General features: G+C 40.4%; 1 protein-coding gene across 1 annotated transcript; it reads left to right on the top strand.

Annotated features, from left to right (window-relative positions):
- Nucleotides 1-34,876: 34,876 nt before the first annotated feature.
- Nucleotides 34,877-117,224, top strand: gabra4 (gamma-aminobutyric acid type A receptor subunit alpha4; the record flags this gene model as incomplete). Its single annotated transcript, XM_079838529.1, has 14 exons — nucleotides 34,877-35,328; nucleotides 35,483-35,601; nucleotides 40,016-40,083; nucleotides 43,414-43,634; nucleotides 44,324-44,406; nucleotides 50,422-50,560; nucleotides 50,629-50,714; nucleotides 53,206-53,349; nucleotides 60,997-61,149; nucleotides 83,632-83,897; nucleotides 100,185-100,253; nucleotides 100,368-100,436; nucleotides 102,349-102,402; nucleotides 116,694-117,224. The coding sequence occupies exons 1-14, from the start codon at nucleotides 35,243-35,245 to the stop codon at nucleotides 117,222-117,224; spliced, it is 2,088 nt and encodes a 695-aa protein (XP_079694655.1). The 5' UTR covers nucleotides 34,877-35,242.
- Between the last annotated feature and the right edge of the window lie 3,762 nt (nucleotides 117,225-120,986).

The raw sequence follows: 120,986 nt of genomic DNA, 5'->3' as shown, positions 1-120,986 counted from the left end.
ACTGTGTTGCTTTGATCATGATTGGTTAATCTGACTGTCATCCAGGAAACTGGCTGATGACTGCGTGTCTAGTGCGCTAGTATTTTGGCTCTGGGGCAATGGTGGGCGCTGTCCTCCCTTCCTCGGGTAGGGGGTGCTTCCAGTCTGGTGTAGTATCTGTCGATTGGGCAGTGACGGGCTGGGCTCTGGGTCAGGCTGTGGTTTGATTCGGCGGTACGCTCTCCAGATATCTAATGACGGCCCCCCTCAAGCTAAGTCCTTTGGTGTCTGGGAGGTCTACTGGCTGGAGGCCTGATCCAAAACAGGGTTTTGAGGGTCTCATCATCAGAGGGAGAACGGACTGCAAGACAGCAGAACTGCAGGGTGTAATCCATATATGGCAGGCCACTTCGGGCCAAAGCAGCAAACTGTACTGCTAAATCCATTTTTGGGCCCGTCTTCTGTCACAACTTGTGGTAGACAGGCACAGAGATGATGATTCACAAATCTTTAATATAAAATGTAGGCAAAACAAAATACAAGGGAAACATCCACATATGTACTGGTGAGACCAGACAAACTGAACTGAAACAAGGGGAACTTAAAGGTGTCATGAACTGAGAAATCAAATGTTCCTTGAGCTTTTGACTTATAAGAGGTCATCATACTATAAGAATATCCTTCAAGTTTCAGAACTGAAAACTTCCTTGTTAGTCCAAAAAACAGCTTTTATTGTAACCAAGCCCAGATAACGACTCATTGTGGAATGTGCCTATAGATAGGTGAAAGATCACCTCTGCAGAAGAAAATCAACGCCCACTTCATCATTGCAACTTTGGCCCCGCCCACTGTCGTGTTAGTGAGATGACGAGGAAAGAAGAGCAATAACATTACCTTCCAAAGGATCCTAATGGAATGTGGTTATTTATTTTTTAACAATGTGAATGTCTCAGTTAATTTATTATAGCATAATTTTATTATTTTTATTAATTTCATTTATTATTATTTATTGAGCATCATTTATTTGTATTCGGTACATTTCACTGTGGATTCTTTGGTAAATCAATCGCAATTTCGGCACAGGCTTTGCAAACGGACTTTTACAATATGGACTCGACAGTAATGCGACAACATGTAAGTAACCATGTTAATTCTAATGCCTGATGCCTTTTACGTTTACACTGAAGTCTCACAGCAGACACACCTCTTCAAACAGAGGGTTCAAATCAGAGGCTAAAATCAGGGTTGGAAAAATGCCTTTTATTTCTAAATTATGACAAATTTTTATGTAATAACCATACTAACATTATAAGTGCACCCAAGGAAACATTATAAAACAATGCAGTTCATGACCCCTTTAAATACACAGAGTAAACAAGGTAATTAACAAACCACACCTGAACAGAGTGACACAATCAACTCAGTAACTACAGTAACTAAAGACTGGCGGGAACTTGAAAGGGAAAAAGAAAACTGAATAGACAAAAACAACCAATATCCGTGACAATTACGTTATAACTACAATTTTTGTCATGTAATCTGGAACCAGTAACCAACAGTAACAGTAACTGGAGTCAGTTAGTTTAAAACTCAAACGCATGAGAAGTAAAATAGCCTCGGAATGAGTAAAGTGATAAAACCGTCATTTAGTTTGTTCTGTTTGGACTAAATCTGTTATGTTTGTGTAGTTATCCATTCTGAGTATTTTTCCATAACCTCTTTGAACACTGATTACTGCTAATGATAATATATTTGTTTACATTTTTTAGATTTTTTAGAAGATTTATTTGAGGGAGAATACCCAACAGAGAGACAATTCCACCAACTATATTACTCCACTGGTGATTGAAAGTCCTTTTTGTCCTTTTGTCTTTCTTCTTCTGAAGTGGTGCACTGAAAGGGGAATAGACATGTCACCTTCATCTGTCCTTTAATTGAATTCACTGTATAAGACCCTCAGATGTGTCATAGGGTAAATGTGGCTGCAGGTAAAATTATTAGATGGTTTGATTGGCTTTTTTTTTTTTTTATAGCTACAACTGTTGTAACCTTGCTTTGATAAATCTATGAAAAGAGTCCATTGTTGTGGTCCACTTTGTCTTTTTTTATGGGATTCACATTTGTCTGATGGGATTGCCATGCTTTAGGTGTATGTTTAAAATTTGAACAATGTAATTACTAACAGTCTCAAAGAAGACAGTACTCTGTTCATGTTGTGTGAATGTGTTATAATATGCAAATGTATGTACAATTGAAATACATTTTAAGGTTGTTTGTAAAAACAAAATCCTGATTTTAAAGGACTTTTCAGTGAATCATTTCTTTCCGCCCTCTAGATTTTTCTTGAGAATGTTTCTTTAACTGCTACATTGCACTTCTGGTTCGGGTTCATTGACCTTTTGTGATGTTTAGATTTTACTCAATTAAAAATTTTTAGCTGCAGTCCGTAGCTTTTTGCGCTCTAGCGGTTAATAAACAGAACTGCATGCGTCTTGAGGAAGAACATTGCAGCCGGAGCTACTTCTCTCTGTTTATGTCTATGGCAAGTCACGCAGGAACTGTGCTCCTCTGCAGCAGTTCCTACCAGTCTGGCCTGAAATAGTCCCAATATAAACACTTATTATAAGTGTACCATAATGATTCAGGGTAAGACAAAAACACGGTTTGGAAAATGGATTCATGTTGTACATTCTCATTATATAATTTTTGTAAATCTTGAACACTAAAAAAGTTAAGGACAGCAGATTTAATTTAATTTGACTTCATTTACTTAAAGGTCCCATGGCATGAAATTTTCATTTTATGAGGTTTTTCAACATTAATATGAGTTCCCCTAGAAGGAATATTGTCCCCAAGTGGCTAGAAAATTTGATCGGTGTAAACTGAGTTCTGGATGTCTTTCTCTACCTTTGAGAAAATGACAGCCCATACGAGCTGATCTTGAATTTTCCTGTTATGACGTCATAACAGGAACGGTTACCTCCCTTTCCTCCACCCAGAGAATTTGGCACGCCCATGTGAGAGCCATATTTGTTTGTCCTCGAGAGATCATGGCTTGTGAACTAGTGAATGCTGGCAGTTTCTCAGTGTTTGGATGTACACATGAAAACTTAAGTCTTTTTTCAGTTCCTTCTGATCTGTGATCAGTGATTTCTGATATGTAGCTAATTATTCAAGTTCGCACAGAACTTTATTATTCGTGCACACGCTGCGGCTTCTCTCTCTCCCGACAGAATGGTGTTTTCGTGTTTTCTATCTTGTGAGTCAGTGTTTTTGTACGTCCTCGTCGCGTCTATCTGTTCTAAAATGTGCATAAAGTCGTGAGTTTCTGCTCAACATCGGCAGAGCCACATCTTTAGAGATAAACCTCACGCACGCCGAAGCTCGGGCTGCACTGACCGGTCGGCTTTCAACATCACCAACCCCCACTATTGCATCTCGCCCACAGCGGAGGCACCAAACGCGGCGCGAGATTAAGCAGGCTAGCCAGCTATCCCCACAATAAACTGGATTACATTCGATTACTGTGCCGTTGTCTTTGTTTACGCTGTGTACTCAATACGCGTCACTGACGCTTTTCATATGATAGGAAAATATCTAAAAATAATGCTATAATCAACACTTACTCGTAACTCGTTCATCCCGACAACTGTAATGGTACATTACATGTGTTACAAAGTTGGTAGAATAAGGAGGAAGACGGACTCGTTGTGACTGGGACTCGTGTTTATTCAGAACTCTCAGATACAAACAAAATAAACTTGCGCTGACAGCTCTCTCACAACTTAGTAGTTACAATATATAACTTTGTTAGCAATCGCTCCGTCTCTGGTCCATTGATGTCCGGTTCGCGAACGAATCGTTCTTTTGAACCGGTTCTTTTTAGTGAACCGGTTCTTTTTAGTGACTGAATTGTTCTAAATGGTTCGCGTCTCGAGTCAGTGCTGATCCATCATTTACTAAAGTTACTAACTTTCTGACATGAGTGACAGTCCCTCCGACTAGAAATAAACTAATAACCTGAAGTATATGCTAGTAACTACAACAGTTCACTGAACTGAGACGTGCTGAGAGAACTGATGAGAAGTGACCTTCTCTCTGACGTGCCTTGTAGACCTCGTTAAACCACTCCGCTCATTTCATATGCAAAGATGTCAGCCAATCACAACAGTGGGCATTTTTACTGAAGTCTCACAGCAGACACGCCCCTTGAAACAGGGCATTCAGCCAGAGGGCAAACATCAGTATAGAAAAAATGCCTTTTATTTCTAAATTATGACATTTTATGATGTAAAAATCATACTAACAATATAAGTACACCTCAGAATACATTATAAAATAAAATAAAAAATCCATGCCATGGGATCTTTAATTAGTACAATGTGTAGTTAGGATTCTAAATTACAACAGTGTAATATTTCTCCACATATATTATCAGAAATATACAGAGCCCCCAGAGGTCAGACGAAAACTGTCGAAACAATACAAGCTAAAGAACAACAGACCACAACCCCCTCAACTCAACACCCCAATTTGTTGATTTCTTTGTCTGTTTCAAAGATTAAATCATGACCTTATGATAGTAACACTAACTGACACATGGAGACATTATCATTTAATTATTTTTTTTTTCAATTCCTCTTTGGGGCTCTGAAGACTTGCTTGATTTATTAGTATAATATTAAACTGGTTCATGAGGCACAATTTGTTTGAAATATACTGCAGTATGTTTAATTTAAATCATTGTCCTATGATTGGCAGGACTACTTGTACATTGTATAACAGAGTTTGTTCAAATCTCTAACTCAAAATTATGAGCAATGATGATGTTTGCATTAAATTTAAACCCACCAGCAACTATTTGCCACTGTGTATAGTTGTCATTTTCCTTTTGTAAGTATTTTTCTAGATGTTATCCATGTTTCATGTCTCAACGATATGCAAGCCAACAACCAAATAAAGGATTTCAAGGGGAAAAAAAGGTATTCACTTCCTTCCTGTCACATGAGGCTGCCAACTTCCTACCCCTACTTCCAGGAAGCATGTTGAAGGCAAACCCTCCCTGCCAATGTGATATTCCTGTATTTGGGCTGTATTTTTACAGCCACCTTTGGTCATATTTACCAGGGGTGCCAATAATTCTGACCACAACTGTTTGGTAATAACTTAATTATTTAGTATGGCATATAATGTTGTACCATAGTTTTGTCATCTAACAAGACCAATAAGAGTACTTGTTTTGTAAGGGCTGAAAGTATTGTTTCTGTGTGTTTCTTTGTTTATTCTTTGCAGTGGTAAAATACTGTATGCTGTTGTTAACATATAACACAGGTTCTTGTTTGCCCCTGCTGGATCATTTAAAAGCCAACTGCTTCCTCTCTGTGAATGTTTTCTGCTTCAGTCCCCTGCGGGTGAACTTCCTAATCGCTTGCTTTTTGTAATGAGAGATTTGGTCAGTGGGCTGCACAGTGCTGTAAATGAACACTTATTCCTCCCTAAGAAAATAGAACCATTTCCCACAGTCGCAGGACTCAGAGGAACCAGGTGTTGAGATCTCAGCAGGTGTGAGAACAAACCCACCGGACAGAAAATAAACACCTGAAGGTAAACATATCCGTTTGATGTAAGCTTTTAACATAGATAAATATTTCATTTTTTATTTATATTTTCTTATTCTTTGTTTATTTTATTTCTTTTTTCCCATATCCATGCAATTTTTAATACATTTTCTATTTTTAATATAAATATATATTATGTATTTACAACCCATTCTCACTCCCAAGGCTTCAAAATCTGAAGCATGGTCAAGGACCTTCCGCGTCACAACGAAGACTCAAGGCATCCCTAGGTGTCACTATATCGATGCGCTGGGTGCTCCATTCATTTCAGTTGTTTACCCAATGCGTCAGATCAAGATGCATTATATTCTTTGCATTTGTAAAAGCAGACATGATTTTATTAATATTTAAAGGTTACTTTTATATTTTGGAGCAGCTAACCCAACTCCTACCCTAAACCTACCCACTTCTAAACAATATAAAACACATAACAGGCAAATACAAGTACAGTCACATGTATTTATTGCAAAAACTGACCAAAAACAGTATAAAAGTATTAACTCATATTGCATTCCAAGTCTTCTGAAGTCATACGATGTCTTCATGTAAAGAACAGAGTTGATCTTAATATTTTAAGAGATTAGATCCCGCCGCTCCGTGAACGCACTCATTCATATCTCATTCAAATACGACTCTTTAGCACGGCGCAATCGGTCACAAGACACACGAGAACCAATGACATTTTACAATCAAAGCTGACGTAATGACGCAATTGGTCACAAGACATACGAGAGCCAATGCAATTTCACTATGAAAACTGACGTAACGGGCGGCAATATATGAAATTTAATGTGTTCATGATCTTCTGCGGATGAAGACGCTGATCGCTTTTGGGGATTTCCTTCACACAAATCAATCGCTTGGCTTACAAACATTTGGAATATTTGTACTTTTTGAATAAATTGTGCATGCAGTCGTATCTGCATGTTATATCTGTGTTTTATATACCACACAAATGTGTAGGTTTAGGGATGGAATGGGGTTGGATTACATGTTAAAACGTGTCTAGATAGCGTAAATAAAATTATGCTGGCTGATTAAATTGAGAATCACACTCCAACATGTCATAATGGCAAAATCATAACCCAATATATGATCATCATGACGATAACATTCCCATGCCCAATGCGTCTGTGTATGACACCAAAGGTTTCTCATTGAAATGAATGGAGCACTCAGTACATTGATATAATGACTCCTAGGGGTGCCTTTAGCATCTTTATTGTGCCGCGGAAAGCACTTGACCATGCTTCGGATTTTGACGCCTTGAGAGTGAGAACGGGTTGGTATTTAATATAAAGGATACAATATGGTTCAAAATTCCAGTTGTAAAAATGTGGTAGCACTTTATTTATTAACAGTCCTGTTCCCTATGTACATATTGCCAAAAGTATTGGGACACCCCTCCAAATCATTGAATTCAGGTGTTACAGTCACTTCCATGGCCACAGGAGTATAAAATCAAGCACGTATGCAGGCGCTTCTACAAACATTTGAAAAACGAATGGGTCGCTCTCAGGAGCTCAGTGAATTCAAGCTTCGAACTGTGACTGCCGCCGGTGAAATAAATCAATTTGTGAAATTTCTACAAAAAAACCCCCTAAATATTCTACGGTCAACTGTTAGTGGTATTATAAAGCAATTGGGAACAACAGCAACTCAGCCACGAAGTGGTAGGCCATGTAAAATCACAGAGCGGGGTCAGCGCATGCAGAGGCGCACAGTGCGCAGAAGTTTGTGTGGCCTTCAGATTAGCTCAAGAACAGTGCGTAGAGAGCTTCATGGAATGGGTTTCCATTGCCGAGCAGCTCATCCAAGCCTTACATCACCAAGTGAAATGCGAAGTGTCAGATGCAGTGGTGCAAATCACGCTTCTCTGTTTGGCAGTCCAATGGACAGTCTGGGTTTGGCGGTTGCCAGGAGAACGGTACTTACCTAACTGCACTGTGCCAGGCCTTCTCATCCAACATCAGTGCCTGACCTCACAAATGCACTTTTAGAAGAATGGTCAAATATACCCATAAACACACTCCTAAACCTTGTGGAAAGCCTTCCCAGAAGAGTTGAAGCTGTTATAGCTGCAAAGGGTGGGCCAACTCCATATTAAACGGCATGGATTAAGAATGGGATGTCATTAAAGTTCATGTGCACGTAAAGGCAGGTGTCCCAAAACTTTTGGCAATACAGTGTATGCACTTACTATAGCAATTACAATATCTGAGTAGTAATAATTGCAAACCCTGAACTTATCCCTAAACATTATTTTAACCCATGTTGTACTTTAACCGTATTACCAGTACTTTCTTGGGTGAATACACTGTAAGTACACATACTGTAAAATAAAGTGTAACGGAAAATGCTTTTCACACATTCTTTTTCCATTAAAAATAATATTATCAGCATAACATTTGATGAACATTTATTTCATAAAGTGAAAGAATGCCTTTTGAATGATTTAAAGAGCATTGTGTGGTTTTAGATGAGTTTCAGATTTCCAATGTGAACCCACAAACCCCACTATAAATTCTATATTCTTCATTATTCATACTGTCAACATTTGTATTTCAGCTACTGTACATTTGCACACCATTTTTAACAAGCACTTTTTATTATAAATTTACAATGCCTTCCTCTCATGTTTTACGATGTATGACACTCTGTTTCCACAGGGACACTGATGAATGAGTGTTGATTTCCGAACCTCCTGTTAATGTAGTTACTAACACGTTTCCTATTTTCATTTCCCCTTTTCCCCACAGAGACTAAAGTATCTTTTTAGCGGCACAGAACAGAGCAGCATTGCACGTCCTCATACATCATGCGTGTCAACACTCAAATCTACTGCATTGAAAATTGCCCCACAAATCAGCAAGCAATAAAGGAAACAGAGCGTTGAAAAAAACACATTTTTACAATTACGCACAGCTGTGGATCTGTGTATTGAGCAGCACAAAACAAGTTCTAATAGAGAAAAGAAAAAGAAAAGCTACAGTTATTCAACTTGTTCATATGAATCCAAACTGACTGTGGAAGCTGTTTTAAATATGTCTGTGCAGGTTATCCCGTCGCGTGTCTGGCCTGGTCAGTATATGCAATGGATTTTCAATTTTATCCTGTGATTTACAGTAAGCACAGTGTGTTTGCCTTTAATACAAACATCTGACCTGATATTATACCAGGTGAGAGAGTTAACACACACATTTAGTTAAGCTCATGCATTCAAGTAACATTTACATGTGCATTATAGCATTAAGAGAATTGTATAAATTATGTCATCATTGACGTCATTCTAAACCAATGTGACATTCTTTCTTCCGTAGAAAACAAACAAGAAAATAATGTACTTATCTGACTTTCCCATGCAATTAAAATGACCAGAGGCTAGTCAAATAATGCAAAAAGCATCATTAATGTGGCCAATATGACTTGTGTTCTATATTTCAAGTCTTTTACTGGATCAAAAGATTATTTCCTGAAAATCAAAAACTCTTAAAATCATTAATTTAAAATAAAGCTGAAATAAATTCTAAATTTTATATGAAAAACTTAAACATTTATTAGAAATTTTTCCCTGGGAACTAACTGAAAGAAAATATATTTTTTGATGTTTTTGATGAAGTACTAGAATTACTAAAACTAAAATAAAAATAAAAATAAATAAAGTTTTAAAATAATACAAATTTCAAAATCACATAACAAAATTGTTAAAATGTAAAGTAAAATGAAAACTAAAGTTATAAAAATAAAAGCTCATTTAAAATATTACTAAACAATAGTTTATTAATAATACAAAACCACTGCAACCATTTAGACCAGTTTTGTAAAAATGGTTTCGCAATCTCACATCCAGGTCTGGCTCTATTATGGTCTGGAACGTCCCCTCAAGATCCAATCAAATCCAGCCCTACATTTTTTTTATTTTATTTTTTTACTCAGAAAGGCGTGACATTACGGATGTGAAATGGGTTGCAAATACCATTTCCCTATAAAGTGTATTTAATCCAGAACATTTATTGGAAATCCTTTATAATAACTGCATGCTATGATTCATTAGTTAAGCATTAGTACATAGTTAATTAATCATATAAAAAGCTTTAATGTACCTTAATAAGCTTATTAATATGTTTATAAATACAGCTATAAATGCTTTATTCTTGAAGAGCATATCTATAATGTTTAATTATTGTATTTTCATACTTTATTAATGATCAATTTATCATAATGAAGTATTACATATTTACAAACCAGTTATTTACGAGTTGACATAAGATCATTTAGAAAGTTTAAGTAAATGATTAATAAACTATTTAAATTTACATTTATACAACTTATTATTTAGACAGCAATAGCTACTCAGTGTGTTAATAAATGCTTGATTAACATGTAATGCAATGCATGATTAATTCAGGTAGTGAGGACTATTTATGCCTTGTAAAGCTTTTATGAAAATGCAATTATTAAACACAAATATAGATATGCTTACGAATCAAGAATAAAGCATTTGTTTATAAACTGCTTATTAACGCCTAATAATGCTTTATAAATGATGAATTAACTATTTACTAATGTTTCATTCATAGCATGCAGTTATTATAAAGTGTTACCTATTCATTTGATATTGATTGAACTGTGTAGCATAATTATATAAATCATGTGAGATTTCAGTATGTTCCATTCTGGTATGACACCACAAACTGTATGAAGAGCATCTCTCCTTATGTTTTTATCAGCTCATAACACAAATCACAAATTCTTTTTGCTCTTCTCTGTCTTCCCTGAGCATCAGGACAGAGTAAAATCTATACAGACAGCTGAATTGCGGGACGTAGTGTAAGAGGGGGGAACTAAGCTGGATATAATCCCAGTGCAGTGAAGTCTCTGGATCTGGTCAGAGTTGAGCTGTTACTCTGGATTTAGACTGACTGGTGTGCGCAGCGAGTGATGGTGCTTATGTTGCAGGGGCTGTGTAGGTGGCAGGTATTTATTGCTTTAACATGGGCGGCAATGAGGCGTCGACGAACACTGGCCGTTTACACACCGCTAACGCTCTTGCCCCAGGCCAGAGAGAGAGGGGGGAGGGAAACGTTGGGGTGGGAGAACACAAGGTGATATTGTTGGATAAAAGGGCAAGATACGTATAAGTCTAGGGTTTATGTTTGTGTACCGTAGAGGGTTTCTTTATGTCTATTTTTCTTTTTTCATCACTCTATCTCCCTCCGCTTTTGTGTATACACAGAGCCTGAATATTGCAGCAGAAGGCAGCGGAAAGCATGCAGCCTCCTGTTGATTTGGGGGTTATCGAGTTAAGTTCTGATGTTTGACAGTAGCTTCATCACTACCGCTTTAATGCGCCCGCAGGGACGTACGGGTGCCAAGTGGGTCCATTTCTAGCCTTGTCCTGAGGCGGTTGATCAGAGTTAATTGTTTAAACGGAAAAAAGGAAGTAACGTAACTGTAGATCAGAATTTGTCCGCCATGACTTTTTGTTTGACACGCTCTCCTCTTTTTTTCAAAACCGAATTAAATATTTAGTCTTGCAGGCTTCACAGTTCTGTTGTAAATCATCCAGTAATCTCCACACGCTCCTGCAACACAATACCGCAGCTCCCCGGCTTGATTTCCGAGCAACTCTTTTTAATTAGGTGACATATTTAAGCACCCCTCCCCCCTGGTTTTTATATCCATGCCTTCCATGCCATATTTCTCTCGCTACCCCTCAAAAACGCGCTGCACTCTTTTCCTGAGGTTCCTGTGAAGAGAATCAACACCCCTAATGAATTTCATCAGTGTAATTGATGCTGTAGGGTTGCTTTTACAACCATATAGACCACTTAGATCCCCAGGGTTCGCAGTCTAAGATCTATCTGGGTCTGAAACCACTTCAAGCACGCACAGTACCATCTAATCTGTGCAATTACACAGACTGTACATGAGTCACTGTATAGGAAAAAAGTAAACTTAGGGAACTGTGCATACCGTAAGTATGCATGAACAAATGCGTCTTTAACTTTTTTATTTGTAATGTTAGAAAGTAATATATTAATTAATAAGGTTAGCTAATGCTAATTATAATTACCAATATAAGAACTCTTATTCTGTATATTTACCAATATAAGAACTATTATATTTTATATATATTATATTACCCCCAGGTTCACAGTCTGTTTCACAAACTAATGCATGTTTGAGCTGTTTTAACTGAAAGCAACTTACACTAACATGTCTTAAAATATGTCAGTGCCATGGTTTTTGCTCAAGATATATGCACACCAGTAATGTTTGTTTCTATGGCACATTTATACAAGCTACTTTATGGGCCAAATTTACTAAACGTGGCAAATTAGCGCAAGAGTGCAAAACCAAAAAAGCACCGATGGGAGTGGAAAGTTCTGCGTGTGATCTACTGACAACATGCAAATTAAAGAACACAGACGCTGGATCATTTCCATAATGCCCATTAGTGTCTGGTTTACGACATGCTTTTTTTGGGGCGTTAAATAATAGTGAAAATAAACCTTAGTAAAGCATCTTGCATGATTCATTTAAATATTCTCCTCCCATAAACTTTGCATCTGAAAGGGATACTTCTACAAATGCATATGCAATAAGGTCAGCCGCAAAAATAACCGTGTCCCCTGCCTTTTTAGCGCTTTCTTGCGTGTCTAGTAAATCCTGACAGTATTTTTTTTATGGTAAATGGACTGCATTTATACAGCGCTTTTAACAGACCTACGGCCATCCAAAGCGCTTTACATTTTCCTCACATTCCCCCATTCATACGCTCATTCACACACCGACGGCGGTGGCCGATGGTGCAAGGCGCCATCCAGCTCGTCGGGAGCAGCTGGGGTTAGGTGTCTTGCTCTTGGACACCTAGGTGGAACCGGGGATCGAACCACCAACCTTCCTGTTTGTAGACAACCTACACGAACCACTGAGCCACTGCCGCCCCGCTTATGCTAAAAGTGGGTTGGCGCTGGCGCAAGCTGTTAGTAAATCTGGCCCTAATTAAACTAAGGCCTAATCCTGGCTTAATCTAAGCCCTGTCTGTGAAACCAGGCTATAAGCCATATAGGCCATATATATACAGGTGTGGTACGAATTATTGGCACCCCATGTAAATATGATCAAAGATAGCAGTAAAAAATAAATCTGCATTGTTTATCCTTTTGATATATCCTTCAAAAAATTCACAAAAATCGAACCTTTTATTGAAATAAAAGAATGGAATGGAATGGAAGGACCCAACAAACACACTTTTTCAATCATAAAACACAGACCTAAAACACATGATCATTACACAATGTTTTCTTCTGTAAAATTTTCTTTTCAAAAAAAGACTTACACTATAATTCACTGCAGTTTATGTTACATGGTCCTTGGTCCAGTACAGTATAACATTATTCCTAATTTTTTCCCTTTTGAATGGATGGCAATGCAATTTAAAAACTAACACCAGCTAAATCTATTTGTTTTGATAGTATTTTAGATTCAAAATATATTTCAATATGGTATTACTGTCGAAATGTAGCAAATGTCTATTTTTTTTTAACATAAGTTTAACAGTTTTGAAAAGAGAATGTAAAAATGTTCAAATTGGCCTGTATAGTACATAATGTTTTGGTGGTGTTTGTGTCAAAGTCAGAAAAGAATGAATGTAAATTGAAAGATGTCGTCATTGAACACATTTTGTGCCCAAAGCAATGATAAATGATCCAGAGTTTAGCCACATAGACTGATGTGATCACTGAGTGAAGACAAAAAGTGAACAGTGAAAAAGTGATGAGGATTGAGAAATGTGTCCCAGCAAATGTAAAAAAAAATAAATAAAAATAAAACTGTTGACATGTTTTAAATTGTTTTAAAAATTAAATTAAATATATTTTCATCTTATTAGAAGTGATATTTTCTTGGTGTTTAGCCCCACAGCTTTCTGCATATCGCTTTACGTTTTTTTTATTTTATTGCATTGGCCAATACTAAATTGATATGTTAAAAACTGTGAATCATTTTTCATTGCTTTCACACAAAATGCATTCAATGACCACATTTTCCAAAATCCACGAACACTTTTGTTATTCGTACCTAACTATCTGCAAAACTATATATTTTTAGCACATTCTTTGAATGCTAACCAGTGTTGGGCACGTTACTTTAAAAAAGTAATTAGTTATAGTTACTAGTTACTTCTTACAAATAGTAACTGAGTTAGTAACTGAGTTACATCATTATAAAAGTAACTAATTACCAGGGAAAGTAACTAATGTGTTACTTTTTTTTTTCTTCAAATGTTCAAATATGTCAAATAACTTGGATGCCCCCAATATTAAATATGTTAAATGAATGAATTGGACACCAAATAGAATAAATTATTATAATAAAACATTGCACATTAATGTACACTATTGTAATGTTGCTGTGGGACAAGACACCTATCAAATTCACTATATTATTGTAAATATTATCAGTAGACCTACTATAGTGTAAATATAGTGTAAATAGTATCAGTACTTCTTTACTACTCCTCTGGTAGTGGTGCTCACGTTATCACCTGGGTTTTTAGCCACTAATGTTGTGGCTGTGATGACGTGAGGCTTCATTAGATTAGAAATAGAATTACTTGCCACCGACGTGGATAGACTCTTTCTTCCTGGGCATAAGCTGCACGTTACATAAACATATCTTACCTTTCACCTCAACGAGGGAAAAGTAGCGTTTATACTTTCAGTTTGCGAAAGCTACCTTTTTTGAAGTCGTTGGACTGTGCATATGCGTGTGCGTCATAGGTGTGTGTGTGAACTCAACCTATCAACCTCAACCTTGTCTCCCACCCACCAATCATCATCAGTTATGTGCACCACCCAACCCAACCCCCAACACGCATGGCTGGCGCGCACACACACACACACACACACACACACACACGTTGCAGGTCCGACTGACAGAGAGCCTGTTCGGATGAAAACCGCTTCAATGAGCTCAATTATAGTAACGCCGCATTTTTTTCCTCAGTAACGCTAACGGCGTTGTAACGGAAGAAACAGTAATTCGTTTGATTACTCGTTACTGAAAAAAGTAATTCCGTTAGTAACGGCGTTTATCTATAACGCCGTTATTCCCAACACTGATGCTAACACACTGCTTTCAGAACTGATCAAACACATTCAAGTCAGAACGATGATCAACTCATTTCTGCAGGAATTATACTGAAATATAAAATCTTAAAATCCAAAGGGACCCACTTTATATTAGGTGGCCTTAACTACTATGTACTAACATTTTAATTATCCATTTGATACAATGCACTTATTGTGTACATACATGTCTTTACATTGTACTTACATTTTTAAATATACCTGCATGTAATTACATCTGTAATTAATTTCTGTAGTTACATTTGTAATTACACTGTTGACACTTCCCTTACATCTAACCCTACCTTTAAACTTACCAATACAACCACACCTGACCCTACCCGTATCCCACCTCAATATCAGCAAAAGTGTTTTGCAATACAATATGAACACAATAAGTACATTGTACCTATTTAAGTACATAGTAGTTAAGGCCCCCTAATATAAAGTGGGGCCATCTAAAGTCATAATTTATCATTGATTTGGCATAAAATACATTCAATGGCGACATCTTTCGATTTATAAGAATTATTTTCTTACTTCAACACAAACACCACCAAAACATTATGAACTGTATAGGCCAATTTGAAAAATTTTTGATTCTCTTTTCAAAACTCCCTAACTTATGTTCAAAACTTAACTAAAATTAATTAAAAAAAACAAAACAATTTGCTACATTTCGGCAGTATTACCATATTGAAATATTGGGTGATTCTTTTGAATCCTTTTTGGTAGTTTTAGTGCATTTTGAACACTAAAATAACTGCTGTGCCAAGCTGAAATTCAGTTGTGTGAATTTGTGTGAAAAAGTGTGAGAAGAGTTTTAAAAAAGTGACCCAAGTATTGAAAAATGTGTCGTAGGGATTGGAAAAAGTGTACATTGATTTAATTTTCCCAGGTAAATCCCAGCGTTTTCTCTAGTTTGGATGAGAAGTTTGTGTCTGTGACATGGGTGTAACAGCTCTGTTAGGCCTGTTCCTCACCTGTGAGACAATGGCTTTGGCCTTTCCTGTATTCATATGTAAATGGAGTTTGGGGGATGTGTAAGCAAACAGATCTACACTAGGCTAAATACACGCATGAGTTTTTTTAGTTGTCTCTTGTGACTTTCTCACTGCAACCGAACATTACTTTGGAGTTTTTGCAGAAATATCTTTGCCATTGTGCCTGTTATTTCATAAAGAAACCGTACAGCAGCCATTTACAGCAGCCACAGTGCTGTAACACCACAGAATTCTGGGTCTTTGTTTGAGTCTGTTTGACGTCTATCTCTCAGCTACAATCGCTAGGACACCTTTCAAAGCAAAGCAGTTAATTTCACGTTCAAAATGTGCTAAAACTACCAAAACACTTCATTGATGTCTTAAATCAACTCATTCTTCCAGAACACAATGAGGATTCACCCAACATATACACTTTTAACTCATACAACAAAAAACACTAACAACAGTCAGCATTATAGTATATTTTTTTGCTGTTAACTTCAGTTTATGTCACATGGTCCAAGTTTTCATTAAAGTACACACGTTTTCTCCTTTTGTAAACAATAGATTATTTTTGTAAAACAATAGATCTGTATGGAGTTATTTATACTCATATATCTTATAACATCCGGGTACTTTTGTGCATCCTCTGTACATGTGTTCTTGAGTATTGTAATTGAACTTAGACAGTTGCTGATGACGTACACCAGAAACACAAGGACGCAATATCACTAAACAACGCTTTTGCGAAACATCCATTAAGTATATTTAATTGTGATAAAATCCCACTATTGCAAGTATACTTTAGGTTCACTTAAAATATCTCACATTTAAAGACTGATATTATACAGTGATCCCTTACTAATAGTGATATTACAGGGTTTTTTAAACATCTGCTAGGACACATTTCTGAATACTCATCACTTTTTCAAAACTCTTCACTCAGGGATCACATCAGCCTATGTGGCTAAACTGTGGATCATTTATTTGCTTTGGCACAAAATGCGTTCAATGACGACATCTTTCAATTTACATTCATTCTTTTCTCAATTAGATACAAACGCCAGCAAAACTTTATGAACTATAATGGCTAATTTGAAGGTTCACACTTTCTTTTTTAAACTGTTCAACTTATGTTCAAAATTTTAACACAAAAATGAATAACACAGAAATTTGAAACCCCTCTTTAAATGCTTGCTATGGATGCGAAAAATGCAGAAAACTGAACCTGATCAGATTTTTTTTTATGATGAAGGAAGGAAAGTTTCAGAGGCTGTGTGTAAACGTGCTTGATCTTTTTTTTAACGTGTGAAAATTTCGGTGTGCGAGGATATTTAGTCATTACCATCTATATAAAAGGGGAAAACTTAGGAACAATTTTATACTGTAATGTAAACATGGACCATGTAACATAAACAATAATGAATAAGCAGTAGAGAGTCAAACTTGAGTCAAACTGTTTTGTAAGGAAATTTTAATTTTTTATTTAAATTTAATATACACTGTATAATGATTTTGGAGGTCAAAACTCAGTTGTGTGTTGATTGTTGAGTTGAAAATCTTCGACTAAAGTGTCAATGTTAAAAGACATTCAGTTCACATAATTTAATTGAGACGGATGAAGATTTTCATGCAAGTCACCAAAAAATTTAGTTCTGACCTTCAAAATCTCTACAGTGTGTTTGTGATGGCAAGAAATGGCAAAGCAATCAAACAGGTGTCGTGTTTTACCATCCAACAGGGGACTTAAGTCAATTTAAGGAAATCGTGTTCACTGTATAAAGTGTGACCTGCAATTGTTTCCTTAAAGAGTGATTTCTGCTTGATTTAAAACATAAAACACCAATACTTACCATAAAAATACACTATAATAAGATTTTGGAGGTCAAAACTCAGTTGTGTGTTGATTGCTGACTTGAAAATCATCAGTTGGTTAAATAACTAAAGTGTCAATGTTAAAAGTCATTCAGTTCACATAATTTAATTGAGACGGATAAACATTTTAATGCAAGTCACCATAAAATTGAGTTATCTCAATATATACAGTGAATATCTACAGTGTGTTTATGATGGCAAGAAATGACAAATTAAACACACTGGTGTCGTGATTTACTATCTAACAGGGGACCGAGTCATTGTGTTTAACATAATCATTATTCAAAGAGGATCTGCAATTAATACATTAGGGAAATATTTCTGCTTGATTTAACTCTTAAAACTCAGTTATTGCTATAAAAACTCTAAATCTCTACAGTGTGTTTGAGATGAAGAAATGACAACGCAAACACACTGGTGTCGTGATTTACTATCTAACAGGGGACCGAGTCATTGTGTTTAACATAATCATTATTCAAAGAGGATCTGCAATTAATACATTATAGAAATATTTCTGCTTGATTTAACTCTTAAAACTCAGTTATTGCTATAAAAACTCTAAATCTCTACAGTGTGTTTATGGCAAGAAATGACAACGCAAACACACTGGTGTCGTGATTTACTATCTAACAGGGGACCGAGTCATTGTGTTTAACATAATCATTATTCAAAGAGGATCTGCAATTAATACATTAGAGAAATATTTCTGCTTGATTTAACTCTTAAAACTCAGTTATTGCTATAAAAACTCTAAATCTCCACAGTGTGTTTATGGCAAGAAATGACAACGCAAACACACTGGTGTCGTGATTTACTATCTAACAGGGGACCGAGTCATTGTGTTTAACATAATCATTATTCAAAGATGATCTGCAATTTATACATTATAGAAATATTTCTGCTTGATTTAACTCTTAAAACTCAGTTATTGCTATAAAAACTCTAAATATCTACAGTGTGTTTATGGCAAGAAATGACAAATTAAACACACTGGTGTCGTGATTTACTATCTAACAGGGCACCGAGTCATTGTGTTTAACATAATCATTATTCAAAGATGATCTGCAATTAATACATTAGAGAAATATTTCTGCTTGATTTAACTCTTAAAACTCAGTTATTGCTATAAAAACTCTAAATATCTACAGTGTGTTTATGGCAAGAAATGAAAAATTAAACACACTGGTGTCGTGATTTACTATCTAACAGGGGACCGAGTCATTGTGTTTAACATAATCATTATTTACTATATAAAGCGATGACCTGTGATTATTACCTTAAAGAACAATTTCTGCTTGTCCAGTCCTATATATATATATATTTTTTATTGGTGCAAGAAATCAAATCTCACTCTAAAAATCTCAAAAACAAAGGACATTATTTGGGATTTTAGAGAGCAGAAACTATGTTTTATTCAAAAATAAGTCACACATTGAAATACCTTTACTGTAAAAAAAATGTGGGTCTCCAATTGAAAATTTTCTGTAAATTGATGCACTTTAATTCAATTAAAATTCAAGAAATTCAATTTGGCCAACTAAAAAATTTAGATGTGATCGGTCACTAGAAAATTTTCAATTGGAGACCTGATTTTTTTTTACAGTGTTGGTGTTCTTGAAAATAAGCTTAAATGAGAGATGTGGACGGATCATATACTGTAAGTATGAAGACACAACAGAGAATGAATTTCTTAAAGATAACTCTTAATTTTAAGAATTTTTTTATTTCTTAAATTCTTTTCTGTAATGTCCACAACATGGCTTTTTCTCCGTTGTGTGCTCATTGTGTTCCCTGATGCCTGTGTGAACATTATATAATTATAATTATATATATATATTAAATAATGAAGACAGACTTGACTGCCAGCTCTCTTCCCTTTCACACACACAGCTCCATTGCAGGCTATGGAGGTCCCCTGTTGGATAGGTAGACATCGGTCAGGTCCCCTCTTGGCATGTTTAAAAATAAAAAAAATAAATGCTTATTTGAAGTTATATTATGAAAAAAGACCTTAAAACAAAATTTTGTATCTAAGTTTTGTTTCTTCAAAATGACTAGAAACACAGGTCCCCTCTTGGTCAGTGTGGAGTGATGGTCCCCTGTTGGTAATATAGACGTGTATGTGTGTGTGTGTGTGTGTGTGTGTGTGTGTGTGTGTGTGTGTGTGTGTGTGTGTGTGTGTGTTTTCATGTTTTTGCACGCTGACTGACCCCTGGTCCCCATGAGGAAACAAGCTTGTAAATCATACAGCATTAGTTTTTTTGAAAATGTAAAAAATGCAGAACGTTTTGTGTGACGGGTATATGGTAAGTGTAAGGGGGTAGAATATGCAGATTGTACAGTATAAAAACCATTATGTCTATGGAAAGTCCCCTCAAAGATAGTGAACCAGATACGTGTGTATGTGTGTATAGATAGATAGATCCACCCCTTCATGGCAAGCATATTTAGTACTTGGAGTAGAACACCCTTTTGCTGTTATGACCTGCTCCAAACGAGTTCCTCCAGTACAGTAATATTCTTGAGTTTGCGTGCTGCAACCGCCTTCTTCAAATCCCACCAAAGATTTTCTATGGGGCTCAAGTCAGGTGACTGTAGAATCTTCCAGGACTTCCTCAGCAAAAAGCCTTGCTGGGTTTTGAGGTATGCTTGGGATCATGGTCCTGTTGGAAGGTTCAATGACGCCCAAGCTTCAGCTCCCTCACTGACGGCATGAGGTTTTCTCCTAGGATTTCCTGAAACCTCAATGAATCCATCTTGCCTTCCACTCGCTGCAGGTTTTCAGTTCCAGAGGACCATCATGCTTAACTGTAGGCAGAGTGTTTTTTTCAGCATATGCGTCATTCTTCTTCCTCCAGACATACCGCTGATCCATAGGGCCGAAAAGTTCCAATTTTGTTTCATCGCTCCACAGAACAGAATCCCAAAACTTCTGTGGCTTATTTTTGATTTTGAGTAAATTGGAGCTGACTTTTCTTGTGCTTTAGGGTCAGTAGTGGTGTACATCTTGGAGTTCTGGCATGGAAACCAAATGCATTTAGTATGTGCCTTACTGTGCAAGTTGAAACCTCAGTGCCTGTTCCCACCAAGTCTTGCTGCAGATCTTCACTCAAGGGTTTTTCTGAACATCAGAAATCTGGTTGCCGCCGTTGTTCTGCCCCTTCCAGGTACAGTCTACCACTGTTCCTTTAACTTTGAACTCCCAAATTATGCTTCCAACTGTGTCTCTGGGAACATTTAGTGCATTCACTATCTTTTTGTTTCATTTTCCTTGTTTGTGAAGGGCGATGATATCTTCTCTTAACTTTTTGGACTATTCTTTTGATATTTCTAACAAGCAGTCAAAGGTGACACTCATCAAACCTGGCCAGTTCAGATATTTCAGATAGTTCTAGCTCATGCACACCTGGTGCAACTAATGAAGCCCTTGATTAGGTGCATCAGGTGTGCTTGAGACAACATCTGTTTTGCAGATTTGTGCTGTTGTTCAGGGGGTTGAATCATTTTGAGACTGCAGAAGTCATTAAAAGTTGCATTTTCAGTTGAATTTGGGAAGCATTTTGTTCTGTTTTTAGCTATATTTCAATTACTTTTGTTTGATTTGTTCATTGCAAACCGATGAAAGTCTGTACATTTTGCCAATAAACTAGATTTGCAAATAGGCTTTTTTTTTTTGAAAATAAGTTTCTTATGTTCACCCAGGTTGCATTTGCTTGATCAAATATACAGTAAATTCAGAAATATTTTTTGCAGTTTAAAATAACTGCGTTTTCTACTTTAATATATTTTAAAATTTAATTTATTCCTGTGATCAAAGCTGAATTTTCCGCATCATTACTCCAGTCTTCAGAGTCACATGATCCTTCAGAAATCATTCTAATATGCCAACATTTGAACTGTAGTGCATATTTTTTTTCACATATATATTCTTTATTCTTATTTTCTTTTTTTTAACAATTTTCATATAACAAATACTGAAATGGTTTGTATCTATTTCAATCTTTGTTTAGATAAATTTTAATATCGCATCATTTTAGAAATATTATTTTATAAAATATAAATAAAAGGCATTTGATAAAAAAATAAATATTAAAACGTTTCCAGGAACGCTTTTATGTGCCTTTCATTTTATCTTCAAAAAGATCAAGATTAACCCAAGGGATTTAAAAAGTGAAATTAGTCACATTAACTGCAAAGAATCAAATTTGTCTGATTAGTTGTTTTGCTCTGTTATCAGCACTAATTGTTAGATATGCAGAACGTGGTAAGACTTTTGGGTTTTGAATGTGCGTCTCTCTCTCTCTGAAGGCTACTAACATCTATCATGCTTCATTTCAGGTGGGCGGTGCTTTTAATGCCCTTCAGTGTGTGGATATGTCTCTTCCTTAATTGTTCCCTGTGTGGCCATCTCTTTCACTCCCTTTTTTAGAAATGAAAAAAAAAAATCGACTTTTTTCCATTCCTTCATCCTCATGGAAAAATTTTCTCTGTTGGCTCCCGCATCACTTCCTCAGCCATCGCCGTGGCGACACCACCCCCCACTAACAGCAGCAGATGTAGCCCCAGCACTTTTCTGGGGCTTTTGCTGAGCTGAGAAAACAGCACTGAACCCGATGGAGCAACATCGCCCCTCAGAAAAACCCTGAAAACTCACACAACCAAGGAAGAAAGACAACGTCTGGGGTGATGTCTGCATTTTGTATTTTTGATGATCTCTGAGAATTGTTTTGCAGGTTTCAGCTGAGCATATTGTCCTGCTGCTCGATCTTTGCCCGAGGCCAGATCACAGATTGTTGATGCAGTGTGTCCACAATATCACCTTTGAGATGTTATGGAGAAATTCATAATACAACAGTGGTTCTCAATGCTTCAGGACTCAAGATGTGTACACCAAAACGCTAACAAACTTCTTTACAGTACAAAAGAAAACAAAAAGGTCCTTAAAATAAATTGACAATGGAAGATTATGTTTCTTTAATGTGTCTTGAATTTGAATGGATTCATGCCAGTAAGTCACCACACAAAAGAGGTTATGCTCTGCACAAACCATGTTTATTCTTGCTGCGATCTATATTTAATATGGTCTGGATTGTATTTCTGTGCCTTGTGTAGTTTTATTCATGGTTTTCAAGGATGAGGGCATGTCCCTGTCCATGCTGGCATCTGCTTAGTTTGGCTGCTTCTACTAACTCAGATCAATTTGTGCCAAAATACCATAGATTTTGATTGGACACACAGCTTTTGACATCAACAACAAAATGTATGGGAAGCATTTACCCTGTTTATAGGCCTATTGGTTTTATATGGTTAGGTTAGTTAGTATGGCCTTGCTAGCCCCTGATGGTAGATACCATCTGGCTGCAAAGAGCATCTTTTACACATATAGCTATTTTCACTATTTTCACTATACACTCATAAGAATAAAGGTTCTTAATTGGCATCTATGGTTTTATGATGAGGTTTTAACATCCAATGAACCTTTTTATTGCACAAAAGTTTCTTTAGATAATTAAAATGTTCCTTACACTAAGCAAACAAGTTTTTTTTTTTTTTAAGAAGTGTTAACTGGAAGGTTCTCTGAATAACCAAAATGGTTCACTGCGAAAAACATCCTTTTGGAACCTTTATTTTTAAGAGTGTATTTGGTTATTATTATTTCTTTTCCTGTTTTTCATGTTCATACTATGTACGTATTATATAATAATTACAATAACTAATAACCAAAGTCATTTCACTCTGTGGCCGTCTTTGAAATGCCTCTCGTGCAGCTACTTTAGTCATGAAAGTGCAGCTCCTATCTCTTTGAATGGGGAAACATAAAATTCTGAAACAAAGCTGTTGACCAAGGTTACGATTAAATTTCATATTTGAAACCATTAATGAAATCTAACATCACTTGTCTCATAAATGTGGTTTCGTATGTTAAAAAAGCTTATTTTTCAAGCTGAACCAGTCAATTGACATGTGCAGTCCTAAACACGCGTCTCAGAACATTGTCTGTGGGTGTGTTTCAATCAGCCCCCTAGTTTAGTAGTTAGGGCACTGATCAGGGAATCAGTAATTTTAAGGGCTGTCTCAAACACATTATCCCCCCAGGGCACTGAAATGTTCGCTCCCTAAAGGCTGATTTATACTTCTGCGTCAAACCTATGCCATAGCAATGTTGTATAGGCTGTCTAGAATGCATTGCATATGGCGTAGCCTAACGTGCACCTTTCCAAAAATGTAACAATGCGTCAATTCTACGCGGATTGCAAGCGTCTGCTAGAACCCCTCCCTCAGATTAAAAAAACTGCGATAGCGTCGCATTTCCTCATATGCATTTCCCCTTGCGGATTATAAATGTTCTGCTCTTCAATATTTAACAACTCAAGCTGCAATACAATTCTCTTTCTATTTGTCACCATCACTGCTGCTGTTTCTCAGACAACGTACACAACAAGCTGCTTCTTCTTCGGCGTTTGCCTTGATACTGTGGGTGCGGACTCGTGGAAAGACCGCAAGTGTTTAGGGTGCCATTTGGGACAGTGCCTATAATGACAAATGGAACACCCTATGGTCTCATGGACTTGACAGACATGTGCACTTAAAATGCATAAAGCCATTGTAAGTCCATAAGACCATAAGTGCATATTAGGAAGTGTGCCATTTGGGACAGGGCCATAGTAATATGAGTGCACCGTCTTTCTATATATAAAGTTTTAATAACTAGGTACTAACCCTGAAACTACCTCTAAACCTAACCTTAACCCATGAAGTTACCTAATATTACCCAGTACTTTCTTAAGTACGTACACTGTAAGCACATGCAAGTGCACACACTTTAAATAAAGTGCAGCTGGTTATATTATAGTAGAGGTTTTACCGGTGCATAAATTGTCTTTGGAGGCTCTTAAAAGTGTGAAAAAGTGTGTTTTTTCGCTGTCATGGGATAGTCGCCAGTGAAGGTCTTGGTGTTATTGTGGTGTCATGTCATCAGTCAATCCATGCTGTCATGATGTCATTTTCTTCTGTCTCCAGACTCTAGACTGAATAATCACATTTCTGCCTCAAGTGATTGGCTCAAAAAACACCTGGAGAACTGAGGGCCCAACAAATCCATTCAGATAACTGGGAATGTATACGAAAAGCTTTATATAGGTACGAGAGTTGAACCTAAACTACGCATGATTATGTAGTAAGTTGCATTTAGCGTTGTTTTTACCCTGCTCTCAATGACTTTATCATAACAAAACAGCTGTTTGTTTTTGGGTCAAAACCCACCAGTCGAGATCCACTGCAATAAAACACACATTAAAACACAAAGTGGCTTTAAGAAAGTGTCTGCCAACAGCCATGGTGCAAAACACCATGGATCTTACAAAACGAGCTGGACAAACCGATAACACGGTGACGGACGCCATGCCGTAAGCGGACAAATGAGAACGGAGGGTGCGATAGGATATCTGAAATGCGAGCAGGACAGCTGTGAAGCTCTGAAACGCTGGAGCGTGGCTGTTAGAGATTGCGTGTAGTGTGGGAGAACGATTGTGGGCAGCGGATGGGCTTTTTTCAGCACAATAATACAGGGATTTGTCAGGGGCAATGGTGATCACAAGAAAATGTGGCATGTTTTGTGTGTGTTTGCATCTGCGCGTATGTTTGCTCATGTCAAGTGCTTTTCTGTGGATAGGATTTGATTACCAGACAGTTTGAGTCACAGTTCTGAGTCATTAGTTTCATTTGCCAGTCCTTCCATAAGAGCTTTGAAAACATGCCGTAAAAGGGCCCTCTCCTCTCTCGGCCTCTCTCTCTCTTTTCCTGCTCTCATTTTTCTCTCCCTTTCTATCATCGCTCTCGCGAACACCTCTACGCGCCGTTCCCTCAATGTTCCCCCGATGTTCCTACATGTTCCTGAGTGTTGTTAATGTACATCGATTAACAGTGCATCTGCTATCTGCCAGCTAAAATTGAAACAAATCAAACCACTTGACACAGGACGTGATGTCAATTCTATAAAATCCTCACCGTTTATTTATAGCTACACTGTGATAGTTCTGCTTTTTTGTGTGTTGTTGTTTTTATCTTTTTCAATTCTTGTAGTTGTTTGTCAATATATATACCGATCAAGCATAACATTATGACCACTGTTAGTGGGTGGGATATATTAGGCAGCAAGTGGACATTTTGTCCTCAAAGTTAATGCGTTAGAAGCAGGAAAAATGCTAGAATGTTTGACAAGAGCCAAATTGTGATGGCTAGACTACTTGGGTCAGAACATCTCCAAAACTGCAGCTCTTGTGGGGCGTTCCCACTCAGGGGTGCGTTTCCGGTACAACGACGTAACTCACTGCTTAACTACCATAGTACGATGCATCGTTGAAGAAATCAACTAGCTAGTCACGACTGTTTCCCGAAACCGTATTGTCGCAAATCGTTTGTTGTTCAACCACGTTGGTTAATGATGTCACACAGGTGGTGGAGTAATAAATGCTTTTAATTAATTATTTTGAGATACAATTCATGCTAGATTTTTTGCTACACATTATGGATATGGCACCTGAGGAATAATTCAAATTTTTCTCAGTTATTTTGCTTTATTTCTAGATTCAAATAGGCTCTTTTTTACGTACTAGAGCACGTCCGCACATGTGCACTCTTCAAAAACGGTGCTTTAAATCTCTTGACAAACTAAAAGACATTAATGACATTTGCATGTATTCTAAATCAAATATATAGGTTGTACTGAATGTCAGCTTGCTTATTTTGCTCAAGATAAGGATTTATTAAGTCCACATGTCATGCAAACAAGAAACTATGCTTCTAACCACAGGTCGAGAGCTGTCGTTGCAACCAAACAAGTTTGCGACGCTGTTTGCGAACGTTCGTTCGAACGACGGTTTCGGGAAACACAGACTCGTTGAACTATGTTGACAACGACGGAACTTGCGACCATAGTGGGCTAACGGTGCTTTTGGGAAACGCACCCCTGGTCAGTATCTATCAAAAGTGGTCAAAAGAAGGAACAGTGGTGAACCGGCGACAGGGTCATTGGCGACTAAGGCTCATTGATGCATGTGGGGAGTGAAGGCTGGCCTGTGTGGTCTAATCAAACAGACGAGCTACTGCAGCTTAAATTGCTCAAGAAGTTAATGCTGGTTCTGATAGAAAGGTGTCAGAATACACAATGCATTGCAGTTTGTTGCGTATGGGGCTGCATAGCCGCAGACCAGTCAGGGTGCCCATGCTGCCCCTTGTCTACTGCCAAAAGCTCCAACAGTGGGCATGTGATCATCAGAACTGGACCACAGAGCAATGGAAGAAGGTGGCCTGGTCTGATGAATCACGTTTTCTTTTACATCACGCGGATGGCCGGGTGCTTAATTGGGGGACACATGGCACCAGGATGCACTATGGGAAGAAGGCAAGCCGGCGGGGGCAGTGTGATGCTTTGGGCAATGTTCTGCTGGAAAACCTGTATATATATACAGTCGTGGACAGAATTACTGGCACCCTTGGTGAATATGAACAAAGCCTGTAAAAATCTGCATTGTTGATCATTTTGATTTGTCAACAAATGTACAAAAATCGAACCTTTCATTGAAGTAAAACAATTTGTGGGAAAATCTCTTTTTCAAAGAAATGTTTTTTTTCTCCAAAAAACGTTGGCCACAATTATTGGCACTCTTTTATTAAAGGTTTAGTTCACCCCAAAATGAAAATTCTGTCATTAATTACTTACCCTCATGTCGTTCGACACCCGTAAGACCTCTGTTCGTCTTCGGAACACAAATGAAGATATTTTAGTTGAAATCTGATGGCTCTGAAAGGCCTCCATTGACACAATGGCACGTTTCACTCTCAAGACCCTTAAAAGGTACTAAAGACGTTGTTACAAAGTCCATCTCACTACAGTGGTTCTACAATAACTTTATGAATCGGCGAGAATAGTTTTTGTGCTCAAAAAAACACTAAATAACGACTTATATAGTGATGACGATTTCAAAACACTGCCTCATGAAGCTTCGAAGCTTATGAATCAGTGAGGCGAATCATGATTCAAATCGCGTGTCAAACCGCCAAACTGCTGAAATTTGGCGATCCAAACTGCTCATTCGGCTCACTGATTCATAACGCTTCGAAGCTTCATGAGGCTGTGTTTTGAAATCGTCATCACTATAAAAGTCGTTATTTAGGCTATTCTCGCCGATTCATAAAGTTATTTTAGAACCACTGTAGTGAGATGGACTTTGTAACGACGTCTTTAGTACCTTTTAAGGGTCTTGAGAGTGAAACGTGCCATTGTGCCAATGGAGGCCTTTCAGAGCCATCAGATTTCAACTGAAATATCTTCATTTGTGTTCCGCAGACGAACGGAGGTCTTACGGGTGTCGAACTACATGAGGGTAAGTAATTAATGACAGAATTTTCATTTTTGGGTGAACTAACCCTTTAAATACTTTTTTCAACGTCCTTTTGCCAAGATAACAGCTCCTGATGAGTTTGGAGATCAATGATCATTCCTTCATACAGAATCTCTCCAGATCCCTTCAGATTCACAGCTCCATGTTGGTGCACTATAAATATAGGGTATATTGGGTTCAGGTCAGGGGATTGGGACGGCTATGGCAGAAGCTTACTTTTGTGCCCAGTAACACATTTTTTTTTCTTTTTCAGAGATATTTTACTCATAAAAAAATTCTAGGGGTGGCAATAATTATGGCCAACGTGTTTTGGAGACAACATTTATTTCATAATGTGATTTCACTTATTTTACTTCAATTAAAGGTTAGATTTAAATTCTGACCATGACTGTATAAAGCAGTGTCAAGTATAAAAAAAAAACCTGTTGTCCTGTTGTCACGGAACGCTCAACCACGCCTCCTCCTGGTTTCACCAGATCTCTCTCTCCTGCGTATTAAGACTGCATTTCCCTTCCTTGCTCCTCTGCTAATTATTAGTTCATTATTATCACCTGTGGACCCTCAGCTCACCTTTATCTGGACTGCTCTGCTCATTGTTCATTTGTGAAGTCTTGATTTACCCTTACTCTGCCTCTGGCTTATTCCTTGTGTTTGAACTTTATGACTGCCTATCTCTGTTGGCTTACCTGTGTGAATAAAGTCTTGCAAATGGATCCGAACGCTTCAGCCTCTTCGTCACAGAAGACTTCACCAAAACAGGATCCAGCAGATTTTCATCGACTGGCCTCCGAGGTATCCTCTCAAGCTGAGGTGCTGCTCACTCATCAACAACAGCTGGTGAAATTAACAGCTCTCACCGAGGAGCTTGTGAGATCGGTCCGAGCCCTTACCCCGCCGAGCGCGGCTGAGAATCCATCTGCACCTGCAGCCGTTCCCCCCGCCGTGAGTAACAATTCAAACCATCCAAAATTATCCCTTCCCGAGAAATTTGATGGCTCACCTTCTGCCTGTAAGGGATTTCTGTTGCAGTGCAGCTTGTATTTCAACCAGCAGACACAGTCCTATTCCACTGATGCGAGCCGAGTTTCCTTCATATGTTCCCTACTCACTGGTCGGGCTCTGGAATGGGCTACTGCGCTCTGGTCTGGAGGTCAGCTCTCTTTTCCCTCTTATAATGAGTTTTTGACCCAATTTCGAGAAGTATTTGAACACTCAGCAGGAGGAGAGGATCCAGGAGAACTTTTGCTTACGTTACGGCAGGGAAGGTCTACCGCAGCAGACTACACACTCTCTTTTCGGACCCTGGCAGCCCAAACTGGATGGGAGGAGGAACCTCTAAAGCTCCTGTATCGCAAGGGATTGAACCCGGATCTCCAGGGAGAGCTGGCATGCCGCGACGACGGTAAATCCTTGAATCAAATCATGGAGCTCGCTATCCGCCTCGACAACTTGATTCGCTCCCGACGCACACCTCTCAGGACCAGCTTCTTTGAGTATGCTTCCTCTAACGCGGAGTCGGAGCCCATGCAGATTGGTTACACACGCCTCTCTACGGCGGAGCGGGAGAGGAGACGCCGAGATCATCTCTGCATGTATTGCGGAGAGGCGGGACATCTGAGGGCCACATGTCCGGTTAACCCAGTGCTCAAGAGGTCTACTGCGGTGAGTTCGAATCCCTCTTCTAAGTTATTTCATGTGGATTGTTCTTTGAAGTTTAATGGACAGACTCTAAATGTAAAAACCTTGATTGATTCTGGTGCTGCTGGAAACTTCATCGATCTTGCATTCGCCAAAACTCTTTGTGTTTCTCTCCTCGCATGTGAGCCTGGTGTAACAGTGGAAGCGCTTGATGGGCGCCCCCTGGGGTCAGGAGAGGTGCAATACACCACACAACCTCTAACGCTCAGCATCGGGACACAGCATTCTGAGACCATCCAGTTATTCACGATTCATTCGCCTATGTATCCCATAATTTTGGGGCTTCCGTGGCTGGAGAAACATAACCCCCAAATTTCCTGGTCTGAAGGGAGGATATCCCGGTGGTCCGCATTCTGTCAGAGCAACTGCATGGTCGCTATCCAAGGTACTGAACACCACAGCGCTTCCCTCAAGGGAGTGGATTTTCAGAGAATTCCCCCAGATTATCACGACCTAGCTCTGGCTTTCAGTGAAGCTGAGGCTTCTCATCTTCCCGCTCACCGTGCTGGCGACTGTGCTATTGAGCTTTTGCCTGGAGCTGTACCTCCACGTGGAAGAGTTTACCCGTTGTCACAACCTGAAACAGAGACCATGAGGGCGTACATTGACGAACAACTGGCGAAAGGTTTCATCACTACCTCTACATCTCCGGCTTCCGCCGGATTCTTTTTTGTCAAGAAGAAGGATGGGGGTCTTCGGCCGTGTATTGATTATCGTGGTCTTAATGAAGTGACAGTGAAATATCGCTATCCTCTCCCGTTAGTTCCAGCCGCCCTGGAGATGCTCCGTACCGCCCGCTACTTTACCAAACTGGATTTGAGGAACGCATACAACCTAATTCGCATACGGAGGGGTGACGAGTGGAAAACTGCGTTCTCTACTACATCCGGGCACTACGAATATCGGGTAATGCCATTCGGCCTTTCTAACAGTCCTTCAGTTTTTCAAGCTTTTGTAAATGAGGTGTTCCGAGACATGTTACAGCAGAGAGTTATTGTCTATATTGATGATATTTTGATTTTCTCTGATTCCCTTGAGGAGCATGTCCAAGATGTGCGAGCAGTCCTCACGCGCCTGATTGAGAACCAGCTTTATGCCAAGCTCTCCAAATGTGAGTTTCACCAGACGCGTATCTCCTTTCTGGGCTATGTCATCAGTGCGGACGGAGTCTTGATGGATGACAGCAAGGTCAGAGCAGTGGTGAATTGGCCCCAACCTTCCTCTGTTAAAGAGTTGCAGCGCTTTTTGGGCTTTGCCAATTTTTACCGCAGATTTATCCGCAATTTCAGCGTAATTGTAGCACCGCTCACCTCTCTGCTTCAAGGAGGGGGGAAATTCTTTAAGTGGACAGCGGATTGCACCGCGGCCTTTGCTCAGCTCAAGGAGAGATTCACTTCTGCTCCTATCCTCCGTCACCCGGATCCTGAGAGGGAGTTTATCATAGAGGTGGATGCGTCTAACACAGGAGTGGGGGCTGTCCTGTCACAGCGGTGTGGTAAGCCTGCGAAAATGTTCCCGTGTGCCTTTTATTCTCGCAAACTCAACTCTGCAGAGCGCAACTATGACGTGGGTGATCGTGAACTTCTGGCCATGAAGACCGCCTTTGAGGAGTGGAGACACTGGCTGGAGGGAGCTCGTCAGCCTTTTACGGTACTCACTGATCACAGAAATCTAGAGTATATCAGATCAGCTAAGCGCTTAAACGCTCGCCAGGCTCGTTGGTCTCTGTTTTTCTCTAGATTTGATTTTAAGATCACCTACAGGCCAGGTTCTCAGAATGGCAAAGCTGACGCCCTGTCTCGACAGTTCGACGGTCCTTGTGAGGAATCTAAGCCTGAACCCATTATTCCCACTACTCTAATCGTGGCTCCTGTTCAATGGGACATTATCACTGAGATCACCGCATCCCTAAGTAATCACCCTGCTCCGCCAGAATGTCCCGCGGATCGTCTCTTTGTTCCGCCCGGGTTCCGCCACCGTGTGCTTCAGTGGGTTCACTGCACTCCCAGCGCCGGTCATCCTGGTATCGCTGCTACCATACAGTTAGTTTCCAATCGCTTTTGGTGGGCTTCACTCCAGTCTGATGTCATAAAGTTTATTCATCAATGCTCTGTTTGTAACACTGTGAAATCCTCTCATCTCAAACCAGCTGGACTGTTACAACCTCTGCCAGTACCACAGCGTCCCTGGTCGCACATCGCAGTGGATTTTGTGACTGATCTACCTCCTTCCCAGGGGTTTACAACTATTCTCTCCGTGGTGGATCGTTTCTCTAAGTCCTGTCGTTTCATTCCTCTGACCGGTTTGCCCACGGCTTTACAGACAGCCGAGGCTCTTTTCAACCAGGTGTTCCGTCTCTTTGGTCTGCCCGAGGACATTGTCTCTGACCGCGGTCCTCAGTTTACCTCCCGTGTCTGGAGAGAATTGTGCTGCAAACTAAATATCAATGTCAGTTTAACTTCTGGTTACCATCCTCAGGCCAACGGGCAGGTCGAACGTCTAAACCAGGATTTGATTCGATTTCTGAGAACTTACTGCCACCAGAATCAGCAGGACTGGAGTCGCTTCCTGGCCTGGGCTGAGTATGCCCAGAATTCTTTGTTAAAACCTGCCACTGGTCTAACCCCTTTCAAATGTGTTTTAGGGTTCCAACCTCCCCTCTTCCCGTGGGCTGGGGAGCCATCCGACCTCCCAGCAGTAGATGCGTGGCTTCAGCGCAGTGAGGCCACCTGGGATGCTGCTCACGTCCACTTGCAGCACGCCATACGCCGTTTCCAGCATCATGCAGATCGGAGGAGGCGCGAGGGTCCTCGGTACCGACCCGGTCAGTGGGTGTGGCTCTCTGCACGAGATCTCAGGCTCAAGCTCCCAAGCAAGAAACTTTCTCCTCGTTTCGTCGGACCATTTAAGATCCTTCGTCAGATAACTCCTGTTTCTTTTCGTTTGGAACTTCCTGCTCATTACAAGATCTCACCCACATTTCATGTGTCCCTTTTCAGACCCGCTGTCGCTCCCAGGAGAGAGAGGAGCCGGGAGGAGGTCGCTCCTGTGCAGACTCCTCCCATTGAAGTGGACGGTTCGGAGGCTTTCCGGGTGCGAGAGATCCTGAACTCCAGGCGTCACGGCGGGGTGTTGCAATACCTTATCGACTGGGAGGGGTACGGTCCCGAGGAACGCTCCTGGGTCAGGTCTCATGATATCCTGGATCCTACATTAACTGCTGCTTTTCACCGACACCACCCAGATCGACCGGCTCCAAGACCCCGTGGTAGACCCCGCCGTCGACCAGGTCCTCGCTTCCGGAGCCGCTCGCAGGGGAGGGGCTCTGTCACGGAACGCTCAACCACGCCTCCTCCTGGTTTCACCAGATCTCTCTCTCCTGCGTATTAAGACTGCATTTCCCTTCCTTGCTCCTCTGCTAATTATTAGTTCATTATTATCACCTGTGGACCCTCAGCTCACCTTTATCTGGACTGCTCTGCTCATTGTTCATTTGTGAAGTCTTGATTTACCCTTACTCTGCCTCTGGCTTATTCCTTGTGTTTGAACTTTATGACTGCCTATCTCTGTTGGCTTACCTGTGTGAATAAAGTCTTGCAAATGGATCCGAACGCTTCAGCCTCTTCGTCACACCTGTTAATTGAGATTTCTTAGCTAGGTTTTACAGGGCAGTTGTACAGTTTGATAAATTAATTTAAATGGCCAGAAAAAGGTTTAAAATATGTAATATTTAATAATATTTCATATTTAATTTCTGTTCATCTACTGGTACCAAATTAATTTTTTTTAGAACAGGTTTCCCAACCCTGTCATTTGTTGACCAAATTTAACAATATTCAAATTTAAATATTATATTTAAATACTATAAATTAATTCATTAATATTGGGATTTTTATTGGATATTAAAAATATACATTTAACTTTTCCCTAAAAATGTGGCCTTGGTGACATCAGCAGAGCAGGAAACCATTTTAGAAGTGGACAAATCTTTTAGGCAATATGTTTTGATTAAAAAAGTAAAGCAAAATAAGACAATATTGCAGTTAGAAAGTCTTCATCTACTACTATACTAACTCACTATTTGATTTTCTGTTGTGGGCAGACTCTCAGTGATGTCTTATTTTAAATCAAAATTAGGACAAGCCTCCAAAGCTTTATTCTCTTTAAATCATAATCACTATGAAAAAAAAAGGATGCAAGCTATGCATTATGGCTTAACATGAAACTAGAAAGAGTAGCGGATTTAAACAGTTCTGTCCACTTCATGATGAAGAGGTTGACACAGTTGGCTGGTTTCTTCGCTCAAAAGCACACGGGGGGCTAATAGAATTATTTGATCTTCATTATTTTACCACATATTCATAAAGGATGTTCCATTAGAGTGCCACCTCTAGCTCATCATGTTTATTATAAGCTTGTCTTGCACACGAACAACCTGTGAATAAGAGCGTCGAATACACCACCAGCTGCCCACAGATCATACGAGATAAACCAGAGCAAGAGTGAGGATAAGGTTTTGCTTTTTATAGCCAACTAAATACGACACAGCAGCTGATTCTGGATCAGTTCAAATCTGATGCTTTATATAGGCTGTGATTGTGACAGACTGGAGTTGCATGTGCAGAGTGTATGTCAGCTTGTGCTGATAAGGATCGGTGGGTATGATTGCTATCAGAAACAATTGGACGAGAGTTAATTAGCTTTTCTTTTCACGGGTACCATCGAAGAGCCAACCAGGATGGAAACCAAACAGGACAGCGGGCACGCGCACGCATTCTACATCGAAGAGTTTGTCCTGTCCCAGGTGTACAGGAATCGTAGGAGCTGCGTGTGGTTTGTCCTACTTCCTGTACAGTGTGACTGTACCTCGGACTGTGCGCGAGCATGTGTGTAACGTTGCGACAAACACTGACCCATTTCAATATGATGTAATATTAACAAGCCCAGATAAGTTTTATATTTTTTTCCTGAGAGTAGGAACTGTTCATATAGAAATGCAAACGGGATTAATTAATGTCCACTAACCCCAGAATTCAAATTCGCACATTCTAGTTGCCAAGATCAAATAACACCCGTCCCCCAAAGTCAAAGTTTACCACGGGCAAGATCGGACATGACAATCGCTGCGTAAAGTGAGTTCATGCGCAATGCCGTCACTACATAACCAAAGCGAAGCGCTCACAGGCAGACTTCTCTTAAGTGCGCTCGTGAGTAGCCTATGTTGCGCGTCGGACGCACGTCCTAGTTTTGGCACTGATACGAGTGTGTAGGAACCCAGCGCGTCCTCCTCTCTCTCCTCTAACCTCATCACAGCGAGACGCACGATTCTACAGGATGCCTCACCATATGCTTCTCTTAACTACTGAGTTTGGGGTTGGGATGTAGGCGATCCATCGGGCACAGAGCGAGTTCTGGATTTGGATGCTTCGCTGGCACTGCTTTACGGGTGATGGTGAAGCGCGTCTTGCGCGCTGCCGCACGTTTCCTCGATCTTTCCTCGGGACGTTTGGCGAAGGGAAATGTGAAGAAGGCTTAAAGAATGGCATGTAAACATGGTTTCTGCCAAGAAGGAGATGGTGACTGCGATGTACCCCACTTCTATTTCCACTCTCCTCTACTTTCTCTGTGTGGCGGCTTGGTGAGTTCCAACTGGATGTGAGCGTTACGCATGGCATCTTTACGCCTCGAGGTTACAAACGTGCTGTTTGTGCTGTTGTTTGATACGAAAATAGGCGTAGATTTAATGTGTGCGCAATGTTAAAATGCTTCAGTTTGCTCTGTGTTGTTTTTAGCATAAAGAGAATATCTGGACAGATCAGAAAGGATGAGAAATTATACCCGGAAAATTTCACGCGCATTCTGGACCGACTCCTGGATGGATACGACAACAGACTCCGACCTGGATTTGGGGGTACGTGCCAAAAACATTGACAATCATGTGGCCAGAAAAAGCGCACAGTGCTTTTAAAGCCAAGCGTGCTCTCCAAATGTTGTGTTTTTTTAATGCAGGTCGCATGCTGTTTATTAAGTGTTGTTTGTTTGGTGAGGGTTGGTGTCCTCTGAGGGGAGATGGAGGTGTAAGCCAACTCCAAATGTCCTTTTGCTGCCCACTCTCTTTCTCTGCTCTGTATCTGTTAGATCGGTGCCGTTTAGATGTTTAAGCGAGTTTGGTTATGTAATCGCGCCGCGAAAGCCGCTTAATGCACATTTTAAGTAGGAAGAGTACAGATGTTCGCTTTGTGCGCGTAAACCGATAAGATTCCCCGCGCTCTCCTAGCATTTAACAGCGCGCATCAGTGTTTTAACCTGTTTTGCGTAGCTAAGTGATGCGCTGCTGTTATAGTTATCGGTCAGCAAAGAATACTTTTATCGTAGCTCTAGTTTTGTGTACAGTAGCCCAACGATGGTCACTGTGCCTGAAACTTCAGAATTAACCCCTTATGTGTGCATGGGATTTTTACAAATAGCCAAAAAGATCTGGAATTTAAAGTCAGTGCATATATTCAGTCTGAAATGTAACACTTTATATCTTTATTAACAACATGAAAAGCATTATTAGATTGTATAATGTTTTAGAGATCATTAGTTTGTGTGCATGGAAAAGTTAGAAATTGTGTTAAATATTTTCATATAGCTAGTGATGTATTAGTGATTACACAATATTGATTAATGACTTATTCATGAAAGCTACTATTTAAAGAAAAACATCAAGACTTGCTGCACACGTCACAGTTTCCGCTCTCCCTTTTTCCTCTTTTAATTATTTTAGTCAAGAAATATATAATCAAATCAAAGACTGTGGATCTCTATGCGTAATGCTGGGATGTGATTGGAGCTCTGGGAATGAAGCTCTGGTTTTTTATGTAACTTTAGTGAAGAGGCAGAGAGCACATCTCTCCAAACAGAACAGCACACCCACCTTCACATGACAAGAGCTCTCGAGCGGAGCTGGATCAGGCTGGAGGGGCTTGATCAGCTCTCAGCTAGATGGTGTGGGTTCACAGTTCTAGTAGGATCGCATGAGTTGCCCTTGCCAAAGAATGTAGTGCTTCAGAGATGATAGATATCAGGGCTCGGGCGCGTCTCTAACCATTGGCCTGCATGGTTGTTGTCGTCTGAAATGCGCTTGATTGTTGTGCCACGAGGACTTGAGAAGAAATGCACTTTCCATCACTGTAGCCTATTAATCGTTCAGCCAAAAATGACATTTCTGTTATACATATTTGACCGGTATGCTGTTATTTTTAGCACATGTGATGCAAGTTGCTTGTGACAAAAAGCACCATAAAAATAGTCCATAAGACTTGTACACAACATTTCAGGTCTTCAGTATTTGATATGACAAACTCAATTTTGTGTTTCTGTTTCTACTGGCTTCAGATGACTGAACACAGAGCATGAGTCCTATGGACTATTTTATGATACTTAAAAGGTGTTTTTTTGGTACTTTCTAGAGCTTGACATCTGATTACTATGAACTGTTGTGGGGGGAAGCTGTGTGAACATTTCCCTTCTGTTTCACTTATAATGCCGGTTTTGGAGCAACATTTTTGAGGGAAGGACATTTCTGAGGTTTATTTGAATTAAATTTAAACTATGTGTGTTATATTTCTCCTGGATTTCCTAAATAAATAATAATAGAAACAAATGAGACAATAATTACCATAAAGTATAGAGCTATAGTATGAATACGGAGAGTAGCTCAGATCATTTGATCATTTGGAGTTTATATTGAGACATTTGACTTTGTTTTTTTTTGGGGGAATCTCCACAGTTTGAGACATTGTTGAGATCTCATGAAACAGTGGAGATGAGGAAAAATCTGAGAACTAAGCAAAAGTCTCAATTTGCTCTTTATTTCATCTCATTGCTGTAGGAGAAACAATCGAGATATTAAAGAGATCTCTGGTGTGATTTGTGTGTGCATTGGGCTGAGTAAGATTATTCCTGTCTTTCATATTTCTGTAGGATTCATGGTTGTCAACTGTGAGAAATGCTCAGAGTGTCTGTTTAATGACAGATAATCCATTTTCTTGTGTTTGACTGAAGGCACTTCACTCTCAAGTGATTTACTCAGGCATCTATCAAAGAGCATCTCGATTAGGAGTTCAACCCTCACCAGTTCAGCCAATGAGAGGATTTAGTGATTAATCATGTGATTTAGATTTTTGAGTCCCCGAGTCTGTTTTCAGTGACACTTTCAGTCTTTATTTGTTTTATTTTTTATTTTTTTTTGTCTCCACAATAATTTGATTCAAGTAGATAAATAAATGATAAATGGTTTGGGAAAACTGGGAAGAGTCAACATGAAATCCAAACTGAGCCCATTTCCTTTCCTAATACACATTCCCGGTCATATTGTGCAATATTCAAGAGTCTACTTTATTCTTAAGAAAAATAAAAAAAGACCTCATAATCTGCCTCTGAATTGGCTTTCCTAGTGGCTGATATCACTTAGGGTGTGTTCACACTTGGAAAGTTTGGTTAGAATAAAACAAAACTTTGTGATTGCTCTGTTAGTGCAGTTAATTTTTTTTATTTTTTTACTATAACTGATATAATGTTAATATACCAACCTATTGAAGTCTGTTTTGTACCTTTTTTGTACACTGACAACCAGCAAAAACAGGTGGGGATGAGAAAGTCACATGATGAATCAAAGCTCATACACAAGCAGAATCCATCCTGCTCTAATGAGCTCAATGATTTAAAGTGACAGACAAGCACGTGTTTAAAAAAACCCAGAATGATATCATCTTCTGGTGTGGACGCTAACAAAGTTATCATTATAGTTATTGTTCTTGGTGTGAACAGGCCTTTAGGCCTGTATGGGTTGCTAGTTAATGTTAAAGCTGCATTCCGTACACTCAAAAAAAAAAAAAAAAGTTCGGTTGAAAATGGACAAACCCAGCAACTGGGTTGTTTTAACCCAGTAAATGGGTTATTTTAACCCAGGTTGGGTTAAATGTTTGCATAAAACAACCCAATTGCTGGGTTAAAACAACCCAATCCTTGGGTTAAAACAACTCAATTGCCGGGTTAGTCCATTTTCAACCCAACTTGAGTTGTTTTTAACCCAGAGCTTTTTAGAGTGTAACTGTTTTTGGTTAAAAATGATCCAAAATCAATATTTGAGCAAGTACATAACCAGCCAAAACTATCTCCTTACCTTAGCCCGATTCACGACGGCAAGCTTGTAATAATGTGATTTAATATGTGTGGTACTGGTGGATTTTCCCAAGAAATTCAAGCATGTCTTTGCGTCATTACGTCACGTCTGTATACATAAAGAGGGAGTCCGGCTTGTAGGCTATCGCATGTGAGGATAACCTTTTCTCACAGCAGCTGGAATAATTAAATTTATAATTTTGATGGAGGATTGTAATCCAGAAAGATCCAAACGACAATCATCAGTGACAACTGGAGATTCACCCGTAGTCAAAAGCAAAAGAATAGACTGTACGTAAATTGAAATCTACAGGTAACACTAATACACACTAAATACATGTAGACACACAATGCTGATCTTGTTAACATTAACAATTTGAGAACAAAGTATAACAATAATAATAATTTGTACGGTTTGATGTGATGTGAGCTAAGCGATAGTTAGATTTAATCACTGTTTGTAGCACAATTTATTGTAATGCTTTTTACTCAGTTGGTCAAAAGTGGCAGACATGTTACTTGTTCAGATTACATTATCTGGTGAAATTATTTTGGTCATACTTCCAAGACGTAGAATCTGTGATTCAAAAGTACAGTATGTGAATGAATGACAGCCGCACATACTCCTCAAAACATTAGATTCATCCGCGCTGAGGAGCCGTGCTCATGCACAACCCACGTAAAGATGATAATTCCACAGTTAACTGCAATTGCAGCTTTCAAACAGATATGGCGATAAAGAGGCAAAATTGACGGACTGCAGCTTTAACCAATAGCCAAATAGCTGTTTAGACATTTTTTAGGCCATCATTCTGTAGGCAATGCAGTCTTTCTATAATCTGTGTGGTTATCTAATGCCGGATAACAAGGTTACGGCATTATTAACAAATAATGACAGATTTTTCAATCTGCTGCAACTCACATTCAGATCTGACTCTATTCTGTTATGAAACACATACTTTACACCATCAAAGAAATTTCTGATTGATCAAATAAAGTCATGTTCAAGAGTTTTTCTCTTAAGCAAGTCAAATAGGTTGAGAAAGGTTTCATGTTGACTTTGACAGCAAAAAGCAAATGCAAGCATTTATTTCAGCTCTATATCTAGTCATAAGAGGCTTAGGAATGTGATTATAAAGATTCCTGTTTATGTCCAGGTCCAGTGACGGAAGTGAAGACCGATATTTACGTCACAAGCTTTGGCCCAGTTTCCGACGTGGAGATGGTGAGTGCTCTGAGATGTTTATGATTATATGTGAACAGGTTGGATTTGTCTATGTACATGTATGTGTGCACGAGCAGCTGTTATATAAGGCGTCATATCTGTCCGCTGAGATATTATTAATAATATAAATAATTCAGGCAGCTTGCCATTTAGATCAATGCAAGATGCTGTTAACTGCTTAGTCAGAGTAAATCAAGTACAGTGTGTTAGAGATTCAAAATAAAAAAATAAATAAAAAAATGTGATTTAGTCGACATTTTTGGCAGGTATTTTCCCCTGAGAACAATGTGAGGTTCAGCACCTCGCAAAAGAGCATAACAGTGCTAAATGTGACCACATATCAGATCATATGTACCTACAATATTAAAACCAGCCCAAAAAAAAAGAATGCATTAAAGGGCAGTCATAACGCATTTAACTTCCATGATGTATTTGCACCTGAAAAAGAATTTTCAGTTTGTTTCTCCAGTATGAATTGATTGGCTTTTCTCAGGCCCACACAATGTTGATCCCATTAGGAGAAAATTAAAAGTTGTTTCAGAAGTGTAGAAAGTTAGTTTTTTTTGTTGAAGGATTATGAAAATATTAGATATTCAGTAGAATAAGATTGACTGATTAATGGTGTAGAACACAACCAGGACATTTATTTAAAAAAGTAAATAGGGTTCATTTTGATTTGATGTTCTTTTTAAAGCTGCAGTACGTAACTTTTTTTGGGGGGATAAAATCCAAATCCAAAATCAATTATTGAGCAAGTACAATCAGTGTTCAATACGATATCCTTAGCCCAAATCACAATGGTAAGACTGTAATAATGTTTTGTAATTTGATTGGTTGGGTCGGTTTTCGTGGGAAATGCAAGTTTTCCCCCATTCGTCTTTGCGTCATTACGTCACATCCGCATATATAAAGGAGTCCTGACTGGCATATCGCGTGCGTGGATGCTGCATGTGGCGTTGTCATGACAAATCAGGTCCTCCCTCAAAATTCGGTCTCCCCAAACGGTCAGTTAATAATTATCCTAAGTATATACCAAGCCTGCCGTACTCGTGTTGAAAACTGAAGCCGACGCGTCTCGATCGCTCCCAGGTGGTCGGTCTCAGTATAGCTCATAACCCCCACCCCTCCAAGTATTCTAATGGACGTGAGACAAAATAAACAATCAAATCAACAGTGCCGCCGCTCCCACCACGCGCTGCGCATAGGGTGTTGAGGGGCGCACCACAAGAAAATTCTCTCTCCACAGGAGATTGGAGCTTTAGCTTTAATTTCCACATTACCATAACTGTTTATTTCACACCAACATAAAGAATTGTTCTGCATCTGCGAGAGTATGGGCGGGGTTTTAATATCGCGGTTCTACTTGTTGCTCTCTGCTGCGCAGACTCCGGTCCCGAGGTCACTACTGCGCAGACTCTGTCCCAAATCTGCGCAAGATGTCAGCGCCATATTCGGACCTCCGGTGGCTTTACTTTTCTTCAGTAGAAGGTAGTGAAGATGTGTCGTCCATATTTTTTCAGTCTATGGTAAATACAAATTATATTAATTTAAAATACACATAGCTTACGATATAATGCCTGCAAAAACACATTAGTGCATTATAAAACCAATTGAATGTAATTTCTTAATTACCTGGTCCCAATTAACGGACCCAAATTGTCACTACAGCAGATTGTTTAGCCTCTTCTTACAGCAGCTGGATTGGAATTAAAGGTGCAGTATGTAATATTGACAGCTAGTGGTGGACATGAGTACTGCAGTCCAAATTTAAAATATTGGAGAGAGTTGTTTCCCCCGCGATGCTCACTTGAGGACTTTGAGGTTGTCAGATTGAGGACACACAACAGGAGCGAGCTCAATTGACAATGGAAGAAAAGCGAAGAGACTTACAAATTGTAAGTTGATGAGTTGATTTAGTCACGTTTTAATACTCCCGTTCAGATAGATTTTTAGATGGATGCCGAGGCTTTTTAGGTCGGCTAGATTCAAAATACTATTGGGTAAACTGGCAATGTGCGGTATCGCACAAACAAAAACAGACATTCCGACACGGAACACACATTTTAAAGTAGAATAACTGGCTGTAGCATTGTTTGTCAGAGAAACGAGTGTGTGAACTTAACATGTTTCCTAAATCTCTGCAAACATATAATGGTATTTAATTTTTTTTGTAGATAAAGCACCTTTAAACTTGTGATTTTGATGTCGGCTTGTAATCATGAAAGTTCTGAACCACAATCATTGTTGACAACTACGGAATCACCAGTAGTCAAAAGTAAAAGACTTCGGACACTAATACAAACTAAATACATGTAGACACACAATGTTGATGTTGGTAACATGAACAATTTGAGAACAAAGTATAATAATAATTTGCATGGTTTGACGTGTTCTGAGTTCTCGATTTAATCGTTTGATTTAGATTTCATTGGTAGCGCGATTTGTTGTAAAACATTTTATTTGTTTCAGTTAGTCAGAACAAAAGTGGCAGACATGTTACTTGTTCAGATGACATTTTCTGGTGAAACTTCTTATTTTGGATAAACTTACAAGACATAGTAACTGTAATTCCGATGTACAGTGAAATGAAGATCCGCACTGGTGCGTTGACAGACAACCCGGCTACACCTCAAAACATTAGATTCTTCCGCATTGAGGATTCATGCAGATGCACAACCCACGTAAAAGAAGATAACGCTGCAAATAAATGCAATTTCAGATTTCAAACAGAGATGGCGACAAAGAGGCAAAACTTACGCACTACTGCTTTAAGGGTTGCAGGGGATTTTTTTGTTTTTATTTTACAAGGAAATTCTTTCTAGGTTGAATTTGATGATAGTTTTTTTCATATTGACTTTGGATTTCATACATGATCTGCCCAGTTTGAGACATCGCTGAAAATTGTATTTCTTTGAAAAGTAAATACGGTTCATTTTGATTCTATGTTGTTAAGAGTTATAGGGGAATTTCTTTCTAGGAAATTCTTTCTTGGATGAATTTGATGAGAATTGTTTCGGTTCATACTGAGACCTTTGACCTTTGATTGCATATTTGATTGTATTTTGTCCGATCTGCACAGAAGAGAAATTTCTTTAAAAAGTAAATAAGGATAATTTTGATTCTATGTTGTTTTTAAGGGTTTTGAGGAATTTGGCAGGAGAACAGTTTGTCAGCATGAGGGTGTTTGTTTAGGTATCTAGACAATGTTTTGCAAGATTATGATGGATTTGTTGCTTTTTACAGAATCTCTCTAATGAAGCTTTCTGTCAGGAGTGAGTCAGATTGATTTGCGTGCGGTTTTGACTGCTGTGTATTTGTGCGTTCTTCTAGGAGTACACCATGGATGTGTTCTTCCGTCAGACGTGGGTGGATAGGCGGTTGAGGTATGAAGGCCCGGTGGAGATCCTCCGGCTAAATAACCTGATGGTGACCAAAGTCTGGACCCCTGACACGTTCTTCAGGAATGGCAAAAGATCCGTGGCTCACAACATGACGGCGCCCAATAGACTCTTCCGAATCATGAAGAACGGCACCATCCTGTACACTATGAGGTACTGCACGCATCCGTCCAGTCCTGAGTCCGATTAACGCTGAAAAGACTTTGGCAGGCTGTGTTTGCTCGTGGGTGACCGTCATTTTGCCAAGTAGGATGTGTTCCTGGATCATCTTTTGTTGGTCCTGCAGCAGTATTTATGTTCAGTGGAAAATAGCAGGTTGATATGAATGTTGTTGAAGCCTCAATCCCGGCCCCTAAGGCTAACCCTTCAATATTAGTTGGTTGTTAGAAATGTTGTTTCAAGTCCTACTTGGTGAAAGCCCAGCAAGTAATTTTGCGTTTAAAAGGCGTCTAATAGCTGTCCAAACTCAGTCCTGACATTTAGCCTAAACAAGGCAATATTTGGGCTGTCAGTGAAAATGTAATAGACGTCTAACAATAGACTAGTCATCTAGATCATGAACATGTCAAAGAATTGAAACCAATTCTTGTAGCCCAATCAATGTTGACTTTGCTTACATGATGGAATATCATACATCTCGCAAGTTATTTTGGCAAAAACGACATGTAACCAAATTCAAGAGTATTTTTACTAGAAGTGGGTTACTCATAACTGGACTATATCGGGTCTAGTTAACCGAGACAGTGAAATGACAGCTATTGTTTGCTGGTAAACCGATAAAGGTGTTGGTGGACATTAAATCCTATTTTAACCATTTTAATCTGTTTTTTTTTTTTTCACAGATTGACAATAAGTGCAGAATGCCCAATGAAACTCGTCAATTTCCCAATGGATGGCCATTCCTGCCCTCTGAAGTTCGGCAGCTGTGAGGATTATACTTTATATATGCTGATTTTTTTTCATCCCACAAAACACTAAAGCAAGATTTGAAACAGTGTTTCTGAGTAAAGGAACATGGCAGTTTATATGACATGTTTGGGGTTAGAAGTATATTACTTATGAACTGGTTCTTGAAGAGCACTGAAGTAATCCCTTCTTTAAAAATGGATTTCTCTCTCTCTTCACTGTCAGATGACTTAACAAATCATGTGGGGAACAGAGTGGATTATTTAAGTTTTTTTTATTTGTGAGTAGAGACCCAATAAAACCAGAATTGAAGTTCATCTATATGCTAGTGTACTCCTAAAAGCTGACAGAATTCACTTACAACATATGCATTTAAAATGCACAGGTTTTCTCTAGCAGGAAAAAGGACCAAAACTATTGGTGTCTCATCTTGTTTGAATTCCATTGCAGTTGTTTTTGTCCAATCAAATGCTTTCTAGGATGAACGCTGTGTCCCAATTTGCATACTATCTGTCCTTTGAAATAAGAATTAGTGTGCCCCAAATTGTAGTATGTTAAAATGAGTACTCCAAAGATACCTGGATGGTCTACTTTTTCTGGTTGGAATCCGAAGTGCAGATCCGTGCACACTCTAATGGCTAATATTGCCCACATTGCACGTTAGACAAGAATTCAATTAGAACTTCAAACACAAATAAAAAGTGTTTAAAAACTACAAACATAAAGGATGTGTGAATCCGACAGTTAAGTGGAGAGGTTTAGATAAATGGGTTTTATTTTTTGAATAATCAGTATATAACCTGACGAAAAATATATGTATTCAATGTTATCCACATTATATTTCATCTGCAACAGCATTGTGAACTTTTATAATAATGCGTTTGGTCATTAACTTTTAAATGCATCATTATGCAAAATGCATGAGGAGAGTCTCCGACATGCTACTACATTTCCCTCCGAAACGGTAGGAAATTAAATTAAATTGAATGTGGAGGATTTTAACTGTGACAAGACGATTGACAGGGCAGTTTAAACAGTGACAGAGTGCATGTAACTAAGCGACAGAGTTGTCCGATAAAGATGCAATTATGAAGAAGTAATATGTCCCAAAGCTTGCCTACTAGCCTATTCTGCTACACACTCAAAAATATGTACTTTTTCTTTACAAAAACAGTACATACTTTTAGGGCGTAGAATAAGTAGGCAAATTGGGACGCAGCATCTCTCTCTCTCTCTCTCTCTCTCTCTCTCTCTCTCTCTCTCTCTCTCTCTCTCTCTCTCTATATATATATATATATATATATATATATATATATATATATATATATATAGAGAGAGAGAGAGAGAGAGAGAGAGAGAGAGAGAGACAGAAAGAGAGTATATGTACATACAGACATAAGCTACAAGTTTAATTTAAGCCCTTTACCTTAGAGATCTGAAAAAACAACTCTTCTCCTCGAGGAGAAATTACTTTTCCCTCTGAGTATGTAAATACAGACTTAGTTCATATTCTAAAAACTGAACAAAGAATCTCCATATCAGCAGGACTGATCATGACAGTCGGTCAGCAAAAATGAAAACGAAAAAATGAAGAAAAAAAATCAGGTAAAAGAAAGAGAAATCTGAAAAGATTTCCTAATCTCAAATGTGAATATGTGGCAGGTGGGTTGGGCTCTTTTATGGAGACTGCTGGAAGATCTGGAGATAAAATCAGTCCAGAGAGCTCCTGCTGGCGCATTGTGACATTGTGATGGAGGACGATCTCTATGTTTTGGTGTTTTAGTGGTGGCTGTGCTAATGTGCTGACGGATATCTCGCTTTCTCTTCTTTGTCTTCTTATACATCTTTCTGTCCTTTCTCTGGGCCTGAGGGGAAGCATCTAGACAGAGAGCTGATCGTCCCCTGTAGAGTCGAGAAGGTCACCAAAGCTTTCCCTCCTGCCCCGGGACAGCGCAGACCTATAACAGCTCTCGTTTTCATTTTGCGCTCTTTCTTTGCACTCTGATACAGTTTTCAGCTCCTCTCATGTCAGGTCATTCTCTTCTGTATTCATTTATTAGTGATGTGTGCTAGGGTTACTTTAATAGTTAGGGTTAGTGATTTTTACTAAACTTCACTGTAATTGAAGTTTTTCCTGTGAATTTTTTTTCTTGCCTTAAAATAGCTTAATTGTCACTCTACACCCTGGGTTCATTTAAGTCGCGTTTCCGCCGAAATTACCTGGAACAATTTGTACCAGGAACTTTTTTTACAGGAACTTTTTTCCCCCCAGATCTGCAACTGTCTGCGTTTCCACTGCGGTCTAAAGTACGGGGAAGATTAGGCAAATTAGTCCAGTGATGTAGGACTGCGCACGGCTGTTCCTCCCAGTCAGCGACGGACAGTAATCATTTTTGCGCGACACTGTCTGCAACAATAACGAGGAGATGCAAGCAGCGCTGCTTTTGGTAGTTATGTATTGTTTTAATAGAGGTCATTAACAAAACGGCGGAAAAGAGACGAGCACTGATACTAAAGCATATTCTGAAAGCTTGTAAAGCTAGATTTAAAACGTCAACGAATGTTATTATCAGCTATTACGGACATTGACCGTGATATGGCTGAGACGAACGTGCGCCATCAGACAGAAAGAGCAAGACTGATATATACTGAACGCAGAACGAACGAACCTCGCAAAAGACTGTTAAATATTAAACAGTACTGTTATTTTACTGTTATTTTAAAAAATAAAATACTGCGTTAGTTCCACCAATCAGCATGTTCAGCGCCCAAGTCCCAACCCCGAAAGTTCCCGAACTTTGAAAAAGTACAACCCCAGGAGCAGGGCCCCAAAGTTCCTAGTTCCTGGGGAAAGTTCCTGTGGTGGAAACGCGGCTTTAGTATACGAGGATACATGCATATGCAAATTAGCCCCGCCTCCACTCACTTACACTAGCTCAGAGACCCACTCAGACAACTTTTACTCAAGTTACTGTAAACACTGCACCAAGGTAATTAATAACGGTAATTATTATGATTAGCTTTTTGCTTGAGTACATTATCAAATAGCTAATTATGTGTTGCTAATGTTACACAAACCATGTTCCCGTTCGCTATCTCAGTCTGTCAGTCTAAAAATCAGCATCCTTAGAAACACTTTGAACATCATAGAACGTCAGTGGAGAAAGACATAGTTCATCATAACACCGTGATGTACAGTACATCATATACATAATTCACCCGCTATATTGCTTAATGTACACAAACCTGGCTTCTCTTGAGACTCCCCAGCTTTGCAGCATAGTAATGATGATATGCTAGCCCGCCCGCATGTTGACGTGATTGGTTACAAGGTAGTTTGAGACGTTAGAAACACCAGCAATTCCAAATCACATTTTTGAGACAGTCTTTGGTTCACTGCATTTATAAGGAGAAAATACTCAGCAGTGGTGCTGACATGAATATGCATATAGACACATACATAGACATACACATAGACATATAAACAACATTTAAAATTTAACATTCAACATTGAAAACTTGATTTTCACCACAGGGGGTCTTTAATATTTTAATTGTTCTCTCTAACTTCACTTTCTGTCAATTATCTAAAATAAAAAAGTAAAAAAAAAAATCCCCAAATCGTGCCGATCTACTCCACAATTTTAGCTCCAGACATAAAAGATTCTTCACATCAAGTGTTTTGTTGAGAAGTGGGCTGTTATCTTACATAGAAATCAGACTTATGCTAAAATAAACTCAATCTGTCAACTTGAACACAAGCAAAACTCCCAATTGCGCATATTCCTATTGAAATGACTGAATTCGCACACAAAATTTCCCAGAGCAACAGTAAATGTGACCGTATCTTTAGAAACTGCATTGCAATATGCAAAACAACTTAGGGTGTTTTCACACCTACCTCATTTAGTTTGGTTGAATCGCACTAGAGTTCGTTTTCCCCCTTGGTGCGGTTCATTTGGACAGGTGTGAATGCAGCAATTGCAATTTGGTGTGCACTAGAGTGCGGACCGGGCCGCATTTTTCTGTCCGAGCCCGGCCTATAGAGCAGTAATCAAACCCGACCCGAGCCTTACAGGCATTAAGATATTTATGTCCGAGCCCGACCCGAACCCGAATATATATTTTTTCTCATACTAATGACACATGTACTACGTTTGTTCTTGTGGAAAGCCCGCTTTTTTTAAGCAACCGTAGAAAGGCATTCTGAAATGATTACAGATGAGCGCATCAGCGCGCAGACGGGGAAACAAATACACACGTTAACACAGGCCCCAATCAAATAGCCAATTGAAATTAAATGAACAAAGGTCTACCAAAAATGGCCCAAACTAATAGAACAAAACATTAACGTAACACAAATGCAGCATATTGAAATGAAAATCACTCTTACCATTTTTCTCGAAAACTGTATGGCTACTAAACTAAACTGCAACATGGGATCTATTTACATAATCCATCCATCAAAGTTTAGGCTAATCCAGATTTTTATGCAGAAAAAGGATTGCATCAACTGTGGATGGCTTCAAGGCTGTCCTCCTCTGCTCGATGGTCCTGCCAGCAGCACTGAAGTGGCGCTGCCAGCCACATGTAGCCTAATATGCAATATGCATGCACGTGTTGCGTGTTGTCACAGCTACATAAACAAATTTCCGCGCACACGAAGACGGATGTTAGGGTAATATTTTTTATTTATTTTAATCACAAAACCATACCTTTGCCTCAAGTTAAACAGGCCCATTGGCTACTTACATAATAAGCTGTTTTAAATTTCAATGCCTTATCGCGCTGACGTGACCGTGCCTGACCCGAACCCGAACATTATTTCTAAATATCTGTCCGAACCTGGCCAGTCCTGACGGTTACCGACGGGTCCCATCGGGCTCGGGTCGGGTATCCATCCTCTAATGCGCACCAAGTGGACCAGACAAGCATACCCAGACCTCCTTGAAGAGGTTGTCTCTGACACTGGAGCGACACGTTTGTGGTGAGAATGTGATCCGACCTCGAACAAACCCAACTGCCTAAAGAACTGCACATTTTTGACTAACAAAAGTGACATATTGTCTGCTGGCTTTTCTTCCTTTCTTTGTTTATTTCCAGGAGTTCCATTGGAATTTCCCTGTACGATAATTCTGACAAATCGAAGAGCAGTTTAGGAAATACGTTCAAAGACACATCTAGCCAATGAGTGATGTGGATGTTGTCACATGACTGCATTTTGGTTTGTTTCACTAACTAATCAACTAGACCAGAGCAATCAGTGTGGTGTGAAAGGAACCAAAACGGAAGAAAGATACTACAATGTGTAATTTTTTGCCCTTGGTCCAGAGCAAATGAACCAAACTACAGATTTGAAAGCACCCTTAGTTTGAAAGCACACCTTAGAAACCACTTAAAGGAATAGTTCACCCAAAAATGAAAATTACCCCATGATTTACTCACCCTCAAGCCATCCTAGGTGTATGTGACATTTTTCTTTCAGATGAATACAATCAGAGTTATATTAAAAAATGTCCTGGCTCTTCCAAGCTTTATAATGGATGGATGCACTTTTTTGGGCTTCAATTTTTGTGCTGCCATTCACTGCCATTATAATGTTTGGATTAACCAGGACATTTTTAATATACCTTTGATTATTCATCTGAAAGAAGAATGCCATACACCTATGTCTTGAGGGTGAGTAAATTATGGAATAATTAAAATTTTTGGGTGAACTATCCCTTTAACAACACTCTAGCAAATATAGCAACAAAACAAGAATTGTGACCGGAACGCTTGCATGGACAGAAAACATCAGAAAATGTAGTTTGTAATAATACTCATGTTGTACTGATACAGTATGTGTCTCTCTCTCTCACACTAGGGTTTGTTCACTTCACCTCGAAATATTCTGTCATGCCCAGCATGACTTTGGATCAAAACTCATTTAGTCTCTCTGTCCCCTCTCTTTTCTCTCTTGTGCTCTCTCTTTCTATTTTCATGGGGTTGTTGGTGGGTGTCTTGGAAGCCCTTCCTCTGCTCTATTTCCCAGTGTGTGGGGGTTCAGAAACAGAAATGGAGAAAGAGACAGCGAGAAGAGAAAAAATAAGAATTAAGGAAAATAGAGATGATGATGATCTCAAAGGAGGACAGGAGCGCAGGGAGCGTGCCGACGGACCCCTGGATGTGCAGTCAGTCTCTACTCTGTTTGATGTATGGATTTCTCCTCCATAAATGAAATCTGTCTGATTCTGAGCAGGAGAACATCTCAGCGGAACCGCTTTCTGTGTCAGGATGATTGTTCTGCTTGGCTCGGATTTGAGATTGGCACGCACATTGGAGGAAGTGGGCAGCAGTGAGGAAAGATCAGTGTCTTAGCGGCGACTGTTCGACCCCGAGCTCAAGGACTAATACTCACGGTTCCATGCGTAGGCATATCGAGAGGAAGATTTCATTGCTCATATATTGCTCTTTCATAACTCGGGAGACCTAGTGAAGTTCTCAGATATGTTTAATTGAAGTATTAACTCCTTTATTTCTTTGTTGTGAAATTAGATCAGAAATGTTGGAGTTCGTTCTTCTGATGCTGTTTTGACATCCTGCAGGAAAGCAACGTCACAAATGAGATCTCTATATTATCCCAATTGTTTCTCAGAGACAGAAATTAAATTACATGGAAATGCAAAGGAAAAAGGTCTCAGACATTTCTCTTGAGAAATAAGAGTAACAATACAATATGGTTTTTTGTTGTTGACATGAGCTAACTTTTTTAACATAAAACATTGTTATTTAATTCATTAAAGGTCCCATGGCATGAAATTTTCATTTTATGAGGTTTTTCAACATTAATATGAGTTCCCCTAGCCTGAATATTGTCCCCAAGTGGATAGAAATGTTGATCGGTGTAAAACCGAGTTGTGGCTGTCTTTCTCTGCCTTTGAGAAAATGACAGGCCAGACTAGCCAATCCTGAAGTCTCCTGGTTTGACGTCCAAGCAGGCACGGTTTCCTCCCTTTCCTCCGCCCAGAGAATCTGGCACGCCCATGCAAACGCTCGTCGAGAGATCATTGCATCATTGCTTGTGAACGAGTGAACGCTGGCAGTTTCTCAGTGTTTGGATGTACAAATGAAAACAGAAGTCTTTTTTCAGTTCCTTCTGATCTGTGATCAGTGATTTCTGATGTGTAGCTAATTATTTATTATTCGTGCACACAATGCGGCTTCTCTCTCTCCAGACAGAACGGTGTTTTCGTGTTTTATATCTTGTGAGTCAGTGTTTTTGTACGTCCTCGTCGCGTCTATCGGTTCTAAAATGTGCATACAGTCATGAGTTTCTGCTCAACATCAGCAGAGATAAACCTCACACACGCCGAAGCTCGGCCTTCAACATCCCCGACCCACAGTACTGCATCTGGCCCACAGCGGAGGCACCAAACGCGGCGTGAGATTAAGCAGAAGGGGGGTAAGCTTGAGCATATCCGGGCTAGCCAGCCTAGCCCCACAATAAACTGGATTACATCCGATTACTGCTGTTGTGTCTTTGTTTGCGCTGTGTACTCAACGCGCGTCACTGACGCTTTTATTTTATTTTAAAAATAATGCTATTATCAACACTTACTTTTAACTCGTTCATCTCGACAGCTGTAATGGTACTTTGCATGTGTTACAAAGTTGGTAGAATAATGATGAAGAGACGGACTCGGTGTGACTGTTTATTCAGAACTCTCAGATACAAACACAATAAACTCGCGCTGACTGACAGCGCTCTCATAACTCAGTAGTTACTATAAATAACTTTGTTAGCAATCGCTGAGCTCAGTCTCTGATACATTAGTGATGTCCGGTTCGCGAACGATCTTTCTTTTGAACCAGTTCTTTTTAGTGAACCGAATCAGTTCACCAAATCGGACTGAATCGTTCTAAACGGTTCGCGTCTCCAGTCAGCGCTGATCCATAATTTACTAAAGTTACTAACTTTCTGACATGAGTGACAGTCCCTCCGACTAGAAATAGACTAATAACCTAAAGTATATGCTGTAACTAAAACAGTTCAGACATGCTGAGAACTGATGTGAAGTGAACTCAGGTCCATCCGTCTCCCTGGCAGACTCGTGCCTGCTCGTGCCTCGATAAACCACGCCCCCTCCGCTCATATAAAATGCAAAGATGTCAGCCAATCACAACAGTGGGTGTTTTTACTGAAGTCTCACAGCAGACACGCCTCTTGAAGCAGGGCATTCAGCCACAGGGCAAACAGCAGTATAGAAAAAATGCCTTTTATTTCTAAATTATGACATTTTATGATGTAAAAGTCATACTAACAATATAAGTACAGCTCAGGAAACATTATAAAATAATAGAAAAATGCCATGCCATGGGACCTTTAACTAATGTTAACTAATAGGAGCTTGTTAGGTTAGGTTAGGTTAGGTTAGGTTACTTTATTGATACCCGCAGGTAAATTCGTCTTGCAGTATGATGACATAGTGAGTAAAAGGCTACCGAAATCATAATTTCACATCTCCACTACAACAATATCTCAAAGATACCAAAATCTGTGATTATACAACTCAATATAAGCATTTTCCCCCTATGATGTGCAGTTTCCAGCAGTATGTCTCAATTGCCTCATTTGTTTCCATTTTACCTAAGGCCTTTTTTCTCTGGAGAAAAACCTGCGCGTCAGAAGTCTCCATCTACTCACTGTTTAAACTAATTTCTGTCTCATTTCCACCGGGAATACACACAATGCCACAGTTATGGTCCGATTGTTAGGGTTATGTACACACACACATTCCTTCTGTTCTTTTTATAATGGTTCTCTTTTGTTTATCAGATGCTTATCCAATGACTGAGATGATCTACACCTGGACCAAAGGCCCAGAGCATTCTGTGGAGGTCCCACCTGAGTCGTCCAGCCTGGTCCAGTACGACCTGATTGGACAGACTGTGTCAAGCGAGACTGTAAAGTCCATTACAGGTACACGCACATAACACACTATCACAATGACACCAAAACATTTTTTTTTCCCTTTGTTTAATGTGAATATCTTGCAGTATACACTACCGTCCAAAACTTTGGGGTCAGTAAGATTTTCATTGTATTTGAAAGAAGTCTACATTTATATAGGGTGAAACAGTAATATTGTGAAATAATATTACAATGTATTTATATAAAGGCACAGTACGTTTTGTCACTAGAGGTTGTTTATTCAAAACAAAGGCTTATAGCTTGATGACGCCATGAATGAGCGTGGGATCATGGGAGTTGTAGTCTTGACTATTCACCTCCACAGCTGATTGAAAGGCATCCGATGGACTCGAATTATCGAATGTATTATAGCTTTATTAACATTACGGTGGTATGTAGCAGGACGCGCAGAGAGCCGCGGGAGCAAATGCTAATGAGAGAGACCTGTGCGAAACACAGATCTCGGAGCATTTATTATTCTTATGCTTCAGTTGGCAGCTTCTGCTCTTTTTGTTGCGTATGTGGGATAACATGCTTTTTTCCATGGTTAAAACAATCATACTAAATACATGTGGCTGGTATGAGAGACTTGTTGCACTTTGCAGTATCTAGATCGATATTAGAATATCATATTAAAGGTGCTGTAGGTGATTCTCTGCAGAAATATTTTTGTTATGCTGGTTGAAAGTCTCCTCATATTCTGATAGCAATCACTCTGTTAAGCGGTCTAAATGTATTTTTATAAATATATATCGTCTGTGGAAGGCGTAGGACCATAACATTTAAATCTTGCGTTCGGTCCAAGCGATCCTATAGCATGTGTTCCCTGTCGGTCAACAAGCATGTGTTCCCTGACAACAAGTGGCCTTCTATCAAGTTTTAATAAACAACATTCTACAGTTACCTGCTCATCTGCAATTCGTCTAGTGTGCAGATTTTGAACACGATGTGCATCCTCCAGTGTGAGTCCTAACGCTCCTTCTACGGTACTCCGACCGTGGCTGCCCCGTCCTCTGCAGCCCCTACGTGTGACCCACCGGCCTGTGTCCACCTGTACTCTCAAGTCGGACAAGGTGCTTGTTTCCATAGAGACATCATCGGATCAAAGCAGACTCTCATCGCGGAACCCCTGGCATGCAAGTAATATTATTACACACTAACAAGTTTTGCTAGCTAAACAAACCGAAAACTTGCTGCATCTAATTCCGTTTTAATTTTATTTTATTTGGTATCTACTATAAAGTTTTCTCGCTGGTGAATGATACATTGCAGTAGTACGTTTTCTCTGGTCTTCTGGGCTGTGCGCGTTCATGCTTTCAGGAGGCCTGGCTTTGAATACCATTTTGCAGGGAGGGTGGGATTGTACGCTTTCAGTGCTATCAGGCTAAAGTTAGCATTTACCCAGATCTCCTACAGCACCTTTAATAAAAACAGAATGACTAAATGACTGTTTCTAAATTACATGCAGTTAATCTTAAAATACATTGCATGATGGAGAAAGCTCTCTCTTATTATGCTGCCACTTGACAAAATAGTGTTATCTCTGATAAATGGTAAAAACGTAACTCACGGTGAATCAAGAAAACATTTGGGGTTACTTGACTGTAACCCTGTTCCCTGATAAAGCGGAACAAGATGCTGCATGAAGCTTATGCAAATGGGAAGTGTCTTATCATGACAGGCTGTTGAAAATAGTGTGAGAACACGTCAATGAAATTGACCCGGAGGTATTTATAGCCTCGGCCAGTGACGTCATAGGCGCACCTGCTACACCAGTTTGAAGACCAGTCCTGGAGCATCATCAGCACGGCCTAGTGATGCAGCATCTCGTTCTGCTTTATCAGGGAACAGGGTTACAGTCAAGTAACCCCAAGTTCCCTTTTAAAAGCAACACTCAATGCAGCATGAAGCTTATGCAAATGGGAACGAGAATACCCACGCTGCCGTGCTTGATGGTGTCTGGACCCCTTACGGTTGTGTGGGTGTGCACAAGGATGCAAGAAGCCTCAGACATTAGCTTGTGATGTCGACTCAAGGACATGAGAGCCCGGAGTGGCATGAGCATCCAAGCTATAAAATCTTATGAATGTGTGCAGAGAGGACCAACCTGCCGCATCAAAAACACTTTGTAAGGGAGCACCCCTTGCTAACGCAGTAGAAGAGGCGACTCCCCTGGTGGAGTAAGCTCCTAATTCTATAGGCGAAGCTTGACCGCGCCTCACAGGCAAGAGCAATAGCATCCCTGACCCAATGTGACATTGTTTGTTTGGTGGCGGCAGAACCTCTGTTATGGTCCCCATGGCAAACAAACAATTGCTCTGACTTACGCCACTGGCTAGTGCGACATAGGCCTGAAGAGCACTCTTTCCTGATCCGGCCTTGTGAACGGCGTAGGGCAGAAGGTTTCAAGAGTGACAGGATGTACAGTCGAAAAAGGAACCTTAGGAAGGTAGTCAGGATGAGGATTCAAAATCACTTATACCAAGCCTGGGGCAAAGTCTAAGCAGGATGGCGATATTGACAGAGCCTGCATGTCCCCAATTCTTTTCAAAGAAGTTATAGCCATAAGAAAAACCCTCTTTAGAGTCAGAAATTTGTCAGACGCTGATTCTAGAGGTTCAAAGGGGGTCTCAACCAGACCCTCGAGGACTAAAGTTAAGTCCCATGAAGGGATCTTGGTTCTTACAGGGGGCATCAACCGCCTGGCCCCACGAATGAAGCGAGCGAGCAGAGGATGCCTCCCTAGCGGCACCCCATCCACCAAGCAAACCGGTAGAGTGGCCACATAAACCCTAAGAGTGGAGGGGCAAGTGCCTGATGACAAATTTTCTTGCAGAAAATTCAGAACTGAAGCAACCTGGCAGTTGACTGGATCTACATTATGTGTCGCACACCACCTTTCAAAGACACCCCATTTATTGGCATAAACTTTCCGAGTGGAGGAAGCCCTAGCACTTAGGATGGTCTCAATAACTGCAGGCGAAAGCCCAGTGTCCCTCAGTTGCTGCCTATCAGGGGTCAAACATGAAGGTTCCACAGGTCGGGCCTGGTATGGAATATCGTGCCCTCTGCCTGAGACAGAAGGAGACAGAATCGCCCACGGCGAGCCATTGAGGAGAGACACTATCTCCAAAAACCACACTCTCTCCGGCCAACGCGGCACTATCAATAAGAGGCAAGACCCTTGCTGGCGAACCCTGGCTAGAACTCCTGGGAGCAGAGTGACTGGAGGGAAGGCATACAGGCACATTTTGGGCCATGTATGAGCCATCGCATCCAGACCCAGCGGGGCTGGGTGACCGTGAGAGAAGTGGAGGGGACATTGCGCTGTCTGAAAAGAGGCGAAGAGGTCCACTTCCGCTCTGTAAAATCTGGTCCAGATATCCTTGACTACTTCTGGGTGGAGTTTCCATTCCCCCTTCTGTAATTTCTGTCTGGACAGTAAATCTGCTCCCACATTCAACTGCCCCTGTATGTACACTGCTCTGAGTGACAGGAGCTTGTCCTGGGCCCAGAGATATCTTGTTTAGATTGCTTGAGCGCAGACCTCCCTGGTGATTTGTATATGGGGCTGTTGCTGTGTTGTCCACTCGCACTAGGACATGACAGCCCCTCAATTGGGGGAGAAAGTATTTCAGGGCCAGAAATACAGCCATCAACTTGAGGCAATTGATGTGCCAATAGAGCTGATGACCCTCCCATTCCCCTTGGGCTGGACGACCACTTAATACCGCACCCCAGCCCGTCAGGGAAGCATTCATCGTTAGCAGTTTGCGACGACAAGGTACGCCTAGAGTGGGTCTGAGCCACATAGTTAGTGTACGAAGCCTGCAGCGCGTCACTTTTATTAGCCTCTGGTGGTTGGCCCATGGATGAAACCCCCTGGCTCTGACACCGATGAATAGTGAGATTTTTACCTAGCCTGACTTTTCTCAGGGTAGCGGGAGACAGTTGTGCCCACATCGTGATCGAATCCCAAACCACCCCCAAATAAGTCGTTCTCTGGACAGGATAAAGAATGCTTTTCTTGGCGTTGAGTCTCAGCCCGAGAGAAACTAGATGAGCTAGCACAATGTCTCTGTGCTAAAGCGCCATCTCTCACGAATGAGCTAGTATCAGCCAATCGTCTATATAATTCAAAATGTGAATGCCCTGGAGTCGCAATGGAGCCAGTAGGCTTTGCCCCCGAAAGTTAACCTCAGGAACTTTCTGTGTTGTGGCAGTATTTCTAGGTGAAAATACGCGTCCTTCAGATCGATTGTGACGAACCAATCGCGATGTTGGATTTGCGACATGACCGTCTAAGGTTAGCATTTTGAACTTGAGGGCTTTGACTGAATGGTTTAAGCCTTGAATATCTAAGATTGGACGCAACCCCATGTCCTTCTTGGGAACCAGGAAATATCTGCTGTAATAGCCTGACTCTCTCTCTGGAAGAGGAACATGTTCTATGGCCTCTTTGCTCAGAAGAGTTTGCAGCTCTTGTGACAGTACGTGCGCTGACTCCGGTCTCACGGAAGTGGAGACCTCACTGTTGAAACACGGAGGGTGCCGAATAAATTGGATTTTGTAATCGTTCTGTACTGTGCTTAACACCCATGCAGAAATGCCTGGCAGAAGTTTCCACGCTGCCAGACTCTCTGATAGTGGTATTAATTTTAACACTTTCTGTTGAGGGGATGTTAGATGTCCCGTGTCCTGTATAATAGCAGGATTTAGACACGGGACATTTAACAATTTGCTGGAAACCGCTGCCCCCCGAACCGGAGGTGGAGAGGTTTCGTGAGGGTAGCGGGACGGAGTGAGCAGGTGTTCTATGACGCACCCTGTCCCGCAGGGGGCTACCCCCACCAGACTGGGCGCAAGACCATCCGAGGCTATAAATACCTCCGGGTCAATTTCATTGACTAGTTTTCACACTATTTTCAACAGCTGGTCGTGACAAGACACTTCCCATTTGCATAAGCTTCATGCAGCATTGAGTGTAGCTTTTGAAAGGGAACAAGCGATCCAAGCAATAAGACTGACCGTGTTGAGCTGTATAACAATGATTTGTTTTCTGTTGATAAATGTATATCCAAACATTTGCTCGCCTGTCTAATAAAATGCACACTTTATTAAAGCGTCTTTGGTGTTTCCATGGTTTCTATGCAAATCAAGGTTAGCGCGCACATGGCGTCATTGACAGTCGACGAAAGGGCATGGTTCGTAACACTGGTTAAAATAGCTGATTCTCTGGATTTAAACATTGATGGAAACATTTAGGTACACAGTCACACATGTCAAAAAATATATATAACATTGTTCTTATGGTTTTTGGATATTTTAATCTAAAAATCTTACATATTGTGCCTTTAAATATTTTTAAAAATATAATTTATTCCTGTGATCAAAGCTGCATTTTCAGCATCATTACTCCAGTCTTCAGTGTCACATGATCCTTCAGAAATAATCTTAATATGCTGATTTGCTGCTCAGGAAACATTTCTTATTATTGTCAATTTTAAGAGCAGTTGCTCTGCTGTCTTTACAGTCACTTTTGATCAGTTTAATGCATCCTTGCATTTTGTCTTTCAAAAAAATCTTACTGACCCCAAACCTTTAAGCGATGGTGTAGTGTTCCAAAGCAGCATGTATTGCGATCTAAACCCCATTGAGCATTAAAAAATCTATTAATTTTTGGCCATTCATTAACTTTTTATAAAAAAAATAAAAATAAATATATATATATATATATATATATATATATATATATATATATATATATATATATATATATATATATATATATATATATATATATATATATATATATATATATATATATATATATATATATATATATATATATGCACCACTTTGTGCCGGTACTCTTAACAATGACTATATGTGAAACAACCGTATTTCATTGACACAGATAACCTTAACTTACCTACTCTATTCTTGTGCTGCTTTGCAAGAACTGCTATTTCTTTCTGGAAATGCAAATCTAGTTTTGATAAGACTTACTTAATTATAGGCTACTGCTCACTCTAATGGAAGAATTGGGGGAGACCGGGGATGGTTGTAACACTTTGTTTGAGCATAAGTAACTGTTTGAACATCAGTGGTTGTTTGTTCTAGATGTCTAAAATTTTGATACATGGTAGCCACATTTGTCAACTACAAATATAACTCACGTGGACATGTTCTACACAATCACAGATTATGTGAGTTAATGTCAGATAAAAAGAGTTCCGTTGTTACAACCTACCCCACTATTGGGGTGAGTTGTAACACTAGCTGGGGATAGATGTAACACTGAGAGGTCATTTGCTGAAATAACACCCACACTATCCAATTTTTGCATAAACATAATTAAAGAAAAAATAAGAAACAGTTTTGAACAACGTGAGCAATTTAAACATTGCGCTGTGCTTTTTTGTGAGTGTGTAAGTGTATTGTATTCCTGTCACATAAGGGTTCAGTCACTAGCTAGATCCACCTATTTTTATGTGAATTTTGAGATATTGCATAAAAAAATGCTGGATGGAAACATCAAGATGCGCATACATTCTAATAATGTGCACAACAAATTCCATTTGAGGAAAGTTCACAGAAAGTTCAATTGAGGCAGATAATATTTAGCTGTTAAGAAGACATGCACATGGAAAACACATTTACTGAATAAATCCCTCGATACACAACTAACTCGCGTGACTTTTCCTCAACAGAAGATGTGATTGATAACTGAACTCATTGGAATCATCATAGAGGTTGGTTGTAACATTTTAGTAAACTGTTACAACTATCCCCACCCCAAACAGCCATAACTTAGCTAACTGTTTTAGCATGTGGCATAAAAAGTTAGCATAAATACAAAGCATCAAAATAAAATAGAGAAATAGCTACTTCAGGTCATGTTAAATAATTGTACCTACAATTCAATGATTACTAGGCAAAATATTATCTTGATGAAAAATGTTACTTTCTTTCATGAAAATCAGTTTTTTGGTCATAAAATCAACAAATTTAAACATGAAATTTCTCCTGTGAGCTCAAAAACAAGATGGGAGTGAATGATATTGATTACGTTAGCACAGCTCTTTCCTGAACTGTCAAACTTACAATGTTACAACTGACCCCGTGTAACAATACTCCCCGGTCACTACATTACTAAACCTGGTCTGTGTCCGAGTCACCTGATCAAGGGATATGGAGAATACTTAATAGCGACATAAACTAGAAAAAAAAAAATTACTCATGCCACATGGCCTAATGTCAGCTTAAACATAAAGGTCAGTGTGAGCGATTTCAAAACGGCTTGGTTTTTTAGAGCAACCGTGCGCCTCAGTTAAACAGAAGGGGGGGGGGGGGGGGGGGGGCAATGCCAATTGTTTATTTATTTATTACATCTTTCTTATCAAAATTACATAAGAGATTTGGAGCATTCAGCGTTCAGCGTGATGACTGGAGCTCCGGTTCCCAATACGGCTCCAAGCCTCATTCTGTTAAAATAAGATGAATCTGCCAGCGCAGCTTAACAGCCAGAAAACTTTGCCGTTCAGCCAAAATAAGTCTGCCGTGGTGACAGACTGTCATTCTGACCTTGTTCCTATGCTTGTTCGCTTTCAGGATTATAAGGCACTTCCTGTTTCTGTTTCTCTACCCTTTCAGGTGAATATGTGGTAATGACGGTCTACTTCCACTTGAAACGGAAAATGGGCTACTTCATGATTCAGACGTACATCCCCTGCATCATGACTGTAATCCTTTCCCAAGTGTCTTTCTGGATAAATAAGGAATCCGTACCCGCCAGAACTGTCTTTGGTATGTGTTACTCTCAAATCTTCTGCACTGTTTCCCCTCTTTGAGCCGCCAACACCATTTTCATGCAAATATGGAGAAGAGAGCTGTTTCCTTCTGTCACATTTCCCTCTATCCATTTCTCATTTATTATACTTCTCTTCCTTCTCTCTTAATGTTTTGTTTTATTCTGCTGTGTGTACTGCTGGGTTAATTTCTTAGTTAACCTCAGGTAAAGGCCACTTTTGAAAATTGGTTAGCATCACTTTCTTCCCAGATTGCATTGCTAAGGATATACAGTGTGGAATTGGGCCGTGTTAGAGATGCAACATTAAATTGTTTAGCAAATGACAACCGATTATGAACTGCGTTTAAACTGGTGTCATTAAATATTCATGTTCTTTGTACAGTCATAAAAAACGCACACTTTCATGTGGAGGTTTGACATTTCTGACATTTTCTTTCTTCTTTGTCTTGCATTGATGGCCTGTTTGATGTGAACAGTAGTTTTTTTTTGCATGCTCATATTTACATAGATGGACAAGCCAAAAGGTACAATATCGTTTAAAAATTGTTCTTTGAAGAAGAAGAAGTATTACTTTTATTCAGCAAAAGCATTACATTTATCAAAAGTGACAATAAATAAAATTTTAATGTTACAAAAGATTTCTATTTTAAATAAATGCAGTTTAAAATTTAATTAAACAGCACAGCTGTTTTCAACATTGATTATAATCAGAAATGTGTCTTGAGCATCAAATCATCATATTATAATGATTTCTGAAGGATCATGTGAGTGATGATGTTGAATATTCAGCTTTGCATCACAGGAATTACATTTTAAAATCTACTCAAGTAGAAAACAGTTATTTTAAATAGTAATGACATTCACAGTATTACTGTTTTTCTTTAGACTGGATAAACCCAGCCTGATATGCCGTCGATTTGATTTCGCCCCCTGCAACTCAGTCTGGAAACCTGTACATTCATTTCTACTGCTTCTGATACACTTTTGCGGGAACCAATCACAGACTGGCTTATCCGACTGGTGCACTATTGGTGGGTTTAACACGATGACGGATAGAGAAGCGATGGGTCGTTGCCCGTTGATCACGCCTCTTGTGGTCTGATTGGTTGATGGATTATCCAATTGCATACAGAGTCATTTGAATTATGCTCGTTTATCACGCCTCTTGTGGTCTGATTTGTTGAAGGACTATCCAATTGCATACAGAGTCATTTGAATTATGTTAGTTTATCATGCCTCTTGTGGTCTGATTGGTTGAAGGACTATCCAATTGCATACAGAGTCATTTAATTTATGCTCGTTTATCACACCTCTTGTGCAGTAGAAAATACATAGCAGAATCCCAAGACCAATGTTCAATCTTAAATTGAGCTTGTTCTGGTGATAGTCAGACAAGTTTTTTCTTATATTTTTGTTTAAATAATGCAACTCAGTCTGCCAGTAACGCTCTGCATAGTTCCTGTCTCTATCAAGCCCCTCCTTTCAAAAAGCGCAATGTGCTCTGGTTGGTCGGCTGTTTGAGTGTGTTTGTCAAGTCAAGTCAAGTCAAGTCAACTTTATTTATATAGCGCTTTTAACAATCTAGATTGTTTCAAAGCAGCTTTACAGTGTTAAACAGGAAAATAATGCAGCATAATTTTATTCAGCTGTATAGCCATTCTGGAAAAATTTCAAGTATCATACAGTGACAGTGTGGGCTTTAGATCAATAATTTGATCAGTAATTTAGTTTAAATGGTTAATTTAGTTTATTATTTAGATGTATTTCGATGTTTAGTTGAAAAATTTTAGTGTCCCCAACTGAGCACGCCAAGCCAGAGGCAACAGTGGCAAGGAAACCAAAACCCCATTAGGTGACCTAATGGAGAAAAATAAACCTTGGGAGAAACCAGGCTCAGTCGGGGTGCCAGTTCTCCTCTGGCCAATTAACAAACAGCGTATTATTATTATTATTCTGGCAGTTTTACAGCTCGGGGGACCGGGGGCAACATGCTGGAGACGGGTTTATTGAGGATGATGTTGATTAAATAATTATTAAAGTGCAATATTCGAATGATCGGAGGCAACACGCTGGAGGCGGGTTTATTGAGGATGACATATCGATTTAAGTATTATTTAATTGTAATATTCGAACATTCTGTGTCAACACGCCGGAGACGGGTTTATTGAGATGCCGTGTCGATGAGGCAGTTGCAGGGGGAGTCTAATCACGGTCTCCCAGACACTTCGGGGTCCTGTGTTGGTCTTCTCTGGGCGCAGGTCCACCATCTGAACTGGATACGGCCCGGATCCGGCTGACTGCAGTAAACCTCGGGATAAAACAGAGAGACTATCATTAGCGTAGATGCCATTCTTCTGATGATGTAACGAGTACATCAGGTGTTATGGGAAGTGTTCCCGGTTCCGGCTGACCTAGTTAATGCAGCCTAACAATCATTTCATTGAAAAAGTGTTTTATGTGTATGCCACAGTAAAGAGATGTGTTTTTAGTCTAGATTTAAACTGACAGAGTGTGTCTGCTTCCCGAACAATGTTAGGAAGACTGTTCCAGAGTTTAGGTGCTAAATAGGAAAACGATCGACCGCCTGCAGTTGATTTGGATATTCTCGGTATGATCAACTGGCCAGAATTTTGAGACCGCAGTAGACGTGATGGAGTATAATATGTTAAGAGCTCGCTCAAGTATTGGGGAGCTAAACCATTTAGTGCTTTGTAAGTAATAAGTAAGATTTTAAAATTTATGCGATGTTTAATAGGCAGCCAGTGCAGTGTTGACAGAACTGGGCTAATATGGTCATACTTCCTGGTTCTAGTAAGAACTCGAGCTGCTGCATTTTGGACCAGCTGGAGTTTATTTATTAAGCGAGCAGGGCAACCACCCAGTAGAGCATTACAATAATCTAACCTTGAGGTCATGAACGCATGAACTAACTGTTCAGCATTTTGCATTGAGAGCATGTGCCGTAATTTAGATATATTTTTAAGATGGTAGAAAGCAGTTTTACAGATGCTAGAAACGTGGCTTTCAAACGAAAGATTGGTATCAAAGAGCACACCCAGGTTCCTCACTGACAACGAGGACTTGACAGAACAGCCATCAAGTGTTAGACAGTATTCTAGGTTACTACTTGTGGAGCTTTTTTGTCCAATAATTAAAAATTCAGTTTTTTCTGAATTGAGTTGCAGGAAATTACCAGTCATCCAATTTTTTATATCAGCAATGCATTACGTTAATCTTGTAAATTGGTAAGTTCCGTCAGGGCGTGAAGAAATATAGAGCTGAGTATCGTCAGCATAACAATGAAAACTAACGCCATGCTTCCTAATGATATCTCCCAGTGGTAGCATGTACAGGGTGAAGAGTAGCGGTCCTAGCACTGAGCCTTGTGGTACTCCATACTGAACTTGCGATCGGTGTGACATATCTTCATTTACTACTACAAACTGATAACGGTCGCATAGGTATGATTTAAACCATGATAATGCAGTTCCACTAATACCTACATAATTTTCGAGTCTATTCAAAAGAATGTTGTGGTCGATAGTATCAAATGCAGCGCTAAGATCGAGTAACACTAATAGAGAGATACAGCCACGATCGGATAATAAGAGCAAATCATTTGTAACTCTGACGAGAGCAGTCTCAGTGCTATGATACGGTCTAAATCCTGACTGGAAATCCTCACAGATACCATTTCTTTCTAAAAAGGAACATAATTGTGAAGACACTGCCTTTTCAAGTATTTTTGACAGAAAGGGTAGATTTGAGATTGGTCTATAATTGACTAAATCTGTAGGATCAAATTGCGTTTTTTTAATAAGTGGTTTAATAATAGCCAACTTAAAAGTTTTCGGTACATATCCTAATGACAAAGATGAATTAATGATATTAAGAAGAGGATCTATGACCTCTGGTAGCATCTCTTTTAATAGCCTAGTTGGTATAGGGTCGAGCATACATGTTGTCGATTTTGATGATTTAACGAATTTAGCCAATTCTTCTTCTCCTATAGCAGTGAATGAGTGTAATTTTTCCTCAGTGACACTACAATGCTCTGTCTGATGTGATGCTGTATTAGACGGCTGCATGGTTAAAAAATTTTTCCGAATATTATCAATCTTACATGTGAAGAAGTTCATAAAGTCATTACTGCTGTGCTGTTTACAATCATCAGAAGTTGAAGCTTTATTTTTGGTTAATTTAGCCACTGTATCGAATAAATACCTTGGGTTGTGTTTGTTTTCTTCCAAGAGAGTTGAGAAATAAGCAGATCTAGCAGTTTTTACAGCCTTTCTGTATGTGATCATGTGCTCTTTCCACGAATTACGAAATACCTCTAATTTTGTTTTCTTCCAGCTGCGCTCCATTTTTCTGGCTGCTGTTTTAAGGGCCCGGGTGTGCTCGTTGTACCACGGCGTTGGACTATTTTCTTTAATCTTCTTTAAGCGCAGAGGAGCAACTGTGTCTAAAGTACTGGAAAAGAGAGAGTCAATAGTTTCTGTTGCAACATCGAGTTCTTCTATAATATCTGGGATGCTGAGCAGATGATACTGATGAGGGAGATTATTTAAAAAGCAATCTTTAGTAGCGGCAGTGATTGTCCTGCCATTTTTAAAGCGAGGGGGCGGCTTTGCAACCTTAGCTAAATTAAGTATACATGATACTAAGTAATGATCTGAGATGTCATCGCTCTGCTGCAGAATTTCAACGGTATCAACATTTATTCCATGTGACAATATTAGGTCTAAAGTATGATTATGGCGATGAGTGGCTCCTGACACGTGTTGCCTAACTCCAATAGAGTTTAGTGTGTCTTTAAATGCTAATCCCAATACGTCTTTTCCGTTGTCTACATGGATATTAAAATCACCAACAATTAGTACTTTATCTACGGCCAGTACTAACTCTGATAGAAAATCAGCAAATTCTTTGATAAAGTCTGTATTATGCCCAGGTGGCCTGTATACAGTAGCTAACACAAATGTTGAACGGGTTTTATCATGTACACTACATAGTGTTACATAAAGCACCAAAACTTCGAAGGAATTATATTTGAAACTAGACTTCTGAGTAATACTGAAGATATTATTATAAATTACAGCAACCCCTCCCCCTTTACCTTTCAGACGCGGCTCATGTTTATAACAATAATCTTGGGGGGTGGACTCATTTAAGGTAATGTAGTCGTCAGGTTTTAGCCAGGTTTCTGTCAAACAGAGCACATCTAGATTATTATCTGTAATAATATCATTAACAATAAGCGCTTTTGGGGAAAGGGATCTAATATTCAGCAACCCAAGCTTTATCAATTGTTCATCTGTATTATATATTTTGTTTATTTGTTGGACGTCAATTACATTTTTACTGTTGAATGGTTTTGATGTTTTTTTGTATTTACTAATTCGGGGAACAGACACAGTCTCTATATGATAATATCTAGGTGAAAGAGTCTCTATGTGCTGGGATTTATCTGACTCCGGTAACGTGAGACAGCTAGCAGACGGTCGGTTTAGCCAGTCCGTCTGCTTCCTGACCTGGGCCCTAGTGAGTCAAGGTTTAGCTCTAAGACTATGTGCCAGATTACTAGAGAGAAGAGCGGCACCACCCCAAGAGCGATGGATGCCATCCTTCTTCAACAGGTCAGGTCTGCCCCAAAAACTTTTCCAATTGTCTATGAACCCTATGTTATTTTGCAGACACCACTTAGACAACCAGCCATTGAGTGATGATAGTCTGCTAACTATCTCATCACTCCTTTTTGCCGGGAGCGGTCCAGAACAAAAAACAGCCTCAGACATCGTACTAGCGAGTTCACACACCTCTTTAATGTTAATTTTGGTGATCTCCGACTGGCGAAGTCGAACATCATTAGTGCCGACGTGAATAATAATCTTAGAGATTTTACGATTAGCTTTAGCCAGCACTTTTAAATTTGCTTTGATGTCAGGTGCTCTGGCTCCCGGTAAACAAGTGACTATGGTGGCTGGTGTCTCTATCTTCACGTTCCGTGTAATAGAATCGCCAATGACTAGGGCACTTTCAACAGGATACTCAGTGGGTGCTTCACTGAGAGGGGAGAACCTGTTTGATGTTCTAACCGGAACGGAAAAGCGGTTCTTTGGTCTGCGACTATGCTGCCTCACTGTTACCCAGTTGCCCTGCTGCGAGGGCCCTGCAGCAGGAACCGAAGAATGTACAGAGTTCACTAAGCTATTCGCATCCAAATCAGTGTCTAAAGCTGTTACATCCTCACTACTCTCAGATAAAGTATGGATGCGTGTTTCTAATTCTGAAATCTTCTCCGTCAGCCTAACTATCTCCTTACATTTATCACATGTGAAGCCCTGTTCGCCAGCGGAGAAGCCTACACTAAACATGCGACATGCAGTGCAGGTGATAATGACAGGAGAAGACATGACTTACCGTGTTTGTTGATTAATCCAATTTACCACTTACCACAATCGTTTGCTGGACACAATTTACTAATCCAAGTTATGAAAAAAAAGGGAGGCCCGGGTGCAGAGATAACAAGCTAACAGGCTAGCAAAATGCTAACGTGTGATGGTGATTTAGATTAAAAGCTAGCGATGTCAAATTTAACGTGATAGGCAATTTTTAAACAATGTATGGTGATGAGTAAGTTATATTTAGCAGTAGAAGAAAGAGGAAATATCAAAATAAAGATTCAAACGTAAGCAAGGCTCTACAGAGCTACAGACTTGAGCTACAGAGCAACAGACACAGCAGGCAGACAGGAGCAATCGATCAGACAAACTGACCACCAACCCTTTGTGAAATGTCACACCCCTTATCATAACCTCAATAACAACACACTACTTTTTTTCTGCTTATGTCTAAGGCGGGAATTATTTAAATGAGGAATGTGTCGTGTTCGTTCCCGGAAGAAAACTCTGTAACACTTTAATTTAGGGTCAAATTCTCACTATTAACTAACTATTAACTATGGCTTTTAATAAAGGCCTTCTGAAGCAAAGAAAATTCAATTCATGAAGAAAGTGTAGCTCCTCTCGGAATTTAAAACGCTTACCCTACGTCCCACGGAATTGTCGTGCCACTTACTTTTTTGTTCATAAGTTGAGTACGGAAAGTGGTCTGGTGGGAGCTAGATATTTTACTTTATAACGTGTTAAATATGGATATATTTGCTTCAGAAGGCCTTTATTATGTGGATTATTATGCCATGTGGATTACTTTTATAATGGATGGATGCATTTGTTTTGGGCTTCAAATTTTGGGCTCCCATTCCCTGCCATTATAAAGCTTGGATTAGCCAGGATATGTATTAATATAACTCTGATTGTATTCGTCTGAAAGAAGAATGCCATATACACCTAGGATAGCTTGAGTGTGAATAAATCATGGGGTAATTTTCATTTCTTGGGGAATATCCCTTTAAGACTACAATTGAGGCATTTCAGGGAGTTCAGAAACAGTGCATACTGATATAAAGAATAACTTTCTTTGAAGTGACTTTGTTCTTTGTAACTTTGCAGACCTTTTTCATGCTCAAACAGCAACATTTCACACTTAAAGTTAAAGTTAGGTCCTCTTTGATAAATCTTTTGAATGGTAGCTTATACAGTGTGAAATCAGAGGATTAATTAATAATACTAACCCAGGATAAGTGTGAAACAAGATAACCATCTACAGTATCTATCTGAAGGGTGTTTTGTTTTTGTGTTAAACTGTTAGTTTGGTTTGGCTTCAGTCTTGATCCATTTATGATGCTGTGATGCATCACAAACTACTGAATCATAACGTGTCACAAAGTGTTTCATGTCATGAGGTAATTTCGATACCCAGTACTATGAAAGAGAGAGAGAGAGAGAGAGAGAGAGAGAGAGAGAGAGAGAGAGAGAGAGAGAGAGAGTTTGTTTTTTGTGTGTTTGCGGGATGAAGTGAACACAAAACGTGAATGAGTGTGTGCTTGTTAAATTTTTTTCATGGGTTCACCTGCCCATCCAGTCTTAATAGCTAGGAGGCTCAATACCGAGGCTCAGCTTAACACCGCCCTCCTCCCTCCCCAATAGGAAGAGAAAGAATGGAATATAGGAGGAGATGAGTAGGTTTTTTAGGGAAGAATTGTCCCTGGGACAGCTCAATAACTGCTGCTCATATACGCTCAAAATTATGATTGAAAGGACTGAATGATTAGGCTCCTCCTGAACCTACCTTTGCAACTTCATTAACTGAATTACACATATATATTTTTTTTTTTACTAGTCTTAAAATGGTCATTTAAACAAACTGTCTTTATAGTTAGTTAGCACATAGTCTCTGCCTCAGACGTCACGCCCACGGACTGTAGGCTGAACGTGTGATGCATATGGCACACTTATCTGGAAACGTCAGGAGTTTCGAAGTTTTCATCTGATTGGTTGAATTCTATAGGATGTCCGTGAGACGTGTGTGTTGCGTTCTTCAACAGCCCGCTTGGAAACAAATGCTGTGACGCCAAACCCCCTCGTGGAAGAATAACGCCGTTGTGTTTACGACTGTGACAATGAGTGCTTACCAGGAACAACTAAATGCTGTATTGTCAAAAGTTTGTGAAGTTCTTGGCTCCATTGTTGCAGTAAACTTGCACAACGTTCTTGAATTAATAATAAATAGATGCACGCCGGTCTGTTATTGTAGAGACATCGGCTTTACAGTTTCATGCCCCTCTACATGATGCAGAAACAAAATTAACTGTGATTGGTTGCTTTACATATCAGTCAAACGTCGTCTTGGGCAGTCCTTTACCAATGAAAGCTGCAATTGAGTCCAGACCTTCTACCGTCAGTCTGAACGAGACTAGTTAGAACATGCCTAATACAATCTCTTAACTCACGACAAAAGCATTCACAATACATGCAATCATGTCTTTGTTTGCATACAGCCAAAAGGACGGCACAAAAAGAAAAGGATGTTTTTGTGTGTATCTTTGATGTGTGGAGTTTTACACTACTAGTTTCTTCTTCCCACTAAACTTTACTGTTCATTTCCATTGGCAGACATCGCTTTAGCACCATGTGCCAGATCACTAAACGCCCTATGTGCTGCCTCTGACCTTATCTGTCAGCTGCAAAAACGACAAAAACACATACTTACACTGACACACGCTTGTGCACGCACCTCCTGTTTCCTTCCACACTTCACCTGGGGCAATAGAGATGCTGAGAATAGCATGCTCTCATTCTCCACTGGAAAAGTGTAACAATGACCCACCTTCAGATGGCTACTAACAGAGCGGTGTGCTTGGACTCAGGCCAGAGGAGCGGATTTTCATGTCCTAGATGGAAGTGTGCTTAGTGAAGGGGTTTCTGGGTAATGACAGGGGGGGTTTTTGATGGCCGGCGCATGTACAGAATGTACGCAGCAGGAGACCACAATGATCTGTTGTTTATCTGTTCCGGGATGGCTTCCATATTTCACTTTCTCTACACATTGCTCAAGTATAGTTTGGAAAGGTTTCCTAATGGCTCAGTTACTGATTTTTTACTACCTTTGTCAGCACAATGTAGTTTGAAAGTAGTTTTGTAGAGTTTAATAAAAAGGATTTGCCTTGTTTTTTTGCCTACTTAGACCATTTAAGCTGTAAAAATAGGTCATTCAGTTATGAAGTCATGAACAGGACACTCATATACACATATACAGTATGAATGAGGTATTTTATGTAGCATTACTGCTGTACCCACAATCTCCTCAACCACCACCAGTATACAGTAAACTCATGAAGTGTGATAATATATAGCAAATCTCAACTTCCTGATTTTTTGTTTAGTTGCATAATGAAAACTATATTATCACCCAGCTGTTTATATAAAGTTGGATATATAAGTATGTCCAACTTTATCTGCAGACTTTATACAAAGTTGTGTATATATTGTAGTAAACGTTGTTTGTACGGGAAGAAGGAGGCGGGAACCGGCGGACATTCAAAATAACTTTTAATTAAACAAACACAAACTAAAATGGCGGCGACAGCCCCTCGCGGACGACTGTCGCCTACAAACAAATAAACACAAAATGAAAAGAATAAGCTGCAGCCCCTCACGGTCGACTGCAGCAACACATAACAAAACATAATTAAAATACAACATAAAATCCAGGCCTGGTCCTCTCTCGTCCCTCACTGTCGTCGCTCCTCCTTTATAGTCCCTCACTCCTCCGCGAGGGCCGAGATCGCTGCGGCGCGCAGCTGGCGCTCATCCTCCCTGATGAGCGCCGCCTCGTCCCGCCCTCACGGTCCCTCGGCCTCGCTGTTCGCCACATACCCCCAACGCCCTTCGCAGGCCGGGGGGTACTCCCGAGCCTGCGCTCTACTCCCCCCCCCCCCCCTCCCCGGGGGGGCCGATCACGGCGGCCGCGGGACCTGGGGGTAAGAACAGCAAGGTGAGAGAACGGAGCGAGGAACATGAGGAGCGACAGAGACGAGAGAGTGGAGAGAGGAGAAAAAAAATTAAAAAATTCTGGTCCGGTTCCCAGACACACTGCCGCTCGGTCCTCAGCCAGCCGAGAGGCTCTTCCTCGCTGTGCCATGCGGTGGTACTGGACGGCCGGTGGACGGCTCGACACTCCTCCGCCCCCTGGCGGCCGGCGGTGGCTCCTCCTTCTGAGGGCGGCCGGAAGCGAGTCCCCGTCCCGCGCTCCCTGCTCCTCCCCAACCTGGCGGACGGCAGCGCTCCGGCTCCTCCCCAATATGGCGGACGGCAGCAGGCTTCGGCTCCGGGCAAGTGCTGGGGACTCCTTCGCCCCCTCGACCCAGGGGCACGGCAGCGAGCTCTCCGTCCCACCGACCTTCATCCGCTCCAGCACCACCGCTTCGGGCAGCCGCTCGCGGACTTATCTCCTCCGCGCTGCCCGATCTCCGCGGCACCGCAATCCCCCTCAGCTGCGAGGGCTCTTCGACAGCATGTCCCTCCTTCCTCCAGGGCTTCGGCACCACTGTAGTAAACGTTGTTTGTACGGGAAGAAGGAGGCGGGAACCGGCGGACATTCAAAATAACTTTTAATAAATAAACACAAACTGAAATGGCGGCGACAGCCCCTCGCGGACGACTGTCGCCTACATACAAATAAACACAAAATTAAAATAATAAGCTGCAGCCCCTCACGGTCGACTGCAGCAACACATAACAAAACATAAATAAAATACAACATAAAATCCAGGCCTGGTCCTCTCTCGTCCCTCACTGTCGTCGCTCCTCCTTTATAGTCCCTCACTCCTCCTCCTTCATGGTAAAGCTGCTTTGAAATATTGTGTAAAATGCTATACAAATAAATTTGACTTGACTTGAGTCGGACCTTGAAGACATTATATGCACATTTGCTTAGAATATATTTGCATATCATATACAGTGTTCAGCCACTTGTTTTGCTCCAATGAATAAAAGTGTCATGGAGGGCATCTACATTTATTCTTAAGGTCAATTCTCGTTTGTTGGGTTTTGTTGGATCAATGTGTTACCCCCGAGGCGGCATATTGCTGTTGCTGTTGGTTAGGGTTTGTTTTCACCCAACTGAACATGTTCAATCAGTGTTTGTTGGTGTCTGTTGGTGCAGTGCAAACATGATACTGAACATTATTATTCATAAAATTATAAATCCAACTGTCAACTTGTTTGTTGCCGTTTGTCTGTGCGGTGTGAATTGGCCTTTAAAAAAATGTTTTTGCAACACTTTAAATGTAATAATAATAATAGACTTTATTATATATAGCGCCTTTAAAATGCATCTCAAAGCGCTTCACAAAACATAAAACATGCAAAAAATATAATAAAATACAAAAATACAAACATTATGAAATGTAGGATTAAATAACAATAATACGGCAATTATAAACAATTTATATAAAAGCTACCCGAAACAAATACGTTTTCAGGGAAGATTTAAAAATTCCACTTGCCTAATCTCCACAGGCAGGGAGTTCCAGAGTTTTGGAGCATTTGATGAAAAGGCCCTATCACCCTTGGATTTAAGTTTAGTTTTGGGAACAATTAAAAGGCCAGCTTCAGAGGAGCGAAGTTCACGTAGTGGTTTGTTTGGGGTTAAAAGCTCAGTGATATAAAGAGGTGTAAGACTATGCAAAGCCTTGTAGGTAAGCATTAGAATTTTAAAATCAACACGGAATCTAACAGGGAGCCAGTGCAAGGATTCAAGTACAAGGGAAATGTGATCCCCTGTCCGGTTTCCAGACAGAATTCAAGCGGCTGCATTCTGTACCAACTGTAGTTTGTTAAGGGTAACTTTTGGGACCCCGGCCAGCAAAGCATTACAGTAATCAATTCGTGAAAATACAAAGATGTTAATTAGCTTTTCAGCCACAGGTAGTGACAGCATGGGACGCAATTTGGCAATATTTCTCAGATGAAAAAAAGATGTCTTGACAGTGCTCTGAACATGAGGATCAAATGTTAGGGTACTATATTACTCCCAAATTTTTTTATTTTAAATGTACACTATGTAACTTTTGATGCTCTAGTGATTAACAAACAAAACTGCATGCATTTTGCAGAAGAACATTATTTTGGTTGTGCTTCGGCTCTGTGTGACTGCAAATGAATATGGGTTATTTCTAATAAGAGAGAGATTACCCTACTGCTCATAAACATTCCGTAGGCTTAAAAGATCTCAAGCTGATCTCAAGCTGACTAGCTGAAGACGTTACTCTAACTTTACCCAGTAATAGACACAATACTTCCTTGAAAATAAATTCCAGTACAGCGCTACAACAACCATAATGAAAAGACCCTTCATATGACAACATACGTATGACAATTTATCTATTCAATAAAATACCTTACTCACCTGTTGAGCAATACAAATGCAATCTCTGCATCGCTTTTACATTTTGAATCCCTCAATTCTTTCCATGACCTCCAAAAAGCCATGCCTATGTTGATTCTTGTTTTATTACAAGCTCTATTGCATTCTCTTTTTGTCAGCAGACTCTCCTGTTCAATGTTTTTTAAAAACCTTTCTTGCTTTGGGTTAAAGTATCTGGAGCAACTTTTCTATATTTACATAGGCCTATGACAAGACACACACGGGCGAGTGACATAAGCAATTTCCGGCAAAAACTATCCCAACAGGTATAACATCTAAACACTTAGAATAGGCTTACCTGTTACTTACTTAGTGAATCAATGATTGATGAATTTTGAACAAAAAAAAAAGTTACATAGTGTACCTTTTAAATATAACATTATAAGAGGAAAAATACAAAAACAATTTGTAGAATATGTCCAATTTAAAATGGAAATGTAAATACTGTCATTATTTACTCACCATTTACTGTACTACCTTCATATTCCTCCAAATATGTTTTTTTTTCCTATTTCTTCTGTGGAAAAAAAATAAATGTCATGAATATATAATGAAAACATATATTATATGGTGAAAAGGTGCTACCCATTTCGAAAAATGACAAAAATGTACCATAAAGCTAGTCATTATACGTTAGCCTTTTGTGTGGAACAGAATTAAATTTAAATGGTTGCGGACTGAAAATCTTGCTACCCACCTTAACTCTCAAATCTCATTTGTATTTTTGTATATTCATACTTAGCAACAAGACACATGAGAACGACATGAGAATGTTGTTTGGTGTCATTGACATAAAATCTGACACAACACATCTACACATGCCAAGTTTACATATAAGAAAGATAGCCAAAACAGTTAGTAATGACATGGGGGTGATTAAATATTGACATGTACATTTTGTAACTTTATATTCTAATCGCTGAACACATGCAGATACTTTTGGCAGAGGTCTAACATCCTTGCGTTATTCATCCTGAGGGTGGTGGAGTAATGTTGATTGACGGGCATGCATAGAAATATCTTAGGGCCCTATTTTAACGATCTAAGTGCGCCTGAAGTGCATGGACACTTAGGACGTTTCCGAATCCATTTTTGCTATAGTTTAAATAACGGAATAAACGATTGGCGCGTCAGGCGCATGATCCAAAAGGGTTGTACCTAGTCTCTTAATGATTCATGGGTGTGTTCTGGGCGTAAAGTGCTATAAACCAATCAGAGTCTCATCTCCCATTCCCTTTAAAAGCCAATTGCGCTTACACCATGGCAGATTCACTATTTACATGGTGGAATGTGCGAGGGGAAAGACTGAACGCTTCTCCAGAGAGGAATCCTTTTATCCTTAATATTTAAAAATGTTTGTGAGCTGCTGCGCGTCCCTGTGTGTGTAATAAGCAGAGTGTACCCACATTGTGCACATTATTGTGCATATTACTAACGCGCCATTTAAATAACACAAAAAATACTGTGCAATTGAATTTAGACCAGGATTTTGTTGGTCAAAAATGCAGTTGTTTTCAGTTGCCTCAAAATAGCAACATGCCAACAATGCACCTGAACACACCTTGTTTTCAGACCAGCATGCCCATGGGTGAACAGATGGGCGTGAGTGCATTTGCTATTTAAACAACGTGGTGCTGGACGTGAAAATGATAACTGCATCTGTCTGAAAATAGCAAAAAAACACTTGCGTCGCACCTGGTGTCGCATTGCCCTGGGTGTATGATAGGGCCCTTAGTATTGCCTTAACCTCTAGGAGTCTGAGCTGTTTTGGGGCCCTTTAGAAGTTTTGACATGCTCTTACATTTGTGCTTTTTTCAGTTGCTTATAAACATATTAATGGCAAAAGTTTAATTACACTGTATTCAGCACAAACTGAGCTACCATAATATGTGAGCAACATGTATATACATGCTTGTATTTTTGAGAGAAAAATGTTTATGCATGATGTTTTTTGAAAAAATTAAGGCCTGAAAACAGACAATAGATATGTGTCCACAAGACTTTTGAATAATAGATGTTGTTGCCAAGAGTTTTTGCTTCAAACTGTGAGAATCATTGAGCCTACTCATTCACATAAAACAATACACTGATTTAAAATTTGTAAGACAGTTTTCTTCACAAAGCCAGCATGTGAGGAGGCGTGATATCTAATGAATAATGATGAGTATCACCTGAGAGCACAAAATAACATAATAGCCCGCATAATGAACTGCATAATGAATGAGCTTCATACTTGACTGAGAGAGCAAAAAAATGCTCTTCTTATTTAGTTGAAATTGTACTTATCTAGTAAATGCATCTTGATTTAATAATGTTTAAATATTTAGACTAGAAACAGACAAAAATTACTAAGAAAAGCATTTTTTAAAAAACATTTTTGTAAAAAATTTTATTTAAAAAAAATAAATAAATAATAAATAATTAAAATTTACATTTACATTTACATTTAGTCCTTTAGCAGACGCTTTTATCCAAAGCGACTTACAAATGAGGGCAATAGAAGCAGCTAGAGCAGTCAAAGGGCAATATGCAAGTGCTGTAACAAGTCTCAGTTAGTCTAGAACAGAATTTTTTTTTTTTTTTTTTAAATAAATTAGACAGACAGACAATGAATAGAATGATAAGTGCTATTCTCGATCGGTCAGGTGTTGCTGGAAAAGATGTGTCTTTAAACGTTTTTTGAAAATGGCTACAGACTCGGCCGCACGAATTGAGATAGGCAGGTCATTCCACCAGGTGGGAACAGCCCAGGAAAAGGTCCGTGACAGCGATTTCATGCCTCTCTGATATGGCACCACAAGGCGTCGTTCACTGGCAGAACGCAAGTTCCTGGAGGGTGTGTAAGTCTGAACGAGCGAGTTTAGGTATATTGGTGCAGAGCCAGTGGATGTTTTGAAGGCGAGCACCAGTGTCTTGAATTTAATGCGAGCGGCTATTGGTAGCCAGTGCAGACTGATGAGGAGAGGCGTGACGTGTGCTCTCTTCGGCTCACTAAAGACCAACCTCGCCGCTGCATTCTGGATCAGTTGCAAGGGTTTGGTAGTGCATGCCGGAAGGCCCGCAAGAAGGGCATTACAGTAGTCCAGTCTGGAGAGAACAAGAGCTTGTAAAATTAAGATACAATTGATACAAAATGAAATTCACTTTAAAGAAAGCAATTCTCTTTCTACAAAACAAAACTCCAGAATCATTTCTGACAAACTTTGATATTAAATTAAAAAAATACCATTAGGCTATAATATTTAAACATCAATATGAAGCAAAATACGTTTGACTGGTACTATATTTATAGCATTTGAGCAGACATTTGCGAATAAAGCTATATTGATGTGACACTAGTAGTATATATTTTGCCTCAGAATGCAGCCATAAATCTGCCCCAATGGCTCTCAATTAGAGCATGCTGCAGTTCCATTGTTCACCACAGATTTACATTGGGAAAAATGTGGGGCACTGTACAGCTAAGGAGGGCACAGGCACCGTCTGCCCCGCTTAGTATCAGGATACATGCCTGCCAAAGCCATACACTAAATTTTTAAATATCCTGCTCACTTTGTCTTAAAATAGTTTAGAAAATAAGAAAATGTTTGTTACAGAATGCTGAGCACATTTACAATGTATTACTGATTCAGCTTATAAAGAGGTCTATGTTTTGGATGGATCATCCTTCTCAGCCAGAAGTGCACTAAAGCAAAGCTCTCACAGTACTGTGGATTCGGCAGTGGAACAGAAGCAAAACATATCTAGCACCTCTGGCTAAATGTAGCATGTGATGTACCTATTGATCGTTCCAGATCGGTCTGCACGTGGGCGTTTGTGAGTGCGCTATGATCGTGTGAAGTTTTCCAGAGAGTGTAGATTATTCTCCAGAGCTGTGAGCTCATCAGTTTTTACACTGGGTTCAGTTTGGTTTGAGCCCGAGTTGGATGCAAATCCCTCTGTCTGCCCCCGCAGATCCGAGTGCCACCATGAGCACTAGCGGCACCTGTTTTCCACTGTAGCTAGGTAACTCAGGTGAAGATGTAAACTTCACTGTTTTATTCATGGTTTTGTCCTTTTGCTGTTACCAACAAAAATGAGCATGCACAGAATAGCACTTGTGCTACCGCAGGTATGTGGTAAGAGATGCAAAGAATGATGTTCACAGAAGGCAATCAATCAATCAATCAATCAATCAATCAATCAATCAATCAATCAATCAATCAATCAATCAATGTATTTATTTATTTTAAATATATTAAATAAATATATTAAATAAAGCTTAGTTTACGACCAATAGGTTGTTTTTACTTTTCAATATTTTTATGACATTTAAACACTTTCCCCACAAGCTTATACTACATTTAACAAATGTTTATTATAATATAAACATTTTATTTATTATATTATAAATAAAATATGAAATAATATAATACATAAATTATATTTATTGTACTATTTAAATAATTTAAAATGTGAAATATTAAGACAGTGAAGCCTATTACATTTTCAATATAAATATATACACATTTATATTATAACAAATTTAAACTACATTTAACAATGATCTATTATAATTTAAATAATTAAAAATATATTATTCTAATTGTTAAATGTAGTATGCATTTATGGGTAAAGTGTTTATTTGTCATAAAAAAATATAGAAACAACCAAAATGGCCTTAAAATAAGCTTCATTGTCTTAATATTTCACTATTTAAATTGTTTGTATATTATAATAAATATAATTTATTTAATGCATGTTTAAATGTAGTATAGATATGTATATATAATAACATATTTAAAAAGAAAGTAGTAGGCTATAAATCGAAATATCAAGAAAATGAAGTTTATTTTAGGACCATTAAGATGTTTTTATTTTCAGTATTTTTTATGGCTATTAAACATTTTCCAATTATTGTAATGATATTTTTATTTTATTTTTCATTTTTACTGTATTTGCATATACAATTACTGTAATACAGTGTTTTTATTAAATCAGCATAAAGACAGTACAACAACTATTACCATCATGTATAATTTATTTATCAATTGCATTAAAGAGAATATGATTATTTGCATTACGATAAGAACGAGGGCAAATGTACTTAATAGTCATGAAAAAATATAATATGTTTTTTGTTTCTTTTGGATTTAGAGTTGAAATATACGACCCAGATATGTTCTTGACAGGCTTTGTTTCAAGTGGACTCGAGTGGTTCAGAAAACAGCTGTCATGCCAAACAACAAACAACAAATTAGTGTCTTTTCATGTCCATGTTTATCTGTAACGTCTACAGGCACTTGCAAACTCAACAATACAGAGAAAATATGTAGGAGAGTGTGTTAGTCTTGTGTGTGGGGTTGGCTTTATGTGCAAGAGGTTTGTGTGTGTTTTCTTATGTTTTATTAGCGTGTGCATGTGGGTGTATGTGTGAGTCGAGAGAGATTCTGTGTGTGTGTGTGGGAGGAGAAGGGATACTGGCTGCCTCCGTGATTGTGTGTATTTTTGTGTTGGTGTATATGTGTGACTCACGTCTGGCATGCTCACTGCTCTGTGGCAGAAATGCTTCCAACTTAAGACACTCAGGTTAAGAGTGAATTCCTGACTCCCCCTGGTGGTTCAGAGTCTTACTGCTATAGAAATACCTCGTTTTGGATCTGACCTTTAACTTTTATGTCAGACCCCATAAACCAAATAAACCTGAAGATTGACCATAATGTGAATGTTTGGAGAAGTTCTGCAAGCTGAACATTGTGAAGGGAAAATTTTTACTAGTTAAGATTGCACAATAAATAGGTTAATCATAAAGGAGGAGAATATACTTCCCATAAAATAAGAAATCCCTCCTATATTTTTTTTTATTCCAAGAAAAATGTTAAAGCAACTGCTGAAATTACTATCTTTTTTAATTGACATCACAAATGAGAAAACCCTAAAGAACCTTTTGTGCAATGGAAAGATTCTGTGATTGTTAAATGTTCTTCATCGCTTAGCCGACGTGAATGACGTAAGCATGCTCCGGCCCGGTACGTTAAAGGGTTAGTTCACCCAAAAATGAAAATTCTGTCATTAATTACTTACCCTCATGTCGTTCGACACCTGTAAGACCTCCGTTCATCTTCAGAACAGAAATGAAGATATTTTAGTTGAAATCTGATGGCTCTGAAAGGCCTCCATTGGCTCAATGGCACGTTACACTCTCAAGAGCCTTAAAAGGTACTAAAGACGTCGTTACAAAGTCCATCTCACTACAGTGGTTCTAAACTAACTTTATGATTCGGCGACAATAGTTTTGGTGCGCAAAAAAACCCCTAAATAACGACTTATATAGTGATGACGATTTCAAAACACGGCCTCATGAAGCTTCGAAGCGTTATGAATCAGTGAGCCGAATGATGATTCGGATCGCGTGTCAAACCGCCAAACTGCTGAAATTTGGCGATTCAAACCGCTGATTCGACTCACTGATTCATAACGCTTCGAAGCTTCATGAGGCCGTGTTTTGAAATCGTCATCACTATGTAAGTCGTTATTTAGGGTTTTTTTGCGCACAAAAACTATTGTCGCCGATTCATAAAGTTATTTTATAACCACTGTAGTGAGATGGACTTTGTAACGACGTCTTTAGTACCTTTTAAGGGTCTTGAGAGTGTAACGTGCCATTGAGCCAATGGAGAGCCATCAGATTTCAACTAAAATATCTTCATTTCTGTTCCGAAGATGAACGGAGGTCTGACGGGTGTCGAACGACATGAGGGTAAGTAATTAATGACATAATTTTCATTTTTGGGTGAACTAACCCTTTAAGTGCAATGTGGGTGCAACCCAGTGGGGAAGTGGGGAGAGGGGACAATTGTGCTCAGGCTCGGGACAAGGCAAAAGGACCAAATCCAGTGGGAACAGTAAAGTCTACATGCGCAGTCCTACGTCACCGGACTAATCTTCATGGTACTTTAGACCGTGATGGAAACGCAGACAGCAGCAGGTCTGGGGGAAATAGAGTTCCTGGGAAAAAAGTTCCTGGGACAAATTGTTCCGGGCAATTTTGGTGGATACGGGGCAAACCACTGATGTCAATAAAGAACCTTTATGGAAATGCATCAGTTTGTGGATGTAAAATGGGTTGTAAAAACAATGCTGCCTTTAAATTGGAAGAACTCTTTTACAGAGTGACTACTTGAATATTTTCTTTGAATTATTGTTTCATTGTGCCGTTATTGTGTCGTTATATCCAGTTGCTTCTGTTAGCCTAATGCTATGGACTTTTGTGGTAAACTAATGGGGCACTAATAGTTTTGCTCATCAAATTTCCTTGATTTTAAACTCTCAGCAAATTATTTTGCTGCATGGTAGTTTTAATGCACTCCTGAGGGACACAGACTGGAAAGAGAAGGGGAAATTAAAGGAATTATAATCACTAATGAACACTTATGGACTATTGGACTGATACCCAGACAGTTTATTTACATTCATGATTTGCAGTCAAAGATGAAGCATTTGTACCTGTTTATAAGAAATAAAGATTGGCAGCGGCTATTTGCAAGTGTAAATAGCAACTAGATTCTATTTACACTCAGTGAGTGCAAATAGCTGTAGATGCTATTTACTTAGAAATTGCATACTAAGTGAAAATAGTGATATATTCTATTTACACCATGTAAAAGTAGTTCTTTGCAATATGTGTAAATAGTAATTAGATGCTATTTATATATTATTTTGACAGATACATACTATTTGCACCTCAGTGTTGTTGTACATAAACAGAATGCAATAATAACAGAGTGTAAATTATTATATTTATTAAAATTATTAAATGGATGCCGCCTTAATGGCCCTCCCTACACCTATCCCTAACCTTACCCAATAAATGCTTTTATTATTATTAAACATTAAGTTAGGCACTTTATTTCCATTTTTAGAAAATTTTCTTAATTTTTATTGAAAGTAAATGCCTTTCCGATGTGATTTGTGATGAGAAAAGAGAGAAGAGCGAGCTTTGCAAAAGGCGGATTCGAACCCGGGTCGATTGTGTCAAAACCTAGATCTTTAAGCCTTATGCTTTACTGACTATGTCACTGAAAACATTGAAATTTATAATCTTGTTTTTCCCAAACTTTTTTAGGCGGAGCTAGTGCAAATAGCACTTGCCAACAAGGCATGCTATTTGCACTTATAAATAGACACTCCAACAAAGATTTTGTAACACAGATTATGTCAGCAGAAATTACACGTAAAGAGCAGTATGTTCATATTCAGCTCATTACAGACAATCTTAATTATATAATTACTTAATTGTTGCAGACAAAATGACATCAGATAAAGTGGTTCACGGGAGTTTGTATAATGCTCGGAATTGCATGCATACATTCACACATTTTCATAATACACAACCTTAAACACACACATGCAAAAGCATGCATGCTCAAACTTGCAAACTCGCAATTTTTTTCCTGACTTAAAGGGATAGTTCACCTAAAAATGAAAATTATCCCATAATTTACTCACCCTGAAGCCATCCTAGGTGTATATATGTATTATGTTGAAGTTATATTAAAAAAAATGTCCTGGCTAATCCAACATTATAATGGCACCCCAAAATGTGAATCCCAAAAAAGTGTGTCCATCCATTATAAATTAGTTTGTTTGAACTAATTTGTTTAATTTGAGTTGGCTCTACTCAAACCAATTAATTATTTTGATTATTTTGCAGATTATGCCATTAGGCTATATTTTCGTCAGCATAAAATTGATACAATATGCTAAAATATGGTTCCCTTTCAGTCGGTGACGTCCGAAGTATACGTCTCCGTTCCCTCCTTCAGGGAACGAGGGTTACATACGTAATCGAGATGTTTTTTATTTTTCAGTTGAGAATATTTCCTATGACTGACTCAACCTGGCCTAGCCTGGCCAGCATTGACATTATAATTTGAAGTTTTAGATACGTTGAAGCAAAACAGTAAAAACAGTATCCCATGCAATGTCCGGGAATAGCATGCATACAGAAAATGTACATACTATTCACAGTATACACATTGCATACTGCAATATAGTAGTAGCCTATGCTATTCCGAACACAGCTTACATACTGATTTCAGTGTTCATGAGTTGTATTTAGTAGATGCTGGCAAATATAGTAGATCATCAGGGTATTCCATGCAGAAAATGTGCATACTACTACGCACAGTATACATACTCGATACTGTAGAAATAGTAATAGTAGTATGATAGTATGGTATTTCGAACACAGCCTCTGTTTAGTTGCAAAAAGTGCAATGGGCTCTGATTGGTCGGCTGAACCAGTGTGTTGTGATTGGTCAAACGCTTCCAGTGTTTTTGTTAAATGTCACGTCCCTTACCATAACTGTGAGTTTCAAAACACTACTAACCCCCTTCATTTTGCATATGCCTTGGGGCGGGAATTATTTAAATGAGGAATATAGTGACGTTTTCGTTCCTGGAAGAAAACTCAAGACTACAATTGAGGCGTTTCAGGACATTCAGAAACAGTGTGCACTGATATAGGGAACTTCCTTTGGAGTGACTTTGTAACTTAGAAGATCTTTTTCATGCTCAAACAGCAACATTACACACTAAAGAAAGAATAAGAAAGAAAAAAAAGTATTAGAGATCTTAATGTTCTCTTCTCTTTGTTTTTCTCACAGGAATCACCACGGTGCTGACGATGACGACCCTTAGCATCAGCGCCCGTCACTCTCTGCCCAAGGTCTCGTACGCCACAGCCATGGATTGGTTCATCGCGGTGTGTTTTGCTTTCGTCTTCTCTGCTCTCATCGAGTTTGCCGCCGTGAACTACTTCACCAACGCACAGGCGGAGAGAGCCAAGAGAAAACAGGCCGCTGCCGCTGCAGCCAGTGCCAAGAGCTCCACACCGTCAGCCAAAGCGAAAGACACAGAGGAGGTTCTACAGGTGAGATGATGTTACAGACATTACAAAGGCTACATATACATAATAAAACACACAGTTCTGGCTTTAAATTTTGATGGGATGAGCCATGTCTGAAACTGTGTAAAATAGTTTAATTATTAATGTGCCACATTGCACAGTTCTAATGCTGCCTTCAACTCCTCCTGAGGGGTTCCTACTTACAAGCTCAAAAGACATAATTACGATGTGATGTGCGTTCAAGTGATTTTCAATGGGGAAAAAGTGGACACGTTGGCAAATGTTTTACTTTCCAAATAAAGCAAGATGGTTATTGCAACCTGTTTTTTTATCATTCTGGTGCTGCCAAAAAGAATGATGGGAAGAGTATTTTGGTCAAAAAAATCTGTCATCTTATTACAGTCTCAACCAGTAGTATTTTATGGCAAGTTTAATTGCTATTTTTCAGCAGCACACAAAATGGATGGAAACTCAATTAACTGTATGTGTAAAATAAGATATTTACGGAGCCCCTGTAAGGGGACATATTGGTTGAGATGGGAGTAAAAATTAATTGGCAATGCTTTCGTGTTCTCGCAAATGTTTTGAGTTCTCCTGAGAAACCTTGCTTTTCGCAAAACTTTTGTTCCCTTTCGAGGGAACTCCCACTGCATCGGAACGACGAATTTGGGGACACTCCCTAAGCAACAGCGCGTCTGAAGTATGAATGAAATCAGGCCAATCCTGATTGGTGTTGCGTCATGACGTAACTATGACGGCATACCCAGAAGATACTTAAAGGGGAGCCTGAGCATAGTAATGGCAGTTATCACTCTTCAGCATAGCGCTCTTTGTGAAATCTGTCTGTCTATTTATTGTTGTACGTTGTGAGAGAGAGAAAAAGTGTGTGTGAAATGGCGACTGAGAAAGCAAGAGACTTCAAGCAGTGTGTGCATCCGTGTCCCCGTTATATGTCGGGCTCGGACACACACTCGCTTTATGTACAGTGCCTGGGTGTTGAGCATGCTCGGGCGGCTCTCGAGGGAGCCGCCTGTGATCAGTGTGAGCGGCTCACACTCAGGCTCTTGTGCTCTCGGCTGGCCGTGTTTGATGAGGCCGGCCAGCCTCGTGAGCCCTCTGGTTCTGGACCCGCAGTCGCCGAGGCGGCTCGGCGTCGCAGATCCTGGGGCTCACAGCGGGATCTGTCAGACAGGTTTGGGACTGCTGAGGCACCTTCCCAAACTTCGTCTGATGATTCCGAGATTCTCCCTCCCCGTGTGGAAGCCCGCGCTGCGGCTTCTTCCCCCGGGGTGGAGAATCCGGTGTTCATTCTCTCTGGTTCTGAGGAACCAGATGAGGTGGACATCGAGGCGGGTGGTGAAGCACCATATGAGTCGCCACTTCACCCACCCGCTCAAGAGGAACTGGTCGAGGTTTTGACCCGTGCGGTGGCCAAATTAAGAATTGATTGGCCACAGGAAAATGAGGAAATCCAGCCACCAAGCAGGCTGGATGACCAATTCCTTTCACGCCGGGCTCAAACACCTCGCCGGGGCTTGCCTTTTTTCCCGGACCTGCACAATGAGTTGTGCAAGTCTTGGAAAAAGCCGTATTCGGCGCGCGTTTCCAATCCCCCTGTATTGGACTATTCTAATGTCCTGGGGGCGCGTGAAGCTGGATACGGGACGATGCCGCGGGTGGAAGATGCTCTCGCGGGCTATCTTTCTCCCGAATCGGCATCGTCGCTGAAAGCCCCGGTACTGCCCACCAAGCCCTGCAGGGACACCTCAGCCTTGGTGGGCAGAGCCTATATGGCGGCTGGGCGGGCTGGTAGTTCCTTGCATACTCTATCCATTTTGCAAGCCTACCAGGCCGACCTCCTGAAGGAGTTAGATGAGGGTGAGAGTCCCTCTCCAGGGGACATATTGGAGCTCCGGAAGGCCGCGGATTTGTCTCTCCGCATCACCAAGGAGACGGCCCGTGCTGTGGGCCGCTCCATGGCATCCATGGTGACTGTGGAGAGACATTTGTGGCTGAATTTATCGGGGATGAAGGAGAAGGATAAAACCTTCCTCCTAGACTCCCCGATCTCGCCTTCTGGACTGTTCGGCGACGCTGTTAATACCGTCGTCGACAGATTCCAGGAGGCGAGGAAGCAGTCAGCGGCCTTCCGCCAATACCTCCCTCATCACTCCAAAGGGAAGGCTGCCTCCAGTGGGCAGCCTCAGCCGTCCACCAGTTCCTCGCACCGGCAGGTGCAAAAGCAGAGCGTCGCCTCTCGAGCCCCTCCTCCTGGAGCTTGGCAACAGAGGCGGCGCTCGCACCAGCAGGCTTCCGCACCTATGGGCGATTTAAGAAACGTCCTTCAGGCTAGGAAGGCTGCTGGGAAGAAGTCCTAGTTTCGGCTGGACTTCAAAGAGCGGTCCCCCCCGCGCGGGAACAACCGAGGTTGTCCCCGCCGCTGCGCTCTCGGGAGATCGATGTGGTAATCCCGCCGTCACAGACGCTTCGGGCCACATCGATTTCCCGCGGACGTTCACTGCTCCAGCCGCCTCCAGGAGGACTTGCGACTGGGCAGTTAACGCGTCCGTACACCGAAAATCGTCGAGGATCGGTTGACACCCGAGGCCAGCCTCGAGAGGCTGGTTCCCTTAGTAGATTATCTCGGTGCGTGGAAACGCCTTCCGAGTATTTCTACGTGGGTCCTGCAGACTCTAGAAAAGGGTTACAGACTGCAGTTCAGTCATCCTCCACCAAAATTCTGCGGAGTGACATGGACTGTAGTGGAACCAGAGCGGGTTCGGGTAATGGAACAGGAAGTAAAATCCTTGCTGGTAAAGGGGGCCATAGAGTATATTCCCCCACCAGAGAGGGAGTCCGGGTTCTACAGCCGGTACTTCATAGTTCCAAAGAAGGATGGAGGGTTGTGTCCTATTCTGGATCTGAGGTATTTGAACCGATCTCTGATGAGGTTCAGGTTCAAAATGCTCACCATTCCCACCATCGTGAGTCAGATCCGGTCCGAGGACTGGTTCGTCACGATAGATCTGAAGGACGCATAAATCCATATATCCATCCTTCCGTGTCACAGGAAGCTCTTGAGGTTCGCTTTCGGGGGCGAGGCGTACCAATATCGAGTGCTTCCCTTTGGTCTAGCTCTTTCCCCACGCACGTTCACAAAGTGCATGGATGCAGCTCTGGCTCCAATGAGACTCCAGGGCATCCGTGTGCTGAATTATATCGACGATTGGCTCATTCTGGCCCAATAGTACGATATGGCGGTTCGGCATCGAGATATCGTTCTGGCCCACATAAAGTGCTTGGGGCTGAGACTCAACACCAAGAAAAGTGTGTTGACGCCATCCCAGAGAACAACGTTCCTGGGAGTCGTGTGGGATTCGACATCGATGCGGGCGCAACTAGCTCCCGCGCGAGTCGAGACCACGCGGGCGATGGTCTCAGGATCAAGGCTAGGCCGCAGCATCACTGTCAAGCACTTCCAGAGGGTGCTGGGTCACATGGCAGCAGCGTCCAACGTAATACCTTTTGGCCTGCTGCACATGAGACCTCTACAGTTGTGGCTGAAGACCAAGGGGTTTTCCCCAAGGGGGAACCCGTTCCGTATGATCAGGATAGCGCGTGTATGCGCTAGCCATATGGAAAGAACCTTGGTTTCTGTCCCAGGGGCCAGTGTTGGGAGCGTCCTGTTGCCGGAAATCCGTTTCAACAGACGCCTCCCTCACTGGTTGGGGCGCGGTCATGGACGGCCGCTTTGCGAGGGGCCCATGGGAGGGCCGTCATTCCTCCTGGCACATAAATTGCCTGGAGATGATGGCGGTCTACAAGGCTCTCAGGAGCTTTCTCCCGGACCTCGGCGGTCACCATGTCCTGGTACGTACAGACAATACGTCTGTCGTAGCGTACCTCAACCGGCAGGGGGGTCTGAGGTCGCGCCCTCTATGCAGATTGGCGCATCAGATCCTCCTGTGGGCCCAAGGGAAACTGTTGTCCATCAGGGCAATGTATGTCCCGGGGGTCCAAAATCAGGGAGCAGACATCCTGTCCAGGCAGGGGTTGAGGCCCGGGAAGTGGCGACTCCACCCAGAGGTGGTGGAGGCCATGTGCGAGAGGTTTGGCCCAGTGGAAGTGGATTTATTCGCGTCTCGAGAGACGACCCACTTTCCACTGAGGTTTTCTCTCACGCATCCGGCCCCTCTGTGGCTGGATGCCATGGTGCAGACGTGGCCGAGGCTGCGTCTGTATGCATTTCCCCAGATCGCTCTGCTCCCGGGAGTTCTGGAGCGGGTCCGTCGACAGGGCGCCAACCTGCTTCTGGTGGCGCCACGTTGGCCGACTCGAGTTTGGTTCTCGGACATCATAGCTCTGCTGGCAGGTCAACCGTGGGAGATTCCTCTGAGGAGGGATCTCCTGTCTCAGGCAGGGGGCACGATATTTCACCCCCGGCCCGAGTTATGGAACCTTTGGGTCTGGCCCCTGAGGGGGCCAGATACCTAGAGGCTGGCCTGCCGGCGGATGTGATCGAGACCTTACTCAGTTCCAGGGCTCCGTCTACAAGGAGACTGTACAGCCTCAAGTGGGATGTGTTTTCCACTTGGTGTAGAGAGCGTGAGGTGGACCCAGTTAACTGCCCAGTGGCTTCAGTGCTGGAGTTCCTCCAAGATCGTTTCTCTGCAGGGCTTACCCCGTCCACACTCAAGGTGTACGTGGCTGCCATTGGGGCTTTCCACACACCGTTGGGTGATGGGCCTTTGGGTAGGCACCAGTTGGTTGTACGGTTCCTCCGTGGGGCTCGGAGGAAGAGGCCTGTGGCTCGTTCCAGAGTCCCAACATGGGATCTGGCAGTGGTTCTCGAAGGATTGGCTGAGGCCCCCTTCGAGCCGCTAGAGTCAGCAGACCCAAAGAGCTTGACCCTTAAGATGGCCTTTCTCTTAGCCATCACTTCTCTGAGGAGGGTGGGGAACCTTCAGGCCTTGGCGCTTACGCCGACTTGCCTGGAGTTTGCCCCTGGCGAAGTGAAGGCCATCTTACACCCTAGGGCCGGTTATGTGCCCAAGGTGCCATCTAGCGTGGTCAGGCCTTTGGTTCTTCAGGCATTTCATCCTCCGCCTCACGTGATGGCGGAAGAAGGGAGACTTCACCTGCTCTGCCCGGTCAGAGCCCTTAAATTATATGTGAAGAAGTCATATAATTTATAAGTCACAGCGCAGTGGAGGAAATCTGAGCAGCTATTAGTGTGTTTTGGTTCATCTAAGCAGGGGCTGCCTGCGTCAACCCAGACTATCAGTAACTGGATTGTCCAGGCAATAGCCACGGCCTATCAGGTGCGCAACCTGCCTTCACCTATGGCCGTGAGGGCACATTCCAACAGGGGCATGGCCTCTTCGGTGGCCCTCCTTTCTGGGGTCCCTTTGCAGGACATTTGCGAGGCGGCCGGATGGGCTACTCCGCACACTTTTATTCGATTTTATAGTCTGCACCTCCCTGCGACGCCCGGTGCTAGGGTACTCCAGTCCTAGCTGTGCCCGGTCTCCGGCTTCACACTAGGACTGGTGCTACCGTCGGTGTGGCCTAGTGGGTACTCGTTCCCCAAATTCGTCATTCCGATGCAGTGGGAGTTCCCTCGAAAGGGAACGGCTCGGGTTATGTATATAACCCTTGTTCCCTGAGAAAGGGAACGAGCACTGCATCTCGTCGCCACACCTCGGCAGGCCTGGAGCGCATGCTTCATCGCGATAACTGCCATTACTATGCTCGGGCTCCCCTTTATGTATCTTCCGGGTATGCCGTCATAGTTGCGTCATGACGCAACACCAATCAGGATTGGCCTGATTTCATTCATACTTCAGATGCGCTGTTGCTTAGGGAGTGTCCCCAAATTCGTCGTTCCGATGCAGTGCTCGTTCCCTTTCTCAGGGAACTAGGGTTATATACATAACCCGAGCCGTTTTCTTTGTGAGAGAATGCAACGTTTTTTTTAGGGAAACACAAAACATTTGTGAAATAACACAAAAGCATTGTCAAATATTTTTTTCTCCGCCTTGTCCTTTTAGGGGCTCCATAGATAAACTATACTGACAAAAGTTTTGAGACATCTGCCTTTACATGCACATGAACTTTAATGACATCCCATTCTTAATCTGTTGGGTTGGCCACCCTTTGCAGCTATAACAGCTTCAACTCTTCTGGGAAGGCTTTCTACAAGGTTTAGGAGTGTGTTTATGGGAATTTTTGACCATTCTTCTAGAAGCGCATTTGTGAGGTCAGGCCCTGATGTCGGAAGAGAAGGCCTGGATCTCAGCCTCCACTCCAATTCATCCCAAAGGTGTTCTGTCGGGTTGAGGTCAGGACTCTTTGCAGGCCAGTCAAGTTCCTCCACACCAAACTCGCTCATCCATGTCTTTATGGACCTTGCTTTTCTGCACTGGTGCACAGTCATGTTGGAACAGGAAGGGGCCATCCCCAAACTGTTCCCACAAAGTTGGGAGCATGAAATCGTCCAAAATATCTTGGTATGCTGCATTTGATTGCCAGACAGAGAAGCGTGATATGTCAATCCAGAGAACACGTCTCCACTGCTCTAGTGTCCTGTGGCGGCGTGCTTTACCCCACTGTATCCAACGCTTTGCATTGCACTTGGTGATGTAAGGCTTGGATGCAGCTGCTCGGCCATGGAAACCCATTCCATGAAGCTCTCTACGCACTGTTCTTGAGCTAATCTGAAAGCCACACGAAGTTTGGAGGTCTGTTGCTATTGATTCTGCAGAAAGTTGGCGACTTTTTGCGCACTGTGTGCCTCAGCATGCGCTGACCACGCTCTGTGATTTTACGTGGCCTACCACTTTGTGATTGAGTTGCTGTTGTTCCTAATTACTTCCACGTTGTTGTAAAACAACTAACAGTTGACTGTGGAATATTTAGTAGTGAGGAAATTTATGAATGGTCTTATTGCACAGTTGGCAACCTATCACGGTACCACGCTTGAGTTCACTGAGCTCCTGAGAGTGACCCATTCTTTCACAAATGTTAGTAGAAGCGTCTGCATGCCTAGGTGCTTGATTTTATACATCTGTGGCCATGAAAGTAATTTGAACACCTGAATTCAATGATTTGGAGGGGTGTCCCAAAACATATTTTCTTATTATTTATGTTTTCTTTTGATTTTGGGTTAAATTACCTGTCCCTGTTCTTGACAGGTTTTCATGAGATTCGGGCCAAAAAAGGCCCTCGGTTTCATCTTATATTTCACTTCTGCAATAAAATAAATTCACTGTATAAAGAAGCATTATGTGTAGAAGTAGAATGCATAAAAGTAAAAGAGCTAAGGAAGGAGTAATACTGTCAAGTCATTTGTTTTTGTACTTTTGCGTTTTACATAGAGTAAGATGAGCCACCGTTGGTGCATCATGGGAGTTTTGTAGCGTAAACGTTACAAAACGGATGCTAGTTTAATTACAGCTGATAGAGCAGCACATTGAGAGTGTGCATGTGCGCTGTGGATTTGGTCTTTTACTGGGATAATGTGTGTAAGCTGAGATGGCGGATTAGAAGTGGCACATGCTGACAGCTGTGAGACTTAGTGAGAGTGTGTCTGACTGTTGATGTGATGTATTACGGGCCTGTTTTTTGGCCGTTTATTTTTACAGGCTGTTGAAGATGTTAATGTCCCTTATCTAATGGCGGCTCTCTGCAAGCCTTTCGAATCACCAATATTCCTCTTCCTCCTTGTCTCCCTCTCTCTGTCTTCTGCTCATCATAACACACAGTTCTATTTGCAGAGTATTCATCTTTACGGTGAATGTAGAAAATCTCAGCAGATGCAGGTTAACAAAGCTCGTATGACTCAGTCTGTGAGCTCAACACAGAGGGAACTACTGTACGTTTGACTTCATACGCGTTACAAATAATCCAACCTGTGAATTCATCGGCATTATCTCAGCACTTACATCCCAAATGTTCAGTACTGCTTCATTATTTTTTTGCTAGAGTTTCACTGTCACTTTATTTTACAGTGTCATTGTTACATACACTGACCAAAAATGTTCATAGTAGTACCTTAAAGGGTTAGTTCACCCAAAAATGAAAATTCTGTCATTAATTACTTACCCTCATCCCGTTCGATACCCGTAAGACCTCCGTTCATCTTCGGAACTCAAATGAAGATATTTTAGTTGAAATCTGATGGCTCTGAAAGCCCTCCATTGGCACAATGCACTTTACACTCTCAAAGACCCATAAAAGGTACTAAAGACGTTACAAAGTCCATCTCACTACAGTGGTTCTACAATAACTTTATGAAGCGACGAGAATAGTTTTTGTGCGCAAAAAAACCCTAAATAACGACTTATATAGTGATGACCGATTTCAAAACACAGCCTCATGAAGCTTCAAAGCGTTATAAATCAGTGAGTCGATTCAGCGGTTTGGATCGCCAAAGTCATGTGATTTCAGCAGTTTGGTGGTTTGACACACGATCAGAATCATCATTCGACTCGCTGATTCATAACGCTTCGAAGCTTCATGATGCCGTGTTTTGAAATCGGCAATTAATGACAGAATTTTCATTTTTGGGTGAACTAACCCTTTAAGGTACATTGCTACTCTAAGGTACTAATATGCTGAGGATGAAGAAGGTACTGACCGAGTGACAAGCTGTTGCATCCTTAAAGGTACTCTGTTTTTCCGGGTGTAGCCTATGTTACATGTAGTTACTATAGTAATATCTGTAAATTGTCCACACTTACATGCAACTAACCCTAAACGAAACTAAACTTTAATCCGGTAACACTTTATTTTACAGTGTTTTTTTTACATATGTTACTGTACTTGCCATATAATAACAGTAAATTATGCATAATTACATGCAACTGACCCTCAACCAAACCATTATCCTACACGAACCCTGTAGTAAGTACATGCAGTTACTTAATATTACTGAAGTCCTTAAATATATAATTATGCTGTAAAATAAAGTGTAACCCTCTAATCCTAACCCTATAGTAAGTACATGTAGTTACTCAGTACTTATATGTATAAATACAGTGTAAGAAATACACCATAAAATAAAGTGTAACCCTTCACTAACTACACTACAGCTCAAAAGTTTGGAATAATTAAGAAATTAATACTTTTTTATATCAATAAATTGTATTCAGAAGAGACTAATTAAATGATCAAACGTGATATTAAAGACATTTATAATGTAACAAAAAATATATATAATAAATGCAAATAAATGCTGTTCTATTAATCAAAAGATTCCTGAAAAGAAGTTTTCACAAAAATATGAAGCAGCACAAATGTTTTCAACATGGATAATAATCAGAAATGTTTCTTGAGCATCAAATTAGCAAATTTCTGAATCATGTGACACTGATCATGTGACACTAAAATGATGCTGAAAATTACGTTATTAAAAACAGTTATTTTAAATTGTAATATTTCACAATATTACAGTTTTTTCTGTATTTTTGATCAAATAAATGCAGTCATGATGAGCATAAATAAATAAAAATATCCTAATTATTCCAAACTTTTGCCTGTAGTTTAAAGCGTTAGTTCTCCCAAAAATTCAAATTCTGTCATCATTTACTTCCCCTTATGTCTTTCCAAACCTGTAAGGCCTTTGTTCAACTTTGGAACACAAATTAAGATATTTTTCATGAAATCCGAGAGGTTTCTGAACCAGAAACGTCATTGAAACATACAAGGCCCAGAAAGGTAGTAAAAACATTGTTAAAATAGTCCATGTGACTACAGTGGTTTAACCTTAATGTTTTGAAGCGACGACAATAATTTTTGTGTGAAAAAAACACTCCAAAATAACCATCTTATTCAACAATCTTTTCTCTTCAACCTCATTCTCCTACACTATAACACGTAGTAAACACAGTACAACTCTTCCAGGTTCTAGGCCAGAACGCCACCTCATTATTGGTCAGCTCCTGCGTCAGTATCACACTCATGCGTTGTGGTGTTCACATGAACATCGTCAGCCAATGGATGGTGAGTCAGCGTTCTGACATAGAACTCAGAAGCGCTGTACTATGTTTACTACGTCAACAGCATAGTTGACTGATACAGATTAGAAGAAATTGTTGAATTAAGTCATTATTTTTTGTCGTTTTTTACACACAAAAGGTATTCTTGTCACTAAGGTTGAACCGTTGTAATCGCATGGACTATTTTAACAATGTCTTTACTACCTTTCTGGGCCTTGAAAGTTTCAATGACGTTGCTGCCTATGGATGGTTCAGAAACCTCTCTAATTTCATCAGAAATATCTTAATTTGTGTTCCGAAGATGAATATATATATATTATTATTTTTTTTAAAATATGATAACTTAGAAAGTAACAGGACAAATTACAGCATCTTATTGGGGCTTTGCGTTTTCTAAGACAGTTCTTGCATATAAATGGTACTATCAGGGAGCACAATTCCCTCTTGTGTTTTTATATGCTTGATCCTGACCCATTAAGGGACATTAAGAGAAAATCCCAATATGGAGCAATTTAAGTCTGTGTGCGTGCTGACCACAGAACGGCCACGGATTAATGAGTTGCCTTTAATAGATTTTCCTGTGCCTTAATGAAAAAAAAATGGAAAAGAAAATAATGTTCTTTATCTAGACAGACAAAGAGCTTAGAGAGAGAAAATAAGCAAAGGATACAAATGATCAGGGAACTGACATGAACTCTGCATTATCGGTAGGATTCCAGCAATCCTTTTCAATCCCTGCGTCCGAGTACTGCATCTGCTGAGATTTGAACCATTCAAGCAGCAAACACTTTGCTATCCAATGGAGTGCTGAAGATGCCAGGAAAAGTTGTTCCTTGTGGTTAAATACTAAGTACTTGTTTAAAGGATTAGTTCACCCAAAAGTGAAAATTCTATCATTAATTACTCACCCTCATGTCGTTCCAAACCTGCAAGACCTTCGTTCATCTTCAGAGCACGAATTAAGATGTTCTCATCGCTGTAGTCACATGGACTATCTTAACGATATCTTTTCTACCTTTCTGGGCCTTGAAAGTTGCAATGACATTGCTGCCTTTGGATGGTTCAGAAACCTCTCGGATTTCTTAAAAAATATCTTAATTCATGCTCCGAAGATGAACGGGTCTTACAGGTTTGGAACGACTTGAGGGTGAGTAATTAATGACAGAATTTTCATTTTTGGGTGAACTAACCCTTTAACAACAGATTTCAGGCCTGTTCACACAAAACTGTAATGATAACTATATTAGTGTCCACACCAAAGCACAATATAGCTCTGTTTATTGTAAGCACACGTTTTGTCGCTTACCGCTTTAAATACTCTTTAAAACAGGATGGATTCTGATTGGCTGTCCATGTTTTTTTTGTTGTTGTTTTTTTATCATTCATCAGCTTTAAAAAAATTATTCTAAAAGTGATTCAAACGATATTGTTCCTCTGATACCGTTATTGTTATAGTTGTGGTGTGGATGGGCCTCAAAAAGATTTAGCAGATTTTGCCCTAAGAAACTGCCAAATGTTTCTTGTGAGCCTGATCATTGGTCAAAATATGAGGTATGTGTGGGAATTTATTAATATTGCACACCTGCATACCTATATGCAAACTTCACACTTCATCAACGGACAAGTAAATTCTTCATCAAATGTAATACATACTATTAAGGTAGAAATTTGTACGCAGCTTATGTCTCACAGAGCTGCTCTTTCTTCTCTCCTCACAGCTTGCTCTAACATATTTTCCACACACAACGAGACACCAATTACACTTTGCCAACTGTTCATTTCTCAGAGGAAATGGAGAAAAATATCAGGGTGAAACTGGGCTATCAGGTCCAGTGAGAGAAAGAAAGATCTCTCTTCACTATATGTGCTTCGCTCATGTAGAACAACACTGTAATGTACTCTATTGCATATATTTTGAGTCCTTTGTGTGATTTACACTGTGAGTGTGTGTGTGTGTGTGTGTGTGTGTGTGTGTATATATATATATATATATATATATATACACTTTATTGACAAAAGTATTAAGTATTTATTTAGTTGGGACACCCCAATCACTTCCATTGCCACAGGTTTATAAAATCAAGCACCTAGGCATGCAGATGCTTCTACAAACATTTGAAAGAATGGGTCACTCTCAGGAGCTCAGTGAATTCAAGCGAAGTATCCTGAAAGGTTGCTACCTGTACAATAAGCCCATTCGTGAAATTTCCTCAGTACTAAATATTCCACGGTCAACTGTTAGTGGTATTATAAACAAAGTGGAAGAAATTGGGAACAACAGCAACTCAGACACAAAGTGGTGGCCACGTAAAATCACAGAGCGGGGTCAGCGCATGCTGAGGCGCACAGTGAGTAGAAGTCGCCAACTTTCTTCAGAGTCAATAGCTACAGACCTCCAAACTTTGTGTGGCCTTCAGATTAGCTCAAGAACAGTGTGTAGAGAGCTTTGGGGAATAGGTTTCCATGGCCGAGCAGCTGCATCCAAGCCTTACATCACCAAGTGCAATGCAAAGCGTTGGATGCAGTGGTGTAAAGCACGCCGCCACTGGACACACTGGACACTTTGAGCAGAGGAGACGTGTTCTCTGGAGTGATGAATCACGCTTCTCTTTCTGGAAATCCGATGGACGAGTCTGGCTTTGGCGGTTGCCAGGAGAACGGTACTTGCCTGACTGCATTGTGCCAAGTGTGAAGTTTGGTGGAGGGGGATTATGGTGTGGGGTTGTTTCTCAGGGGTTAGGCTTGGACCCTTATTTTCAGTGAAAGGAACTCTTAAATGCTTCAGCATACCAAGACATTTTGGACAATTTCATGCTCCCAACTTTGTGGGAACAGTTTGGGGATGGCCCCTTCCTGTTCCAACATGACTGCGCACCAGTGCACAAAGCAAGGTCCATAAAGACATGGATGAGTGAGTTTGGTGTGGAGGAACTTGACTGGCCTGCAGAGAGTCCTGACTTCAACCCGATAGAACTCCTTTGGAATGAACTAGAGGGGAGACTGCGAGCCAGGCCCTCTTGTGCCTGAATTTGCAAATGCGCTTCTAGAAGAATGGTCAAAAATACCCATAAACACACTCTTAAACCTTGTGGAAAGCCTTCCTAGAAGAGTTGAAGCTGTTACAGCTGCAAAGAGTGGGCCAACTCCATATTAAACCCTACGGATTAAGAATGGGATGTCATTAAAGTTCATGTGCATGTAAAGGCAGATGTCCCAAAACTTTTGTCAATATACATACACAGATCAGGCATAAAATTATGATCACTGACAGGTGAAGTGAATAGCACTGATTATCTCTTCATCACGGCACCTGTTAGTGGGTGGGATATATAAGGCAGCAAGTGAACATTTTGTCCTCAAAGTTGATGTGTTAGAAGCAGAAAAAATGTGTGTTCCCGGTCTGCAGTGGTCAGTATCTATCAAAAGTGGTCCAAGGAAGGAACAGTGTTGAACCGGCAACAGGGTCATGGGTGCCCAAGTCTCATTGATGCACGTGGGGAGAGAAGGCTGGCCTGTGTGGTCCGATCAAACAGACGAGCTACTGTAGCTCAAATTGCTCAAGGAGTTAATGCTGGTTCTGATAGAAAGGTGTCAGAATACACAGTGCATTGCAGTTTGTTGCATATAGGGCTGCATAGCATATATTAGGAAGGTGGTTATAATGTTATGCCTGATCGTTGTGTGTGTGTGTGTGTGTGTGTGTGTGTGTGTGTTTGTTTTTGTGGTTTACGAGGACTTTTGACCTGAATACGCACCAGCATTACGGGGACATTTGGGTTTATGAGGACAGGGGCCATGTCCTCATAATTCCGGCAGTGTGGATGTCATTTACTATGTCCCAGAAGCACCCTCTCCAATTTTGGCGCGATGTCCTTACATACCACAAAACCCTGAAATTTTACTATACACAGTGTATCCCTGATTTCGGGAGTGCGCCCCTGGAGCCAGGTCCCGGTATAACACCTGCGTCATCAAAAATTTGCATAATACACACAAGTGTAAGTTTTGAGGCCTCTGATTGGACAGATCGGTTCCGGTAGGCGGGAAATCGTGAAAACAAGATGGCGCCGGTGGGCGGAGCTTCATTCAGCTTCAGCATAAGTCTGTATAATGCAACATAATGCAAAATACTAATTATTTAAGTATTTTTGCAAGTAATATATTAATTATATGATAAAATCCCGTTTATATTATGATAAGTGTGGTGTAGTCAGAGGTGTATGGGGCAAGTTAATTTCCTGTTTGGACCGGACATGAGAGGACTGCGGACCTGATGAAGGCAACTGTTATTTAAAGGTAAGTTATAACACTGTTTAATAATGTTATAATGCTTCTCTAATAGCCTGTGGGTCCGTTTGTCTTATTTGTGCATGTCCTGTTAGCTCTTCCCAGCTCGTTTTACACTTAGAAAGCAGCTAGCGCTTGATGCTAACGGTGCTAGCGCACTTATAGTGATTCTATTTACAGACAATCAGCGATGCTCGTCATTTAAAACTTGTTTAATAAAGCTGGTACATTATATTTTATTTACAGAGTATTGTTAAAGGTAATATTAAAGCTTAAATGTTACCCAGGTTAATAGAGATGCACAATATTTAAAAAAACTGATATGGCAATATTGTTTTTTTCCCCTGCAATATATAATGCAATATGAAAAACAATTTCACCAGATGACTTAAATAGCTTTATTTGGAAATAACTAATCATTCTAGAATGATTGGTGTGCTTTTGTAGGGGTGTGCGTCTGCATAGAAAATAATAAACTGCAAGCATAGATACAAAAATGGAACAAAAATATGAAATAAACAGTGCCTCATGTTTTCCAGGTAAGTCTAATAGCATTTAGGAACAGTAATAAGGGTATATAGAGTAATCAACTGTAAAATAACACTGCATAGTCTTTACTGTATACATCAGATATAATTATTCCTGGTTAAAGCTACAAAACAGATTTTTTTCTTTGTATTTGGATGTTTTATTGCAATTAATGACAGTCCGCAGCAGTTTATTAGGCTGTTTTCACTGTAAGAGATCAACTATGATCCATATAGCCTACTTGACTTCACATAGGGCTATACTCCAATGTCACTACCATGAATAGGTATGAATGATAAAGCAATGTATTGTGCAGCCCTACAAGTTAATGTTCGTGGCTTTAATGCATCCCATTACATGTGTGTTCATTACAGTATGTCAGGTTGTGTGTAGCTTTACACCTGTTTTATGAGGACACCGTATTATGAGGACATCATAAGAACATGTTCTTGATGTTTGTCTTGACTGAAGGATCTCAGTGTGTTGTGTTAGTTTGAGAATCCTGGTCTATGAGGACACTAGATTTACTGGGACACTGTGGTGCACATATGGAATACTAGGATCGATACTGATAACCCATAATTCACAGCTCATTTCGGCTAATACCAATATCGAAAAATATTTATTATAATTATTATAATATATATAATAATTGAAGAAGAAAAAAATAGGACCCTCGGTTGAAATTGGCTTTCAATATGTAATACTAAAATGAGTATTTATTTGTCTTTATTTTGTTTTGATTTTTATTTGCTCTTCTTTTTTTTCCAGATGATAACTGAGAAGAATCAGATTAAACCAAACAAGATACAGCAACTCTAAAGGTATCCAAGAAGGTAATGTAATAATTGAGTTATTCCTTAAAGAATAGAACAGATTTCAGCTCAGAAACAGATCGTTTGCCAGAGTTATCAGTCACTGAATTATGATTGTGTGTAAAAAGTGAGTCAGGATCACTTACTGTGCAACTAGCACAGACGCAGTGTCTCGTATCACTCTCATACACACAAATACTGGAGCTCAGGTGCCGTCCAAATGTGTCTAGTGACCAGTGTCCCGGTAAAACTAGTGTCCTCATAGACCAGACTTCTGACAAACTAACACAACACACTGAGTCAAAGTCAAACATCAAGAACATGTTCTTATGATGTCCTCATAAAACGGTGTCCTCATAAAACTGTTGTAAGACACACACACACACACAACATGACATACTATAATGAACACGCATCTAATGTGATGCATAAAAGACATTAACATTACCTTGAAATATTGATTTGAAATTGAACTATTTTGTAATCTTGTATATTATCTCAAATCAATATTTCATGTGCAAATATTTATTGATGGGTAGTCATGTATGATTATCTGATTATCCTGTCCATGTTTATTTTGTATTAATTACTGGCTGACTGTACATTATCCCTTTGCTATATTCCATATATTATGTTTTTAGGTGAAGTGTTTCTGTATGTAACGCTTTATTTCATATGTTCAGATCAGCCGTCAGACCCAGCTGTCATCAGGCAGTGATGATTGTGCTGCTCTTACTGTGGGTCTACATGAGGTAAGTGAGAGTTGTGCTGTAAGAGAATGAGCAAACCAAGCAAACACACGTGTGAGATCTAGGCTTGTTCACATATTTACATCAGTGTTTCATGTCTAATTTGATGTTTTGTAGACTCTCTGTGAGGTTGATCCCTCCTCACTCTGTCCCAGTCAGAAGTCAGAGATACAGAGAGTACAGAAGGTATTGTTTTTTCTTTTTTTTGGAAATTAAAATTAGGGGTGCACCAATATAAACATTTGGGCAGAGTTCGATAACTGATCGTTCTTTATATTTGAAAGCCGATAACTGATATATTGGCCGATTAATCTAAATCCAAATTTTATATACTTTGAGAGCCTGATTACAAAAACAAAAGGCTCATCATTAAAAGCCATGACTCAAACACTTCAACATCAATCAAACCTATACAGTACAGTAGCCATTCATTCTATTGGCTATCATATGATTGTAAAAATTAAATTAATTAACTTTCTTTATAAAAAAAAAAAATGACAACACTTTACAATAAGTTTTCATGTTGTTAGTGTTAGCTAACATGAACTAACAATGAATGAACAACACTTCTACAGGATTATTAATCTTAGTTAACGTTAATATCAACATGTCTAGGATCCAGTGTTGTATCTGTTCATTTAGTGCACACTGTGAACTAACATTAACTCACATTAACAAAAGTTTTGCTCTGTTAGTTCATGTTAGTTAATGCAATAACAAATGTATTGTAAAGTTTTACCCAAAACATCTATTGCCTTACAAATAATAATAAATAAAATGAAATTAAAATGCAATCAAGTCATGGGCAACATTACTTAGTCTACATAAAGAATCAAATGCCTGTGCCATGGATAAATCAAATCAAATGGACAATAAGGGAATTATTTTACTCATATTGTTGATGAAAATGATACAAGAACAATAAAAGTACTAGTTCTGATAAATAATGCATCAATACTTTTGAAAACATATGAACATTTTTAAAATGACAGTAATATTATGCGTGTTTAATTGGATGGTTTCAAATAACGTGTGTTTGAGGTGCGCGCGCTAAAGCTGAAGAGCTGAATGAACACCCATAAACCCAAGCGCTTTTGTTTAGCTCAATGGAACACAACCTATATATGATCAATTAGATATTTATACAAAATAAACACAATATTACAACTCATACTTGCACAAAATCATGCATAGATGAACTTGAACTAAGTTACGTATTGAAACTCCTGTTGTGGACGCACGGCAACTAAACCCAAAGAATTCACAGCGTTTTACTTAGATAGTTTTCTCATTATAATGTAATTTATATATGACAGTCCCAATTATTGTTATTAATGTTCTGCGTTGAAGCCAATGATCATCAGCGGTACAATGAAGAGCTTTGCTTGAGTTATTTAACTAATCCTAATCCATCCTATATGAGAGAAATCAAAGGTTTATACTACATAACTTTACTATCACGACTTATATCTGCACACATTGATGCAAATGCACAAGTGAACTTGACTGTGTTTGTCAAAATGTGGAACTCCTGTTGTTCAGCGCGTTCTTCCCACAACAGTGCTGAAGCACGGCAGCTAGACCCAAAGAATTCACAGCGTCTTATTGCAATAGTCTTCTCATTATAATGTTATGTATATATGACAGTCAGTTATTATTGTCCTGCATTGCTGTTTGAGCTCGCGTGTGGAAGAGATGATCACCGGTGGGCCTACAGTGAAGCACTTTACTCTAGCGTTCAGTAACTCATCCTATCTGAGATAAATCAGATATACACAACATTTTAAATATATTACAGCTTACAATTCCACAAAATGCTGCGAATGCACAAACAAACTCTCCCTGTAACACCGCGCTGATTGTGATGCACCTTGACTGTGTCTTCCTTTTCAAAGTGATTCAAACATTTCACAACCATCATGGTGAACAGTACACATCTGAAGCTGCAGGAAATAATCCATTATTTATTAGTCTTAATATATCGGCCTCATTGTTATTATCAGATGGAGTCCAGTGTCTGTGCTGCTTCATTTGGATCATCTCTGAATCTTTGTCTGTAGTTGAATGTTTATCTCTTCTTTCTTTACCTTGCTTTCAGGTGAGCCCTGAGAAGGACCAGTTCTCATTGGATGATCAAGGCTGTGCTGAGATGGTAATAAAAAGAACTTTGCATCATTTTAGAAAATGCTAGTCTAGTAAGAACCTTTTCATGTGTTTTTACTGATATGATTTGTCAAAACAATTCCATTTACACTTGGCCACATAAATGGGCCTTTGCAAAACGGATATATATCCAATATTTTATTTCCATGCTATACGCTGGTTTAACGGTGTTCACGTCATCGTAAAACTACCGCTATGAGAAGCATTTTATTTATCATCAGCTAATTTCAAGATCAATAGGAGAGAGAGTAGCATCAGCACTGGTTTAATAATTTATTCTCACTACTTTTAATGAAGATGAGCGCTGTCATATCTGACTAGAACATGTCAGATAGCCTAAAACACGCTCTCACTTGTTTATAATTTGGCAGTTTTGTGAGGAGTAAAGTTGTGGTAAACCATATGCGGTTTCAACAACCATATGCGGTTTCAACAACCATCTGCATTTACACTTGTCCAGTTTCATCTGGAATGCGTCTCAGACCACCTCCTGAAGTGCTTTGAGTCACCGGATTTAATTCTGTCTCCAAATGTGTTTGTGTAATAACATAAATTGTCTTTGTATCTTGCGGCATGCACTTTGGTAAAGCGTCTCTAAAATGAAATTAAAATCAAAAGCACGATATAGCTTCGTGCCCTTATCAAATCACACAAGACGATAATGAAGTAAGTCTACAGTTTGTTGTGCTGCGTGTTTCAAACTGAACCGCACACTTTCCTCACTCCAGCTCAGCTCATGATCTGGCATTGTCCACGCCTCGTTTCACAGCCAATAAATGTTAAACAGTTGATTTACAGTATTTCACCCCATTTGTAATAAGATGCGTTTATAAACCTGTTTTCACTGAAACTGCAGGCTTCTGCCAGTATAACAGCTTAAGCGAAGAAATTAAGAAAGAAGTATTGTAAAATAAAATAATCATTATAAAATATAAATTTTTCATTGACAGTAGTAGTATATTAGTATCTTAGCAACAATTCTAATAATAGTGATCTAAAAGTATTATAGTTATTATGGTAACACTTTACAATAAGGTTGTATTAGTTAACATTAGTTAATGCATTAGTTAACATGAACTAATCATGAACAATACCTGTAGCTTTACTGTTTTTGTAAGGTTATCTTACTGTACATATTTACATTAGTTTACACAGCAGTTCACACACACTACGGATGAATATTTCTAACTCACCATCTTTCTCTAAAGGTAAAAATGCTGTTGTATTCCTTATCAACATTATTAAAGGTCCTGTTCTTCGTGATCCCATTTTTCAAACTTTAGTTAGTGTGTAATGTTGCTGTTAGAGCATATATAATACCTGTAAAATTATAAAGCTCAAAGTTCAATGCCAAGCGAGATATTTTATTTAACAGAAGTTCCCTTTCAAAGCCTACAGCGAACGGCCGGTTTGGACTACATCCTGGTATTTCCTGCTTTAATTACGTTAGTAGAACAGTTTGTAGACTAACCTCCGCCCACAAGAGTACGCGAAAAAGGGGGCGTGGTCTTGTTGCTCCCGCGTGGAGAAGAGGAAGTGTTGCTTTCGTTTGCGTTTGTGTAGTTTGTTTGTCGCCATGTCGTCGAGACGCTGTTATTTTCATCCCGGAGTCAAGTCACCTTTGTTTGGCTTTCCCAGGGCCGCTGTACTTAGAGATCATTGAGCGCATGCATCCCCGTTATGGTGAGAGGCGTGACCTTTCCGGTAACGTGCGCTCTGCGTGCGCTAAGCTGCTGTCCAATCACAACACGGGAACCGCTGGCCCAATCAGAACTCGTTACGTGTTTCTGAAGGAGGGACTTCATAGAACAGGGAAATCTGTCAAGCCGTTTTGAGGACAGTGAAAACAGCAGTATACAGATCAGTAAATTGTGTGAAAAATACTGTGTTTTTTTACACGCGAAACATGAACACATGTTATATTGCACACTGTAAACACAATCAAAGCTTCAAAAAAACACGAAAAACGGGACCTTTAAACAAAGCATGTATATTATTGGATTTTGAGAACCTTATTATCACGTGTACCCTATTTCAACATTAACTGATGTGTTAACATTTGTAGGTTCATTAAATAATAATAAATGCTTTGTTAATGACAAGTCATGTTGATAAAGAGTCTACAAATGTTAATAACACATCAGGTAATGTTGAAATAGTGTACACTTTATAACAAGGGTAACAAAATCCATCAATACATGCATTGTTGAATGTTAGTAATGATAGTAAAGTGCGTATAAACATGAACAACCTGTCTGTTGATGTTTAGATGGTTTCCACTTTAAAATTATGTTTGCCAACAGCCCAAAATCAATGGCTTAATATTAAATAATGTTGATAAGGTACACAACAGAATTTATACCTTTAGAGTAAGATGATGCGTTAGAAATGTTCATTTTAAGCCAGTGGTTTTAAGACAGTTATATACGGTGTGTGTGTGTGTATATATATATAGATCTATAATATATAATGCTGCAGTGTGTCAGTAGGTAATATCAGTTTACATTTCTAAACATTCCTTTTGCCATTAATTGTAATAATCAGTTATCAATAATCAGATTTTTGCACTTTTATATAGTGAAACTTTTCTAGAAGAACATTAATGGAATCAGTGTTGGACCAACATTGTAATTCTGGCCTATACCAATAAGTTGATCATGTTCATGTTGGTCAAAAACTTAAAAAGGAGGTGTTTAATATAACATTTCTTCTCCAGAATAATATTTTGAATGTCATTTGAAATGTGATTTTTTTTAGATATCAGGTGTATATTCAGTTTTAAGATCTAGATACAGGTTTGCGTTATATCTGAGTTTCTGATCAGTGTATAACTGATTTCTTCCAGGTGTTCAGAAGATGCCCATTGAGAAAACCACTGAAGTTTCTCAAGGTACCTGAGGTTTAAATCAGAATACCTCCATCAGTGTAAGTACAGGAGCTCTAATATAGTTAGAGCTTACTAAAGCATGTGTTCTTCTGGACAGACAATGACAGTGAGGCAGAAACTGAAAGGACAAAACGTTTGCTGGTCAAATGCTGAAGTTACAGCTGTAATTGAACATTTTAAGGCTCATATAGCCAAAGGAGAACTGGCCACACTGACTGAAAGACCGCAGTGTAAGACCGCTGAGGATCCTGTTTTGGGAAAGCACAGAGGACAAAAGATATTTTGTAAGAAATCGAGGAATTACCTTGAAAAGCAAAGCCTAAAATAAGTGATGTTACATCATGTGTCTCATTTGATGCTGGATTATTATTTTGGTTGTTGGTTTTGTTAGTTTCATTCTATAGCTAAACTTATGTAGGGCAGCAGAACATACTAAGAGCTCACTCTATACATCTAGAAGTTGAACTGTTCTTGAAAGAAATAGTATTATTATAAGTTTCAAAACTATTATTGATCTGACTGCATCGGCACTATATGAGAACGAGAATGAGAGTGTTTTCTCCAGAGCTGCTATAGATCATGGCCGTCGGAACCATTGTATGTGTGCGGGACAAGACCCACCCACTTTTTACGATCAATGATATTGGACCCACTCACTTTTACCGTCTGTAATTCAGCACGTCTGTGCACAAACCATTATTAAACACGTTAGATGCTTTATTTCAACTTTTCTAATATTTTCTTCATTTCTATTGGAAATAAATGCCTTTCCGATCTGATATGTGATGGAAAAAGGGAGTAGAGTGAGTTCGGCAAAAGGTGGATTCGAACCGCGGGTCGATTTGCGTCAGCTTGATGCCATGCGTCTCACCCGGCACTATTGCTGCTCTCACTGATACGGTGATTTCTGTTTTTTTTGTCTGGCCCAACCAGACGTTTAGCAAACAAGGCGGTATATTTCTACTTAATGTAAATGCCGTCTACTCCAGTAAAAATATTCTGAGAGGACCCACCCACATTTTTTTTTGCTTCCGGCGCCCATGCTATAGATGATATTAACTAAAGGAATAACTGATGATTTGTACAACATAACTCAATCAACACTGAACGATGACACTATACTCTTCTAGAGCTGCTCTACAGTCCAAACTAACTTCATAATCAAATATCATTTTAATAAATGTAATAATAATACATCATTTTCCTGTTATCACTGTTTTCCTCTAAGCTGCTTTGAAACTGACTCGACAATTGTGAAGAATTGTCTTTTTGGGTAAAGCGTCTCTTATAAGTCGTTTCTCTATATGCTGCAGCATTTATTGCATGTCGAGTGGGTTAATTTAATATATATCAAAGCTGTTTAATGACTGATTTCAGATGTGCCTGTTTCCAAATGGGCTGTTTTGTCTATCTTTCCGAAGCTTTGTAATGATGCTGTATGCTTTCTGAAACATGTTTTTATGTTTGAGGGTGTCACTTTCCTCTTAAAATGGCATGACATGATGGTATCACATGGTAAAACTGGAAAAACTCAATGTTTATGTTAATATTTTAAGTCATAATTAAAGTACTTCTAAAACACTTTGGTCCCTGTAATGTTGTAAGTTTTTTTGTGTAATGTATTGGAGATCCGGTCCTCTTAAATCACCTTAGTCTTGGTAATGCACCATATCTTCAGGTGTGTGTGTGTGTGTTGTGGGCATGAACCATTAAACACACACGTCCTTATAATGTTGGATTGTGCAGTTGTGTATTGTGTTTAAAGATCATTCCTCTTAAATCACCTTAGTCTTGGTAATACGCAGTGTTTTCAGGTTAGTGTGTGTGTGGTCATGTACCAGTAAAACACACTGGCCCCCGTAATGTTGGATTGTGCAGTTGTGTATTGTGTTTAAGATCCAGTCCTCTTAAATCACCTTAGTCTTGGTAATACACTGTGTTGTCACATTTGTGTGTGTGTGTGGTCATGTGCCTGTAAACCACACTGGTCCCTGTAATCCACTGAAATGACATATTTTGTGTATTGTAAAACGAGTGTCCTCATAATACGGTCGGGCCCCAAAAATCACAATTATGTCATAGGCGGGAACATTTCAGGATGGGCGGGAATGTCCTTGTGTACCACCAAAATATCATATTATCATATTTTCTGTTCTGTTGTGTGTATAGAATATTTGAAGTCAGATTTGTGATCTGCAGATTAAAACAAAATTTTTGATAGTTTTATCATCACTGTAGGGCATTGGGAAAGGGGTGTCCCTTTATACCACCACCATACTGGTTTGGCCATCAAAGTCCTTCTATACCACAAAAACAAGTATGTGTGTGTGTGTGTGTGTGTGTGTGTGTGTATATATATATATAAATACATACATATATACATACATAGTATATATAAGAACACATACACATACACAGCCAAGAAGATAGAAAGCGGGTCATTGCAAGTGTTATTACCAACCAGCTCTTGCTGTAAAGTCTCCACCAGTAATATCATTGGGATCTGTGATACTTGTGAACATGCACACACACACTGAGTGGACTCATCTCTTGTCCTTGTTTATATGAAAAAAGCTGTTTATAGAATAGCTCCACCCTCCTCCTCCTCCGTACACCCACAAACAGCAAACCATCTGATCATAAAAGCTCCTTACAGCCCTGAACGTTACTGCAAGCGTGACGTCTTTTCAGTTGCACATTACAGACACGTGCTCGCCGCATGCACTTTATTCGGTTATGCTTGTAAATATCGTGCTAACAGAAATAGTATTTATGTATAAGTAAATGTGTAAGTGTTAGAAACTGTTGTGAGACTCTTGCATGTCTTCTCATTAAAAACGCAAGTTTGGCAATGCAGATGTGGCAATGTGTCATCAACACATTAAGGAAAGATTATTAAAACAAAACTTGATTATATATTGCTTCATATTACAGAAGACAAAGTTTTTTTTTTCTTCATCTTTGCTTGCTTTATGTTTTAAAGTTACTCTCAGCATTCAGTTTAAAGGGATAGTTCACCCAAAAATGTGAGTAATCGAATAGTTGATTGACTTCCATAGTATTTTTTTGTTTTGTTTTCTATACTATGGAAGTCAGTGGGGCCAATCAACTGCTTAGTTTCCAATTTTCTTCAAAATGTCTTATTTTGTGTTCAGTAGAAGAAAGAAATTTATGCAAGTTTGGAACAACTTGAGGGTTAGGGTTAGGGTTAGGTTAGGGTTAGTAAATGATGACAGAATTTCCATTTTATGGTGAACCATCCCTAGTTCAAGATGCAGGATGTAAATGAACAATGTGCTGCTTCAGTAGTTAATTGTTTTAGTTGCAACTTAAACAGCAATATACAGACACAAAAAAACTTGTAGAATTGACTTTGAATTTTCAATCAGTAACACACTGAATTAACTAGTATTTTCTTTTATACAACAATTATTTCTGGTTCTGCAATATTCCCCCAGTATCAGCACTCTATCCGTTTCACAGTTGCATCCAAGCCTGTAGCACTCCTCTCAGAAACTGAAGCATCTGCGCCTCGATCGCCCCCAGGTGGTTGGTCCCAGTATAGCTCATAACTCCCACCCCTCCATGTTTTCTAATGGACGCGAGACAAACTAAGCAATCACATTACATTTTTTTTTCTTCCCAAATTTGGTTTCTGTCATTGTAGGCAGATTTTATCACGATTATTTCATTTCAAGTGTTAGTTTTTTTTTAAAAAGTTTAGTTTAATTAGTTATTTGATGCTATAAAAACGGGGGGTGTGACGTCATGATTGACAGCTGAGATTGATAGCTTCTCTGAGTGAAGTAGTCACTGAGGCACTAACAGACTTTTTTTCGGGATTTTCGGGAGGAGATTGGAGCATTAGCTTTAATTTCTACGTTTCAATTACTGTTTATTTCACACCAACATAATTAATTGTTCTGCATATGCGAGAGTATGAGCAGGGTTTTGATATCGTGGCTCTACATCCTGCTCTTTACTGCGCAGACTCCGGTCCCGAAATCACTACAAGATGTCAGCGCCATATTCGGACCTTAGGCTTCAGTAACTTCAGCGGAAGCGCATGAAGTCGCGTTGTCCATATTTTTTTTACCGTCTATGGTTGCATCGCATTAGAGTGTTATGGCGGACAAGCAAACTTCCTTAATTTTACAAATAATACTGTTACTGTGTCACAGAATGTAGTCTTAAGAGTTTTTTAGGGGAGAATGCAGTTATTTAGACCTCAAATATGTGACTCATAAATAAACATGGAACTTTTTTTTTTACAATTTGTTACAATAGTTATTTACAACTTCGAAAAATTATTTTTTACAGTGCTGGTAAAAATGATTTTGGTTACGCTTTATTTTACAGTACTTGTACTTACAGTGTACTTACCTAAGAAAGGACTGGTTAATATAAGGTAACTACATGGGTTAAGGTTAGGTTTAGGGATAGGTTCAGAGTTAGTACCTAGTTATTACCCAGTTATTGTAATTACTATAATACAGTGGTGGGCCGTCAGGGCCAGCAAGGCCTTCTCTGCTGGCCTAATCACTATCAGAATCACAGACTTTAAATTGTATATATTTTTTTGTTAAATTATTCCCAATAATCTATTTTATTAACTTCATCGCTTTACTCTTGGTTGCGCTGCTTCCAGTAGTGTTTGTTTATGTTAGAGCTTTTATCCTATCATATTTCAGTCATCATGTGTTGCTAGGTCAAAGAAATCTGCCTTGAGGCCTTCAGAATCGATATCGCGGGCGCCGTTAGCTTAAATGAATGGCAATGAAACTGTGCGCTTTAACCAATCAGATAATCACTCCGATATAATGAGCCAATCAGATTTCGAGTTGGCGACAGTGGGGCCATCTAGCTGGCGTACAATAACGTCTGCATTTTCACGTGCTTTGATTGGATGATAAGAGAGCGTACTAGTAACCTAGTCAGAATAACCAGAAAACCGCATCTGTAGTTTTAATAGCGTTTTTTCAAACCCAAATGGGTGACAGAGAAGAAGAAATTAATGTATTAATTGACATACTTACAAAGCCATTTTCAAAATTCCTGCATACTGCCTTCTCCAGCTTAACGCTACGGAACGCTATTCGATCTGTCACGGCTAAAAACGAACGTACTGTAATGTATACCATCACTGATTTTGAAGTCCCGCGGATCTTGATTTATTTGAGAGGATGGGTAATAGCAGTACATTTACGGCACACATTGGCATGTTTTGTGTAATAATCATAGCCTATTTTGGTGAGTAAGTTAAGCTATAATGAATTTTATTTAAATTTTTTATATCCTACAGTCAATCCTGGGCTGGCTAATCCGTGCCCCATTTTTTCCATGATGAATGTGATTTATTTTTTCTTGTAAATTTATGATAGATTTTTAAAATTATTATTATTTTTGTTATTAATATATTATTTACAACATTTTCTAACTATTAAAATATAGTTCCCTTTCAGTCGGTCACGTTTGACGTACGTCGGAACTGACCGACGAATTGGGATCTGATCTTAGAGACCAATCTACTTCGAGTGTGTTAAAAACGAGCCAATGGAGATTGACATGCGATCCACGCATTCCACGCTCCGCCCCGTGGTGCGGGTATAAATAAGGAAGTGGAATGCTTGACAATTGCTTTCTACTTCGGAGCCGAACAGTGAATGTTTCCTGTTTCTACGAAGAGTGTAAACGACGAGTCTCTTGAGAGGAATGACTGCTGCTTCCAGTGCGAGTGCCCTTCTTCCGGAAAGTGCATCAGGAGATCACGAAATCGTGGACAGCGCCTTACAACGCTCGAAACCGATCGACTGACTCCTCCGTCCTCACTACCCTCGATAATGGTGCGGCAAAGGGTTACGTGAGAATCCCCCCAGTCGAGCGGTCTGTGGCGATGCAGCTGTGTCCCAAGACTGCTGTGGACTGGTGGGGTGCCCCGCGTCTCCCCTCCCTGGCGTGTAAGTTCTCGTCCGCACTAACGGGCAAGGCTTACACCGCATGTGGGGAAGCCGCATCATCTCTGCATACCATGGCGCTCCTGCAGGTCCACCAGGCCAAGGCACTAAAGGCATTGACCTATTGGTAAGCCCCTCCCCTCGAACGCAGATGAGCCAATAGCAGTTGAGTATCAGTTGCGCTGGGACCGGAACTCGGACATCTTTAGGTGTCAGCGCCATAGAGAAACATTGGAAAATCCGAAGCTCTCATCGGTTTGATGGTGTTTATGCTACAAAAATGCTAAAATGTCGTGCCTGAGGTACTGCAACACTGATTCCTGGGATCCTGAGAGGATTTTCTGTTTGTCATACTCTCGTTAAGTTACGATTAAAGTCCGTGCTAACATACAAACCGAAATAACTAACTGTTCTCACGTCATGTGACGGTGTAGGTCAAAAACACGAAGGTCTACATTTCAGTGCCTCTCCATATTAAACTGGTTATATGTAAATTAATTTAATTTTAGATATGTTTAAGGTCTACATTATCTGTCCTTACTAAGGAGGACTCCTATTTTGATGGGTATTATAGTCTACGGGTAACGTAGTGAAAGGAAGAGCTTGCACGCAGTTTATCGGAGTTGTTTTGCAGATAAATAGTTTACCAGTTATTAACTGCACCTTCGAAAAGGCACACGGTTTGTGTATATGTTTGTTTACTGTTAGTCGTATGAGTGTTTTTGTATAACTTGCTGTGTATGTTAATGGTAATGCAATGGAGAGAGCTAGTTTGTGAGTGAGACGTTAATGCGCACTTCTTATGCTTTGTTTGTTCAGCTCTTACGATGATTTTTTTGGAGTGAAAAAGGACATAAACTTGATAATCCATCAGTAAAGTTTGGCCATCATTCGGACGGGGTATACGCTACATTCTGTGTTCAAAAACATCTTGGGATAAGGTTTTCACACTGACAGCTTTCATTGTAAGATATAGAAACTCTGTTTGTTTGTCCGAGTTAGCAACAGTAACTAAGGGGGGCGGGGCTTACCGATAGGTCAATTGCATGAGGGTAGTTCCGACCAGGGCGTTATGCAGGAACTGAGTGCGGCGACGGACCTCGCTCTCCGGGCGACGAAAGTCACTGCGCGCTCCCTGGGTCGGGCGATGTCCACCTTAGTGGTCCAGGAACGCCACCTGTGGCTGAACCTGGCAGACATGTGTGATTCCGACAAGGTCCGGTTTCTCAACGCCCTTGTCTATCAGGCCGGCCTCTTCGGCGACGCCATCGAGAGCTTCGCCCAGCAGTTCTCGGTGGCCCAGAAGCAGACGGAGGCCATCAAGAATATCCTGCCCCGACGACCCACTGCTGCCTCCACCCAGTCGTCGCCGGCAGCACCTCCGCCTGCTCGTTGCCGAGGGCGTCCCCCTGCGTCCGCCTCCGCCCCTGTGAAACCCAAGCAGCAGCCTCCATTGGGGAAGCAGGAAGCCAGACGTAAGGGTGGCGCCCAACCCGCTCAGGGCCCCGCTAAGTCGGCAGGCAAGCGCAAGGGCAAGTGGCCCTGAGACAGGCAGCCCAGGGAGAACAGGAGCTGCTCTCAGGGAGATGGTGTCCGCACCCCTCCCCCACCCCCCGGAGGAGGACCGGGGGGCCCCAACTTGTACAATAACATCTCTGCCGCTGGCTCTCCCACATTTTCAATAAAAGAGCAGTTTCCTCTCTCCCTGGGCCCCAAGAGGGCCAGGTTGGCAGTGTGCAACGCCTCCGGGCCTTGTCACTTCTTTCCTCCCCTCCCCTCACCAGGGGGCAGCAGTGTGGGCACCGAGAATGGCCCCGGGCCTTCTCACCCACACTCTGCCCCACCCTGGAATACTCAGACCTCCCGAGTCGGGTCTGTCTATTTCGCCTCGCTGCCCCACCCCGGGTACGTCTGTGCACGTCTCGGGAGCAGTTGTGCGAACACAGGGACATGGTGCTCAGTCACCTCAGCCTGTTGGTCCCGCTTGTTCGGTCTCTGTGGGCTTGGCTACAGCTCCCCAGACCGTCTCGCTGGCTCATCCGTACCATCAGACTCGGCTACGCGATTCAGTTCGCTCACCGGCCTCCCAAGTACATGGGCATCCTCTTTACCTCCGTGCGAAGCAGCGATGCTCAGGTCTTGCGGTCAGAGATCGATGTCCTACTGGCGAAGGACGATATGAAGGCGGGGTTCTACAGCCCCTACTTCATTGTACCCAAGAAATGTGGTGGGTTACGGCCAATCTTGGACCTGCGTATCCTGAATCGGGCCCTGCACAAGCTCCCGTTCCAGATGCTAACGCAGAAACGCATTTACGAATGCATCCGTCCCCAAGATTGGTTCGCAGCGATCGACCTGAAGGATGCGTACTTTCATGTCTCTATCCTTCCTCGACACAGACCGTTCCTATGCTTTGCGTTTGAGGGGAAGGCATATCAGTACAAAGTCCTGCCCTTCGGGCTGTCCCTGTCGCCTCGCGTCTTAACGAAAGTCGCAGAGGCAGCCATTGTTCCACTCAGAGAACGCGGCGTTCGCATCCTCAACTATCTCGACGACTGGCTCATACTCGCCCAGTCTCGGGAGCAGTTGTGTGAACACAGGGACATGGTGCTCAGTCACCTCAGCCTGTTGGGCCTTCGGGTTAACCGAGAGAAGAGCAAACTCTGTCCCACACAGAGGATCTCTTATCTCGGTATGGAGCTGGATTCGGTCAGCCAGACTGCGCGCCTCACGGAAGAGCGGGTCCGGTCGGTGTTGAACTGCTTGAATTCGTTCAAAGGCAGGACAACGGTCCCACTGAAATTTTTTCAGAGGCTCCTGGGGCATATGGCATCTGCAGCCGCAATAAAGCCGCTCGGATTGCTTCATATGAGACCGCTTCAACACTGGCTTCATGGCCGAGTCCCAAGGTGGGCGTGGCAGAGCGGCCAGTACCGGGTCCCAGCGACTCCTTACTGCCGCCAAACTTTCAGCCCGTGGTCCAACGCTTCGTTTCTCCGGGCCGGGGTGCCCTTAGAACAAGTGTCCAGGCATGCTGTGCTCTTCACGGATGCCTCCTCCACGGGCTGGGGGGCCACGTAAAACGGGCATGCAGTTTCAGGTCTGTGGACGGGATGTCAATTGCATTGGCATATCAATTGCCTCGAGTTGTTAGCAGTACACTTGGCACTGCGCCGCCTCAAGGGGCCGCTACGTGGCAAGCATGTACTGGTCCGTACGGACAACACTGCGGCCGTTGCGTACATCAACCGTCAGGGTAGTCTACCCTCCCGTTGCATGTTCCAACTCGCCCGCCACCTCCTCCTTTGGAGTCAGAAGCATCTGAGGTCGCTTCGTGCCATTTATATCCCAGGTGCGCTCAACCGGACAGCCGACGAGCTCTCACGGCAGTCGACACCTCCGGGAGAGAGGCGACTTAATCCCCAGGTGGTCCAGCTGATATGGGACCTCTTCGGAGCCACACAGGTAGACCTGTTTGCCTCTCTGGACTCGACCCATTGCCCGTGGTACTATTCCCTGACCGGGGGCACCCTCGGCACGGATGCACTGGCGCACAGCTGACACCGGGACCTGCGCAAATATGCGTTTCCCCCAGTGAGCCTTCTTGCACAGACCCTGTGCAAGGTCAGGGAGAACGAGGAGCAGGTCTTGTTAGTTGCGCCCTACTGGTCCAACCGGACCTGGTTCCCAGAACTAACTCTCCTCGCGAAAGCCCCTCCTTGGCCGATTCCCCTGAGGAGGGACCTTCTTTCTCAGGGACCCGCTCTGTCGTCTCTGGGCGTGTTCTTTCCCCCCTAGAACCAGGCTGGAACCACCCCAGAGACTGCCATATGTTGCTTTATGTGTATTCCGCCACCAATCCTTCCACTAAAGGACGTGGCTCCGCAGCGTACCATCTCCCGAGACGGGCACGGGGTGGGTCTTGCAGAAACAGCAGTGAACTGACCTCCCTGCTTGGAGCCCTGACTTCCGTACCATCGAAGACGGTCCAGTGCACTCAAGCAGGACACTGGAAGGGCCAGTGCCCTGGCGTTTTGGTAGGGGTCCCAATTCGTCAGTCAGTTCCGATGTACGTCGAAAGTGACCGACTGAAAGGTTTATGTATGTAATCCCTCGTTCCCTGTAGGAGGGAACGGAGACGTACGTCCCGTCGCCAGGTGCTGCGCTTCCGCTAGGGGGCCGAGTCACTAGTTCGGCTCCTCAGCAGAAAAAAGCAATGATCAAGCATTCCACTTCCTTATTTATACCCGCACCACGGGGCGGAGCGTGGAATGCGTGGATCGCATGCCAATCTCCATTGGCTCGTTTTTAACACACTCGAAATAGATTGGTCTCTGAGATCAGATCCCAATTCGTCGGTCAGTTCCGACGTACGTCTCCGTACCCTCCTTCAGGGAACGAGGGTTACATACGTCACCGAGACGTTTTGTGGGGTTTAAATGTAAAAAACTTTGTATTATCTTTGAACCTCACCTGAAATAAATTTGTCATACTGTTCGTAAGATTTTTCAAGAACCATTTATGCTGTTATGTTTTCTTTCGTGTAAAATATGCACAAAAAAACGCACAATTTGCTTTCGGTGGTCGGAGAACTCAAAAGGTAACGTTAGCCTACTACACAAATGCACGGAAAACCTGGAGCGGATTGATGCTTCTGTTAGATATGACTGTAGTAAAACGTTGTTTGTACGGGAAGAAGGAGGCGGGAACCGGCGAACAATCAACATATTTAATCAAAAATAACGACAAAATAAATATGGCGGCGGCAGCCCCTCACGGCCGACTGCCGCCTACACACAAACACAAATAAACACAAAATGAAAATAAAAAGCTGCAGCCCCTCACGGACGACTGCAGCGAACACAAAATAAAACATAACACAAAATCCAGGCCTGGTCCTCTCTCGTCCCTCACTGTCGTCGCTCCTCCTTTATACTCCCTCACTCCTCCGCAAGGGCCGAGATCGCTGCGGCTCGCAGCTGGCGCTCATCCTCTCTGATGAGCGCCGCCTCGTCCCGCCCTCACGGTCCCTCGGCCTCGCTGCTCGCCACAATGACTTATGTAGCACAGCTGTGGCTGCAGTGAAAGGAGACTTGTTGAATTGTGTCAATGGGTTTCCTGCGTTAATAACTCTTAAATTATTTAATAATTTAATAATTCATTCTTGCTCCATGAGAGACGCAACGCCCTGTTATAGCCTACTGCGTTTCTGTATAATGTTAATGGTTTCTAGAGCCGTGGCGTCATGATGATTTTATTAAGGGGTGAATTAATTCAGGTAGGTTACCACTGAAGGCCTAGGTGTGAAATGCACGGCCCGCCACTGCATAGTATGTGCATGGGGAACAGGACTGTAAAATAAAGTGCTTCCATGATCTTTGGTTTGCTAAGAACATCTGTTGTGCACTTTAATTATGTTTTCTCTCTTTTACCCAACAGCAAAACTCGGACACCAACGGCAACCTGAGAAAACGAGTCAACTCCAGCATTCAGCCTCAACCGGAATCGAAGAAAACCCAAAGAAGCGAAACGTCTAGCAAAAGCGCCGCAGCCACATCCAAACCAACTCTGACCAGCCAATCATCTTCCACCTCAGAGGGTACCAGCAGCTTCTCCAGCCAGTCACGCCTAAGCCCCAGTTCTGCCAGCCAATCAAATGCAGCCATTTCATCCTCCGCCTCCAAGACCACACCTCCAGCTCCTCCCTCTACGCCAACAGTTCCTGAGAAACCGTCACCCGGTGCGACCACTGGCTCCGCCCCTCTTCACCATCTCCTTGGGCCTAAATTAGAAAATATTAAAAAGAAGGAAGCCAAGGTCGCACCTCAACCTGCTGCTCCTGCGACTGGAGGAGCCAGCAAAATCGACGAATATGCACGTATTTTATTCCCAGTGTCCTTTGGGGCATTCAACATGGTGTACTGGGTGGTTTACTTATCCAAAGACACCATGGAGGCCAAGGGAGGCTAACAAGAACAGGCAAGGATGTTTGTACCATTTTCTACAACTCGCAGAACAAATGAAATAAAGAGCCCTCTTAAGGATTACGTCAACTGTTGTTCCAAGCAATTCCAAGAAACGAAATTCTATTACGGCAGACAAAACTGGACGAGATTATCTGGGTGAAATAATATTAAAACTGTTTTGTTGATTATCTAAAGGACCGTACTCAAGATTAAGCATGTGGATATATTATAATAAGTAAAGATAATTGAATTAAAAAACAATCCAAGCAATCTCACAGGAACAAATCCTAGATTTATCTGTTGTCTTGAATAGCCATATTTCCGGTCTGTCCTATTTAGCACCGGACACACTGAAGGAGGAACAATGCTACTGAATAGGAAAAAACCAATACCAGGGCCGTTTAGTCTATTTTTATATAGAGACACTTCTGGAAAAATATACTTCATACGAAGAACCATTTTCGGAAACCCAACAGATCTGAACTGACCTTGTGGATGTCTGCCAAGAAGACATATTTCTGACATAGTATTTCTTTCAGTTGTGATGCAATCTAATTTTAAACCACATCATGGTGTATGTAAACTATCAGGCATGAATGGTATCTAATCTTTGTTCTCTCGCCGAGAGAAAGCGTTGGAAGGGAGCGTGTGCTGATCAGTGAAAAACACATATGCATGTCTTTTATTTTTTAAAGAGACTAAAATAATTTCCGTCGTTATAAATTAAGTCGTTAAAGCACAAATTATGGTTTTCTCTCTTCGTTTTTTTGAAGTTGAATGGCTTGTTTTTAGTTTAGTTTGATTTTTCATTGTTGCAGTATTTTTTGTCTTATAGCTGATACATTCTCTGCTATAAACAAGGATGTGTGACATAGGGAAGGAGTTTCACCAAATGAAGCACACGGCATGTGCCGACGGGCCCCCTGGATGGGTCCCCTGGCAACCGCACGGGGTCCAGATGGTTCTGGAGTCATTTAGAACAATAAGAGGGATAAATTAACTGATGTTGTCATGGAAGATCCAGAGGACGACGAAAACCTCCACCAATCCATATAGGGCTGTTTTTGTATGTGTAAATTGGATTTAAACTGTGATTGGTTGAGGTCTTCATTATCCACCAGTTATTAGTTGTCACAAAAAGTAAATGTTAAAGGAATAGATCCCTCAAAAACGGTCCCATGGAGCAAAAAAGGAAATGTTTAGTAGAATGTTTTATGTCAACGTCCAAAAAGGACAAAAGCCAAAATGACTTTGAAGCCATATGATAGCTTTCTGTGAGAAACTGAGATTTTAAGCCATTTAATTTTTTTAATAAACGTGAATGTGCATAAGATATGACTAGGGATGCACCGAAATTAAAATTCTGATCTGAAACCGAAAATTCACGATGCAATTGGCTGAAAGTAAATATTAAATTAATAATTAATTAATTATTCAAACTAATTTAATAATAATCAATCATTCTCAAATAGCTAAATCTTAGTTTTACAAACGTTTAAATTGCACATAAGGCATTTCAACTTTTTAATAACAGAATTGGTTGGTGATATTTAAATGACTATAAACGGTAATAACTTGTTTTCATGACATATTTATTCAAACATACATTAAATAATGAAGATATCACTGACAGGTTAAATAAAAATGTAATGAATATGTAATACAGTGCTTATATTTAGCAAAATGCTCTTCTCTAAAGTTATTTTTTTAGCTAACTAATGAGTTTATGGACTTGAATAGCTTTCTTGAGGTAAATGTAACGTTAAGTGACATTGTATTGTCACTGTATTTATGTTTACATTAAAGAGCATCAAAACGACATTTATTGTTTGACTTTCATAATAATATCTACTTCATTTTAAAGTTGAGACTTTGCTTCATATCAAATGTAACAAAGCACTAAGATTTTTGGCATCAACAGAAAAAAGCACATTATAGATTTAAGAAACCATATCATTACCGCTTGAAATCGAGAAATTAATATTGTCAATTCAGAGCTAGTGTCCACACAGCCGATATGTTTAAATGTTTATCCATGTTGTGCGCATGAAATAGACACTGAACACAGTAAAAATTTGCTATCTGACAAGCGCTAATTTCAGGCAAAAACAGCTGTTTCGGCCGCAAATTTTCGGTAGCTGAAATTTCGGTGCATCTCTAGATGTGGCAAAAGAGTTTACTGATATTTTAATTGTTTGGCTTGTTTGTCACACAAAGCTATTGTTTGACATATATGGAAATTGTCATAAAGACAACTTTTTATAGTGTTTTTATTTTGGAGCTTGACAGCCTTTAATGAAGGTACCAAAAAGGTGTTTGTGCAGCCATGCCATAGAAGAACCATTTTTGATTCCTGAAAGAACCTTTCAATGAAAAGTATAGTTCATTGAATTATTGAACCTTTGAAACTATTGAGTTTGTTTCTGGGTGAGCTATTCCTTTATGGAAATGTTGATTTGCTGTTCAGTAATGGTATGCTGGAGAATGCTGTACTGATTTTGTGACATTGAGGTCCTTCTGATATTTCGAGTGATCTTAGCAGACTGCTTTTGGATGGATCCATTCCACCGCTATGTTATAATGAGACACATAGCATATATGGCACAAATCTGGTTTATTTAATCAAATCTATACAAATAATTAAACGATTATTTGATTAATTAGAACAAATGTGCGTGTGCATTCTTAGACCTATGCCTACTTACACACATGGAATAATATGGATGTTCTGGTATGCCTGTGTGTGAGTGTATATGGAAATACAGCAGGATACAGACAGTCTCACTGGTTAGACTCGGATCTTAAAAATTACTCCACATGTTAATGAGGCAGCACAGTTAATCTAATGAATCATTAACTGCTCTCCCTCTATCATGCTGTCTCCAACATAAATGCATTAGTGCTTTCAAATTTGCTGGTCAAAGGGAGAAAAAGAAAACCTCATTATTATAAACATATTTACTATGTGCAGCTCACATACTTTATATTGCCTGTTTACGCTAAGGAGCAACAGCTCGTGGTACCACCACAGAGAGGCATGAAATCCCTTTCCAGAACATTTTCGTTCACTGTTCCTTGCTGGTGGAACGATCTCCTCAACTCCATCCGGAAATGCAGAATCGGTGACAACATTCAAAAGACAGCTGAATACTCATCTCTTCCGTGAGCGCTTAACCTCATCTTAAAAATAAATAAATAAATAAATAAATTAAAAAATGTCCTCTATTCCCAACCCATTTTCAAAATCTGAAGCATGGTCAAGTGCCTTCCGCGTCACTATGAAGGCGCTAAAGGCACCCCTAGGCGTCATTTTACAACGTGCAGATGCTCCATTGATTTCAATGAGAAACCTTTGGCGTCATACACGGACGCTTTGGGCATGGGAACGTTATCGTCATGATGAAATTATATTGGGTTATGATTTTGACATTTTGACATGTTGGAGTGTGATTCTCAATTTAATCAGCCAGCATAAATGTATTTACATTAATTTTATTTACACTATTTAGACACATTTGAACATGTAACCCAACCCCATCCCATCACTAAACCTACCCATTTGTGTATTATATGATATAAAACACAGGACATAACAGGCAGATACGACTGCAGGCACAATTTATTCAAAAAGTACAAATATTCAAAGTGTTCCGAGGCCAAACGATTGATTTGTGTGAAGAAAATCCCCAAAAGCGATCAGCGTCTCCATCCGCCAAAGATCATGCACACATTCAAATTTTAAAAATTGCCGCCCGAAGAAACGTTA

Source organism: Gobio gobio (assembly GCF_949357685.1).
Source record: "Gobio gobio genome assembly, chromosome: 16".
NCBI classification, from domain to species: Eukaryota; Metazoa; Chordata; class Actinopteri; order Cypriniformes; family Gobionidae; genus Gobio; species Gobio gobio.
Note: the sequence above shows the minus strand (reverse complement) of the source record. Positions and strands in the feature narration are given on the sequence as shown.